This window comes from Rhinoderma darwinii, chromosome 6 (genome assembly GCF_050947455.1).
Source record: "Rhinoderma darwinii isolate aRhiDar2 chromosome 6, aRhiDar2.hap1, whole genome shotgun sequence".
NCBI classification, from domain to species: Eukaryota; Metazoa; Chordata; class Amphibia; order Anura; family Rhinodermatidae; genus Rhinoderma; species Rhinoderma darwinii.
This window is the reverse complement of record NC_134692.1, coordinates 144,486,695-144,589,445: the sequence shown is the minus strand read 5'-3', so window position 1 is coordinate 144,589,445 and position 102,751 is coordinate 144,486,695. Positions and strand designations below refer to the sequence as shown.

The 102,751-nt window shown below is 42.1% G+C and overlaps 3 protein-coding genes across 5 annotated transcripts; 1 reads left to right on the top strand and 2 right to left on the bottom strand.

Annotated features, from left to right (window-relative positions):
• The first annotated feature begins 25,806 nt into the window (after positions 1–25,806).
• On the top strand, positions 25,807–70,799 carry TNFRSF12A (TNF receptor superfamily member 12A). The gene is made up of 5 exons (XM_075831482.1): positions 25,807–26,396; positions 55,420–55,521; positions 67,354–67,491; positions 69,876–69,930; positions 70,383–70,799. The coding sequence occupies exons 1-4, from the start codon at positions 26,321–26,323 to the stop codon at positions 69,926–69,928; spliced, it is 369 nt and encodes a 122-aa protein (XP_075687597.1). The 5' UTR covers positions 25,807–26,320; the 3' UTR covers positions 69,929–69,930; positions 70,383–70,799.
• Positions 70,800–75,318: 4,519 nt separating this feature from the next.
• B2M (beta-2-microglobulin) lies at positions 75,319–82,153 on the bottom strand. Its single transcript, XM_075830916.1, has 4 exons — positions 82,024–82,153; positions 77,801–78,076; positions 76,845–76,867; positions 75,319–76,501 (listed from the first exon to the last, which is right to left on the bottom strand). The coding sequence occupies exons 1-3, from the start codon at positions 82,097–82,099 to the stop codon at positions 76,857–76,859; spliced, it is 363 nt and encodes a 120-aa protein (XP_075687031.1). The 5' UTR covers positions 82,100–82,153; the 3' UTR covers positions 75,319–76,501; positions 76,845–76,856.
• A 3,107-nt stretch (positions 82,154–85,260) lies between these two features.
• On the bottom strand, positions 85,261–92,287 carry TRIM72 (tripartite motif containing 72). 3 transcript variants are annotated; one of them, XM_075830890.1, is made up of 8 exons: positions 91,804–92,287; positions 90,712–90,746; positions 89,498–89,894; positions 88,977–89,072; positions 87,186–87,416; positions 86,593–86,615; positions 86,342–86,460; positions 85,261–86,074 (listed from the first exon to the last, which is right to left on the bottom strand). In XM_075830890.1, the coding sequence occupies exons 3-8, from the start codon at positions 89,891–89,893 to the stop codon at positions 85,509–85,511; spliced, it is 1,431 nt and encodes a 476-aa protein (XP_075687005.1). In that variant the 5' UTR covers position 89,894; positions 90,712–90,746; positions 91,804–92,287; the 3' UTR covers positions 85,261–85,508. The 3 variants fall into 3 exon arrangements, with proteins under 3 accessions (XP_075687005.1, XP_075687004.1, XP_075687007.1); XM_075830889.1 differs by lacking the exon at positions 91,804–92,287 and having other exon boundaries at positions 90,712–91,297; XM_075830892.1 differs by lacking the exons at positions 89,498–89,894; positions 91,804–92,287 and having other exon boundaries at positions 90,712–91,298.
• Positions 92,288–102,751: the final 10,464 nt, after the last annotated feature.

Genomic DNA, 102,751 nt, shown 5'->3' with positions numbered 1-102,751 from the left:
GACACAGCTTCCCATAATTGTATACTGAAAGGACACTCTAGCAGTAGATGTTCCATGGTCTCTAGTATCTGGGGACACTCTTCTCTAGGACAGAATCTGTCCAACATGAATCTACACTTAAGGTTGACTCTAACATACATTTTGCCATGGAATCCTAACCATGCCACGTCCCTCATGTGCGGAGGAACTCTAGAGTCATCCAGGATTTTTGCAGCCTGTCTTATATCAAGGCTCGGGGCTTCCCTCAATTGTATATGGACAGTGAACTGACATCTAAGGAGCTTCTTGTACAACTCCTTCCTATGGAGTAACTTGACATCATCATATAAGATCTTCCATTTAATGATCTTCCTGATTATATTGACTCCATACCAAGACACGTTATTCTTAATGCGCCCTGAGATCCTCTTTATGGGGTCACCTATTGACCACACAGACACAAACTGCTGGATCTGACTTTTAAACAAACTGCCCCATGGCTTCACCTCAGCATTCTTACAAATAAAAAATTCTTCATCAGAAACATAAGACTAAAGAAGAGCTCCGGGCAGGGCATGGAGAGACCACCTTCCTTATGAGGGAGATAGACAATGTTCCTCCTGACTACATTGACCCTGTTACCCCACAAGAAGCGGAAGAAAACGTTTGTCAGTCTGGGAAGTAAAGTATCCGGTACTGGAAACACCACACTGATATATAGGAAGAGCGGGGAGGGAAGCTCTTCAACAGGCGGACCTTCTCCTGATACGTCAGCCGCCAGTGCTTCCAGCTCAGCACCTTCTGCTCACACAGCGCTAACTTCTCCTCCCAGTTCACCTTCCCTTCATCCACAGCTCCAAACACAACCCCCAAAATCTTTATCTTCTCCTGAACTGTTCTGAAGGGCACCGAGAAGACATCGCTGTCACTTCCCAACCACAAGGCCTCGCTCTTCTCCATATTCACAGCAGAATTAGACACCTGGGAAAACCTGGCTATCTCTTGCTGTAGAGCTGCACAGTCACCAGCAGAAGACAACATGACCGTCACGTCATCCGCATAGGCGCAGAACTTTATCTCCTCTACTTTATTCTGCAAATGACATTTCAACCCCATAAACTTTTTATTGTCCTGCAATTTCCTTAAAAATGGATCCAGACTAAACACATATAATAATGGGCTGAGAGGGCAGCCTTGCCGCACACCCGACTTTATACTGAAGGCGTCTGCCAAGTGACCATTAATCAGAGGCCGGCTAACTGCCTCCTTATACAGAACCTGCAGCCATTGTACAAACTGCGCAGGAAGGCCGTACTCCAACAACACCTGATACAGGAAATCATGATGGACTCTATCAAAGGCCTTACTCTGGTCTAAGCCTACTATATATGTCCCCACCTCATGCTGCTTAATATAAGTCATGGATTCTCTCATCAGCAGCAAGGAGTCCTCTATAGTCCGGCCTTCACACCACACGTCTGATCAGGGATGATGAGATCATCCGCCACCTCACTCAGCCTGTAATACAAGATCTTGGCCAGGATTTTATAATCCGTGTTCAGCAGGGACAATGGACGCCAATTTTTTAAATCTTTCTGATTTCCCTTCTTTGCTAGGAGAACTAGAACAGATTTATACTGCGATTGTAAAAGTTTCCCAGCAGAGAGGCAATCATTATATACCTGCACCAGGTCAGGGGCCAATAAATCCCTGAACTCCTTATAAAACTCGCTGGTCAGGCCGTCCAGACCAGGACTCTTCTTGGTTTTTAAGGAGTCGATGCTCCTCTTTACCTCCTCCTCAGATATAGGGTCAGCCATGCCATCTGCCTGCGCTGGATCTAATTTTGGCAGGGTCACACTCTTCAGATAGGCCTTTATGTCGCCATCTCTAATCTGACTCCCTTCAAACAGTTTTCCATAATAATTTCCAATGATTTTATGAAGTTTTTTTTGTTCTGATTGCTCCATCCCGTTCTCATCTAATAGACTCACCAGACGTTTCTTACTAACCCGGTTCTTACAGGCAATAAAGGGATCTGGGGTATGAACCCCCCAACTATCAAACTGGCCTTCTGCCTTCAGGGACTTGAGGCGATCATACTGCAGCTGTCTCATCTTCTGCTTTATCTGGCGGACGCTCTCGCCGTCTACCTGCTCTCCACTATTCATCTTACTATATAGACGGCTCAGTAGCAGTCTCAGGGCAGAATACCTCATATACTCCATATTACTCCGTCTCTTTGCAGCTCTTATAATAAACTGCTTGATGTCTCTTTTCATGTCCTCCCACCACTCCGCTGTATCATCGCACATACACTGGGTAGTTCTCCGGTCGTTATAAAATGTGATAAAGGACTCTTTAAACTGTGGATCCTGGAGCGCAGAGCTATTTACCTTCCAGTAGCCCTTACCATAGACCACAGCATCGTCCAGATCCAGCGTTACACTCACCATACAATGGTCGGAGAACTCTATAGGACTTATCCTATACTGAGAACACTTCAATTCTTTCTTAATGTACACACGGTCTATTCTGCTTGCATGACCTCCCTTATGATAAGTGTAGGCTTTACGACTACAATGTAGACCATAGGGGTCCACTAAATGAGCCTGCTGGACTAGACTATTGAGAAAATTTTCATCATATCTCAATCTTTTGTGACTACTGGAACGATCCACATTACTGGAGACACTATTGAAGTCACCACTCAAAATAAAGACCTTAGAAGTAAAACAATAGGGCTTAATATTTTGGAATAATTCCCTCCTCTCTTTCCTGGTTTGCTGGGCATAGATATTAATGACTCTATAATGTACAGTGTCCAGGGTAAAGTCCAGCATCAGGCAGCGGCCGGAGCAGAGCTCCAGGACTTTCTCCACTTGTACATCCATATTATTAAATAGAATTCCTACGCCATCATTTCGTTCCAGTCCAAAGGACCAGAATGATGGTCCGTGTCTCCAGTCTCTCTTGGCTGCGTACACCTGAGCATTGCTCTTCAGATAAGTCTCTTGTATAAAGATGATGTCAGATTTGTCGTCAGACAGACGCTGGAATATCGCCTGCCGCCTGCTCCTATTCTTCACACTGTTCACATTGATGGAGGTGATTTTCAGCATCATCCTGGTTACAGATCTTTCCTACTTTTTTTCCTTCTTCCACTGCTATGTCCCGTTACACCCCATCTTTTGGTGGACATTGGGGGGTCAGAGTCTTCATCCTGAGGTTCGTCGTCTGGGTTGCGTGAGGAGACTTGCTCCATCTCTGCTTCTTCTTCCTGGTCATCTTCTCCCAGCGCACAGTAACGTCCCCCCGTTATCGCCAGCACTGGAGACTCCGGTGATTTCTTTGCAGCAGTGATTTTTTTCCTCGAAGAATCATCTGTTTTACTTCTCCTTTTAACCGTCTGAAATCCCTCCTCATCCATACTAGTCGCTGCGGCTGGATCAGCTGGTTCTTTACTGGTCGCTGCGACTAGATCAGCTGGTTTTTTACTGGTCGCTGCAGCTGGATCAGCTGGTTCCTTACTGGTCGATGCAGCTGGATCAGCTGGTTCCTTAATGGTGTTGGGCAGATTTTTAGATGTTTTGGTGACAGAGTGACTGGATATTTTACTTTTAGCATGACCTCTATTTTCAGTGGCTGGTGACACTTCTGCAGCATCCACAGATGGGACATTCGTCCCTGGAGCAGGGTCTCTGGTACTTCGGCTTACATCATCGCTGGGGCTTCCAGGTTCTGGGGTTGTATCTACACATATGGAGACATCCTCCTGCTCTTCCTCCATGGCTTCTTTAAAGGTCTCCTCTTTATTATGTTCTGCATGTGGACACTCCCGGAATGTATGTCCAGGTCCTAAGCACAGGTTACAGATGACAGGTCCTGTACACTCGTCCTTCACATGCCCAAACTGACCACATAGTGAGCACTTAATACGGGAACAGTTGAACGCCAGGTGTCTGCCCCCACATCTATGGCACCGTCGCGGTTGACCAGGGTAGTAACATATGCCTCTCTCCGAGCCCAGGTAGAAGGAGTGCGGCAGATGTCTGGTCACTCCATTCTCCTGAACCAGCTGGATCTTGACAGAATATCCTCCATTCCAGATCTCCTCCTCATCATAGATCTTTGTTGGCAGTCTCTTCACCTCACAATATCTGCTCAACCAGTGCTGCAAATCTGCCAGAGCCACCACCTCAGACTGGAACAGGACGGTGGCGGTGACTACCTGGGGTTTAGTCAGCTGGATGACATGTAGATGCTCCCACATCGCGTGCTCCTTTGTATCGTTATAAATACTCCAGAACAAGTCTAGACTATATTGCAGCTTGAAACTGATGTCATAATTCCTGCTGGAGGGAACGTGGATCAGAGCGAACACCTCAGAAGCTTTAAACTTCATAAACTCCTTCAACAAAACTTTCCCAATGTAGAGTCTGGAAGGGATGTTTTCCTCTGGTCCTGAGTACCTGATTCTGACCGCGTTCCTCCTCTGAGGTGTGGGGTTAGTCGGTCTTGTGACGCTGGAGAACAGTCTCCTGTACTGAGGTCTGTCAGCAGGTGGGTCAGGACTGGACCTCTCCTCAGCTGATTGTACTGCAGATCCTCCTGTGTCTGCTCCTGATCGCTGTGTAACCTGCACTCCATTCACTGACACTGCGGGCGGCTGAACCTCCAGAACAGGGTCTGCAATGTCCACCTCAGCCTGTGCCACTGGTTCATCAGATATCAGACTGTCAATCACCGCGGTGAGCGAAGTCTCACTTATAATATCAGGACATGAGGCACTTTCTTGCTCACTCCCAGGAGTGCCACTCGCATTTACTTCATCAGTACTGCACATAGAGTCTACTGCAGTTAACCCCTCGTCAGCTGGCACACATTTCTCTGCAGCTTTAGCAGCATTTTTGTTCACTGATTGCACAGACCCCACACATGATGAGAGATGTGATCCTCCAGCCACTGCACACTCATATCTTCCAGGGTTTCCCTGTGCCACAATATTATACACAGTCTTATAGTCAGTGTCTTTTTTTGCAATGATATTTTTTCTCTTCACAGTTTGGGCTCTAGTCTCCCTTTTATTCTCCATTGCCCGGTTCTTTATTTTGGGCACTGTGCATGAGTCTTTCTGCAATCTCTCCTTCAATATCACCAGCTCACGTGTACAAACATCAAGACACTCACATTTCATCAGCTTTGCCTTTGGATCAGTCTCTTGGTTAATTTCAGTTCTCAATTTGCGAACTTGCATTTCCATTTTAAAGATATTTTTCTTTGTCATTTTTGTGCACAATTCACCAACATCATGAGATTCAGTTGACTCACCAGCCACCATTTCCAGATCTTCACCTCCACCATCTCCATGCTGCAGGTCAAACTCCAGACTCTGGGCTTTCCCAGGATCATCAGCCCAGGACCCCTCCCCTCCACCTGGGTCAGAAGCCATGCATAGTCCTAACAGGGAGCTCACAAGCACACGTCTATCCTCTCCTATGGACAAGAATATAACTACTATAATACTGCCCCTATATACAAGAATATAACTACTATAATACTGCCCCTATATACAAGAATATAACTACTATAATACTGCCCCTATATACAAGAATATAACTACTATAATACTGCTCCTATATACAAGAATATAACTACTATAATATTGCTTCCTATATACAAGAATATAACTACTATAATACTGCCCCTATGTACAAGAATATAACTACTATAATACTGCCCCTATATACAAGAATATAACTACTATTATACTGCTCCTATATACAAGAATATAACTACTATAATATTGCTTCCTATATACAAGAATATAACTACTATAATACTGCGTCCTATATACAAGAATATAACTACTATAATACTGCTCCCTATATACAAGAATATAACTACTATAATACTGCCCCCTATATACAAGAATATCACTACTATAATACTGCCCCTATATACAAGAATATAACTACTATAATACTGCCCCCTATATACAAGAATATAACTACTATAATACTGCCCCTATATACAAGAATATAACTACTATAATACTGCCTCCTATATACAAGAATATAACTACTATAATACTGCTCCTATATACAAGAATATAACTACTATAATACTGCCCCTATATACAAGAATATAACTACTATAATACTGCTCCTATATACAAGAATATAACCACTATAATACTGCCCCCTATATACAAGAATATAACTACTATAATACTGCTCCTATATACAAGAATATAACTACTATAAGGGCGGGTTCACACATAGCGGAATTTCACTTAAATTCCGCTGCGGACACTCCGCAGCGTTAATCCGCAGCGGAGCCGTTTCTCCATTGACTTTCACTTTAATTTAGCAGTGTTCGTTTACACGATGCGTACAATTCCGCTGCGGAGCATAGGCTGCGGAGCGGAATTTGTTGTCCGCAGCATGCTCTGTCTGTTGCGGAGCAGTGGCGGACTGGTTGCGGACTCATGGCGGAATTTCTCCATTGACTTCAATGGAGAGTCAAAATTCCGCAATGAAGTCCGCAGATCTTATGTGTGCTGCGGAGCGTATTGTTTTTACTACCATGACATTTCTTCATTCTGGCTGGACCTATGTATTTCTAGGTCTACAGCCAGACTGAGGAAGTCAATGGGGCTCCCGTAATGACGGGAGCGTTGCTAGGAGACGTCTGTAAATAGTCACTGTCCAGGGTGCTGAAAGAGTTACGCGATCGGCAGTAACTGTTTCTGCACCCGGGACAGTGACTACCGATCTCAATATACATGTATCTGTAAAAAAACATATAAGTTCATACTTACCGAGAACTCCCTGCGTCTGTCTCCAGTCCGGCCTCCCAGGATGACGTTTCAGTGTAAGTGACGGCTGCAGCCAATCACAGGCCAAGCACAGGCTGCAGCGGTCACATGGACTGGAGCGTCATCCAGGGAGGTCGGGCTGGATGCCGAAAGAGGGACGCGTCACCAAGACAACGGGCGGTAAGTATGAATTTCTTTGACTTTCACTAGGGAAAGTGCTGTCCCTTCTCTCTATCCTGCACTGATAGGGAGAAGGGAAGCACTTTTCCTGCAGTCCGCAGCAGCTAGTCCGCATCAATTTTCTGCACATTTTGTGCAGATCCGCTGCAGAATCTGCAACGCAGATTCTGTGCGGCATTGATGCGGACAGTTGCGGAGGAATTCCGCCATGTGTGGTCATGCCCTAATACTGCTCCTATATACAAGAATATAACTACTATAGTACTGCCCCCTATATACAAGAATATACCTACTATAATACTGCCCCCTATATACAAGAATATAACTACTATAATACTGCTCCTATATACAAGAATATAACTACTATAATACTGCCACTATATACAAGAATATAACTACTATAATACTGCCCCTATATACAGGAATATAACTACTATAATACTGCTCCTATATACAAGAATATAACTACTATAATACTGCCCCTATGTACAAGAATATATACTATAATACTGCCCCCTATGTACAAGAATATATACTATAATACTGCCCCTATATACAAGAATATAACTACTATAATACTACTTCTATATACAAGAATATAACTACTATGATACTGCCCCCTATATACAAGAATATAAATACTATAATACTGCCCCTATATACAAGAATATAACTACTATAATACTGCCCCCTATATACAAGAATATAACTACTATAATACTGCTTCTATATACAAGAATATAACTACTATAATACTGCTCCTATATACAAGAATATAACTACTATAATACTACCCCCTATATACAAGAATATAACTACTATAATACTGCTCCTATATACAAGAATATAACTACTATTATACTGCCCCTATATACAGGAATATAACTACTATAATACTGCCCCCTATATACAAGAATATAACTACTATAATACTGCCTCCTATATACAAGAATATAACTACTATAATACTGCCCCTATATACAAGAATATAACTACTATAATACTGCCTCCTATATACAAGAATATAACTACTATAATACTGCCCCCTATATACAAGAATATAACTACTATAATACTCCCCCCTATATTCAAGAATATAACTACTATAATACTGCCCCTATATACAAGAATATAACTACTATAATACTGCCCCTATATAAAAGAATATAACTACTATAATACTGCCCCCTATATACAAGAATATAACTACTATAATACTGTCCCTATATACAAGAATATAACTACTATAATACTGCCCCTATATACAAGAATATAACTACTATAATACTACCCCTATATACAAGAATATAACTACTATAATACTGCTCCTATATACAAGAATATAACTGCTATAAATACTGCTCCTATACACAAGAATATAACTACTATAATACTGCCCCTACATACAAGAATATAACTACTATAATACTGCCCCCCTATATACAAGAATATAACTACTATAATACTGTCCCCTATATACAAGAATATAACTACTATAACACTGGCCCTATATACAAGAATATAGCTACTATAATACTGCCCCCTATATACAAGAATATAGCTACTATAATACTGCTCCTATATACAAGAATATACCTACTATAATACTGCTCCTATATACAAGAATATAACTACTATAATACTGCTCCTATACACAAGAATATAACTACTATAATACTGCCTCTATATACAAGAATATAACTACTATAATACTGCCCCCCTATATACAATAATATAACTACTATAATACTGCCCCCTATATACAAGAATATAACTACTATAATACTGGCCCTATATACAAGAATATAGCTACTATAATACTGCCCCCTATATACAAGAATATAGCTACTATAATACTGCTTCTATATACAAGAATATAACTACTATAATACTGCTCCTATATACAAGAATATAACTACTATAATACGGCCCCTATATACAAGAATATAACTACTATAATACTGCTCCCTATATACAAGAATATAACTACTATAATACTGCCACCTATATACAAGAATATAACTACTATAATACTGCTCCTATATACAAGAATATAACTACTATAATACTGCACTATATACAAGAATATAACTACTATAATACTGCCCCTATATACAAGAATATAACTACTATAATACTGTTCCTATATACCAGAATATACCTACTATAATACTGCTCCTATATACAAGAATATAACTACTATAATACTGCCCCTATATACAAGAATATAACTACTATAATACTGCCTCTATATACAAGAATATAACTACTATAATACTGTTCCTATATACAAGAATATAACTACTATAATACTGCCCCCTATATACAAGAATATAGCTACTATAATACTGCTTCTATATACAAGAATATAACTACTATAATACTGCTCCTATATACAAGAATATAACTACTATAATACGGCCCCTATATACAAGAATATAACTACTATAATACTGCTCCCTATATACAAGAATATAACTACTATAATACTGCCACCTATATACAAGAATATAACTACTATAATACTGCTCCTATATACAAGAATATAACTACTATAATACTGCACTATATACAAGAATATAACTACTATAATACTGCCCCTATATACAAGAATATAACTACTATAATACTGTTCCTATATACCAGAATATACCTACTATAATACTGCTCCTATATACAAGAATATAACTACTATAATACTGCCCCTATATACAAGAATATAACTACTATAATACTGCCTCTATATACAAGAATATAACTACTATAATACTGTTCCTATATACAAGAATATAACTACTATAATACTGCCCCCCTATATACAAGAATATAACTACTATAATACTGCCCCTATATACAAGAATATAACTACTATAATACTGCCCCCTATATACAAGAATATAACTACTATAATACTACCCTCTATATACGAGAATATAACTACTATAATACTGCTCCTATATACAGGAATATAACTACTATTAGGGCATGACCACACATGGCGGAATTCCTCCGCAACTGTCCGCATCAATGCCGCACCTAATCCGGGTTGCGGATTACGGCTGCGGATCTGCACAAAATGTGCAGAAAATTGATGCGGACTGGCCGCTGCGGACTGCAGGAAAAGTGCTTCCCTTCTCCCTATCAGTGCAGGATAGAGAGAAGGGACAGCACTTTCCCTAGTGAAAGTAAAAGAAATTCATACTTACCGCCCGTTGTCTTGATGACGCGTCCCTCCTTCGGCATCCAGCCCGACCTCCCTGGATGACGCGCCAGTCCATGTGACCGCTGCAGCCTGTGCTTGGCCTGTGATTGGCTGCAGCCGTCACTTCCACTGAAACGTCATCCTGGGAGGCCGGACTGGAGACAGAAACAGGGAGTTCTCGGTAAGTATGAACTTATATGTTTTTTTACAGGTTGCTGTATATTGGGATCGGTAGTCACTGTCCCGGGTGCAGAAACAGTTACTGCCGATCGCTTAACTCTTTCAGCACCCTGGACAGTGACTATTTACAGACGTCTCCTAGCAACGCTCCCGTCATTACGGGAGCCCCATTGACTTCCTCAGTCTGGCTGTAGACCTAGAAATACATAGGTCCAGCCAGAATGAAGAAATGTCATGTCAAAAAACCAATACGCTCCGCACCACACATAACATGTGCATGACAGCTGCGGACTTCATTGCGGAACTTAGAATCTCCATTGAAGTCAATGGAGAAATTCCGCCATGAGTCCGCAACCAGTCCGCCACTGCTCCGCAACAGACAGAGCATGCTGCGGACACCACATTCCGCTCCGCAGCCTATGCTCCGCAGCGGAATTGTACGCATCGTGTAAACGAACACTGCGAAATTAAAGTGAAAGTCAATGGAGAAACGGCTCCGCTGCGGATTAACGCTGCGGAGTGTCCGCAGCGGAATTTAAGTGAAAATCCGCCATGTGTGAACCCGCCCTAATACTTCCCCTATATACAAGAATATAACTACTATAATACTGCTCCTATATACAAGAATATAACTACTATAATACTGCCCCTATATACAAGAATATAACTACTAAAATACTGCCCCCTATATACAAGAATATAACTACTATAATACTGCCCCCTATATACAAGAATATAACTACTATAATACTGCCCCTATATACAAGAATATAACTACTATAATACTGCCCCCTATATACAAGAATATAACTACTATAATACTGCCCCTATATACAAGAATATAACTACTATAATACTGCCCCCTATATACAAGAATATAACTACTATAATACTGCTCCTATATACAAGAATATAACTACTATAATACTGCCCCTATATACAAGAATATAACTACTATAATATTGCTTCCTATATACAAGAATATAACTACTATAATACTGCGTCCTATATACAAGAATATAACTACTATAATACTGCTCCCTATATACAAGAATATAACTACTATAATACTGCCCCCTATATACAAGAATATCACTACTATAATACTGCCCCTATATACAAGAATATAACTACTATAATACTGCTCCTACATACAAGAATATAACTACTATAATACTGCCCCCTATATACAAGAATATAACTACTATAATACTGTCCCCTATATACAAGAATATAACTACTATAATACTGCTCCTATATACAAGAATATAACTACTATAATACTGCCCTATATACAAGAATATAACTACTATAATACTGCCCCCTATATACAAGAATATAACTACTATAATACTGCCCCTATATACAAGAATATAACTACTATAATATTGCTTCCTATATACAAGAATATAACTACTATAATACTGCGTCCTATATACAAGAATATAACTACTATAATACTGCTCCCTATATACAAGAATATAACTACTATAATACTGCCCCCTATATACAAGAATATCACTACTATAATACTGCCCCTATATACAAGAATATAACTACTATAATACTGCTCCTACATACAAGAATATAACTACTATAATACTGCCCCCTATATACAAGAATATAACTACTATAATACTGTCCCCTATATACAAGAATATAACTACTATAATACTGCTCCTATATACAAGAATATAACTACTATAATACTGCCCCCTATATACAAGAATATAACTACTATAATACTGCTCCTATATACAAGAATATAACTACTATTAGGGCGGGTTCACACATAGCGGAATTTCACTTAAATTCCGCTGCGGACACTCCGCAGCGTTAATCCGCAGCGGAGCCGTTTCTCCATTGACTTTCACTTTAATTTAGCAGTGTTCGTTTACACGATGCGTACAATTCCGCTGCGGAGCATAGGCTGCGGAGCGGAATTTGGTGTCCGCAGCATGCTCTGTCTGTTGCAGAGCAGTGGCGGACTGGTTGCGGACTCATGGCGGAATTTCTCCATTGACTTCAATGGAGAGTCAAAATTCCGCAATGAAGTCCGCAGATCTTATGTGTGCTGCGGAGCGTATTGTTTTTACTACCATGACATTTCTTCATTCTGGCTGGACCTATGTATTTCTAGGTCTACAGCCAGACTGAGGAAGTCAATGGGGCTCCCGTAATGACGGGAGCGTTGCTAGGAGACGTCTGTAAATAGTCACTGTCCAGGGTGCTGAAAGAGTTACGCGATCGGCAGTAACTGTTTCTGCACCCGGGACAGTGACTACCGATCTCAATATACATGTATCTGTAAAAAAAAATATAAGTTCATACTTACCGAGAACTCCCTGCGTCTGTCTCCAGTCCGGCCTCCCAGGATGACGTTTCAGTGTAAGTGACGGCTGCAGCCAATCACAGGCCAAGCACAGGCTGCAGCGGTCACATGGACTGGAGCGTCATCCAGGGAGGTCGGGCCGGATGCCGAAAGAGGGACGCGTCACCAAGACAACGGGCGGTAAGTATGAATTTCTTTTACTTTCACTAGGGAAAGTGCTGTCCCTTCTCTCTATCCTGCACTGAATAGGGAGAAGAGAAGCACTTTTCCTGCAGTCCGCAGCGGCCAGTCCGCATCAATTTTCTGCACATTTTGTGCAGATCCGCTGCAGAATCTGCAACGCAGATTCTGTGCGGCATTGATGCGGACAGTTGCGGAGGAATTCCGCCATGTGTGGTCATGCCCTAATACTGCTCCTATATACAAGAATATAACTACTATAGTACTGCCCCCTATATACAAGAATATAACTACTATAATACTGCCCCCTATATACAAGAATATAACTACTATAATACTGCTCCTATATACAAGAATATAACTACTATAATACTGCCACTATATACAAGAATATAACTACTATAATACTGCCCCTATATACAGGAATATAACTACTATAATACTGCTCCTATATACAAGAATATAACTACTATAATACTGCCCCTATGTACAAGAATATATACTATAATACTGCCCCCTATGTACAAGAATATATACTATAATACTGCCCCTATATACAAGAATATAACTACTATAATACTACTCCTATATACAAGAATATAACTACTATGATACTGCCCCCTATATACAAGAATATAACTACTATAATACTGCCCCTATATACAAGAATATAACTAATATAATACTGCCCCCTATATACAAGAATATAAATACTATAATACTGCCCCCTATATACAAGAATATAACTACTATAATACTGCCCCCTATATACAAGAATATAACTACTATAATACTGCCACCTATATACAAGAATATAACTACTATAATACTGCTCCTATATACAAGAATATAACTACTATAATACTGCCCCCTATATACAAGAATATAAATACTATAATACTGCCCCCTATATACAAGAATATAACTACTATAATACTGCCCCCTATATTCAAGAATATAACTACTATAATACTGCCACCTATATACAAGAATATAACTACTATAATACTGCTCCTATATACAAGAATATAACTACTATAATACTGCCTCCTATATACAAGAATATAACTACTATAATACTGCCCCCTATATACAAGAATATAACTACTATAATACTGCCACCTATATACAAGAATATAACTACTATAATACTGCTCCTATATACAAGAATATAACTACTATAATACTGCCCCCTATATACAAGAATATAACTACTATAATACTGCTCCTATATACAAGAATATAACTACTATAATACTGCTCCTATATACAAGAATATAACTGCTATAATACTGCCCCCTATATACAAGAATATATACTATAATAATGCCCCCTATGTACAAGAATATAACTACTATAATACTAGCCCCTATATACAAGAATATAACTACTATAATACTGCCCCTATATACAAGAATATAACTACTATAATACTACTCCTATATACAAGAATATAACTACTATAATACTGCCCTCTATATACAAGAATATAACTACTATAATACTGCCCCTATATACAAGAATATAACTACTATAATACTGCCACTCTATACAAGAATATAACTACTATAATACTGCTCCTATATACAAGAATATAACTACTATAATACTGCTCCTATATACAAGAATATAACTACTATAATACTGCCCCTATATACAAGAATATAACTACTATAATACTGCTCCTATATACAAGAATATAACTACTATAATACTGCTCCTATATACAAGAATATAACTACTATAATACTGCCCCTATATACAAGAATATAACTACTATAATACTGCCCCCTATATACAATAATATAACTACTATAATACTGCCCCCTATATACAAGAATATAACTACTATAATACTGCTCCTATATACAAGAATATAACTACTATAATACTGCTCCTATATACAAGAATATATCTACTATAATACTGCTCCTATATACAAGAATATAACTACTATAATACTGCTCCTATATACAAGAATATAACTACTATAATACTGCCCCTATATACAAGAATATAACTACTATAATACTGCCCCCTATATACAATAATATAACTACTATAATACTGCCCCTATATACAAGAATATAACTACTATAATACTGCCCCCTATATACAGGAATATAACTACTATAATACTGCCTCCTATATACAAGAATATAACTACTATAATACTGCTCCTATATACAAGAATATAACTACTATAATACTGCTCCTATATACAAGAATATAACTACTATAATACTGCTCCTATATACAAGAATATAACAACTATAATACTGCCCCTATATACAAGAATATAACTACTATAATACTGCCCCTATATACAAGAATATAACTACTATAATACTGCTCCTATATACAAGAATATAACTACTATAATACTGCTCCTATATACAAGAATATAACTACTATAATACTGCCCACTATATACAAGAATATAACTACTATAATACTGCCCCTATATACAAGAATATAACTACTATAATACTGCCCCTATATACAAGAATAGAACTACTATAATACTGCCCCTATATACAGGAATATAACTACTATAATACTGCCCCTATATACAAGAATATAGCTACTATAATACTGCTTCTATATACAAGAATATAACTACTATAATACTGCCCCCTATATACAAGAATATAACTACTATAATACTGCCCCTATATACAAGAATATAACTACTATAATACTGCTCCCTATATACAAGAATATAACTACTATAATACTGCCCCCTATATACAAGAATATAACTACTATAATACTGCTCCTATATACAAGAATATAACAACTATAATACTACCCCTATATACAAGAATATAACTACTATAATACTACCCCTATATACAAGAATATAACTACTATAATACTGCCCCCTATATACAAGAATATAACTACTATAATACTGCCCCCTATATACAAGAATATAACTACTATAATACTGCCCCCTATATACAAGAATATAACTGCTATAATACTGCCTCCTATATACAAGAATATAACTACTATAATACTGCTCCTATATACAAGAATATAACTACTATAATACTGCCCCTACATAAGGAGGTTGAAACTTAAAAGAATACAATAATTTGGTGTTGTATAGGGAGGCGCACGTTCCTGTTTGTCACATGTATTTTTTATTTTTCTAATTTTCCTTATTTATACTTGTATTATATATAAGGTGCGGGCAGGAACATGGAGCAGAGATTGGTTAAAAAGAATAAAAAAATTAAGAATAAGCAGAACTGTGCTGGTTGTAATGAATGTCTTTTACCACTAGGTGGCTACTTTATAGCCTTGAAGGGCTCATTATACAATACAAAGGACTAGTGCTGCCACCTAGTGCCTCTAAACTGAAAGTGAAATTCTTATTCTTAAAGGAACAGTGTTATTCCTAAATCACACATTTATGGCATATCCATGCGCATGCGCGTCCACCTCACCATTCATTCCCCGCCTGGATGCAGTGGCCGTCTCACCAGGCAGTGTGGGGGTCAGATGATCCCTGTTCTGGAGGAAGCTGCGGGTCCCAGCTCTTACATTTATGGCATGTTCCGTGGCTGTCCTATGGATATGCCATACATGTTTCATTTTGGAACACCCCTTTAAATGTTTTACTGTGTTTTTTCTGTACAAGCTCCTCCTCCTTTATTGAGGCCCCTCCCCTGTGTTTACATTTGTCAGTAAGGTCTATTTATCTTCTTGTAGTTTCTAATCATTCTGTCCTTGCTGTAATGGACACCAGCCCTCTATGTACTGATTTCCTGCTAAACCAATCTGAACAATCAGACCTGCAGTGTAAAGCATGGGGGAGGCGCAGAGCAGAGCAAATTTTTTTTAATATGTTAAAGATGTTAGTGCTTTATTAAAAACGTTTGTATTTATTTGTGTGTTTGTGTGTTACTTTTTTTTCTTTTTACACTTTTTCTTCCCTATGGGGGCTGCCATTTTTTTTTCCATTTCTGTATGTGTCGATTAACGACACATACAGACATGGAATACGGCAGCTCCAGTCCCATAGGGACTGCGAACGGGGCCCGTTCCATCCACTATCTTGTACGCCGCTGTGTGGGAACGGCGCTTGCGCCGCTCCCACACAGTCCAATTTGAAATGTCCATTTTCCTGTGGACCGGAAGTCGCGGCCGGACAGTAAGATTACTACTTCCGGTCGCGGCTTCCGGACTTGTGCACATGGAGCAGCGGCAGCAGACGGAGTGGACGGACCGGAGGCGACTGGAGCAGGTAAGGGATTTCTATGTATGTTCGTGTTTGTGTGTGTTTACCACTGTATGTAAACCTACTACACTGTGTGTTAGCTCAAAAAATGGCGACACACAGTGTAGGAGGTTAGACCGTTCAATCCCCTCGTTTCTCCCGGCACTAGCCAGGATAAAGGAGGGGGGGATGCTGAGAGCTCACTAGAGCGAGGGCTTTTTACCCAATTTTGCAGCATAAAGCAATGTGGTTGCTTTACCACATGCAATGCTGCAATTTTTGGAATGGCTCCATCTAGTGACCAGCAATGGGAAATATTATAAATTGAATCCAATTTATAATATTTCCTGACTCGTGAAAAAAATAAAATAAATTTGAACAATGTTTAATCACCTACACACTAAATGTTTAACTAAAAAAAACAAAACATGTTTTTCTGACAACACATTCCCTTTAAGCCTCTAATGAGACAGGAAGTGGATTTCACACTACCTCAGACTCCATTAGACAATGCAGGTCAGCTGGAGTCACTGATCATAGTTGTGTCCTAGTGGAGCAGAGATAAAGAGTAGACAATAGTGAAGAACATAAAGAGCAGGTGAGAATTTCCCAGAGACGGAGACTGATAAAACCTGTGAAATGGACACTGAAAATCTTTTTTAAAACCAGTGTGATTTCTGTGCCTCTTCTCAGGAACTACAAGTCCCAGTATAACCTGCAAGGGGGGGGGGGAAATCTCTTGCTTCCTATGTTGTAATTGCAGCCAACATTGTGTAATAGTGAAGTTTCCTATATCTCCTCATGAGGGATGGCGCCATCTGGTGGAGACTCTGCATTAGTGCAGTCCTGGACACCACACCTTTACCTGTAGAATAAATCCGGTCAGTGAATGAAGTGACGAGGAACAGTGTCATCACACATTTTTTTTTAATATGTTAAAGATGTTAGTGCTTTATTAAAAACGTTTTTATTTATTTGTGTGTTACTTTTTTCTATTTTTACACTTTTTCTTCCCTATGGGGGCTGCCATTTTTTTTTCCATTTCTGTATGTGTCGATTAACGACACATATAGACATGGAATACGGCAGCCACAGTCCCATAGGGACTGCGAACGGGTCCCGTCCCATCCACTTCTGTGTACGCCGTCTGTGTGGGAACTGCGCATGCGCCGCTCCCACACAGTCCAATTTGAAATGCGCACCGTCCGGCGCCATTTTCCTGTGGACCGGAAGTCGCGGCCGGACAGTAAGATTACTACTACCGGTCGCGGCTTCCGGACTTGTGCACTTGGACCAGCGGCAGCAGACGGAGCGGACGGGCTGGAGGGAGCCGCGGCGGCAGGAGCAGGTAAGGGATTTCTATGTATGTTCGTGTTTGTGTGTGTTTACTAGTGTATGTAAACCTACTACACTGTGTGTTAGCTCAAAAAATTGCGACACACAGTGTAGGAGGTTAGACCGTTTAATCCCCTCGTTTCTCCCGGCACTAGCCAGGATAAAGGAGGGGGGGATTCTGAGAGCTCACTAGAGCGAGGGCTTTTTACCCAATTTTGCAGCAAAAAGCAATGTGGTTGCTTTACCACATGCAATGCTGCAATTTTGGGGAATAGCTCCATCTAGTGACCAGCAATGGGAAATATTATAAATTAGAATCTAATTTATAATATTTCCTGACTCGTGAAAAAAATAAAAAAAATTTCAACAATGTTTAATCACCCACACACTAAATGTTTAATTAAAAAAAAAACAACATGTTTTGCTGGCAACACATTGCCTTTAAATCTATAGAATTGTTTAATCGATTTCCCATGCGGAATTACAGCGACTCTATCCCACAGGAAAGATGAAGAGTAATGCAGTATCCCTAGTTCTCCACCAGATGGCACCCCAACACATGGGAAATGGCAGGAAACGTTCCCGCAGCCTCACGGTTGTGACTACTGGTTAGGGCTCATTCAGACGAGCGAGTATCACGTCCCTGTGATGGATGTTAAAACAACGGCCGTCACACAGACTCATGTATGTCAATGGCGCCGTTCACATGACCGTTGTTTCAATGGAGCGTGCGAAGGGTCCGTGAAAAAATAGGACATGTCCTATTTTCCTGCGTGTCACGGATCCCTCCTGAGACTCTAGGGTGAAGGATCTGATGTGTGGGTTCTCACTTGTCACTGTCTGGCAGGGGGGGGGGGGTCCCTCAGACACCCCAGGACAGACAGGTCCCCAAAGAGAGCGGCCAGTCACTGACCAATCAACATTCAGCCGCTCTGACCTCTGCGGCAGGAGGAGTGACCTGTGAGCTGCTGCCTGGTGTTTACTGGCAGCAGAGACGCAAGAGGGGGAGGGGGGGGGTCTGAAACTCATTGACTGGCACTGTGTATGGGGCACTATCTGGCACTGCTTATGGGGGAAACCTGACACTGCTTATGGGGCACTCTTGCATTATGGGGGCAAGCTTGTATTGATTTTGGAGCACTCTCTGGCACTGTTTATGGGGGAACTCTCGCACTGCTTATGGTGCATTCTTTATTTATGGGGGAACTCTCTGGCGGGCAGTGTTTATTGGTGCACTATAGGGGAGGGGCTTATATTTGAGAGCAGGGCTTGTTCAGACACAATCTTCCATATCCCGCTTTGCCCGCCTCATCCTCATAGTTATTCCTGGATGTTGGCAGCTTTGGCACAGGCGTCTGTGTACTGACCCCATTCTGTATCGCTGCAGCCACTGAGGCGCTGTACAATCCCCTATAGTCCCTGCACTGAGGACGGGCTGAGCCTCTGCCAACGCGGCACCTCAGCCGCACACATGACTGGGTGGAGGGGGTGACCACATTGCTATTTTGGACCTTAGACCCTGTGACTGCTGGATGTCCCGGTCATATATGCTGCTCTAACAGGGGACCCCCAGGTGTAATGCAGCCCAGGCTCCTCCCCTTCAGGTCACATGATGCCCGGGGCTGTAATAATTCCGGATACCTCCCGGGTCTAGACCCGAATGAGTCTGAAGAAGCGGTGTCAAGAAACAAGATGCCCCCGTCATGTGTCCGGTGAACAGCTGGCAGAGATGTGGCAGATTATACAGGAGCTGTGGGCGAGGTGTGGGCACGTGACATGACACCCGCACACCGCTCCTGTCCCCACACTTTACTCCTGTCCTCTCACATCTCTCCCCCCACCCCCAATCCGCTCCTCTTCAGAGCATGTAACTACTAGGGGGCCCTCGTGGGAGGGGGCCACGAACTTAACTCTTTCCACTGCTTGCAGTAACACTGACACAGAGGCTACCTGCACCCACCACTAGGGGGAGCTCACTGCATAGATTTAAAGAGGCTCTGTCACCAGATTTTGCAGCCCCTATCTGCTATTGCCTGTGATCGGCGCTGCAATGTAGATTACAGTAACGTTTTTATTTTTAAAAAACGAGCATTTTTGGCCAAGTTATGACCATTTTCGTATTTATGCAAATGAGGCTTGCAAAAGTACAACTGGGCGTGTTGAAAAGTAAAAGTACAACTGGGCGTGTATTATGTGCGTACATCGGGGCGTGTTTACTACTTTTACTAGCTGGGCGTTCTGATGAGAAGTATCATCCACTTCTCTTCACAACGCCCAGCTTCTGGCAGTGCAGCACTGTGACGTCACTCACAGGTCCTGCATCGTGTCGGCACCAGAGGCTACAGTTGATTCTGCAGCAGCATCAGCATTTGCAGGTAAGTAGCTACATGGACTTACCTGCAAACGCCGATGCTGCTGCAGAATCATCTGTAGCCTCTGGTGCCGACACGATGCAGGACCTGTGAGTGACGTCACAGATCTGCACTGCCAGAAGCTGGGCGTTGTGAAGAGAAGTGGATGATACTTCTCATCAGAACGCCCAGCTAGTAATAGTAGTAAACACGCCCCGATGTACGCACATAATACACGCCCCGATGTACGCACATAATACACGCCCCGATGTACGCACATAATACACGCCTTGTTGTACTTTTACTTTAAACACGCCCAGTTGTACTTTTGCAAGCCTCATTTGCATAAATACGAAAATGGTCATAACTTGGCCAAAAATGCTCGTTTTTTAAAAATAAAAACGTTACTGTAATCTACATTGCAGCGCCGATCACAGGCAATAGCAGATAGGGGCTGCAAAATCTGGTGACAGAGCCTCTTTAAACTACATATCTAGAATGCTGGGCATTCACTTTAACAATGGCGTAGTGGGTGGAGCTCTCAGTAGGGATTGGGTCCTATTCAGAGTTTTGTTATGGGGCACGATGATTTCTGTGCACACACCGGTTCCGATGTTTCCCTGTCCTTCATTATAGTCCCTTCAGTTTTATTTTCACATTGCTCCTTTCTGCAATTATTTTCTTCCTTTCTGCTCTTTCCTTTTTCATACTTTTTAGTGCCCTTCCCCAGTCACTCATGTTCTTCCTCATACTTTCCCCTGTCCTTCCTCAGTCTCTCATGCCATTCCTCATACTCTCCTTACTCATACCCTCCACTGTCCTTCCTCATACTTTCCCCTGCCCTTTCTCATACTTTCCCCTGCCCTTTCTCATACTCTCCACTGTCCTTCCTCATACTTTCCCCTGCCCTTCCTCATATTATCCCCTGTCCTTTCTCATTCTTTCCCCTGTCCTTTATCATACTTTCTCATCCTTCCTCATACTCTCCCCTGTCCTTCCTCATACTTTCCTTTGTCCTCCCACACTTTCCCTTGTCCTTCCTCATACTTTCCCCTGTTCTTCCTCATACTTGTCTTTCCTCATATTTTCCCCTGTCCTTCCCCATACTTCCCCTGTTCTTCCCCATACTGTGCACTGTCCTTCCTTATGCTTTCCCTTGTCCTTCCTCATACTTTCCCCTGTCCTTTCTTATACTCTCCCCTATCCTTCCCCATAATTTCCTTTGTCCTCTCATACTTTCCCATGTTCTTCCTCACACTTTATCCTGTCATTCCTCATACTTTACCCCATCCTTCCTCATACTCTGCCCTGCCCTTCCTCATACTTTCCCCTGTCCTTCCTCATACTTTCCACTGTTCTTCCTCATACGTTCCCCTGTTCTTCCTTATACGTTCCCCTGTTCTTCCTCATACTTTCCTTTGTCCTCTCATACTTTCCCATGTTCTTCCTTATACGTTCCCCTGTTCTTCCTCATACTTTCCTTTGTCCTCTCATACTTTCCCATGTTCTTCCTCATACTTTACCCTGTCATGCCTCATACTTTACAACATCCTTCCTCATACTTTACCCCATCCTTCCTCATACTCTACACTGTCATTCCCCGTACTTTCCCTTGTGCTTCCTCATACTTTCCCCTGTTCTTCCTCATACTTTCCTTTGTCCTCTCATACTTTCCCGTTCTTCCTCATACGTTCCCCTGTTCTTTATCATACTTTCTCTTGTCCTTCCTCATACTTTCCCCTGTCCTTCCTTATAGTTTCCCCTGTTCTTCCTCATACTTTCCCCTGTTCTTCCTCATACTTTCCCCTGTTCTTCCTCATACTTTCCCGTTCTTCCTCATACTTTCCGCTGTCCTTCCCCATACTTTCCCTTGTCCTTCCTCATACTTTCCCCTATTCTTCCTCATACTTTTCCGTCCTACTTCATACTTTCCCCTGTACTTCCTCATACTTTACCTTGTCCTTCCTTATACTTTCCCCTGTCCTTGCTCATACTTTCCCGTGTTCTTCCTTATACTTTCCCTGTTCTTCCCCTTGTCCTTCCTCATACTTTTCCCTGTTCTTCCCCATACTTTCCCATCCTTCCTCATACTTTCCCCTGTTCTTCCTCATTCTCTGCACTGTACTTCCTCATACTCTGCACTGTCCTTCCTCATACTTTCCCCTGTCCTTCCCCATACTTTCCTTTGTCTTTCCTCATACATTCCCCTGCCCTTCCTCATACTTTCCCCTGCCCTTCCTCATACTTTCCCCTGTCCTTCCTCATACTTTCCCTTGTCCTTCCTCATACTTTCCCTTGTTCTTCCTCATACATTCCCATCCTTCCTCATACTATCCCCTGTCCTTCCCCATACTTTCTTTTGTCCTCTCATACTTCCCCTGTACTTCCCCATATTTTCCCGTTCATCCTCATACTGTGCACTGTCCTTCCTTATGCTTTCCCTTGTCCTTCCTCATACTTTCCCCTGTCCTTCCCCATACTTTCCTTTGTCCTCTCATACTTTCCCCTGTTCTTCCTCATATGTTCCCCAGTCATTCCTCATACTTTACCCCATCCTTCCTCATACTTTACCCCACCCTTCCTCATACTTTCCTTTGTCCTCTCATACTTTACCCTGTTCTTCCTCATACTTTCCCTACTTTCCCCTGTCATTCCTTATACTTTACCCCATCCTTCCTCATACTTTCCTTTGTCCTCTCATACTTTCCCCTGTTCTTCCTCATACTTTCCCCTGTCATTCCTCATACTCTCCCCTGTCCTTTCCCATACTTTCCTTTGTCCTTTCATACTTTCCCCTGTTCTTCCTCATACTTTCTCTTGTCCTTCCTCATACTTTCCCCTGTCCTTCCTCATACTTTCCTGTTCTTCCTCATACTTTCCTGTTCTTCCTCATACTCTGCACTGTCCTTCCTCATACTTTCCGCTGTCCTTCCCCATACTTTCCCTTGTTCTTCCTCATACTTTCCCCTATTCTTCCTCATACTTTTCCGTCCTACCTCATACTTTCCCCTGTACTTCCTCATACTTTCCCTTGTCCTTGCTTATACTTTCGCTTCTCCTTCCTCATACTTTCCCCTGTCCTTCCCCATACTTTCCCCTGTCCTTCCTCATACTCTGCACTGTCCTTCCTCATACTCTGCACTGTCCTTCCTCATACTCTGCACTGTCCTTCTTCATACTTTCCCGTGTTCTTCCTCATACGTTCCCGTGTTCTTCCTTATACTTTCCCCAGTTCTTCCCCTTGTCCTTCCTCATACTTTTCCCTGTCCTTCCTCATACTTTTCCCTGTCCTTCCTCATACTCTCCCCTGTCCTTCCTCATACTTTTCCGTCCTACCTCATACTTTCCCCTGTACTTCCTCATACTTTCCCCTGTCCTTCCTCATAGTTTCCCGTGTTCTTCCTTATACTTTCCCTGTTCTTCCCCTTGTCCTTCCTCATACTTTTCCCTGTTCTTCCCCATACTTTCCCATCCTTCCTCATACTTTCCCCTGTTCTTCCTCATTCTCTGCACTGTACTTCCTCATACTCTGCACTGTCCTTCCTCATACTTTCCCCTGTCCTTCCCCATACTTTCCTTTGTCTTTCCTCATACTTTCCCCTGCCCTTCCTCATACTTTCCCCTGCCCTTCCTCATACTTTCCCCTGCCCTTCCTCATACTTTCCCCTGTCCTTCCTCATACTTTCCCCTGTCCTTCCCAATACTTTCCCTTGTCTTTCCTCATACTTTCCCCTATGCTTCCCCTGTATTTCCCCATATTTTCCCCTGTTCATCCTCATACTGTGCACTGTCCTTCCTTATGCTTTCCCTTGTCCTTCCTCATACTTTCCCCTGTCCTTCCCCATACTTTCCTTTGTCCTCTCATATGTTCCCCTGTTCTTCCTCATACGTTCCCCTGTCATTCCTCATACTTTACCCCATCCTTCCCCATACTTTACCCCATCCTTCCTCATACGTTCCTTTGTCCTCTCATACTTTCCCCTGTTCTTCCTCATACTTTCCCGTCATTCCTCATCCTTTACCCCATCCTTCCTCATACTCTGCACTGTCCTTCTTCATACTTTCCTTAGTCCTCTCATACATTCCCCTGTTCTTCCTCATATTTTCCCCTGTCATTCCTCATACTCTCCCCTGTCCTTTCCCATACTTTCCTTTGTCCTTTCATACTTTCCCCTCTTCTTCCTCATACTTTCTCTTGTCCTTCCTCATACTTTCCCATGTCCTTCCTCATACTTTGCTGTTCTTCCTCATACTCTGCACTGTCCTTCCTCATACTTTCCGCTGTCCTTCCCCATACTTTCCCTTGTTCTTCCTCATACTTTCCCCTATTCTTCCTCATACTTTTCCGTCCTACCTCATACTTTCCCCTGTACTTCCTCATACTTTTCCTTGTCCTTCCTTATACTTTCCCTTCTCCTTCCCCATACTTTCCACTGTCCTTCCTCATACTCTGCACTGTCCTTCCTCATACTCTGCACCGTCCTTCTTCATACTTTCCCGTGTTCTTCCTCATACGTTCCTGTGTTCTTCCTCATACTTTTCCCTGTCCTTCCTCATACTTTTCCCTGTCCTTCCTCATACTCTCCCCTGTCCTTCCTCAGTCTGTCCCCTGCTCTTTCTTATCCTTCAGAGGCCTCCATCCCATATATTTATTTTACACATAATTTAATATATTTATTGACTTTTTTGCTGTTTTTTTTAATTTTTTGTTTTTCCTCTGTGCAATGTAGAAAATTTCCTGTTGCTGCGGAGAAATCACCAGTAAGTTGCTGTTGATGGATCTGTTCTTTTTATCATGTGTTTCTATTTAGTACTATGGGGCTCCTCGCTCTTCTTTTCCTCTCATCTCTTCCTTCTCCTCTCCTGTAACTTTTTCACTCTCTTGTCTCTTCCTTCTTCTCTCCTCTTCTCTTTTTACTTACCTCATTTTTTTACTTCTCACTCTTCTCTCTCCCTCACTTTCCTCCTCCTCCTCTGCCCTTCCCCTTCTCGTCACATTTCTGGGGGCGGATGAAGGAAATGGGACAGACCTGCAGCTTATGGATTCAGGATACCAAGACTGAGTCATTCATTCCTGTGCATGAGACAGACAGAGGGAGGGCAGAGAGCGAGGGCAGAGAGGAGTGAAGGCAAAGGAAAGAGAGTACAGAGAATAAGAAGAGATAGAGGGAGACAGGGGGAGAAAGAGACAGGGGGAGAAAGAGACAGAGGGAGAAAGAGACAGAGGGAGAAAGAGACAGGGGGAGAAAGAGACAGGGGGAGAAAGAGACAGGGGGAGAAAGAGACAGAGGGAGGTCTCGCAGTGACTCACTCATTCCTCCAGACAGCTAGAGACCGGCAGACAGTTCAGAGCTCTGTGCCAGGACTTAGGAAAGTGACTCATTCATTCCTTGGAAGAAAGTGAGGGAATGAGTAGAGGGAGAGACGGCTGGCACCGGTAAGTGGTCACCCATCTCAACACGTGGCAAGTGAGCAGCAGATTGAGTGCCACCGGTGGCAGAGGCTGAGGGGCCCAACACAAGACACAGAAGAGATGATGAGAGTGCGCATCCTGCTGCAGCCCCTGCTTGTGCTGCTTCTGGTAAAGATCTGCTTGGGAGAGTCCACAGGTAAGTGCTACAGGGGGGGATAGAAGGGTCTGAAATTGGGCGATGGGGTAAAGTGTTAATAATAATCATCTTTATTTATATGGCACCAACATATTCTGTAACGATTTACAATAAGGGGAAGCAGTAAACAACGATGAGAGTGAGGATCCAGCGGCCGAAGAGCTGACAATCTAAGACATGAAGGGGGTGATAGACCAGGTCGTTGTGTGTATCAGCCTGAACCCCTATTATCAGCTACCAGGAAACTGCAACTAAATAGCAATGAGGGAAAGTGCCGGAGTGTTGCAATACAAGTGACGTCAGCCTGGGGGAGCCGGACAGTGCCCACACTTACTCAACTCTGCTGTACAGAGCGGGGGCAGGGCTGCAAGAGGGTGCTATAAGATCACCTAATAAGTGGCGGGGGAGGGGAGAAGCGACTACTTCATACACTGAGGGGTGATACATGTGCTTATTATTATTTAAAGGAGTCCTTTGCTATACAGTCTCTGGATGAGCCCTAGTAGTTACCTGCAGTCCTATGTAACACCACAGATAACAGTGATAACTCTCTGATTACAGATAATGTAGTAGATGTTACCTGCAGTCCTATGCAACACCACAGATAACACAGTGATAACTCTCTGAGAACAGATAATGTAGTAGTGTTACCTGCAGTCCTATGTAACACCACAGATAACACAGTGATAACTCTCTGAGAACAGATAATGTAGTAGATGTTACCTGCAGTCCTATGTAACACCACAGATAACAGTGATAACTCTCTGAGAACAGATAATGTAGTAGATGTTACCTGCAGTCCTATGTAACACCACAGATAACAGTAATAACTCTCTGAGTACAGATAATGTAGTAGATGTTACCTGCAGTCCTATGTAACACCACAGATAACAGTGATAACTCTCTGATTACAGATAATATAGTAGTGTTACCTGCAGTCCTATGTAACACCACAGATAACACAGGGATAACTCTCTGATTACAGATAATGTAGTAGATGTTACCTGCAGTCCTATGTAACACCACAGATAACACAGGGATAACTCTCTGAGTACAGATAATGTAGTAGATGTTACCTGCAGTCCTATGTAACACCACAGATAACACAGGGATAACTCTCTGATTACAGATAATGTAGTAGATGTTACCTGCAGTCCTATGTAACACCACAGATAACAGTGATAACTCTCTGAGAACAGATAATGTAGTAGATGTTACCTGCAGTCCTATGTAACACCACAGATAACAGTGATAACTCTCTGAGTACAGATAATGTAGTAGATGTTACCTGCAGTCCTATGTAACACCACAGATAACAGTGATAACTCTCTGATTACAGATAATATAGTAGTGTTACCTGCAGTCCTATGTAACACCACAGATAACACAGGGATAACTCTCTGATTACAGATAATGTAGTAGATGTTACCTGCAGTCCTATGTAACACCACAGATAACACAGGGATAACTCTCTGAGTACAGATAATGTAGTAGATGTTACCTGCAGTCCTATGTAACACCACAGATAACACAGGGATAACTCTCTGAGTACAGATAATGTAGTCGATGTTACCTGCAGTCCTATGTAACACCACAGATAACACAGTGATAACTCTCTGAGTACAGATAATGTAGTAGATGTTACCTGCAGTCCTATGTAACACCACAGATACACTGTGATAACTCTCTGATTACAGATAATGTAGTAGATGTTACCTGCAGTCCTATGTAACACCACATATAACAGTGATAACTCTCTGAGAACAGATAATGTAGTAGATGTGACCTGCAGTCCTATGTAACACCACAGATAACACAGTGATAACTCTCTGATTACAGATAATGTAGTAGATGTTACCTGCAGTCCTATGTAACACCACAGATAACACAGTGATAACTCTCTGAGTACAGATAATGTAGTAGTGTAACCTGCAGTCCTATGTAACACCACAGATAACACAGTGATAACTCTCTGAGGACAGATAATGTAGTAGATGTTACCTGCAGTCCTATGTAACACCACGGATAACACAGTGATAACTCCCTGAGTACAGATAATGTAGTGGATGTTACCTGCAGTCCTATGTAACACCACAGATAACACAGGGATAACTCTCTGAGTACAGATAATGTAGTAGATGTTACCTGCAGTCCTATGTAACACCACAGATAACACAGTGATAACTCTCTGAGTACAGATAATGTAGTAGATGTTACCTGCAGTCCTATGTAACACCACAGATAACAGTGATAACTCTCTGAGAACAGATAATGTAGTAGATGTTACCTGCAGTCCTATGTAACACCACAGATAACAGTGATAACTCTCTGAGTACAGATAATGTAGTAGATGTTACCTGCAGTCCTATGTAACACCACAGATAACAGTGATAACTCTCTGATTACAGATAATATAGTAGTGTTACCTGCAGTCCTATGTAACACCACAGATAACACAGGGATAACTCTCTGATTACAGATAATGTAGTAGATGTTACCTGCAGTCCTATGTAACACCACAGATAACACAGTGATAACTCTCTGAGTACAGATAATGTAGTAGATGCTACCTACAGTCCTATGTAACACCACAGATAACACAGTGATAACTCTCTGATTACAGATAATGTAGTAGTGTTACCTGCAGTCCTATGTAACACCACAGATAACACAGTGATAACTCTCCGAGTACAGATAATGTAGTAGTGTTACCTGCAGTCCTATGTAACACCACAGATAACACAGGGATAACTCTCTGAGTACAGATAATGTAGTAGATGTTACCTGCAGTCCTATGTAACACCACAGATAACACAGGGATAACTCTCTGATTACAGATAATGTAGTAGATGTTACCTGCAGTCCTATGTAACACCACAGATAACAGTGATAACTCTCTGAGAACAGATAATGTAGTAGATGTTACCTGCAGTCCTATGTAACACCACAGATAACAGTGATAACTCTCTGAGGACAGATAATGTAGTAGATGTTACCTGCAGTCCTATGTAACACCACAGATAACAGTGATAACTCTCTGATTACAGATAATATAGTAGTGTTACCTGCAGTCCTATGTAACACCACAGATAACACAGGGATAACTCTCTGATTACAGATAATGTAGTAGATGTTACCTGCAGTCCTATGTAACACCACAGATAACACAGGGATAACTCTCTGAGTACAGATAATGTAGTAGATGTTACCTGCAGTCCTATGTAACACCACAGATAACACAGGGATAACTCTCTGAGTACAGATAATGTAGTCGATGTTACCTGCAGTCCTATGTAACACCACAGATAACACAGTGATAACTCTCTGAGTACAGATAATGTAGTAGATGTTACCTGCAGTCCTATGTAACACCACAGATACACTGTGATAACTCTCTGATTACAGATAATGTAGTAGATGTTACCTGCAGTCCTATGTAACACCACATATAACAGTGATAACTCTCTGAGAACAGATAATGTAGTAGATGTGACCTGCAGTCCTATGTAACACCACAGATAACACAGTGATAACTCTCTGATTACAGATAATGTAGTAGATGTTACCTGCAGTCCTATGTAACACCACAGATAACACAGTGATAACTCTCTGAGTACAGATAATGTAGTAGTGTAACCTGCAGTCCTATGTAACACCACAGATAACACAGTGATAACTCTCTGAGGACAGATAATGTAGTAGATGTTACCTGCAGTCCTATGTAACACCACGGATAACACAGTGATAACTCCCTGAGTACAGATAATGTAGTGGATGTTACCTGCAGTCCTATGTAACACCACAGATAACACAGGGATAACTCTCTGAGTACAGATAATGTAGTAGATGTTACCTGCAGTCCTATGTAACACCACAGATAACACAGTGATAACTCTCTGAGTACAGATAATGTAGTAGATGTTACCTGCAGTCCTATGTAACACCACAGATAACACAGTGATAACTCTCTGAGTACAGATAATGTAGTAGATGTTACCTGCAGTCCTATGTAACACCATAGATAACACAGTGATAACTCTCTGAGTACAGATACTGTAGTAATGTTACCTGCAGTCCTATGTAACACCACAGATAACACAGTGATAACTCTCTGAATACAGATAATGTAGTAGATGTTACCTGCAGTCCTATGTAACACCACAGATAACACAGTGATAACTCTCTGATTACAGATAATGTAGTAGATGTCACCTGCAGTCCTATGTAACACCACAGATAACACAGTGATAACTCTCTGAGTACAGATAATGTAGTAGATGTCACCTGCAGTCCTATGTAACACCACAGATAACACAGTGATAACTGTCTGATTACAGATAATGTAGTAGATGTGACCTGCAGTCCTATGTAACACCACAGATAACACAGTGATAACTCTCTGATTACAGATAATGTAGTAGATGTTACCTGCAGTCCTATGTAACACCACAGATAACACAGTGATAACTCTCTGAGAACAGATAATGTAGTGGATGTTACCTGCAGTCCTATGTAACACCACAGATAACACAGTGATAACTCTGAGTACAGATAATGTAGTAGAGGTTACCTGCAGTCCTATGTAACACCACAGATAATACAGTGATAACTCTCTGATTACAGATAATGTAGTAGATGTGACCTGCAGTCCTATGTAACACCACATATAACACAGTGATAACTCTCTGATTACAGATAATGTAGTAGATGTGACCTGCAGTCCTATGTAACACCACAGATAACACAGGGATAACTCTCTGAGTACAGATAATGTAGTAGATGTTACCTGCAGTCCTATGTAACACCACAAATAACACAGTGATAACTCTCTGAGTACAGATAATGTAGTAGATGTTACCTGCAGTCCTATGTAACACCACAGATAACACAGTGATAACTCTCGGAGTACAGATAATGTAGTAGATGTTACCTGCAGTCCTATGTAACACCACAGATAACACAGTGATAACTCTCTGAGTACAGATAATGTAGTAGATGTTACCTTCAGTCCTATGTAACACCACAGATAACAGTGATAACTCTCTGAGTACAGATAATGTAGTAGATGCTACCTGCAGTCCTATGTAACACCACAGATAACACAGTGATAACTCTCTGAGTACAGATACTGTAGTAATGTTACCTGCAGTCCTATGTAACACCACAGATAACACAGTGATAACTCCCTAAGTACAGATAATGTAGTAGATGTTACCTGCAGTCCTATGTAACACCACAGATAACACAGTGATAACTCTCTGAGTACAGATAATGTAGTAGATGTTACCTTCAGTCCTATGTAACACCACAGATAACACAGTGATAACTGTCTGATTACAGATAATGTAGTAGATGTGACCTGCAGTCCTATGTAACACCACAGATAACACAGTGATAACTCTCTGATTACAGATAATGTAGTAGATGTCATCTGCAGTCCTATGTAACACCACAGATAACACAGTGATAACTCTCTGAGTACAGATAATGTAGTAGATGTCACCTGCAGTCCTATGTAACACCACAGATAACACAGTAATAACTCTCTGATTACAGATAATGTAGTAGATGTTACCTGCAGTCCTATGTAACACCACAGATAACACAGTGATAACTCTCTGAGAACAGATAATGTAGTAGTGTTACCTGCAGTCCTATGTAACACCACAGATAACACAGTGATAACTCTCCGAGTACAGATAATGTAGTAGTGTTACCTGCAGTCCTATGTAACACCACAGATAACACAGTGATAACTCTCTGATTACAGATAATGTAGTAGAGGTCACCTGCAGTCCTATGTAACACCACAGATAACACAGTGATATTTCTCTGATTACAGATAATGTAGTAGATGTTACCTGCAGTCCTATGTAACACCACATATAACACAGTGATAACTCCGATTACAGATAATGTAGTAGATGTTACCTGCAGTCCTATGTAACACCACAGATAACACAGTGATAACTCTCTGAGAACAGATAATGTAGTAGTGTTACCTGCAGTCCTATGTAACACCACATATAACACAGTGATAACTCTCTGATTACAGATAATGTAGTAGAGGTCACCTGCAGTCCTATGTAACACCACAGATAACACAGTGATATCTCTCTGAGTACAGATAATGTAGTAGGTGTTACCTGCAGTCCTATGTAATACCACATATAACACAGTGATAACTCTCTGATTACAGATAATGTAGTAGATGTTACCTGCAGTCCTATGTAACACCACAGATAACACAGTGATAACTCTCCGAGTACAGATAATGTAGTAGTGTTACCTGCAGTCCTATGTAACACCACAGATAACACAGTGATAACTCTCTGATTACAGATAATGTAGTAGAGGTCACCTGCAGTCCTATGTAACACCACAGATAACACAGTGATATCTCTCTGAGTACAGATAATGTAGTAGGTGTTACCTGCAGTCCTATGTAACACCACATATAACACAGTGATAACTCTCTGATTACAGATAATGTAGTAGATGTTACCTGCAGTCCTATGTAACACCACAGATAACACAGTGATAACTCTCTGATTACAGATAATGTAGTAGATGTTACCTGCAGTCCTATGTAACACCACAGATAACACAGTGATAACTCTCCGAGTACAGATAATGTAGTAGTGTTACCTGCAGTCCTATGTAACACCACAGATAACACAGTGATAACTCTCTGATTACAGATAATGTAGTAGAGGTCACCTGCAGTCCTATGTAACACCACAGATAACACAGTGATATCTCTCTGAGTACAGATAATGTAGTAGGTGTTACCTGCAGTCCTATGTAACACCACAGATAACACAGTGATAACTCTCTGATTACAGATAATGTAGTAGATGTTACCTGCAGTCCTATGTAACACCACAGATAACACAGTGATAACTCTCTGAGTACAGATAATGTAGTAGTGGTCACCTGCAGTCCTATGTAACACCACAGATAACACAGTGATAACTCTCTGAGTACAGATAATGTAGTAGATGTTACCTGCAGTCCTATGTAACACCACAGATAACACAGTGATGTAGTAAATGTTACCTGCAGTCCTATGTAACAAAAAAACAAAAACTGATAGGGAATATGAATTGTGGGCCCCACTGGGGTCGGGGAGTGGTGAGAACTTCTGTACCGCGCTGTAGAATATGTTGGCGCTTTAGAAGTAGCAGAAATTAATTCAATCACACCACAGATAACACATTGATATCACCATGAGAACTGCCACACTCAGCTCTGCTACATCTGCTGTATTGTGGGTATTAGAACTTATCAGCTCCGTTCCTGGACGTCTAATTAACCTGCAACATATGAATGTGAGACGCTCTGCAGTGGAAAGTACAGGGGTGAAATGATCTGCAGAATTCCCTATTTTTTTTTATGAATGAACAAGTTCACATGCTTGTGGGAGTCCCGCCTCTGCCCTCTCCTGATTGGCTGAAAGGGTATGATGTCGTACCCAAAAGAATGTTACTTTTAATAGCCTCTTAAAGGGCCAGGCCCTCCTCTTTGTACTTTCCCAACCAGACTAGTCACGTGTGTTGTGTAAGGAGCCGGACATACATGTCACAATGTATAATACCCTGTCCCCATATACCGCTGTATGCAGCCACTGCAGTGTAAGACATGATGTTACAGCAGAGTTCTGGCTGCAGCTCTGGATGTGACTGGAGTATAAGTCATGATGTTACAGCAGAATTGTGGCTGCAGCTCTGGTTGTGACTGGAGTATAAGTCATGATGTAACAGCAGAATTGTGGCTGCCGCTCTGGATGTGACTGGAGTATAAGTCATGATGTTACAGCAGAGTTGTGGCTGCAGCTCTGGATGTGACTGGAGTATAAGTCATGATGTAACAGCAGAATTGTGGCTGCAGCTCTGGATGTGACTGGAGTATAAGTCATGATGTTACAGCAGAGTTGTGGCTGCAGCTCTGGATGTGACTGGAGTATAAGTAATGATGTAACAGCAGAATTGTGGCTGCAGCTCTGGTTGTGACTGGAGTATAAGTCATTATGTAACAGCAGAGTTGTGGCTGTAGCTCTGGATGTGACTGGAGTATAAGTCATGATGTTACAGCAGAGTTATGGCTGCAGCTCTGGTTGTGACTGGAGTATAAGACATGCTGTAACTCAGGATCAGTGGATAGCACGTTATGTGGTGGGTACCCCGGTGACTCTGGGGGTCCCGCCATGTCCTCCTCATCTCTCCCTTGTCCCAGTTTAGCTCCTGACGTCAGCAGCTCAGTATGAACTTGTATGAGTCACCCGGTGGAGGGGCCGGATAGTCCTCCACCCCCCATGAGTCACTGGCCTGAGCCCTCCGCCTGGTATGTGAGTGTGTGGGAGCCCGGGACAGCAGAGCTGGGGGCCACATAGGCACCTCAGAGGGGGCCACTTGTATGTTTTAGGGGTATGGGTGGGTGAGGGGGGGCTCATACCCGGGGTCACAGGTCACCAGAGAGTCGCCCATATACTGGCGGTCATCGCACCCCATCACATGACCTATGAGATAAGCGCCTGGGACTGCTGATCCTGCACCTCATGTACTGACCCGACCCGCTATATATAAACACCCGCGGATTATATTGCAGCATCTGCCCCCGATGTCCAGTGACATCATCAGATAAACAAACACGTCATCACCGGATATATATACACCGTGTAAGCAGAGTATCTCCATATATATATACACGGTGTAAGCAGAGTATCTCCATATATATATATACACGGTGTAAGCAGAGTATCTCCATATATATATATACACCGTGTAAGCAGAGTATCTCCATATATATACACACCATGTAAGCAGAGTATCTCCATATATATATATACACGGTGTAAGCAGAGTATCTCCATATATATATACACCATGTAAGCAGAGTATCTCCATATATATATACACCATGTAAGCAGAGTATCTCCATATATATATATATACACGGTGTAAGCAGAGTATCTCCATATATATATACACCATGTAAGCAGAGTATCTCCATATATATATACACCATGTAAGCAGAGTATCTCCATATATATATATACACACCGTGTAAGCAGAGTATCTCCATATATATATACACCGTGTAAGCAGAGTATCTCCATATATATATATACACACCGTGTAAGCAGAGTATCTCCATATATATATACACCATGTAAGCAGAGTATCTCCATATATATATACACCATGTAAGCAGAGTATCTCCATATATATATATACACACCGTGTAAGCAGAGTATCTCCATATATATATACACCATGTAAGCAGAGTATCTCCATATATATATACACCATGTAAGCAGAGTATCTCCATATATATATATACACACCATGTAAGCAGAGTATCTCCATATATATATACACCATGTAAGCAGAGTTTCTCCATATATATATACACACCATGTAAGCAGAGTATCTCCATATATATATATACACCGTGTAAGCAGAGTTTCTCCATATATATATATACACCGTGTAAGCAGAGTATCTCCATATATATATATACACCATGTAAGCAGAGTATCTCCATATATATATATATATATACACCATGTAAGCAGAGTATCTCCATATATATATACACACCATGTAAGCAGAGTATCTCCATATATATATATACACCGTGTAAGCAGAGTATCTCCATATATATATATACACCATGTAAGCAGAGTATCTCCATATATATATACACACCATGTAAGCAGAGTATCTCCATATATATATATACACAGTGTAAGCAGAGTATCTCCATATATATATACACACCATGTAAGCAGAGTATCTCCATATATATATATACACCATGTAAGCAGAGTATCTCCATATATATATATATACACCGTGTAAGCAGAGTATCTCCATATATATATATACACCGTGTAAGCAGAGTATCTCCATATATATATATATACACCGTGTAAGCAGAGTATCTCCATATATATATATACACCATGTAAGCAGAGTATCTCCATATATATATATATATACACCATGTAAGCAGAGTATCTCCATATATATATACACACCATGTAAGCAGAGTATCTCCATATATATATATACACCGTGTAAGCAGAGTATCTCCATATATATATATACACCGTGTAAGCAGAGTATCTCCATATATATATATATACACCGTGTAAGCAGAGTATCTCCATATATATATACACACCATGTAAGCAGAGTATCTCCATATATATATATATACACCGTGTAAGCAGAGTATCTCCATATATATATATACACCATGTAAGCAGAGTATCTCCATATATATATATATACACCATGTAAGCAGAGTATCTCCATATATATATACACACCATGTAAGCAGAGTATCTCCATATATATATATATACACCGTGTAAGCAGAGTATCTCCATATATATATATACAGTGTAAGCAGAGTATCTCCATATATATATATACACCGTGTAAGCAGAGTATCTCCATATATATATATACACCGTGTAAGCAGAGTATCTCCATATATATATATACACCGTGTAAGCAGAGTATCTCCATATATATATACACCATGTAAGCAGAGTATCTCCATATATATATACACCGTGTAAGCAGAGTATCTCCATATATATATATACCGTGTAAGCAGAGTATCTCCATATATATATACACCATGTAAGCAGAGTATCTCCATATATATATATACACCGTGTAAGCAGAGTATCTCCATATATATATATATATACAGTGTAAGCAGAGTATCTCCATATATATATATACACAGTGTAAGCAGAGTATCTCCATATATATATATACAGTGTAAGCAGAGTATCTCCATATATATATATACACCATGTAAGCAGAGTATCTCCATATATATATACACCATGTAAGCAGAGTATCTCCATATATATATATACACCGTGTAAGCAGAGTATCTCCATATATATATATACCGTGTAAGCAGAGTATCTCCATATATATATATATACACCATGTAAGCAGAGTATCTCCATATATATATACACCATGTAAGCAGAGTATCTCCATATATATATATATACACCGTGTAAGCAGAGTATCTCCATATATATATATACACCGTGTAAGCAGAGTATCTCCATATATATACACACCATGTAAGCAGAGTATCTCCATATATATATATATACACCGTGTAAGCAGAGTATCTCCATATATATATATATACACCGTGTAAGCAGAGTATCTCCATATATATATATACACCGTGTAAGCAGAGTATCTCCATATATATATATACACCATGTAAGCAGAGTATCTCCATATATATATACACGGTGTAAGCAGAGTATCTCCATATATATATATATACACCATGTAAGCAGAGTATCTCCATATATATATACACCATGTAAGCAGAGTATCTCCATATATATACACACCGTGTAAGCAGGGTATCTCCATATATATATATACACCGTGTAAGCAGAGTATCTCCATATATATACACACCATGTAAGCAGAGTATCTCCATATATATATATATACACCATGTAAGCAGAGTATCTCCATATATATATATATACACCGTGTAAGCAGAGTATCTCCATATATATATACACACACCATGTAAGCAGAGTATCTCCATATATATATACACACCGTGTAAGCAGAGTATCTCCATATATATATACACCATGTAAGCAGAGTATCTCCATATATATATACACCATGTAAGCAGAGTATCTCCATATATATATATATACACACAGTGTAAGCAGAGTATCTCCATATATATATACACCATGTAAGCAGAGTATCTCCATATATATATATATACACCATGTAAGCAGAGTATCTCCATATATATATATATACACCGTGTAAGCAGAGTATCTCCATATATATATACACACACCATGTAAGCAGAGTATCTCCATATATATATACACACCGTGTAAGCAGAGTATCTCCATATATATATACACCATGTAAGCAGAGTATCTCCATATATATATATACACCATGTAAGCAGAGTATCTCCATATATATATATACACCATGTAAGCAGAGTATCTCCATATATATATATACACAGTGTAAGCAGAGTATCTCCATATATATATATACACCATGTAAGCAGAGTATCTCCATATATATATACACACGGTGTAAGCAGAGTATCTCCATATATATATATATACACCATGTAAGCAGAGTATCTCCATATATATATATACACGGTGTAAGCAGAGTATCTCCATATATATATATACACAGTGTAAGCAGAGTATCTCCATATATATATACACCATGTAAGCAGAGTATCTCCATATATATATACACCATGTAAGCAGAGTATCTCCATATATATATATATACAGTGTAAGCAGAGTATCTCCATATATATACACACCATGTAAGCAGAGTATCTCCATATATATATATACACAGTGTAAGCAGAGTATCTCCATATATATATATACACCATGTAAGCAGAGTATCTCCATATATATATACACCATGTAAGCAGAGTATCTCCATATATATATATATACAGTGTAAGCAGAGTATCTCCATATATATACACACCATGTAAGCAGAGTATCTCCATATATATATATACACGGTGTAAGCAGAGTATCTCCATATATATATATACACCATGTAAGCAGAGTATCTCCATATATATATATACACCATGTAAGCAGAGTATCTCCATATATATATACACCATGTAAGCAGAGTATCTCCATATATATATATATACACGGTGTAAGCAGAGTATCTCCATATATATATATATACACCGTGTAAGCAGAGTATCTCCATATATATATATACACAGTGTAAGCAGAGTATCTCCATATATATATATACACGGTGTAAGCAGAGTATCTCCATATATATATATACACCATGTAAGCAGAGTATCTCCATATATATATATATACACGGTGTAAGCAGAGTATCTCCATATATATATATATATACACCATGTAAGCAGAGTATCTCCATATATATATATATACACCATGTAAGCAGAGTATCTCCATATATATATATACACGGTGTAAGCAGAGTATCTCCATATATATATATACACACCATGTAAGCAGAGTATCTCCATATATATATATACACCGTGTAAGCAGAGTATCTCCATATATATATATACACCGTGTAAGCAGAGTATCTCCATATATATATACACCATGTAAGCAGAGTATCTCCATATATATATACACGGTGTAAGCAGAGTATCTCCATATATATATATACACACAGTGTAAGCAGAGTATCTCCATATATATATACACGGTGTAAGCAGAGTATCTCCATATATATATACACCATGTAAGCAGAGTATCTCCATATATATATATACACCGTGTAAGCAGAGTATCTCCATATATATATACACAGTGTAAGCAGAGTATCTCCATATATATATATATACACCATGTAAGCAGAGTATCTCCATATATATATACACCATGTAAGCAGAGTATCTCCATATATATATACACGGTGTAAGCAGAGTATCTCCATATATATATATATATACACCATGTAAGCAGAGTATCTCCATATATATATATACACGGTGTAAGCAGAGTATCTCCATATATATATACACCATGTAAGCAGAGTATCTCCATATATATATATATACACCATGTAAGCAGAGTATCTCCATATATATATATACACAGTGTAAGCAGAGTATCTCCATATATATATACACCATGTAAGCAGAGTATCTCCATATATATATACACCATGTAAGCAGAGTATCTCCATATATATATATATACACCGTGTAAGCAGAGTATCTCCATATATATATATACACCGTGTAAGCAGAGTATCTCCATATATATACACACCATGTAAGCAGAGTATCTCCATATATATATATATACACCGTGTAAGCAGAGTATCTCCATATATATATATATACACCGTGTAAGCAGAGTATCTCCATATATATATATATACACCATGTAAGCAGAGTATCTCCATATATATATACACCATGTAAGCAGAGTATCTCCATATATATACACACCGTGTAAGCAGAGTATCTCCATATATATATATACACCATGTAAGCAGAGTATCTCCATATATATATACACCATGTAAGCAGAGTATCTCCATATATATATATATACAGTGTAAGCAGAGTATCTCCATATATATACACACCATGTAAGCAGAGTATCTCCATATATATATATACACGGTGTAAGCAGAGTATCTCCATATATATATATACACCATGTAAGCAGAGTATCTCCATATATATATATACACCATGTAAGCAGAGTATCTCCATATATATATACACCATGTAAGCAGAGTATCTCCATATATATATATATACACGGTGTAAGCAGAGTATCTCCATATATATATATATACACCATGTAAGCAGAGTATCTCCATATATATATATACACGGTGTAAGCAGAGTATCTCCATATATATATATACACCATGTAAGCAGAGTATCTCCATATATATATATATACACGGTGTAAGCAGAGTATCTCCATATATATATATATATACACCATGTAAGCAGAGTATCTCCATATATATATATATACACCATGTAAGCAGAGTATCTCCATATATATATATACACGGTGTAAGCAGAGTATCTCCATATATATATATACACACCATGTAAGCAGAGTATCTCCATATATATATATACACCGTGTAAGCAGAGTATCTCCATATATATATATACACCGTGTAAGCAGAGTATCTCCATATATATATACACCATGTAAGCAGAGTATCTCCATATATATATACACGGTGTAAGCAGAGTATCTCCATATATATATATACACACAGTGTAAGCAGAGTATCTCCATATATATATACACGGTGTAAGCAGAGTATCTCCATATATATATACACCATGTAAGCAGAGTATCTCCATATATATATATACACCGTGTAAGCAGAGTATCTCCATATATATATACACAGTGTAAGCAGAGTATCTCCATATATATATATATACACCATGTAAGCAGAGTATCTCCATATATATATACACCATGTAAGCAGAGTATCTCCATATATATATACACGGTGTAAGCAGAGTATCTCCATATATATATATATATACACCATGTAAGCAGAGTATCTCCATATATATATATACACGGTGTAAGCAGAGTATCTCCATATATATATACACCATGTAAGCAGAGTATCTCCATATATATATATATACACCATGTAAGCAGAGTATCTCCATATATATATACACCATGTAAGCAGAGTATCTCCATATATATATACACCATGTAAGCAGAGTATCTCCATATATATATATATATACACCATGTAAGCAGAGTATCTCCATATATATATATACACGGTGTAAGCAGAGTATCTCCATATATATATACACCATGTAAGCAGAGTATCTCCATATATATATATATACACCATGTAAGCAGAGTATCTCCATATATATATATACACAGTGTAAGCAGAGTATCTCCATATATATATACACCATGTAAGCAGAGTATCTCCATATATATATATACACCATGTAAGCAGAGTATCTCCATATATATATATATATATATACACACGGTGTAAGCAGAGTATCTACATATATATATACACCATGTAAGCAGAGTATCTCCATATATATATACACCATGTAAGCAGAGTATCTCCATATATATATACACACCGTGTAAGCAGAGTATCTCCATATATATATACACCATGTAAGCAGAGTATCTCCATATATATATATATACACCATGTAAGCAGAGTATCTCCATATATATATACACCATGTAAGCAGAGTATCTCCATATATATATATATACACCATGTAAGCAGAGTATCTCCATATATATATACACCATGTAAGCAGAGTATCTCCATATATATATATATATACACCGTGTAAGCAGAGTATCTCCATATATATATATACACAGTGTAAGCAGAGTATCTCCATATATATATATATACACCGTGTAAGCAGAGTATCTCCATATATATATATACACAGTGTAAGCAGAGTATCTCCATATATATATATACACACCATGTAAGCAGAGTATCTCCATATATATATACACACCATGTAAGCAGAGTATCTCCATATATATATATATATATACACAGTGTAAGCAGAGTATCTCCATATATATATATACACCATGTAAGCAGAGTATCTCCATATATATATATACACCGTGTAAGCAGAGTATCTCCATATATATATATATACACCATGTAAGCAGAGTATCTCCATATATATATATACAGTGTAAGCAGAGTATCTCCATATATATATACACCATGTAAGCAGAGTATCTCCATATATATATATATACACCATGTAAGCAGAGTATCTCCATATATATATATATACACCATGTAAGCAGAGTATCTCCATATATATATACACACCATGTAAGCAGAGTATCTCCATATATATATACACCATGTAAGCAGAGTATCTCCATATATATATACACCATGTAAGCAGAGTATCTCCATATATATATACACCATGTAAGCAGAGTATCTCCATATATATATATACACAGTGTAAGCAGAGTATCTCCATATATATATATACACCATGTAAGCAGAGTATCTCCATATATATATATACACAGTGTAAGCAGAGTATCTCCATATATATATATACACACAGTGTAAGCAGAGTATCTCCATATATATATATACACCATGTAAGCAGAGTATCTCCATATATATATATATACACCATGTAAGCAGAGTATCTCCATATATATATATATACACCGTGTAAGCAGAGTATCTCCATATATATATATACACGGTGTAAGCAGAGTATCTCCATATATATATATATACACCATGTAAGCAGAGTATCTCCATATATATATATATACACCGTGTAAGCAGAGTATCTCCATATATATATATACACAGTGTAAGCAGAGTATCTCCATATATATATATACACCATGTAAGCAGAGTATCTCCATATATATATATACACCGTGTAAGCAGAGTATCTCCATATATATATATACACCATGTAAGCAGAGTATCTCCATATATATATATACACCATGTAAGCAGAGTATCTCCATATATATATACACGGTGTAAGCAGAGTATCTCCATATATATATATACACCATGTAAGCAGAGTATCTCCATATATATATATACACCGTGTAAGCAGAGTATCTCCATATATATATATACACCATGTAAGCAGAGTATCTCCATATATATATATACACCATGTAAGCAGAGTATCTCCATATATATATATACACCGTGTAAGCAGAGTATCTCCATATATATATATACACCATGTAAGCAGAGTATCTCCATATATATATATACACCATGTAAGCAGAGTATCTCCATATATATATATACACCATGTAAGCAGAGTATCTCCATATATATATATACACAGTGTAAGCAGAGTATCTCCATATATATATATACACGGTGTAAGCAGAGTATCTCCATATATATATACACACGGTGTAAGCAGAGTATCTCCATATATATATACACACGGTGTAAGCAGAGTATCTCCATATATATATATACACCATGTAAGCAGAGTATCTCCATATATATTTACAGTGTAAGCAGAGTATCTCCATATATATATATATACACCATGTAAGCAGAGTATCTCCATATATATTTACAGTGTAAGCAGAGTATCTCCATATATATATATACACCATGTAAGCAGAGTATCTCCATATATATATATACACCATGTAAGCAGAGTATCTCCATATATATATATATACACCATGTAAGCAGAGTATCTCCATATATATATATACACCATGTAAGCAGAGTATCTCCATATATATTTACAGTGTAAGCAGAGTATCTCCATATATATATACACACGGTGTAAGCAGAGTATCTCCATATATATATATACACACGGTGTAAGCAGAGTATCTCCATATATATATACACACGGTGTAAGCAGAGTATCTCCATATATATATATACACCATGTAAGCAGAGTATCTCCATATATATATATATACCATGTAAGCAGAGTATCTCCATATATATATATACACCATGTAAGCAGAGTATCTCCATATATATATATACACGGTGTAAGCAGAGTATCTCCATATATATATATACACCATGTAAGCAGAGTATCTCCATATATATATATACACAGTGTAAGCAGAGTATCTCCATATATATATACACACGGTGTAAGCAGAGTATCTCCATATATATATATACACAGTGTAAGCAGAGTATCTCCATATATATATACACACGGTGTAAGCAGAGTATCTCCATATATATATATACACCATGTAAGCAGAGTATCTCCATATATATATATACACCATGTAAGCAGAGTATCTCCATATATATATATACACCATGTAAGCAGAGTATCTCCATATATATATATACACCATGTAAGCAGAGTATCTCCATATATATATATATACACCGTGTAAGCAGAGTATCTCCATATATATATATACACAGTGTAAGCAGAGTATCTCCATATATATATACACCATGTAAGCAGAGTATCTCCATATATATATACACCATGTAAGCAGAGTATCTCCATATATATATATACACAGTGTAAGCAGAGTATCTCCATATATATATACACACGGTGTAAGCAGAGTATCTCCATATATATATATACACAGTGTAAGCAGAGTATCTCCATATATATATACACACGGTGTAAGCAGAGTATCTCCATATATATATATACACAGTGTAAGCAGAGTATCTCCATATATATATACAGTGTAAGCGGAGTATCTCCATATATATATACACACGGTGTAAGCAGAGTATCTCCATATATATATATACACAGTGTAAGCAGAGTATCTCCATATATATATACAGTGTAAGCGGAGTATCTCCATATATATATATACACCATGTAAGCAGAGTATCTCCATATATATATATACACCATGTAAGCAGGGTATCGCCATATATATATATACACCATGTAAGCAGAGTATCTCCATATATATATATACACCATGTAAGCAGAGTATCTCCATATATATATATACACCATGTAAGCAGAGTATCTCCATATATATATATACACCATGTAAGCAGAGTATCTCCATATATATATACACCATGTAAGCAGAGTATCTCCATGTATATATATACACCATGTAAGCAGAGTATCTCCATATATATATATACACCATGTAAGCAGAGTATCTCCATATATATATATACACCATGTAAGCAGAGTATCTCCATATATATATATACACCGTGTAAGCAGAGTATCTCCATATATATATATACACCGTGTAAGCAGAGTATCTCCATATATATATATATACACCATGTAAGCAGAGTATCTCCATATATATATATACACCGTGTAAGCAGAGTATCTCCATATATATATATACACCATGTAAGCAGAGTATCTCCATATATATATATACACCATGTAAGCAGAGTATCTCCATATATATATATATACACCATGTAAGCAGAGTATCTCCATATATATATATATACACCATGTAAGCAGAGTATCTCCATATATATACACACCATGTAAGCAGAGTATCTCCATATATATATATACACCATGTAAGCAGAGTATCTCCATATATATATATACACAGTGTAAGCAGAGTATCTCCATATATATATATACACCATGTAAGCAGAGTATCTCCATATATATATATACACCATGTAAGCAGAGTATCTCCATATATATATATATATACACCGTGTAAGCAGAGTATCTCCATATATATATACACCATGTAAGCAGAGTATCTCCATATATATATATACACCATGTAAGCAGAGTATCTCCATATATATATATATACACCATGTAAGCAGAGTATCTCCATATATATATACACACCATGTAAGCAGAGTATCTCCATATATATATATATACACCGTGTAAGCAGGGTATCTCCATATATATATATATATACACCATGTAAGCAGAGTATCTCCATATATATATATACACGGTGTAAGCAGAGTATCTCCATATATATATATACACAGTGTAAGCAGAGTATCTCCATATATATATACACCATGTAAGCAGAGTATCTCCATATATATATATACACACGGTGTAAGCAGAGTATCTCCATATATATATATACACCATGTAAGCAGAGTATCTCCATATATATATATATACACAGTGTAAGCAGAGTATCTCCATATATATATATACACCATGTAAGCAGAGTATCTCCATATATATATATACACAGTGTAAGCAGAGTATCTCCATATATATATATACACAGTGTAAGCAGAGTATCTCCATATATATATACACCATGTAAGCAGAGTATCTCCATATATATATATATACACCATGTAAGCAGAGTATCTCCATATATATATATACACCGTGTAAGCAGAGTATCTCCGTATATATATATATACACCATGTAAGCAGAGTATCTCCATATATATATATACACCATGTAAGCAGAGTATCTCCATATATATATATATACACAGTGTAAGCAGAGTATCTCCATATATATATATACACACGGTGTAAGCAGAGTATCTCCATATATATATATACACCATGTAAGCAGAGTATCTCCATATATATATATATACACCATGTAAGCAGAGTATCTCCATATATATATATACACCATGTAAGCAGAGTATCTCCATATATATATATACACACCATGTAAGCAGAGTATCTCCATATATATATATATACACCGTGTAAGCAGGGTATCTCCATATATATATATATATACACCATGTAAGCAGAGTATCTCCATATATATATATACACGGTGTAAGCAGAGTATCTCCATATATATATATACACAGTGTAAGCAGAGTATCTCCATATATATATACACCATGTAAGCAGAGTATCTCCATATATATATATACACACGGTGTAAGCAGAGTATCTCCATATATATATATACACAGTGTAAGCAGAGTATCTCCATATATATATATACACCATGTAAGCAGAGTATCTCCATATATATATATACACAGTGTAAGCAGAGTATCTCCATATATATATACACCATGTAAGCAGAGTATCTCCATATATATACACACCATGTAAGCAGAGTATCTCCATATATATATACACCATGTAAGCAGAGTATCTCCATATATATATATACACCGTGTAAGCAGAGTATCTCCATATATATATATATACACCATGTAAGCAGAGTATCTCCATATATATATATACACCGTGTAAGCAGAGTATCTCCATATATATATATATACACCATGTAAGCAGAGTATCTCCATATATATATATACACCGTGTAAGCAGAGTATCTCCATATATATATATATACACCATGTAAGCAGAGTATCTCCATATATATATATATACACCGGGTAAGCAGAGTATCTCCATATATATATATACACGGTGTAAGCAGAGTATCTCCATATATATATATACACCATGTAAGCAGAGTATCTCCATATATATATATACACCATGTAAGCAGAGTATCTCCATATATATATATACACCGTGTAAGCAGAGTATCTCCATATATATATATACACGGTGTAAGCAGAGTATCTCCATATATATATATACACAGTGTAAGCAGAGTATCTCCATATATATATACACACGGTGTAAGCAGAGTATCTCCATATATATATATACACCATGTAAGCAGAGTATCTCCATATATATATATACACCATGTAAGCAGAGTATCTCCATATATATATATACACCATGTAAGCAGAGTATCTCCATATATATATATATACACCGTGTAAGCAGAGTTTCTCCATATATATATATACACCGTGTAAGCAGAGTATCTCCATATATATATACACCGTGTAAGCAGAGTATCTCCATATATATATATATATACACCATGTAAGCAGAGTTTCTCCATATATATATATACACACCATGTAAGCAGAGTATCTCCATATATATATATACACGGTGTAAGCAGAGTATCTCCATATATATATATATATATACACACCATGTAAGCAGAGTTTCTCCATATATATATACACACGGTGTAAGCAGAGTATCTCCATATATATATATATACACCATGTAAGCAGAGTATCTCCATATATATATATATACACCGTGTAAGCAGAGTATCTCCATATATATATATATACACCATGTAAGCAGAGTATCTCCATATATATATATACACCATGTAAGCAGAGTATCTCCATATATATATATATACACCGTGTAAGCAGAGTATCTCCATATATATATATACACCGTGTAAGCAGAGTATCTCCATATATATATATACACCATGTAAGCAGAGTATCTCCATATATATATATACACAGTGTAAGCAGAGTATCTCCATATATATATATATACACCATGTAAGCAGAGTATCTCCATATATATATACACCATGTAAGCAGAGTATCTCCATATATATATACACCATGTAAGCAGAGTATCTCCATATATATATATACACCATGTAAGCAGAGTATCTCCATATATATATATACACCGTGTAAGCAGAGTATCTCCATATATATATATACACAGTGTAAGCAGAGTATCTCCATATATATATACACCATGTAAGCAGAGTATCTCCATATATATATATACACCATGTAAGCAGAGTATCTCCATATATATATATACACGGTGTAAGCAGAGTATCTCCATATATATATATACACAGTGTAAGCAGAGTATCTCCATATATATATATACACCATGTAAGCAGAGTATCTCCATATATATATACACCATGTAAGCAGAGTATCTCCATATATATATATATACACAGTGTAAGCAGAGTATCTCCATATATATATATACACCGTGTAAGCAGAGTATCTCCATATATATATATATACACCATGTAAGCAGAGTTTCTCCATATATATATACACACCATGTAAGCAGAGTATCTCCATATATATATATACACCGTGTAAGCAGAGTATCTCCATATATATATATATACACCATGTAAGCAGAGTTTCTCCATATATATATACACACCATGTAAGCAGAGTATCTCCATATATATATACACACCGTGTAAGCAGAGTATCTCCATATATATATATATACACCATGTAAGCAGAGTTTCTCCATATATATATACACACCATGTAAGCAGAGTATCTCCATATATATATATACACCGTGTAAGCAGAGTATCTCCATATATATATATACACCATGTAAGCAGAGTATCTCCATATATATATATACACCGTGTAAGCAGAGTATCTCCATATATATATATACACAGTGTAAGCAGAGTATCTCCATATATATATATATATATACACCATGTAAGCAGAGTATCTCCATATATATATACACACCATGTAAGCAGAGTATCTCCATATATATATATATACACCATGTAAGCAGAGTATCTCCATATATATATACACCATGTAAGCAGAGTTTCTCCATATATATATACACACCATGTAAGCAGAGTATCTCCATATATATATATACACCATGTAAGCAGAGTATCTCCATATATATATACACCGTGTAAGCAGAGTATCTCCATATATATATATATACACCGTGTAAGCAGAGTATCTCCATATATATATATACACCATGTAAGCAGAGTATCTCCATATATATATATACACCGTGTAAGCAGAGTATCTCCATATATATATATACACAGTGTAAGCAGAGTATCTCCATATATATATATACACCATGTAAGCAGAGTATCTCCATATATATATATACACCATGTAAGCAGAGTATCTCCATATATATATATACACCATGTAAGCAGAGTATCTCCATATATATATATACACCATGTAAGCAGAGTATCTCCATATATATATATACACCATGTAAGCAGAGTATCTCCATATATATATATACACCGTGTAAGCAGAGTATCTCCATATATATATATACACCGTGTAAGCAGAGTATCTCCATATATATATATACACCGTGTAAGCAGAGTATCTCCATATATATATATACACCATGTAAGCAGAGTTTCTCCATATATATATATACACTGTGTAAGCAGAGTATCTCCATATATATATATACACCGTGTAAGCAGAGTATCTCCATATATATATATATATACACCGTGTAAGCAGAGTATCTCCATATATATATATACACCATGTAAGCAGAGTATCTCCATATATATATATACACCATGTAAGCAGAGTATCTCCATATATATATATACACCATGTAAGCAGAGTATCTCCATATATATATATACACAGTGTAAGCAGAGTTTCTCCATATATATATATACACCGTGTAAGCAGAGTATCTCCATATATATATATACACCGTGTAAGCAGAGTATCTCCATATATATATATATACACCATGTAAGCAGAGTATCTCCATATATATATATACACCATGTAAGCAGAGTATCTCCATATATATATATACACGGTGTAAGCAGAGTATCTCCATATATATATATACACCATGTAAGCAGAGTATCTCCATATATATATATACACGGTGTAAGCAGAGTATCTCCATATATATATATACACCATGTAAGCAGAGTATCTCCATATATATATATACACCGTGTAAGCAGTGTATCTCCATATATATATATACACCGTGTAAGCAGAGTATCTCCATATATATATATACACCATGTAAGCAGAGTTTCTCCATATATATATATACACCGTGTAAGCAGAGTATCTCCATATATATATATACACCATGTAAGCAGAGTATCTCCATATATATATATACACAGTGTAAGCAGAGTTTCTCCATATATATATATACACCGTGTAAGCAGAGTATCTCCATATATATATATACACCATGTAAGCAGAGTATCTCCATATATATATACACCGTGTAAGCAGAGTTTCTCCATATATATATATACACCGTGTAAGCAGAGTATCTCCATATATATATATACACCGTGTAAGCAGAGTATCTCCATATATATATATACACCGTGTAAGCAGAGTATCTCCATATATATATACACCATGTAAGCAGAGTATCTCCATATATATATATACACCGTGTAAGCAGAGTATCTCCATATATATATATACACCATGTAAGCAGAGTATCTCCATATATATATATACACGGTGTAAGCAGAGTATCTCCATATATATATATATACACCATGTAAGCAGAGTTTCTCCATATATATATATACACCGTGTAAGCAGAGTATCTCCATATATATATACACCATGTAAGCAGAGTATCTCCATATGTATATATACACCGTGTAAGCAGAGTTTCTCCATATATATATATACACCGTGTAAGCAGAGTATCTCCATATATATATACACGGTGTAAGCAGAGTATCTCCATATATATATACACCATGTAAGCAGAGTTTCTCCATATATATATATACACCGTGTAAGCAGAGTATCTCCATATGTATATATACACCGTGTAAGCAGAGTTTCTCCATATATATATACACCGTGTAAGCAGAGTATCTCCATATATATATATACACCGTGTAAGCAGAGTATCTCCATATATATATATACACCATGTAAGCAGAGTATCTCCATATATATATACACCGTGTAAGCAGAGTTTCTCCATATATATATATACACCGTGTAAGCAGAGTATCTCCATATATATATATACACCGTGTAAGCAGAGTATCTCCATATATATATATACACCGTGTAAGCAGAGTATCTCCATATATATATACACCGTGTAAGCAGAGTTTCTCCATATATATATATACACCATGTAAGCAGAGTATCTCCATATATATATACACCGTGTAAGCAGAGTTTCTCCATATATATATATACACCGTGTAAGCAGAGTTTCTCCATATATATATATACACCGCGTAAGCAGAGTATCTCCATATATATATATACACCATGTAAGCAGAGTATCTCCATATATATATACACCGTGTAAGCAGAGTTTCTCCATATATATATATACACCGTGTAAGCAGAGTTTCTCCATATATATATATACACCGTGTAAGCAGAGTATCTCCATATATATATATACACCGTGTAAGCAGAGTATCTCCATATATATATATACACCGTGTAAGCAGAGTATCTCCATATATATATACACGGTGTAAGCAGAGTATCTCCATATATATATATACACCATGTAAGCAGAGTTTCTCCATATATATATATACACCGTGTAAGCAGAGTATCTCCATATATATATACACCATGTAAGCAGAGTATCTCCATATATATATACACGGTGTAAGCAGAGTATCTCCATATATATATATATACACCATGTAAGCAGAGTATCTCCATATATATATACACCGTGTAAGCAGAGTATCTCCATATATATATACACGGTGTAAGCAGAGTATCTCCATATATATATATATACACCGTGTAAGCAGAGTATCTCCATATATATATACACGGTGTAAGCAGAGTATCTCCATATATATATATATATATATACACCGTGTAAGCAGAGTATCTCCATATATATATATACACCATGTAAGCAGAGTATCTCCATATATATATATACACCGTGTAAGCAGAGTATCTCCATATATATATATACACCATGTAAGCAGAGTATCTCCATATATATATATACACCGTGTAAGCAGAGTATCTCCATATATATATATACACCGTGTAAGCAGAGTATCTCCATATATATATATACACCGTGTAAGCAGAGTATCTCCATATATATATACACGGTGTAAGCAGAGTATCTCCATATATATATATATACACCATGTAAGCAGAGTATCTCCATATATATATATATACACCGTGTAAGCAGAGTATCTCCATATATATATATATACACCGTGTAAGCAGAGTATCTCCATATATATATACACCATGTAAGCAGAGTATCTCCATATATATATATATACACCATGTAAGCAGAGTATCTCCATATATATATACACCGTGTAAGCAGAGTATCTCCATATATATATACACGGTGTAAGCAGAGTATCTCCATATATATATATATACACCATGTAAGCAGAGTATCTCCATATATATATACACCGTGTAAGCAGAGTATCTCCATATATATATACACGGTGTAAGCAGAGTATCTCCATATATATATATATACACCGTGTAAGCAGAGTATCTCCATATATATATACACGGTGTAAGCAGAGTATCTCCATATATATATATATACACCATGTAAGCAGAGTTTCTCCATATATATATATACACAGTGTAAGCAGAGTATCTCCATATATATATATATACACTAAAGTTTAGGGTCACTTAGAAATTTCCTTGTTTTTGCAAGAAAAGCCCAGTTTTTGTCAATGAAGATAACATTACATTAATCAGAAATCCACTCTATACATTGTTAATGTGCTAAATGACTATTCTAGCTGCAAACGTCTGGTTTTTAATGCAATATCTACATAGGTGTATAGAGGCCCATTTTCCAGCAACCATCACTCCAGTGTTCTAATGCTACATTGTGTTTGCTAACTGTGTTAGAAGGCTAATGGATGATTAGAAAACACTTGAAAACCCTTGTGCAATTATGTTAGCACCGCTGTAAACAGTTTTGCTGTTTAGAGGAGCTATAAAACTGACCTTCCTTTGAGCTAGTTGAGAATCTGGAGCATTACATTTGTGGGTTCGATTAATCTCTCAAAATGGCTAGAAAAAGAGAGCTTTCATGTGAAACTCGACAGTCTATTCTTGTTCTTAGAAATGAAGGGTATTCCATGCGAGAAATTGCCAAGAAACTGAAGATTTCCTACAACGATGTGTACTACTCCCTTCAGAGGACAGCACACACAGGCTCTAACCAGAGTAGAAAGAGAAGTGGGAGGCCCCGCTGCACAACTGAGCAACAAGACAAGTACATTAGAGTCTCTAGTGTGAGAAATAGACGCCTCACCGGTCCTCAACTGGCAGCTTCATTAAATAGTACCCGCAAAACGCCAGTGTCAACGTCTACAGTGAAGAGGCGACTCCGGGATGCTGGCCTTCAGGGCAGAGTGGCAAAGAAAAAGCCATATCTGAGACTGGCTAATAAAAGGAAAAGATTAATATGGGCAAAAGCTCAGACATTGGACAGAGGAAGATTGGAAAAAAGTGTTATGGACGGACGAATGGAAGTTTGAGGTGTTTGGATCACACAGAAGAACATTTGTGAGACGCAGAACAACTGAAAAGATACTGGAAGAGTGCCTGACGCCATCTGTCAAGCATGGTGGAGGTCATGTGATGGTCTGGGGTAAAGTGGGAGATTTGTACAAGGTAAAAGGGATTGTGAATAAGGAAGGCTATCACTCCGCAACGCCATGCCATACCCTGTGGACAGCGTTTGATTGGAGCCAATTTCATCCTACAACAGGACAATGACCCAAAGCACCTCCAAATGATGCAAGAACTATTTAGGGAAGAAGCCGGCAGCCGGTATTCTATCTGTAATGGAGTGGCCAGCGCAGTCACCAGATCTCAACCCCATAGAGCTGTTGTGGGAGGAGCTTGACCGTATGGTACGCAAGAAGTGCCCATCAAGCCAATCCAACTTGTGGGAGGGGCTTCTGGAAGCATGGGGGGGGGGAAATGTCTCCCGATGACCTCAGCAAATTAACAGCTCGAATGCCAAAGGTCTGCAATGCTGGAATTGCTGCAAATGGAGCGACCAAAGCAAAGTCTGAAGGAGAAAATTATTATTTCTAACCTTGTCAATGTCTGGACTGGATTTTCTTGCCATTTTGCAACTCATTTGATAAATATAAGTGTGAGTTTTCATGGAAAACACTAAATTGTCTGGGTGACCCCGAACTTATGAACGGTAGTGTGTGTGTGTGTATATATAGTATAGGAGGAGTACAGGAGGAGACCAGTATATATATATATACACCGTGTAAGCAGAGTATCTCCATATATATATATCACTCAGCAGTTATATGTGATGTGAGATTATTATCAGGTTATAACGCTGCGTCTCTGTGCAGGATCGGGGTGTCAGGACGGATTGCGATGGAGCGACGACCTCGGCAAATGTAAAGAATGCAAAATATGCGTCACATCCAGCAAAGACGACTTCTGCCAGAAATGTAAGAGACAGACCGAGAGACGGCACTGCAAGACTGCTGACAGTAATACCGAGAGACGGCTGTGATACTGCGAGACTGCTGACAGTAATACCGAGAGACGGCTGTGATACTGCGAGACTGCTGACAGTAATACCGAGAGACGGCTGTGATACTGCGAGACTGCTGACAGTAATACCGAGAGACGGCTGTGATACTGCGAGACTGCTGACAGTAATACTGAGAGACGGCTGTGATACTGCGAGACTGCTGACAGTAATACCGAGAGACGGCTGTGATACTGCGAGACTGCTGACAGTAATACTGAGAGACGGCTGACAGTAATACTGAGAGACGGCTGTGATACTGCGAGACTGCTGACAGTAATACCGAGAGACGGCTGTGATACTGCGAGACTGCTGACAGTAATACCGAGAGACGGCTGTGATACTGCGAGACTGCTGACAGTAATACCGAGAGACGGCTGTGATACTGAGAGACTGCTGACAGTAATACTGAGAGACGGCTGTGATACTGCGAGACTGCTGACAGTAATACCGAGAGACGGCTGTGATACTGCGAGACTGCTGACAGTAATACCGAGAGACGGCTGTGATACTGCGAGACTGCTGACAGTAATACCGAGAGACGGCTGTGATACTGAGAGACTGCTGACAGTAATACAGAGAGACGGCCGTGATACTGCGAGACTGCTGACAGTAATACTGAGAGACGGCTGTGATACTGCGAGACTGCTGACAGTAATACTGAGAGACGGCCGTGATACTGCGAGACTGCTGACAGTAATACTGAGAGACGGCTGTGATACTGCGAGACTGCTGACAGTAATACTGAGAGACGGCTGTGATACTGCGAGACTGCTGACAGTAATACTGAGAGACGGCTGTGATACTGCGAGACTGCTGACAGTAATACTGAGAGACGGCTGTGATACTGCGAGACTGCTGACAGTAATACCGAGAGACGGCTGTGATACTGCGAGACTGCTGACAGTAATACCGAGAGACGGCTGTGATACTGCGAGACTGCTGACAGTAATACCGAGAGACGGCTGTGATACTGCGAGACTGCTGACAGTAATACCGAGAGACGGCTGTGATACTGCGAGACTGCTGACAGTAATACCGAGAGACGGCTGTGATACTGAGAGACTGCTGACAGTAATACAGAGAGACGGCCGTGATACTGCGAGACTGCTGACAGTAATACTGAGAGACGGCTGTGATACTGCGAGACTGCTGACAGTAATACTGAGAGACGGCCGTGATACTGCGAGACTGCTGACAGTAATACTGAGAGACGGCTGTGATACTGCGAGACTGCTGACAGTAATACTGAGAGACGGCTGTGATACTGCGAGACTGCTGACAGTAATACTGAGAGACGGCTGTGATACTGCGAGACTGCTGACAGTAATACTGAGAGACGGCTGTGATACTGCGAGACTGCTGACAGTAATACCGAGAGACGGCTGTGATACTGCGAGACTGCTGACAGTAATACCGAGAGACGGCTGTGATACTGCGAGACTGCTGACAGTAATACTGAGAGACGGCCGTGATACTGCGAGACTGCTGACAGTAATACTGAGAGACGGCTGTGATACTGCGAGACTGCTGACAGTAATACTGAGAGACGGCTGTGATACTGCGAGACTGCTGACAGTAATACTGAGAGACGGCTGTGATACTGCGAGACTGCTGACAGTAATACTGAGAGACGGCTGTGATACTGCGAGACTGCTGACAGTAATACTGAGAGACGGCTGTGATACTGCGAGACTGCTGACAGTAATACTGAGAGACGGCTGTGATACTGCGAGACTGCTGACAGTAATACTGAGAGACGGTTGTGATACGGCGAGACTGCTGACAGTAATACTGAGAGACGGCTGTGATACTGCGAGACTGCTGACAGTAATACAGAGAGACGGCTGTGATACTGCGAGACTGCTGACAGTAATACAGAGAGACGGCTGTGATACTGCGAGACTGCTGACAGTAATACCGAGAGACGGCTGTGATACTGCGAGACTGCTGACAGTAATACCGAGAGACGGCTGTGATACTGCGAGACTGCTGACAGTAATACTGAGAGACGGCTGTGATACTGCGAGACTGCTGACAGTAATACTGAGAGACGGCTGAGATACTGCGAGACTGCTGACAGTAATACTGAGAGACGGCTGTGATACTGCGAGACTGCTGACAGTAATACTGAGAGACGGCTGAGATACTGCGAGACTGCTGACAGTAATACTGAGAGAGGGCTGTGATACTGCGAGACTGCTGACAGTAATACCGAGAGACGGCTGTGATACTGCGAGACTGCTGACAGTAATACAGAGAGACGGCTGTGATACTGCGAGACTGCTGACAGTAATACCGAGAGACGGCTGTGATACTGCGAGACTGCTGACAGTAATACCGAGAGACGGCTGTGATACTGCGAGACTGCTGACAGTAATACCGAGAGACGGCTGTGATACTGCGAGACTGCTGACAGTAATACTGAGAGACGGCTGTGATACTGCGAGACTGCTGACAGTAATACTGAGAGACGGCTGTGATACTGCGAGACTGCTGACAGTAATACTGAGAGACGGCTGTGATACTGCGAGACTGCTGACAGTAATACTGAGAGACGGCTGTGATACTGCGAGACTGCTGACAGTAATACCGAGAGACGGCTGTGATACTGCGAGACTGCTGACAGTAATACCGAGAGACGGCTGTGATACTGCGAGACTGCTGACAGTAATACTGAGAGACGGCTGTGATACTGCGAGACTGCTGACAGTAATACTCAGAGACGGCTGTGATACTGCGAGACTGCTGACAGTAATACTGAGAGACGGCTGTGATACTGCGAGACTGCTGACAGTAATACAGAGAGACGGCTGTGATACTGCGAGACTGCTGACAGTAATACTGAGAGACGGCTGTGATACTGCGAGACTGCTGACAGTAATACCGAGAGACGACTGTGATACTGCGAGACTGCTGACAGTAATACTGAGAGACGGCTGTGATACTGCGAGACTGCTGACAGTAATACCGAGAGACGGGTGTGATACTGCGAGACTGCTGACAGTAATACTGAGAGACGGCTGTGATACTGCGAGACTGCTGACAGTAATACTGAGAGACAGCTGTGATACTGCGAGACTGCTGACAGTAATACCGAGAGACGACTGTGATACTGCGAGACTGCTGACAGTAATACTGAGAGACGGCTGTGATACTGCGAGACTGCTGACAGTAATACCGAGAGACGACTGTGATACTGCGAGACTGCTGACAGTAATACTGAGAGACGGCTGTGATACTGCGAGACTGCTGACAGTAATACTGAGAGACGGCTGTGATACTGCGAGACTGCTGACAGTAATACTGAGAGACGGCTGTGATACTGCGAGACTGCTGACAGTAATACTGAGAGACGGCTGTGATACTGAGAGACTGCTGACAGTAATACCGAGAGACGGCTGTGATACTGCGAGACTGCTGACAGTAATACTGAGAGACGGCTGTGATACTGAGAGACTGCTGACAGTAATACTGAGAGACGGCTGTGATACTGCGAGACTGCTGACAGTAATACCGAGAGACGGCTGTGATACTGCGAGACTGCTGACAGTAATACTGAGAGACGGCTGTGATACTGCGAGACTGCTGACAGTAATACCGAGAGACGGCTGTGATACTGCGAGACTGCTGACAGTAATACTGAGAGACGGCTGTGATACTGCGAGACTGCTGACAGTAATACTGAGAGACGGCTGTGATACTGCGAGACTGCTGACAGTAATACCGAGAGACGGGTGTGATACTGCGAGACTGCTGACAGTAATACCGAGAGACGGCTGTGATACTGCGAGACTGCTGACAGTAATACCGAGAGACGACTGTGATACTGCGAGACTGCTGACAGTAATACTGAGAGACGGCTGTGATACTGCGAGACTGCTGACAGTAATACGGAGAGACGGCTGTGATACTGCGAGACTGCTGACAGTAATACGGAGAGACGGCTGTGATACTGCGAGACTGCTGACAGTAATACTGAGAGACGGCTGTGATACTGCGAGACTGCTGACAGTAATACCGAGAGACGACTGTGATACTGCGAGACTGCTGACAGTAATACTGAGAGGCGGCTGTGATACTGCGAGACTGCTGACAGTAATACTGAGAGACGGCTGTGATACTGCGAGACTGCTGACAGTAATACTGAGAGACGGCTGTGATACTGCGAGACTGCTGACAGTAATACTGAGAGACGGCTGTGATACTGCGAGACTGCTGACAGTAATACTGAGAGACGGCTGTGATACTGCGAGACTGCTGACAGTAATACTGAGAGACGGCTGTGATACTGCGAGACTGCTGACAGTAATACTGAGAGACGGCTGTGATACTGCGAGACTGCTGACAGTAATACCGAGAGACGGCTGTGATACTGCGAGACTGCTGACAGTAATACAGAGAGACGGCTGTGATACTGCGAGACTGCTGACAGTAATACTGAGAGACGGCCGTGATACTGCGAGACTGCTGACAGTAATACTGAGAGACGGCCGTGATACTGCGAGACTGCTGACAGTAATACTGAGAGACGGCTGTGATACTGCGAGACTGCTGACAGTAATACTGAGAGACGGCTGTGATACTGCGAGACTGCTGACAGTAATACTGAGAGACGGCTGTGATACTGCGAGACTGCTGACAGTAATACTGAGAGACGGCTGTGATACTGCGAGACTGCTGACAGTAATACTGAGAGACGGCTGTGATACTGCGAGACTGCTGACAGTAATACTGAGAGACGGCTGTGATACTGCGAGACTGCTGACAGTAATACTGAGAGACGGTTGTGATACGGCGAGACTGCTGACAGTAATACTGAGAGACGGCTGTGATACTGCGAGACTGCTGACAGTAATACAGAGAGACGGCTGTGATACTGCGAGACTGCTGACAGTAATACAGAGAGACGGCTGTGATACTGCGAGACTGCTGACAGTAATACCGAGAGACGGCTGTGATACTGCGAGACTGCTGACAGTAATACCGAGAGACGGCTGTGATACTGCGAGACTGCTGACAGTAATACTGAGAGACGGCTGTGATACTGCGAGACTGCTGACAGTAATACTGAGAGACGGCTGAGATACTGCGAGACTGCTGACAGTAATACTGAGAGACGGCTGTGATACTGCGAGACTGCTGACAGTAATACTGAGAGACGGCTGAGATACTGCGAGACTGCTGACAGTAATACTGAGAGAGGGCTGTGATACTGCGAGACTGCTGACAGTAATACCGAGAGACGGCTGTGATACTGCGAGACTGCTGACAGTAATACAGAGAGACGGCTGTGATACTGCGAGACTGCTGACAGTAATACCGAGAGACGGCTGTGATACTGCGAGACTGCTGACAGTAATACCGAGAGACGGCTGTGATACTGCGAGACTGCTGACAGTAATACCGAGAGACGGCTGTGATACTGCGAGACTGCTGACAGTAATACTGAGAGACGGCTGTGATACTGCGAGACTGCTGACAGTAATACTGAGAGACGGCTGTGATACTGCGAGACTGCTAACAGTAATACTGAGAGACGGCTGTGATACTGCGAGACTGCTGACAGTAATACTGAGAGACGGCTGTGATACTGCGAGACTGCTGACAGTAATACCGAGAGACGGCTGTGATACTGCGAGACTGCTGACAGTAATACTGAGAGACGGCTGTGATACTGCGAGACTGCTGACAGTAATACCGAGAGACGACTGTGATACTGCGAGACTGCTGACAGTAATACTGAGAGACGGCTGTGATACTGCGAGACTGCTGACAGTAATACCGAGAGACGGGTGTGATACTGCGAGACTGCTGACAGTAATACTGAGAGACGGCTGTGATACTGCGAGACTGCTGACAGTAATACTGAGAGACAGCTGTGATACTGCGAGACTGCTGACAGTAATACCGAGAGACGACTGTGATACTGCGAGACTGCTGACAGTAATACTGAGAGACGGCTGTGATACTGCGAGACTGCTGACAGTAATACCGAGAGACGACTGTGATACTGCGAGACTGCTGACAGTAATACTGAGAGACGGCTGTGATACTGCGAGACTGCTGACAGTAATACTGAGAGACGGCTGTGATACTGAGAGACTGCTGACAGTAATACCGAGAGACGGCTGTGATACTGCGAGACTGCTGACAGTAATACTGAGAGACGGCTGTGATACTGAGAGACTGCTGACAGTAATACTGAGAGACGGCTGTGATACTGCGAGACTGCTGACAGTAATACCGAGAGACGGCTGTGATACTGCGAGACTGCTGACAGTAATACTGAGAGACGGCTGTGATACTGCGAGACTGCTGACAGTAATACCGAGAGACGGCTGTGATACTGCGAGACTGCTGACAGTAATACTGAGAGACGGCTGTGATACTGCGAGACTGCTGACAGTAATACTGAGAGACGGCTGTGATACTGCGAGACTGCTGACAGTAATACCGAGAGACGGGTGTGATACTGCGAGACTGCTGACAGTAATACTGAGAGACGGCTGTGATACTGCGAGACTGCTGACAGTAATACCGAGAGACGACTGTGATACTGCGAGACTGCTGACAGTAATACTGAGAGACGGCTGTGATACTGCGAGACTGCTGACAGTAATACGGAGAGACGGCTGTGATACTGCGAGACTGCTGACAGTAATACGGAGAGACGGCTGTGATACTGCGAGACTGCTGACAGTAATACTGAGAGACGGCTGTGATACTGCGAGACTGCTGACAGTAATACCGAGAGACGACTGTGATACTGCGAGACTGCTGACAGTAATACTGAGAGACGGCTGTGATACTGCGAGACTGATGACAGTAATACTGAGAGACGGCTGTGATACTGCGAGACTGCTGACAGTAATACTGAGAGACGGCTGTGATACTGCGAGACTGCTGACAGTAATACTGAGAGACGGCTGTGATACTGCGAGACTGCTGACAGTAATACTGAGAGACGGCTGTGATACTGCGAGACTGCTGACAGTAATACTGAGAGACGGCTGTGATACTGCGAGACTGCTGACAGTAATACCGAGAGACGACTGTGATACTGCGAGACTGCTGACAGTAATACTGAGAGACGGCTGTGATACTGCGAGACTGCTGACAGTAATACCGAGAGACGGCTGTGATACTGCGAGACTGCTGACAGTAATACAGAGAGACGGCTGTGATACTGCGAGACTGCTGACAGTAATACTGAGAGACGGCCGTGATACTGCGAGACTGCTGACAGTAATACTGAGAGACGGCTGTGATACTGCGAGACTGCTGACAGTAATACTGAGAGACGGCTGTGATACTGCGAGACTGCTGACAGTAATACTGAGAGACGGCTGTGATACTGCGAGACTGCTGACAGTAATACTGAGAGACGGCTGTGATACTGCGAGACTGCTGACAGTAATACTGAGAGACGGCTGTGATACTGCGAGACTGCTGACAGTAATACTGAGAGACGGCTGTGATACTGCGAGACTGCTGACAGTAATACTGAGAGACGGCTGTGATACGGCGAGACTGCTGACAGTAATACTGAGAGACGGCTGTGATACTGCGAGACTGCTGACAGTAATACAGAGAGACGGCTGTGATACTGCGAGACTGCTGACAGTAATACAGAGAGACGGCTGTGATACTGCGAGACTGCTGACAGTAATACCGAGAGACGGCTGTGATACTGCGAGACTGCTGACAGTAATACCGAGAGACGGCTGTGATACTGCGAGACTGCTGACAGTAATACTGAGAGACGGCTGTGATACTGCGAGACTGCTGACAGTAATACCGAGAGACGGCTGAGATACTGCGAGACTGCTGACAGTAATACTGAGAGACGGCTGTGATACTGCGAGACTGCTGACAGTAATACTGAGAGACGGCTGTGATACTGCGAGACTGCTGACAGTAATACTGAGAGACGGCTGAGATACTGCGAGACTGCTGACAGTAATACTGAGAGACGGCTGTGATACTGCGAGACTGCTGACAGTAATACTGAGAGAGGGCTGTGATACTGCGAGACTGCTGACAGTAATACCGAGAGACGGCTGTGATACTGCGAGACTGCTGACAGTAATACAGAGAGACGGCTGTGATACTGCGAGACTGCTGACAGTAATACTGAGAGACGGCCGTGATACTGCGAGACTGCTGACAGTAATACCGAGAGACGGCTGTGATACTGCGAGACTGCTGACAGTAATACCGAGAGACGGCTGTGATACTGCGAGACTGCTGACAGTAATACCGAGAGACGGCTGTGATACTGCGAGACTGCTGACAGTAATACTGAGAGACGGCTGTGATACTGCGAGACTGCTGACAGTAATACTGAGAGACGGCTGTGATACTGCGAGACTGCTGACAGTAATACTGAGAGACGGCTGTGATACTGCGAGACTGCTGACAGTAATACTGAGAGACGGCTGTGATACTGCGAGACTGCTGACAGTAATACTGAGAGACGGCTGTGATACTGCGAGACTGCTGACAGTAATACTGAGAGACGGCTGTGATACTGCGAGACTGCTGACAGTAATACCGAGAGACGGCTGTGATACTGCGAGACTGCTGACAGTAATACTGAGAGACGGCTGTGATACTGCGAGACTGCTGACAGTAATACCGAGAGACGACTGTGATACTGCGAGACTGCTGACAGTAATACTGAGAGACGGCTGTGATACTGCGAGACTGCTGACAGTAATACCGAGAGACGGGTGTGATACTGCGAGACTGCTGACAGTAATACTGAGAGACGGCTGTGATACTGCGAGACTGCTGACAGTAATACTGAGAGACAGCTGTGATACTGCGAGACTGCTGACAGTAATACCGAGAGACGACTGTGATACTGCGAGACTGCTGACAGTAATACTGAGAGACGGCTGTGATACTGCGAGACTGCTGACAGTAATACTGAGAGACGGCTGTGATACTGCGAGACTGCTGACAGTAATACTGAGAGACGGCTGTGATACTGCGAGACTGCTGACAGTAATACTGAGAGACGGCTGTGATACTGCGAGACTGCTGACAGTAATACTGAGAGACGGCTGTGATACTGCGAGACTGCTGACAGTAATACTGAGAGACGGCTGTGATACTGAGAGACTGCTGACAGTAATACCGAGAGACGGCTGTGATACTGCGAGACTGCTGACAGTAATACTGAGAGACGGCTGTGATACTGAGAGACTGCTGACAGTAATACTGAGAGACGGCTGTGATACTGCGAGACTGCTGACAGTAATACCGAGAGACGGCTGTGATACTGAGAGACTGCTGACAGTAATACTGAGAGACGGCTGTGATACTGCGAGACTGCTGACAGTAATACCGAGAGACGGCTGTGATACTGCGAGACTGCTGACAGTAATACTGAGAGACGGCTGTGATACTGCGAGACTGCTGACAGTAATACCGAGAGACGGCTGTGATACTTCGAGACTGCTGACAGTAATACTGAGAGACGGCTGTGATACTGCGAGACTGCTGACAGTAATACTGAGAGACGGCTGTGATACTGCGAGACTGCTGACAGTAATACCGAGAGACGGGTGTGATACTGCGAGACTGCTGACAGTAATACTGAGAGACGGCTGTGATACTGCGAGACTGCTGACAGTAATACCGAGAGACGGCTGTGATACTGCGAGACTGCTGACAGTAATACCGAGAGACGACTGTGATACTGCGAGACTGCTGACAGTAATACTGAGAGACGGCTGTGATACTGCGAGACTGCTGACAGTAATACGGAGAGACGGCTGTGATACTGCGAGACTGCTGACAGTAATACGGAGAGACGGCTGTGATACTGCGAGACTGCTGACAGTAATACTGAGAGACGGCTGTGATACTGCGAGACTGCTGACAGTAATACCGAGAGACGACTGTGATACTGCGAGACTGCTGACAGTAATACTGAGAGACGGCTGTGATACTGCGAGACTGCTGACAGTAATACTGAGAGACGGCTGTGATACTGCGAGACTGCTGACAGTAATACTGAGAGACGGCTGTGATACTGCGAGACTGCTGACAGTAATACTGAGAGACGGCCGTGATACTGCGAGACTGCTGACAGTAATACTGAGAGACGGCTGTGATACTGCGAGACTGCTGACAGTAATACTGAGAGACGGCCGTGATACTGCGAGACTGCTGACAGTAATACTGAGAGACGGCTGTGATACTGCGAGACTGCTGACAGTAATACCGAGAGACGACTGTGATACTGCGAGACTGCTGACAGTAATACTGAGAGACGGCTGTGATACTGCGAGACTGCTGACAGTAATACTGAGAGACGGCTGTGATACTGCGAGACTGCTGACAGTAATACTGAGAGACGGCTGTGATACTGCGAGACTGCTGACAGTAATACCGAGAGACGGGTGTGATACTGCGAGACTGCTGACAGTAATACTGAGAGACGGCTGTGATACTGCGAGACTGCTGACAGTAATACTGAGAGACGGCTGTGATACTGCGAGACTGCTGACAGTAATACTGAGAGACGGCTGTGATACTGCGAGACTGCTGACAGTAATACAGAGAGACGACTGTGATACTGCGAGACTGCTGACAGTAATACTGAGAGACGGCTGTGATACTGCGAGACTGCTGACAGTAATACGGAGAGACGGCTGTGATACTGCGAGACTGCTGACAGTAATACGGAGAGACGGCTGTGATACTGCGAGACTGCTGACAGTAATACTGAGAGACGGCTGTGATACTGCGAGACTGCTGACAGTAATACCGAGAGACGACTGTGATACTGCGAGACTGCTGACAGTAATACTGAGAGACGGCTGTGATACTGCGAGACTGCTGACAGTAATACGGAGAGACGGCTGTGATACTGCGAGACTGCTGACAGTAATACGGAGAGACGGCTGTGATACTGCGAGACTGCTGACAGTAATACTGAGAGACGGCTGTGATACTGCGAGACTGCTGACAGTAATACCGAGAGACGACTGTGATACTGCGAGACTGCTGACAGTAATACTGAGAGACGGCTGTGATACTGCGAGACTGCTGACAGTAATACTGAGAGACGGCTGTGATACTGCGAGACTGCTGACAGTAATACTGAGAGACGGCTGTGATACTGCGAGACTGCTGACAGTAATACTGAGAGACGGCCGTGATACTGCGAGACTGCTGACAGTAATACTGAGAGACGGCTGTGATACTGCGAGACTGCTGACAGTAATACTGAGAGACGGCTGTGATACTGCGAGACTGCTGACAGTAATACTGAGAGACGGCTGTGATACTGCGAGACTGCTGACAGTAATACCGAGAGACGACTGTGATACTGCGAGACTGCTGACAGTAATACTGAGAGACGGCTGTGATACTGCGAGACTGCTGACAGTAATACCGAGAGACGGCTGTGATACTGCGAGACTGCTGACAGTAATACTGAGAGACGGCTGTGATACTGCGAGACTGCTGACAGTAATACTGAGAGACGGCTGTGATACTGCGAGACTGCTGACAGTAATACCGAGAGACGGGTGTGATACTGCGAGACTGCTGACAGTAATACTGAGAGACGGCTGTGATACTGCGAGACTGCTGACAGTAATACTGAGAGACGGCTGTGATACTGCGAGACTGCTGACAGTAATACTGAGAGACGGCTGTGATACTGCGAGACTGCTGACAGTAATACCGAGAGACGACTGTGCTGATACAATTGTCTCATTTACATCAGGTGACATCTCCGACAAACAAGGCGACTTCCCTTGGCTCTTGGTCATTTGTGTCACCGCAGTCGCCGCCTTTATCATCACCTTAGTCCTCGGTCTCGCTGTTTACCTGGTGCGATGTCGACCCAAGAAGAAATTCACCAGTGAGTATCATAAACTGCAGCCAGACAGTATCACACATGATAGGATTAGATACACAGGTCAGCAGACAGTATCACACATGATAGGATTAGATACACAGCTCAGCAGACAGTATCACACATGATAGGATTAGATACACGGCTCAGCAGACAGTATCACACATGATAGGATTAGATACACAGCTCAGCAGACAGTATCACACATGATAGGATTAGATACACGGCTCAGCAGACAGTATCACACATGATAGGATTAGATACACAGCTCAGCAGACAGTATCACACATTATATGATTAGATACACGGCTCAGCAGACAGTATCACACATGATAGGATTAGATACACAGCTCAGCAGTCAGTATCACACATGATAGGATTAGATACACAGCTCAGCAGACAGTATCACACATGATAGGATTAGATACACAGCTCAGCAGACAGTATCACACGATAGGATTAGATACACGGCTCAGCAGACAGTATCACACATGATAGGATTAGATACACAGCTCAGCAGTCAGTATCACACATGATAGGATTAGATACACAGCTCAGCAGACAGTATCACACATGATAGGATTAGATACACAGCTCAGCAGACAGTATCACACATGATAGGATTAGATACCCATCTCAGCAGACAGTATCACACATGATAGGATTAGATACACAGCTCAGCAGACAGTATGACACATGATAGGATTAGATACACAGCTCAGCAGACAGTATCACACATGATAGGATTAGATACAGAGGCTCAGCAGACAGTATCACACATGATAGGATTAGATACACAGCTCAGCAGACAGTATCACACATGATAGGATTAGATACATAGCTCAGCAGACAGTATCACACATGATAGGATTAGATACAGAGCTCAGCAGACAGTATCACACATGATAGGATTAGATACATGGCTTAGCAGACAGTATCACACATGATAGGATTAGATACATAGCTCAGCAGACAGTATCACACATGACAGGATTAGATACACGGCTCAGCAGACAGTATCCCACATGATAGGATTAGATACATGGCTTAGCAGACAGTATCACACATGATAGGATTAGATACAACAGCTCAGCAGCCAGTATCACACATGATAGGATTAGATACACAGCTCGGCAGGCAGTATCACACATGATAGGATTATATACACGGCTCAGCAGACAGTATCACACATGATAGGATTAGATACACAGCTCAGCAGACAGTATCACACATGATAGGATTAGATACACGGCTCAGCAGACAGTATCACACATGACAGGATTAGATACACGGCTCAGCAGACAGTATCACACATGACAGGATTAGATACACGGCTCAGCAGACAGTATCACACATGACAGGATTAGATACACAGCTCAGCAGACAGTATCACACATGATAGGATTAGATACACGGCTCAGCAGGCATTATCACACATAATAGGATTAGATACACGGCTCAGCAGACAGTATCACACATGATAGGATTAGATACACAGCTCGGCAGACAGTATCACACATGATAGGATTAGATATACAGCTCAGCAGGCAGTATCACACATGATAGGATTAGATACAGCAGCTCAGCAGACAGTATCACACATGATAGGATTAGATACACGGCTCAGCAGACAGTATCACGCATGATAGGATTAGATACTGGGCCCAGCAGACAGTATCACACATGATAGGATTAGATACACAGCTCAGCAGACAGTATCACACATGATAGGATTAGATACAGTGGCTCAGCAGACAGTATCACACATGATAGGATTAGATACAGCAGCTCAGCAGACAGTATCACACATGATAGGATTAGATACAGCAGCTCAGCAGACAGTATCACACATGATAGGATTAGTTACACAGCTCAGCAGACAGTATCACACATGATTAGATACATCAAAAAGTACCACACATTAATCAATTAGATACACAGCTCAACAGATGGGTCTAACATTCTGTGCTGATTAATTTCTCAATATATATGTATAGTGGTTAGATCCCTTTTTCTGATACAGAGCTCCAAATCCCCTGCATAAACAGTTACATGATAACATTTTGTTTGCCTGCAGTCACCACTAGGGGGAGCCTCTGTACACTATGTTATTATTGAGTATAAAGTATAATCAGCATGTAGTGAGCTCCCCCTAGTGGTGGCTGCAGGCAGCACAATCTGATCATGTAACTATGTCTATGCAGGGGATTTGGTGCTCTGTATCAGAAGAACGGAGATCTGATCGCTAAAAAGTCTATGACATAAATTGACGGTGTTTGGGCCCAGAAATGACCCGATGACAGAAGGCGGAGAATTATTAGAAGCTTCTGCTGGATCATTTCAGGTCTTCAGATCTTGTATTCATAGATTTCTGTCTATTGTCTTCCCAGCCCCCATAGAGGAGACCGGAGCCCACTCTGCTGAAGCACTGCTCATACACTGAAGGTGAGATGCTCTGCAAGCTTTGCTGATTTCATGGTGTGACAGTCTGCACATAACTCAGCAGCATTTGTATTATAAGAATTACTAGAACAATCTGATGTATATCTGCAGAGCATTACGAGTTCTTAGATCTACAGGTTTGTAAAGTTTGGAGTTTCAATGCTCTGCAGAGATGGAGTTTGACCTAATGTAGGCATGTGTTCTAATTAAGCTGCAAGACGCTCTGCAGAAGTCTACAAATAAGTGAGATGTTCTGCAGAAGTCTACAAATAAGTGAGATGTTCTGCAGAAGTCTACAAATAAGTGAGATGTTCTGCAGAAGTCTACAAATAAGTGAGATGTTCTGCAGAATTCGACAAATGAGTGAGATGTTCTGCAGAATTCTACCAATAGCCAGTGAGATGCTCTGCAGAGGCCGAGGGGTCACTAACTGTTTTTCTTTCTTATCTGTCCAGGTCACCACAGTCGGATCCTCCTCCTCCCAGAAAAGAAGCTGCTACTGAGGACTGTGTATATATACATATATATGTATAGAAGGTGTATATACTGTATCTATATGTATGTATATATATTATTTCCTGCGCTGGACGCAGAACGTGACTTTATTTTTTAACCCTCTCTTGCCGGGAGGGATTTGGATTCATTGCTGGGCAGTGTCTTACACCCCCACCTGGTTGGCAAGGGGTTAACCCTGCTTCCTGCACCCCACGTTCTGATCACACGTTCTGCAGAATCGCCACCAGATCACGACCCGCCACCACCGATGACACATTCCACCCGGAGCAATGATTGGAAGCTCTGCCGATTAGGAGACACGCTCATCTAGACGACACACGTGCCTTGTCAGGACCGCAGGGGAAATCAAATAAAATGTGGAGTTTTCTTTTTGCAGCCTCTGAGTGATTTGTGTCCGGTATAATTATAGGTCCCCCGCCTCATTATTACAAAGAGACCCCTGCCCCTGAACACCAGCCCAAGACAAAGGTAGTAGGACACATGACCATGACGTTTTTGAAGGATATTTAAATTGCAGTTTTTAAAATGGCCACTAGATGTCAGTAAGATAATCTGACTGGTAGATCAGCAACACCTTGGTTTACAGCTGCTGTAAATATGTCAGTCACAGTACCACGCACAGTATTTATATAGTTCTGCTGGAGCCTAAATAAGCAAGAAAACACAGAATCAGGTCATTTAAAAGGTTTAGAAAACCCATCGACAAATATCGTATTAGAGAATTCTGCGTCACTAAAGGGGGTCCACCATTCAGGAGTCTCATCTATGAGCCCGAGCCGAGATTGGCTACTAAGAACCTTTCTCTGCCTCTGGAGGACCAGTCATGTCCATTAATTACACAAAGACCCTGTTGATTTCAATGCGCATTATTCATTACTTCATTTGTCTTACGGTGGGTTCCCCAACAGATTACCGCTGATCACTGGGGGTTTCAGTAGTGGGACACCCTGTGATCAGTTTATTGTCAAGGACCCTTCTAGCAAACAATGATTGTCCAAAGAATAATACTCTTTTAACTATTGCAACTTTCATAACGGCCACTAGATGTCAGTCTGGCAGATATACTCTCCTGGCTGTTAATTCAGGAACATCTCAGTTTACAGCTGCTGTGAAGATAGCACGGTTCTATTATTGCTGGTTGGGATCAGTTACTTTGTACTGCTGCTGGAGCCGAGATAAGCAGCACGTACAGGCGATGACAATGTTGACAGTATTACCTTTTAGATCTATGCCAATGTTCCGTCAGCCCAAACTATATAGCCAGTACATAATGGCGGACCCCACAATATAGTGCCAATGTAGTAGTGCCACATACCAATCTACTCCCCAAGGTAGATCCAACTCCGAAGTGTCGCTGCCCATAATTGGATGCCACATAACAAGGCCGCATCTTCATGTAGCCAGCTCAGCATGCCACACCGGCCCCTGACCGCTTTACTGCAGTGACTGTCATCATAGAACACGCTCAGGTGTGCTGTACGTCCTGACCTCTAGGGGGCACTGGTCAATATTTTACAGTAGTGGGATATGAGGATATAATAATATATCACATGACATCACACCTGAGGCCCCCAAAACTGATGTCAGCCACCGGAGGCGCAGCTGCCGGGGTTGTCGTGCTCAGACCCACTCTGTTCTGCAATCTATGGCTCTACAACTGTTGGGAAACTACAACTCCTAGGATGCCCTGACAGCCGAATGCCGGGAGCTGTGGTTTTGCACCGGTGTAAATGGAAAATTCCTGATGTCACAGCTGGGGGGCGCTATCTTTTCCTGGCTCTGGTTGCTCCTGCACATGTGTCTGCAGCAACTCCCTTGGCAGGTGAAGCAGCTTTACCGCGTGACAGAAACTTACAGGATCAGAAGTTTAAAAACAGAAAAACAGTGACACCTAGTGGCCGCTCTGTGATATGTCAGGAGCCTCTCCAGAGGGCGTGAAACTAGAACTCGCCCAGTGAGCGGACACCCAGGTATCAGATTGTTGGGAGATGAAGTCGTTCTAATGTCTACGGGCAGATCCGCAAGACTGCCAGGGACGGTGCCAGCGCTAAGCGAGGCTGGGGGAATGCCAGGGCCGCTACACTTGGGGAAGGAGAATACAAATCATCTGGGGATTCCACTGTCTGGAAAAAGCATGAAAAATAAAAGCGGAGCGGTCACCTCCCCGGACATTTCTGCTTTAGTAAATACTTATATTCCCCATAAAATAACAATTCTGGAACATTTTCTCCTAGAACTCTGCATCGTGCCGTTCCTCTGTTATTCTTCTTAGAAATTTATGAATAAATTCACAATAGGGTGATACCATTCCACTTGTCATAGGGGCGTGTCCCTACAGTCAGGACTGGTGACGGGTTCTCTTTAAAGTCGAACTTGGGGTACACTGCGGCCCCCTCTATAGCTGAGAGTGGAGCAGACTTCAGTTTCCAGCAGGTAAGCAACATGATGGCTGCCACTATAAGGGGGCACAAATTGCTGGCACTATGGCTGCCACTATAAGGGGGCACAGATTGCAGGCACTATGGCTGCCACTATAAGGGGGCACAGATTGCAGGCATTATGGCTGCCACTATAAGGAGGCACAGATTGCAGGCATTATGGCTGCCACTATAAGGGGGCACAGATTGCAGGCATTATGGCTGCGACTATAAGGGGGCACAGATTGCAGGCACTATGGCTGCCACTATAAGGGGGCACAGATTGCAGGCACTATGGCTGCGACTATAAGGGGGCACAGATTGCAGGCACTATGGCTGCCACTATAAGGAGGCACAGATTGCAGGCACTATGGCTGCCACTATAAGGGGGCACAGATTGCAGGCACTATGGCTGCCACTATAAGGGGGCACAGATTGCAGGCACTATGGCTGCGACTATAAGGAGGCACAGATTGCAGGCACTATGGCTGCCACTATAAGGGGGCACAGATTGCAGGCATTATGGCTGCGACTATAAGGGGGCACAGATTGCAGGCACTATGGCTGCCACTATAAGGAGGCACAGATTGCAGGCACTATGGCTGCCACTATAAGGAGGCACAGATTGCAGGCACTATGGCTGCCACTATAAGGGGGCACAGATTGCAGGCACTATGGCTGCCACTATAAGGAGGCACAGATTGCAGGCACTATGGCTGCCACTATAAGGAGGCACAGATTGCAGGCACTATGGCTGCCACTATAAGGAGGCACAGATTGCAGGCACTATGGCTGCGACTATAAGGGGGCACAGATTGTAGGCACTATGGCTGCGACTATAAGGGGGCACAGATTGTAGGCACTATGGCTGCCACTATAAGGGGGCACAGATTGCAGGCACTATGGCTGCCACTATAAGGGGGCACAGATTGCAGGCATTATGGCTGCGACTATAAGGGGGCACAGATTGTAGGCACTATGGCTGCCACTATAAGGGGGCACAGATTGCAGGCACTATGGCTGCGACTATAAGGGGGCACAGATTGTAGGCACTATGGCTGCCACTATAAGGGGGCACAGATTGCAGGCACTATGGCTGCCACTATAAGGGGGCACAGCTTTAAGGCTATGTCCACCGGCGCAAATTATTTGCAGACCAAGCGTCTCATTATTAGCACAAAGTATGGGAGAAAAGAGGGAAAGCGCGAGACTGCAGGACCAGACTACACAGAATTTGTTTGCTGTCTGTTACCGTGGAGACGCTTATTCTGCAGAAACAAAACGATAGGAAATGTTTAATTGAGACCAATTCAAAGTTGGAAGATGTAAAGGAACAAGAAAAGAAAGTGGTCGCGATGGGGGAAATAAAATCTAATATCCACATTTTCTTAAGAAACTATAATAGAGCCAAAGAGGCGGCAGCAACGAATCCAATCACTGCCCGTCACTGCTGCCAATCCCTGAGACTGACAGGCAGCGCTACCTTACTGTCTGTATCAGCGACTTCTGTCTCCCATTGAGGTGATATATATGTTTTTTACGTGGCTATTTTTTCCGATCTTTCGGATGTTTACGGCCCGAAAATAAGCCGTGTGAACATACCCTAAGTATAAACGTTTTATTTTTTTATTCCAGCGGACATGCCGTCTGAAAAACTGCACCATTAATTCCCTGCGGCTTCCAAGACGTGAACAGTTCCTATAAATTACTTTTGGAACCAGATACGCAGATTTAATACGAAAAAAATGTGCCAAGTCTGGTCTAAAGGTTCTCATCAAGGTTGATAATATCCCGCTAGATGGCGCTAGAGAGCAGTCCATACTGGAGACTAGGCAGCTCTGTGACCCATCCCCAGACCAGGCAAACCTGGGTCAGTCCCCTGTGCATAGCCGGTCATGGGCTCTCCTCACCGTCACTCTTCCCAACTTGGGCCCCTTATTACATTGCACACCCCTAAATCTCAAAGTGCAAAGTGATGATCACTGTCCCGCTATGGTCACACTGGTTTACACTACATCTCCTACAATACATTGCAGCTAAGCCGTCAGAGGTGTGTCAGTCAGTAGAGTGCTAACATAGTCAAAGCTGCTGCCTATAGAATTGTGAATGCAGCTCTCAATGTGAGTAGAGTACATGACTTGATTATGGATGCAGCTCTGGTGGTGACTGGAAAATAATATGAGTACACGACTTGATGTGGATGCAGCTCTGGTGGTGACTGGAGTATAATATGAGTAGAGTACACGACTTGATTATGGATGCAGCTCTGGTGGTGACTGGAGTATAATATGAGTAGAGTACACAACTTGATATGGATGCAGCTACAATCTCCCACAGTAGACATGGCAGGCGCGTTTCATGGCGCCCCCCTGTGCGGGCAGTGGACGTCTTGTCAGCGTCCTCCACATTACTTCCAGGTGATGACGCATTTCGAGGTTATGAAAGAAACACTAATGGCTGCCGCGGGGTAGAAGATATTTTATTGGTATTAAAGTAAAATGCATTTGTATGTACTGAAGTCAGAGCCCGCTGTAACTGGCCACGCCCATCCCACAAGATAACGCCCACCTCACAGGCCACACCCATGACTCCGCTCTCTACGGCTGAGGTTACGGGCAGCGATATTTTCTCCCACCAGGTGACACAACATGACGTGACCTGGAGCCGCCCATCCGATGAGAATGTCGCCATAATCAGCGCGATCCGGAGGACTCCACAACACGTTTTTTTCCCATTCTTGGTGGGATCCCATCGCTACGTGTAAACCCAGACCTGCGCTGCGGACAGCGCTAAACATTCACACGCTGCACATTGATGCTACACTTCTGGGAAGAGTCCTGTTAACTCTCTCCTTCCCAGAGTGCCGTGCGAATCTGCGTCCTGTACATACGACTAAAGAATCTGATGGGCAGTAAGTTGCGATGACCTCGTTATATATTGTAAATGATTCAGCAATTGTATAAAATAAAAGGGAAGGGGGTGCAAACTTAACATTACAGACAGATGTAGCAGAGCTGGCTGTTACTGTGCACTGTGGGCAAGCAGATAACATTTATTACCTGCAGTCCTATGTAACACCACAGAACATATGGTGATAACTTGGAGTACAGTTAATGTAGGTGTTACCTGCAGTCCCATGTAACACCGAAGCTAGGCTTCTTAAGCATGGTCATTTCATGGGGGGGCAAGAGAGACAAACCAATGTCAGACCCCTCCATCCCTCTCCAGACTCCTCCTCCGGCAGATACCACTATGAGTTGTCCTGATTAACTAACTCAGCTCTGCTACATCACACTATATTTAGCATATTTACGGGGAGGGGGATAAGCAGAGGTCACACACCAATCACCCTGCAGAATGAACACACGGACAGTACAAGTAGGAAATACATGTGCGGGGAAGTGGTCACGGAGGAAGCGGCGGCGGCCACATGACCACATATTTACTATAAATTATTTTTCAAAAACTTTTTCTTCAGAATTGTCCAGGGAGAGATGACACTGCAGATACTGAGCGCAAGGAAGACCAAAATGATCCCGGCGTCCTGCGGGGACCTGGAAGGGGGGATGTGATCGGCTGATTGGCGGCAGGGGGAGGGGTGGCGAGGAAGCGATTGTGGACGACTGAACGCGACTCTCCGGCTGTAAAGTAAAAGAAGAGAAAACAATGTAATCACAGAAGATAAAGGGGAACTCCACGAGTCTGGGGCATTCATTCAGGGGAGACTCCCAATATGGGGTCTGATGATGTCACCGCTCTGCTGGACAAAACATGGGAAGAGTGAGGTGTCCCTGCCGCTCAGGTCTCTGGGAAAGCTGGGTGACCACCCCAGAGGTACAGTGACAGCGGCCATAGTGCTTGTCATCCAGCTGCTCCGATACTGAGATGTCTGAATATTATCAGCCCGGCACCGCAGGACGACTCAGGGACTTACTGGGGAATTTTGGTGAAAATTATTCTAAAAAAGACAAAAACTTCACTCACCTTCGAAGCAAATCAATAAGTTTCTAGAAAAAAAAGGAAAAGACAAAAATATTAGTAAGCGGGGGGAGCTTCTGGTGCGCGTTCCTATACCCCCCCCCCCCTTCTACTTGACATGGTTTTCGCCAACTGAGCACCACATAATTACTAGAAAAACCCAGGAAGTGTTTACAGAGGAGCGATCGCCTCCCCTGATACGTCTGATTCAGTAAATACTTGTGTTCCTTAGAATATTCCCGATCTGGAGCATTATCTTAGAACTCTGCATTGTGCCGTTCCTCTGTTACTCCTCTTGGAAATGTATGAATAAATTGACAATTGGGCGTTATCAGTTGGAGGTGTGTCCCTACACAGACACGCCCCTTTGATGAGGTGAATGGTAACACCCAGTTGTCAATTTAGTCAGCCATTTCCCTGAGGAATTACAGAGGAATGGCACAACACAACGTTCTAAAAAATATTCTCCAGAATGGTTTTGTTATGAGGAGTCCAAGTATCTACTGAAACAGACGCCAGGAGAGGGTTATACAGGACTCATTAACCCCTATGGCCCTTCCGGTTCTGTCCCCTGGCAGGTCAGTGTTATCATAAGGACATTTTAGAGGTAAATCACCGTCCACATCAATGTTCACGTCCTGACTGGTTTGATTATTAGCAGCAATATGTGGACATTGATGTGAATGGTGATTTTTATCCACGCAATGACAAAGCTAAACCTCCTAGAGCGCAATGTAAGAAGTGTTATCATAGGGACAGAGGCGCTGCAAGCTCTGATCGCCTGCACTTCTGGTAGACGTGATTGGCCGGGTCAGAGCTCTACACAACCAGTCTCCAGTGTCAGACGATGTCCCCCTCACATCTAAAAATCTAACTATGGGCAAATGTTCCCCCATAACAGCCAATCATGTTCCAGGGTCTGTATTTCCAGAGATCTGATTGGCTGCTGCGCGGTGACGTACGTAGGATGTAGGTGCGTGTTTCTCCATTGTCATGTGTGACCGCGCACTGGTAATTCTCTCCTTTCCTGGGGGTGAACTCCGCGTGCTTCGTCTTGTAGTACGTCCAGTCTTGTTCGAAGGAAAGGTCAGATTCCTGAAAGTTTTTAATCTCCACCCCGTCCTTCATCAGGCGAATATCGATACGCGGGGGATGGAAACCGCTGGCATGACAGATGAGCGTGTTCTTTACTCCGTACTCCACGGGGCTCTGAGTGTAAATGTTCACCTTTGGGGCCTCTAGAGAGAAGAAAACAGGTGTGAAATGACAGTATAGAGGGGCACCCCACATGATCACTCCTCTCCTGACATACTCTGTGCTGCTGGGGATCCTGCTCCTTCCACTATGTAACTCTCAGCCCGTCACCTCCCACATGATCAGCACACTCCTTTCCTGACATACTCTGTGCTGCTGGAGATCCTGCTCCTTCCACTATATAACTCTCAGCCTGTGACCTCCCACTTGATCAGCACACGCCTCTCCTGACATACTCTGTGCTGCTGGGGACCCTGCTCCTCCCACTATGTAACTCTCAGCTTGTAACCTCCCACATGATCAGCACACGCCTCTCCTGACATACTCTGTGCTGCTGGGGACCCTGCTCCTTCCTCTATATAACTCTCAGCCTGTCACCTCACACATGATCAGCACACGCCTCTCCTGACATACTCTGTGCTGCTGGGAATCCTGCTCCTCCCACTATGTAACTCTCAGCTTGTAACCTCACACATGATCAGCACACGCCTCTCCTGACATACTCTGTGCTGCTGGGAATCCTGCTCCTCCCACTATGTAACTCTCAGCTTGTAACCTCCCACATGATCAGCACAGGCCTCTCCTGACATACTCTGTGCTGCTGGGGACCCTGCTCCTTCCTCTATATAACTCTCAGCCTGTCACCTCACACATGATCAGCACACGCCTCTCCTGACATACTCTGTGCTGCTGGGGACGCTGCTCCTTCCTCTATGAAACTCTCAGCTTGTAACCTCCAACATGATCAGCACACTCCTCTCCTGACATACTCTGTGCTGCTGGGGGAGACCCTGCTCCTTCCACTATGTAACTCTCCATCCCCCTCCTCACATCAGGACACTGCGGCAATTACGTGCAGCCCAATCCACATTATCACCTCATGACTAGTCATAGCATTGCAGAATGTCTCCAGAAATACTCTGTGCCGCTGTGAAGGCAACAGAATAAAGCCATTGAAGTTAATACAACTGGTCTGATAGAATATGGACATTATGATAAAGATCTGATGTGGGGTCGTACAGTAGAGTGTAAGCTCCTGCTGACCAGTGCTACACATGACGGCCCACAACTCACAGCAGCTAATCCGGATATTACAGACAACTAGACCATGTACGGATTGTACAGGCCGGGAGCAGATGACTGTGGGACAGGTGAATACAATCTATTGTTCTCTGTTATCAGACATGTCAGGCTGGGGAGGATGACTGTAGGACAGGTGAATACAATCTATTGTTCTCTGTTGTCAGACATGTCAGGCTGGGGAGGATGACTGTAGGACAGGTGAATACAATCTATTGTTATCTGTTATCAGACATGTCAGGCTGGAGGAGGATGACTATAGGACAGGTGAATAGAATCTATTGTTCTCTGTTATCAGACATGTCAGGCTGGAGGAGGATGACTGTAGGACAGGAGAATACAATCTATTGTTCTCTGTTATCAGACATGTCAGGCTGGGGGAGGATGACTGTAGGACAGGTGAATACAATCTATTGTTCTCTGTTATCAGACATGTCAGGCTTGGGGAGGATGACTGTAGGACAGGTGAATACAATCTATTGTTCTGTTATCAGACATGTCAGGCTGGGAGGGGATGACTGTAGGACAGGTGAATACAATCTATTGTTCTGTTATCAGACATGTCAGGCTGGGGGAGGATGACTGTAGGACAGGTGAATACAATCTATTGTTCTCTGTTATCAGACGTGTCAGGCTGGGAGGGGATGACTGTAGGACAGGTGAATACATTCTATTGTTCTCTGTTATCAGACATGTCAGGCTTGGGGAGGATGACTGTAGGACAGGTGAATACAATCTATTGTTCTCTGTTATCAGACATGTCAGGCTGGGGGGAGGATGACTGTAGGACAGGCGAATACAATCTATTGTTCTCTGTTATCAGACATGTCAGGCTGGGGGGAGGATGACTGTAGGACAGGTGAATACAATCTATTGTTCTGTTATCAGACATGTCAGGCTTGGAGGGGATAACTGTAGGACAGGTGAATACAATCTATTGTTCTGTTATCAGACATGTCAGGCTGGGAGGGGATGACTGTAGGACAGGTGAATACAATCTATTGTTCTGTTATCAGACATGTCAGGCTGGGGGAGGATGACTGTAGGACAGGTGAATACAATCTATTGTTCTCTGTTATCAGACGTGTCAGGCTGGGAGGGGATGACTGTAGGACAGGTGAATACATTCTATTGTTCTCTGTTATCAGACATGTCAGGCTTGGGGAGGATGACTGTAGGACAGGTGAATACAATCTATTGTTCTCTGTTATCAGACATGTCAGGCTGGGGGGAGGATGACTGTAGGACAGGCGAATACAATCTATTGTTCTCTGTTATCAGACATGTCAGGCTGGGGGGAGGATGACTGTAGGACAGGTGAATACAATCTATTGTTCTGTTATCAGACATGTCAGGCTTGGAGGGGATAACTGTAGGACAGGTGAATACATTCTATTGTTCTCTGTTATCAGACATGTCAGGCTGGGGGAGGATGACTGTAGGACAGGTGAATACATTCTATTGTTCTCTGTTATCAGACATGTCAGGCTGGGGGGGGGGGGGAGGATGACTAAAGGATGGATTATTATGAGCTATTGCTCCCTGTTATTAGACATTTTCAGACTGGGCAGAGGATAACTGTAGTGTTCTTCCCAGAGAGGAGTGGCTGGAGGTGCAGGAACCACCCATTCCCCCCCCCCCCATTATTGCTACTTTCTGCCAAAAGAGGTTGAAAGTGAAAGTAAGTCAAGAAGTATATTACAGGAAATAAGGGGGGAGGGGGGGGGGGGGTATTATGCGTCTTGTAGATTATAATCCCCCATAGTCAGGACGCTCCTGTGTGTACATTATTATCACATCACATTATCCACCGCTCAGGTATCAGTATAAGGCCGAGTTCACACTGAGTTTTTTTGCAAGCAGAAAATCTGCCTTAAAATTCCATTCTGAATTTTGAGGCAGATTTTGCTCTGTGGTTTTTCGCCCGCGGCCATTGAGCGCTGATGGGCAAAAACTGATGTCAATGGGAGGTCAGAAACGTAAACACCCGAAGATAGGGCATGTCGCTTCTTCTTCCCGCGAGCCGTTTTTTCCGCTCGCGGGAAAAATAGCGCCTCTGCCTCCCATTGAAATCAATGGGAGGCACTTTCGGATGTTTTTTGGGGCGTTTTCCCCCATCAAAAAACTCTGTCTGAACTGACCCTAAGGCTCTGTTCACACGCTTAACAAAAAACAACTGAAAATACGGAGCTTTTCAAGGGAAAACAGCTTCTGATTTTCAGCTGTTTTTTTAAGCAACTTGCGTTTTTTCCGGTCATTTTTAGAGGTGTTTTTCTATAGAGTCAATGAAAAATCCAAAAACAGCTCAAGAAGTGACATGCACTTTTTTACAAGGCGTCTTTTACGCGGCGCATTTTTAGCTGTTTTTTGGGGCATTTACGGCCCGAAAAACGGATGAAAATAGGCCGTGTGAACATACCCTTAACGTCTGTACAATGAAGTATCGGCGACATAACGTCTGTCCTGACTGCGCGATCTGAGGGAGTAGTCACGCAAAACGTAGAAAAATACAGAAAAAGTTCTGACCGACAAAATATCTGCGACAATTCAACGTAAATAGTCATGTAAATGTAGAACTATGTAATTATATGACTAGAAAACAACGTAAATATATCATAAATTAACTATCAAACTATAAAACAAACAATATAAATATAGAACAATGTAGATATAAGATAATGTAACATATAACAGACTATAAAACAATGTAACAATATAATAATGTAAATATATAACAATGTAACAATATAATAATGTAAATATGGAACTCTATAGAGTAAACATACAATGTATCATCTTATAAATGATCATAATAACAGGGAGAAAACACAGCAGAGTCGTCTTTACTCACTTATATCCGCCTGGGTCTGGGTTAGGGCCACTATGAGCAGCAGGGCCACAGAGATCGCACTCACTGCGCTCCTCATCGTGTCCGTCCTGTGTCTCTTCTGGCTGCCCCTTCAATGAGCCGAATATTATAAAGTCTCTCACATCGGCCAATCGCATAATTAGAATCACGGCGCGTCATCAGTTGCCAGGCGAAGGCGAGTCTCGCCGTTTAGAGCGGCGCGCAGTGCGCATGTGCGGTTCATTTCCCGTAAATGGTTACATTGTAATAACGTTGTTTACACTGCGCGAATTGTCGCTGAATTTACGCTGCGACTGGCGCAAGAATCGCTTTATGGTTGATATAAAGAGCATCTCTGGGGATGATATTTAATATGAAGGCTGATTATATTTATAAGGTTTTTGGCATTGTGATAATTTATAGTGTAGGGAATTGTCACCGCGTGCCAGAAAATATAACTTTTTTTTTTTTTAGGTTGAGGCTGTGAGATTTATTTATTTTTTGCGTCGCGAGATGAGTTGTTTATATGGTACAAAAATTGGCAAATGATGCAAAAAAACAAGCAACACTATAACATACATTTTTTTGCATTGTACGGGATATTACGATTATTGCGACACCAAATCAGTGTAGTTTTTGCGTCCACATTGGCCACGGTTATTAGTAATGACGTATTTTGTTCCAATTAAATTGGAGGGCAAATGGCGAAAATGTAGAACTCGCCTCCTAATAAATCTGGTTGGTTTGAATTGAACGACTACATTTTATTTGGGCTTTTTTTAGCCTTTGATAAATGAATCACAATTTTATATGCGACGTTTTTAGCCTGTGAAATCTTCACCAAAATCACGAGGAAACTCAATAGTAAATTTGGGCGTTTGTGTTTCTTTTTTTTACTTCTATAACTTTTTTTATTTACATGTAATTCGATTTTTATTTTTAGGTTTTTTTATTTGATCTATCACAGGGGTTAAAGGGCCGGTCCCGATGCTGTGCAGGAAGGGTAAGTCCAAACGGAGCGGCCCGGACCCGGTCGTGACCAACAACCGATGCTTGCACCTTGTCCAGCGCGGCTGTAAAATAGCGTGTTAACGGCTGCGCAATATTCCGGGTAAAAAGGCTCTTCACCTGCAAAGTCGTGCGGCCATAAAGGGTGTACTAATGAATGGCCGCTCCATTTTGCAGATAAATTTACCCGCAATAACGTGCGGCCATTAACAGGCTATTTTACAGCTGTGCCAAACATGGTGCCGGCGCGGTTGTTGGCTGCGTCGAGACCGGGTCACCGCCGCTCTGTTTGGACTTACCCCAGCGGTCACACATTGTGGCCCGGTTTTGGGGGTGGCGCTGCTGCTGCGAGTCGGATTCCAGGAGGTTTTATGTTGTTTTTGACTTTAATGGGAAAAAGAAAAATGTAAAAATAAATTAAAAAGCTGCAGTAATAACCGGCGTAAGTAAATGGCAGCGGCCGCTGTTTACGCCAAAACTTTGGGCCGTGGTACTACCAATCAATGTCAACATACCATAATAGGGTAGAGACCCCAACCAACAGACGTGGGCACAGTATGCACTAGCGGGGTCCCTATAGTCCTGTATTATTAATAGCACTGATTATGTGGCCCCTCAGACACCAGGGTCCATGAAGGGTTAAACCTCCACACACAATGAAGGGTTAAACCTCCGCACTCTCGTTGTTTATCCTCTTATACCGGAGTTCGGACCTCGTGTCGTTGCGTCCTCCTTTCACTTTCACTGACAATTTGTTGTTGGAGTTATTATAACAATGGCGCCACGGAAATTCCCTTCCACATGATATAAGTCGTCAGTGCCGCTCCTCTAGCGAAGCCACGCCCTGTACAGAAGCCACGCCCCCGTACAGAAGCCACGCCCCCGCTCCCTCTAGCATATAGGTGGATATAGTGTCTATATATCTCCATGTCATCTCACGGTTACTGCGGTGTCCTCCCACATTACAGACGCCGTCAGACCTCATAGACTTCAACATGAAGACTGAACGAGCAGCGGATCCAAAAAATGGCGTAAAAAATCCGACCGTGTAAATATTTCTATAGGGAGAGTGGCCAATAGCGAGGAGGATGGAGCCGCCTGCAGATGTAATAGATACTGCTGAGGAATAAGGCCCCGTGCACACGACGTCGTTTTCATCTTTAATTACGGACCCGTACATTTCTGTGGGTCACGGACGCCTTTCCGTATATTTATAGATGTGTCCGGGCCGTAGAAATGATCCACAAATGATAGAACATGCCCTATTGTCCGTAATTACGGCACGAACTCCCCATATAAGTCTATCGGGGCTTCTGTAATTGCGGAACCGTTGCGACGCGACGCCAGGGGATTACCTAAGATTCCTCCCTGTTGTTTTTTTTTTGCGGATCTGTAAATACAATTGATCTACGGATGCGCTACGGACCGTATCTGCGGACAGTAAAAACAATACGGTCGTGTGCCTAAGGCCTCATGCACCTGAACGTGTTTATGCGTCCACAATTCATCCACAAAGATGCGGATGAATTGCGGACCCATTCATTTCTATGGGCCCATGCACAAGACCGCGCTTTCCAAGGTCCGCGCATTGGTCGGAAACGCGGTCCACAAAGAAAAAAAAGGAAAAGTCGCATTTGCGGTCCAGGCTACTTAGAGTCAATGCATGTCTTGTATGTGCATGGTCTGTGATTGCGGACGGCCCGCGGATGACACTCCGTGCCCGTAATCACGCCTCAACACATGGCAGTTCCCGTAATCACGGACTACAATTCCGGACACGGCCGGCCGCCAATGGCCGCATACAGCACCCCGCATTTTCGGCCTGTGCTCCCATACAAAGTATGGGAGCACGGACCGTAAAGAGCAAAAGATAGGACATGTCCTATCTTTTGCGCTACACTTCTATGGCCCGGACACCTTTCCGTAAATAAATGGGAAGGTGTCCGTAATTGCGGACCGTAATTGTGGTGCGCAATTACGGACGATTTTCACGGCCCTGTGCATGGGGCCTTAGGCAGTGGAGAATAGAATCAGAGGCCAAAGCGTATAGCCCCAACTCAGTGGGGCCCCTAGTGGACACTCATAGATATTACAGCTTTTTCCATATTAACAAATTAAGTGGACAGCAACTCCCAGCATGCACAGCTGCAGTTATTATAGAAAAATCATGACCCCGCCCCCTACACCATATACACTAATTATATACAAACCACTCAGCAACTGTGATGGGAAACATTTTATTGGTGCAAATGTCCTCATAACCCAACACATAGTCATTCAGAATCTCTAGGAGTGAGCAGTGCTGCAGTGTAGAGCAGATCCTGAGGATCATGATCAGGGTTCATCTGTATGGGATCTGTCATGATAGTGATATCACATAGTTCTCTCTTACTATGGAGACATTATCCGTCCAGTTGAGGCTACATGTTGTTCATGTACATCTGGATGGACAGTCCCCCTCCTCCATGCCTTGGTGGCCATCACTGGCCTCCTGGTGGCACATAGATCTTCAGGGGTTGTCCGTTCTTCCCTTTGTCGTGCCAGCAAACATCGAAGAAAGGATAGAGTCGTCCGGAGAAGCGCTCATGGAAGGTGTACAGGAGTTTAACGTTGTCCTCATCGCCAGAATCAAAAATGGACACGACCCCATCAGAGAAGCTCAGGTAGATTCCAATCTTCTCCGGACGCCCATCTACACGGAGGAGACGCGGCTCCTTCTGCTCTGCGTGGGCCTCGTAGACCTTTCCTTCCTTGCAACCCAAGATCCAAAAGCCATTGGAGGGACTGGCGTGAAGCTTGCCTTTACGGCTGGCGGTTTCGGAGATGACACCCAATGCCCACCTCGGCTTGTCCTCAACCAGCACCTCCCAGTAGTGTTCTCCTTCTGTGAAGCTTTGTTTGGTGACTACACAGTTGCCTTTGTCGAAGCGGCCGGGATCGTCAGACACTGGCGTCTTGTGGTCGGAACATTCCACAGATTTACCATCTGCGGACACCACCAGGTTCTGCTGGGCTGTGTCAGGGTCAAAGGTGAGGTTTTCCAGAGCTTGAAATAAAGAAAGAAAAAAAATTATAAAAATAATAATATTCACATAAATTTAAAAAACTATTTTTTTTCAGCACGTCGGATGTTGGGCTGATGAGTGAATTGAGGCGCAGGAGATATGAATGGGTCAGTGCTTCCACCTGGAGGTCATGGCTGGTAATGCATCAACTTCATTTCTCCGGAAGCAGATTTCTAGGCGACGTCCTCTGCCCATCTTAATTATTCCACATCACGGCCACCGTTCCCTGTTCCCTCCACATTTCTCACCTGGCATTAACGCCCGGAACATCTTCCTCCACACCTGGAATTTGAACTCATCCGAGATAATGGGCAGCTGAATGTCCAGGCGTCCGGGAAGAGGAGATTCAGACAAGATTTTACCAAGCCTGTTCCCAGGAGAAGATTGGAATATATAAGTCAAAAGCATTTCACCGGGTGGAACGTATAATGGGGGAAGGGACCGCTGTGGGGCGGAACAGACGCAGAATGGCGAAATATTGTATAAAAACTCCTCTTACCTGACAGTTACCACACAGAATTTCTGGGAAGGGGGAAAAATACAAGATAAAATTAAAGGGGCGGATTATAAACTGAGCCTATGCCGTATTTTATCTGATTTATTGATGAAGAATATAAATTCATTATAAAATGCACCAATCTTGTAATCTGTCCATAATTAATCGTTTGTTCCTGTCACACGGAGCTATGGATAGGGACGAGCGGTTGTTACTCCGATGGCTCGTCCCCATACGTTATTATCATGTCGGCAGCGCGTCTCCCTGTTTACACACTAAGATGAGCTGCCGACAACTATAATGTTTCAGTTTTTTAAAACAATACGACCAGCAGATGATCCAGTGATTGCTCGTTCATCTTCTGATCACTGATCTGATTACACAGGGAAATTATCGGCAACGAGTGTTATATGAACTAATTATCTGCCCGATAATCGTCCCGTGTAAAAGGGCCTTTAATCCTAACCCAACCACCGGCTACACCACAACCCCAACCCAAACTCAAATCTTCATCACTACCCTTAATCCTTGCCCCAACACCTACCGTAACTCCCCTACCCCCACCATTAACCCTACTGCTGACCTATCACTTTTACCCTTAGGAATTCCGTCTGTTCCTGTCCTTCCACGTCTTTCAGGACTCCTTCCATCTGACCGAGCTGCTCCACATAATGGGCCAGACTTTTCCTTTCACCCAGAAGGGCAGAAGAGGCATTTATCTCGGCTTTGTCTGCTTCTCGAAATAGTGATGTCTCCATGATGTTCAGATAGGAGCGCATGGTGCTGAGCTGATCCTTCACACTGGACTTGAAGCGGGACACTGTGTCCTATAATATAAAATATATGTCAACACCAGGACAATATAAGAGGAGCAACTGCTGGAGAGGGGGGGGGGCGGGAGATTGCTGGACATGGAGGGGCCGAGATACAACGACCTGAGCAGGTAGATGATGCAATGGTCAGGAGACATGGAGATTATGGGATATATAGGTTGGAGGACAGGACAATGATCAGGAGACATGGAGATTATGGGATATATAGGTCGGAGGACTGGACAATGATCAGGAGACATGGAGATTATGGGATATATAGGTCGGAGGACAGGACAATGATCAGGAGACATGGAGATTATGGGATATATAGGTCGGAGGACAGGACAATGATCAGGAGACATGGAGATTATGGGATATATAGGTCGGAGGACAGGACAATGATCAGGAGACATGGAGATTAAGGGATGGATTGGACGATGATCAGGAGACATGGAGATTATGGGATATATAGGTCGGAGGACAGGACAATGATTAGGAGACATGGAGATTATGGGATATATAGGTCGGAGGACTGGACAATGATCAGGAGACATGGAGATTATGGGATATATAGGTCGGAGGACTGGACAATGGTCAGGAGACATGGAAATTATGGGATATATAGGTCGGAGGACTGGACGATGATCAGGAGACTATGGGATATATAGGTCGGAGGATTGGGCGATGATCAGGAGACATGGAGATTATGGGATGGATTGGACGATGATCAGGAGACATGGAAATTATGGGATATACAGGTCGGAGGACAGGACAATGATCAGGAGACATGGAGATTATGGGATATATAGGTCGGAGGACTGGACAATGATCAGGAGACATGGAGATTATGGGATATATAGGTCGGAGGACTGGACAATGATTAGGAGACATGGAGATTATGGGATATATAGGTCGGAGGACTGGACAATGATCAGGAGACATGGAGATTATGGGATATATAGGTCGGAGGACTGGACAATGGTCAGGAGACATGGAAATTATGGGATATATAGGTCGGAGGACTGGACGATGATCAGGAGACTATGGGATATATAGGTCGGAGGATTGGGCGATGATCAGGAGACATGGAGATTATGGGATGGATTGGACGATGATCAGGAGACATGGAAATTATGGGATATACAGGTCGGAGGACAGGACAATGATCAGGAGACATGGAAATTATGGGATATACAGGTCGGAGGACAGGACAATGATCAGGAGACATGGAGATTAAGGGATGGATTGGACGATGATCAGGAGACATTGAAATTATGGGATATATAGGTCGGAGGATTGGACAATGGTCAGGAGACATGGAGATTATGAGATATATAGGTCGGAGGACAGGACAATGGTCAGGAGACATGGAGATTATGGGATATATAGGTCTGAGGACTGGACAATGGTCAGGAGACATGGAGATTATGAGATATAAAGATCGGAGGACTGGACAATGATCAGGAGACATGGAGATTATGGGATATCTGAGTTGCACATATGAAGATGATGGGATATATACATCTGATGATACAATGATTTGTACATTTCAGGACGACTATCTCCAACACTGACCTTCACTTCAGACACCTGTCTGTCCAGTAGAGCCACGGTCTTCTCCTTCCGTAGTCGGGCTTCCTGCAGGAGGACTTGCTGCTGTGGAAGTTGCCTCTGAGAAAAGATGAAATGTCAATGTCTCCCGGATACCACCACGCAAGATTAGGATATATATATATATATATAGGCTCACATTTACTGAGGGGTATTTAAAGTTGAGGGCAGTTGGGGAGAATTATGCAGAATGTATTTATGGTGGGCGCCTCTTAAGCACACGTAGATTTGCACCATAAATATGCGCCATTTTCCCTTACTCCACGTGAAACTACATCTCTCGGAAAATCACGGCTTTTAAATTTGACGAATGAGGAAAAAAATGCAAAAGTTTGTAAATGTAGCACAAATTAGACATATACAATGTCCTAGCTATGGTTATTTACGAGAATTTCAATTGAAGCAATTCAGAAATCTATTTAGAAGCTTCAGAGCGAATCTCCACGACTGCGTCCCATGACTTTGTTTGGTGTGGTGTATCTCACCTTCAGCTTGGCGTGGGCCTCGGAGGCTGTGATGATATTATGTCCCTTGTGTTTCCCCAGTGAGGCGCACACTCCGCAGATCAGTTCCTTGTCCTGCTCACAGAAGACGCTCAGCGGGTCCAGATGTTCAAGGCAATGACCCTGTGGGACCTGCTTGAAGCTTTGGACCAGATGTTCCAGCTGACGATTGATGTGAAGGGTCTCAGGGTGGGACGGGGCCTGGCAAGTAGGGCAGAGTCTGGAGCCATTTTGGTCCTGGCCCTTAGGTGCCCCAATCAAGCAGCTTTGGCAGAAGGTGTGTCCACATTCTGGTGTAATGGGGGATCGGAAGAGCTCAAGACATAGCTGACAGGTGAGGTCGTTCTGCATGCCTTGCACTAGCTGGGGGTTCGCCATTCTGCGGGGCGGAGAAGTAAAGAAGCAGCAGTGAGTGATGGGGAACGTTCACTATTTCATACCCTAAAGGGAGAATTCACACACGGCAAATTTGCCTCAGAAATTTCTGCCACTGAAAATCAGTTCCATTCATCTGAACGTGGTGGTTTCTGCAGCAGGTGAAGGGATTTCTACAAATCCCATTTGGATGAAAGGAACTGATTTTCAGAAATTACTGCACCGAATCTGCTGTGTGTGAACATACACTAACTGCTCCAGCCCACCCCTTACCACCAGGACTGTATATTCCAGAACATTGCCGGCTGGAAATGACAAGAATTCAGGGAGGGACCTCTGCGTCTTTAAATAGAATATTAGGAAAGGCCGGAGAGGTAATGTTACACAGGAGGAATGATAATAATATGGAGGGCTGCGCTGTGGTCTACACTATATACACACATCATATTACATGCGTGAAGTTTAGTAACACAATAAAGCCTCATTCACGCAGTCATACTTTAGGGCAGCTGAGAATCCAATCTATTACTCCCTGTTATCAGCCATTGTAGGATGGGGACCTGCTCATTGTAGTGTTCTGTAAAGGGATGAGTGACCGAGTGACGAAACCGCTCCTCCCATGGTCCTTCCAATCCTCCATTTACATTGATATGTGTGACTGACATTCACAGTTGTTTCCTCATATAAGTGACTTACATTGGGTAAAGTGGCTACAAGGTGGAGCTTCACTTGAAGTATGAGAAGATATTTCAGAAATAGAATAAGACGAGGTAAAACTGTGATTGTGAAGGTCACACAGAGGTTAATACCGAGCTTCTTACCTGCAAATAGACTAAGTTGTCACCGGAGACTTGTTCTGTGTAGGAAAGAATAAAGAGGAGGCACAAAATAAAAAATAATATAGATAACGAATGACAAACCATTAAAAGAAAAGCTATACACCACCTAGAAGTAATGGGGGCACCAACTAGAGGAGAAGGACAGGGCCAGAGGTAGAGGAGACATTGAGAGACCAAGGGAGATTTACTGTCACACAGAAGAGACAAACACTGACCTACAAAGAAGAGATGGAGAATGACCACAATAGACCGACAGTCCTCAGAAGACATGAGGGCAGACCAGAAGAGACCGACTATCCTCAGAAGAGACGGACGCTGAGACAACGACACTGACTACAAGAGATGGGCAATGTTCACAAGAGACGACTATCCTCAGAAGAGATGGACAATGAGACAACGACACTGACTACAAGAGATGGCCACTGAGACACCAACACTGACTACAAGAGATGGACAATGACCACAAGAGACCAACTGTCCTCAGAAGAGATGGACACTGAGACACCAACACTGACTACAAGAGATGGCCACTGAGACACCAACACTGACTACAAGAGATGGACAATGACCACAAGAGACCAACTGTCCTTAGAAGAGATGGACACTGAGACACCAACACTGACTAGAAGAGATGGCCACTGAGACACCAACACTGACTACAAGAGATGGCCACTGAGACACCAACACTGACTACAAGAGATGGCCACTGAGACACCAACACTGACTACAAGAGATGGCCACTGAGACACCAACACTGACTACAAGAGATGGACAATGACCACAAGAGACCGACTGTCCTCAGAAGAGATGGACACTGAGACAACGACACTGACTACAAGAGATGAACACTGACGAGAAGTAGATGCTTATCACAAAAGGGTGGACACTGACCACAAGAGAAGAATATGAAGAGATGGACACTGACCACAAGAGAAGACTATGAAGAGATGGACACTGACCACAAGAGAAGACTATGACCAACAGAGATGGGCAATCACCAAGAGAGGAAGGCGCTAGTCAAGAAGGACAAACACCGGCCAGGAGGACACAGACCAGAACATTGAAGATATTTACCAGGAGACGCGGATACAGACCAGGACAGGTGGTAACTGAGTAAGAGGACAGAAACCAGTGGTGTGAGGAGGTGCACTGCCAGTTCTGAATGTCCAGTGAGATATATCCCAGCCCCTCCACCCACAGACGGTTATTTCTGACACAGTTATCTGTCCAGGAACAGCTGAGAGTGACGGAAAGCCAGGAGGCATAAAGGCAGATGTCATATTACATGGCATCGGGACGGGAACGTGTGTGTATAACAAATCTCTCAGCAAAGGAGATTTCACTGTAATTATATATTAAAATCCCATAAAGAAACATTACCCTTTATAGAACGCCACAACTTAGAATGCAGATTATACTAACATGGCCCACATTATATACCAGCATGCTCCATATCACTGTATACAAAAAAAAAAGAACACGAGTGCGGACAGGCCAGTAATTGGTCACAATAAGAAAAATATTTTATTCGGTATACATTAAAAATGCAATGAAATAAAGAGTTCTACAAAAAACAAAACGGGACGTCACTGAGTGGTATATATGTATTCATTAAAGGTTTTACAAGCATGCTATAATTACTCCAAATGGCCAGCGTAACAGAACAGGTTACATAATAAAGCGCCAAAGGGAATAAGTACAATGTTCAAGTTTTTTTTTCCATGTATATATTGTGAGTGTGGCCCTACATGTGGTTTGGCATATACACTGATATATACATGTATACAGTACTCAAATACTAATATACAGTGCTCAAATAAAACCAACATACAGTACTCAAATAATACCAACATACAGTTCTCAAATACGACCAATATACAGGGCTAAAATAATACCCCCATACAGTGCTCAAATAATACCCCCATCAGTGCTTAAAAAAACTGCCTCATATAGTGCTCAAATAATACCAACATACAGTGCTTAAATAATACCCCCATACAGTGCTCAAATAATACCCCCATACAGTGCTCAAATAATACCGCCATACACTGCTCCAATAGTACCAACATAAAGTGCTCAAATAATACCAACACACAAAGCTCAAATAGTACCAACATACAGTGCTCAAATAATACTCCCATACAGTGCTCAAATAGTACCAACATACAGTGCTCAAATACTAATATACAGTGCTCAAATATTACCAACATACAGTGCTCAAATAATACACCCATATAGTGCTGAAATAATACCCCTATACAGTGCTCAATTAATACCAACATACAGTGCTCAAATAATACCCCCATACAGTGCTAAAAAAAACTACCCCATATAGTGCTCAAATAATACCAACATAAGGTGCTCAAATAATACCCCCATACAGTGCTAAAAAAAACTACCCCATATAGTGCTCAAATAATACCAACCTACAGGGCTCAAATAAAACCAACATACACTGCTCCAATAATACCAACATAAAGTGCTCAAATAATACCAACATAAAGTGCTCAAATAATACCCCATACAGTGCTCAAATTGTACCAACATACAGTGCTGAAATAGTACCAACATGTAGTGCTCAGAGTACCAACACACAATGCTCAAATATTACCAACATACAGTGCTAAAATAATAACCCCATATATTGCTGAAATAATATCAATATACAGTGCTCAAATAATACCAACATACAGTGCTCAAATAATACCACCATACACTGCTCACATAATACCACCATACACTGCTCACATAATACCACCATACACTGCTCACATAATACCACCATACGCTGCTCACATAATACCACCATACACTGCTCACATAATACCACCATACACTGCTCATATAATACCACCATACACTGCTCAAATAATACCCTTATAAAGTGCTCAAATAATACCAACATACAGTGCTAAAATAATAACCCCATATATTGCTGAAATAATATCAATATACAGTGCTCAAATAATACCAACATACAGTGCTCAAATAATACCACCATACACTGCTCACATAATACCACCATACACTGCTCACATAATACCACCATACACTGCTCACATAATACCACCATACACTGCTCACATAATACCACCATACGCTGCTCACATAATACCACCATACACTGCTCACATAATACCACCATACACTGCTCATATAATACCACCATACACTGCTCAAATAATACCCTTATAAAGTGCTCAAATAATACCAACATACAGTGCTCAAATAATACCCCCATACAGTGCTCAAATAGTACTAACATACAGTGCTCAAATAATACCCTTATACAGTGCTCAAATAATACCAACATACAGTGCTCAAATAATACCCCCATACAGTGCTCAAATAGTACCAACATACAGTGCTCAAATACTAATATACAGTGCTCAAATATTACCAACATACAGGGTTCAGATAATACACCCATATAGTGCTGAAATAATACCCCTATACAGTGCTCAAATAATACCCCTATACATTGCTCAAATAATACCAACATACAGTGCTCAAATAATACCCCCATACAGTGCTAAAAAAACTGCACCATATAGTGCTCAAATAATACCAACATAAGGTGCTCAAAAAATAACCCCATACAGTGCTCAAAAAACTACCCAATATGGTGCTCAAATAATACCAACCTACAGTGCTCAAATACAAACATACAGTGCTCAAATAATACCAACATACAGTGCTCAAATACCACCAACCTACAGTGCTCAAATAATACCAACCTACAGTGCTCAAATAAAACCAACATACAATGTTTAAATAAAACCAACATACAGAGCTAAAATAATACCAACATAAAGTGCTCAAATAATACCAACATACAGTGCTTAAATACTAATATACAGTGCTCAAATAGTACCAACATACAGTGCTCAAATAATACCAACACATAGTGCTCAAATAATTACCCCATATAGTGCTCAAATAATATCAATATAGAGTGCTCAAATAATACCCCTATACAGTGCTCAAATAATACCAACATACAGTGCTCAAATAATACCAACATACAGTGCTCAAATAATACCCAGAAATAGTGCTCAAATACCAACATACAGTGCTTAAATAATACCAACCTACAGTGCTCAAATAATACCCCCATATAGTGCTCAAATAATACCCCGAAATAGTGCTCAAATACCAACATAAAGTGCTCAAATAAAACCAACATAAAGTGCTCAAATAATACCAAAATAGAGTGCTCAAATAGTACCCCCATATAGTGCTCAAATAATACCCCCATTCAGTGCTCAAATAATACCAACAGTCCGTGCTCAAATAATACCAACATTCCGTGCTGAAATACCAACATACAGTGCTCCAATAATACCAACATACAGTGCTCCAATAATACCAACATACAGTGCTCCAATAATACCACCATACACTGCTCCCATAATACCAACATACACTGCTCCAATAATACCACCATACACTGCTCATATAATACCACCATACACTGCTCACATAATACCACCATACACTGCTCCAATAATACCACCATACACTGCTCACATAACACCACTGTACACTGCTCACATAATACCACCATACACTGCTCCCATAATACCACCATACACTGCTCCAATAATACCACCATACACTGCTCCAATAATACCACCATACACTGCTCCAATAATACCACCATACACTGCTCCAATAATACCACCACACACTGCTCCAATAATACCAACATACACTGCTCCCATAATACCACCATACACTGCTCACATAATACCACCATACACTGCTCACATAATACCACCATACGCTGCTCACATAATACCACCATACACTGCTCATATAATACCACCATACACTGCTCAAATAATACCCTTATAAAGTGCTCAAATAATACCAACATACAGTGCTCAAATAATACCCCCATACAGTGCTCAAATAGTACTAACATACAGTGCTCAAATAATACCCTTATACAGTGCTCAAATAATACCAACATACAGTGCTCAAATAATACCCCCATACAGTGCTCAAATAGTACCAACATACAGTGCTCAAATACTAATATACAGTGCTCAAATATTACCAACATACAGGGTTCAGATAATACACCCATATAGTGCTGAAATAATACCCCTATACAGTGCTCAAATAATACCCCTATACATTGCTCAAATAATACCAACATACAGTGCTCAAATAATACCCCCATACAGTGCTAAAAAAACTGCACCATATAGTGCTCAAATAATACCAACATAAGGTGCTCAAAAAATACCCCCATACAGTGCTCAAAAAACTACCCAATATGGTGCTCAAATAATACCAACCTACAGTGCTCAAATACAAACATACAGTGCTCAAATAATACCAACATACAGTGCTCAAATACCACCAACCTACAGTGCTCAAATAATACCAACCTACAGTGCTCAAATAAAACCAACATACAATGTTTAAATAAAACCAACATACAGAGCTAAAATAATACCAACATAAAGTGCTCAAATAATACCAACATACAGTGCTTAAATACTAATATACAGTGCTCAAATAGTACCAACATACAGTGCTCAAATAATACCAACACATAGTGCTCAAATAATTACCCCATATAGTGCTCAAATAATATCAATATAGAGTGCTCAAATAATACCCCTATACAGTGCTCAAATAATACCAACATACAGTGCTCAAATAATACCAACATACAGTGCTCAAATAATACCCATAAATAGTGCTCAAATACCAACATACAGTGCTTAAATAATACCAACCTACGGTGCTCAAATAATACCCCCATATAGTGCTCAAATAATACCCCGAAATAGTGCTCAAATACCAACATAAAGTGCTCAAATAAAACCAACATAAAGTGCTCAAATAATACCAAAATAGAGTGCTCAAATAGTACCCCCATATAGTGCTCAAATAATACCAACAGTCCGTGCTCAAATAATACCAACATTCCGTGCTGAAATACCAACATACAGTGCTCCAATAATACCAACATACAGTGCTCCAATAATACCAACATACAGTGCTCCAATAATACCACCATACACTGCTCCCATAATACCAACATACACTGCTCCAATAATACCACCATACACTGCTCATATAATACCACCATACACTGCTCACATAATACCACCATACACTGCTCCAATAATACCACCATACACTGCTCACATAACACCACCGTACACTGCTCACATAATACCACCATACACTGCTCCCATAATACCACCATACACTGCTCCAATAATACCACCATACACTGCTCCAATAATACCACCATACACTGCTCCAATAATACCACCATACACTGCTCCAATAATACCACCACACACTGCTCCAATAATACCAACATACACTGCTCCCATAATACCACCATACACTGCTCATATACTACCACCATACACTGCTCACATAATACCACCATACACTGCTCTAATAATACCACCATACACTGCTCTAATAATACCGCCGTACACTGCTCTAATAATACCACCATACACTGCTCCAATAATACCACCATACACTGCTCCAATAATACCAACATACACTGCTCCCATAATACCACCATACACTGCTCACATAATACCACCACACACTGCTCACATAATACCACCATACACTGCTCACATAATACCACCATACACTGCTCCAATAATACCAACATACAGTGCTCCAATAATACCAACATACACTGCTCCCATAATACCACCATACACTGCTCCAATAATACCACCATACACTGCTCCAATAATACCACCATACACTGCTCCAATAATACCACCATACACTGCTCCAATAATACCAACATACACTGCTCCAATAATACCACCATACACAGCTCATATAATATCACCATACACAGCTCATATAATACCACCATACACTGCTCCAATAATACCACCATACACTGCCCCAATAATACCACCATACACTGCTCTAATAATACCACCATACACTGCTCCAATAATACCACCATACAATGCTCACATAATACCACCATACACTGCTCCAATAATACCAACATACACTGCTCACATAATACCGCCATACACTGCTCCAATAATACCAACATACAGTGCTCAAATAATACCCCCATATAGTGCTGAAATTATACACCCATACAGTGCCCAAATAATACCCCCATATAGTGCTCAAATTATACCAAAATACAGTGCTCAAATACTAACCGACAGCACCCTAAATTACCAACAAACCGTACAGCGACACAGTAACAGCTCCATACATAAAATAATCTAATAACAGTTCTATGTCAAAATAATACAGTTATAAATTATTATTAAGATTCATGGTGATCACAAGAGTCAGTAATAGGCCATTGGTGGCGCCCCCTACAGCAAGAACAGGTGATGCAGCCTATGTCACAGTGGTGTAATGTAAGTGCTGAGCGGTGTGCTATGAGACAATCTGCTGCTCCCCCTCTCACTCAGAATCCCCCCCCCCCCCCCCGCCTCATAGCACGAGTATCACACATAGGATAAGATAGAGAGGCTGCGGCTACATCCCCCTCTTCCTCCTCCTCTTCATTTTCAGTAAGTTTACTGACTGAGGAGGTTTCTTTACTCAGAGAGGCTGCAGACAGGAAGGCAGCTGGAAAGTGAGGGAGTTAACACTTTCCTGTAATAAGGTAAGTTACAAGTTTTCACATGTACTAATGACTTATGCACGCTTCCCAACTTTTGAATTCGGAAAAGAGGGACATTTTAAGCCACGCCCCCTAACCATGCCCAATATCCCGCATAAACACATCAAATCACGGCCAGATCCTTCTACAAATAACGTGCGCGCATTCTCACTGCGGATCTCTAGACTGTTTGGATATCACAAATATTATATATCAGATTATTTTGTTTTTGTGTTACTTTTCCCATCTTTGGTATAACATTTGCTCATCACGGAAGCTGCAGGACAAACCAAAAGGCTGAGAACAATGAAAGTCAAGAGGGAGACACTGTGGTGGATGAAGTTTCAATTGACAGGTAGCAGAGTTACATGATGGGGATTTTTTTTTTCCAGTTGTGTAACTCTGGTACCGGTTAATGGAAAAATCATCCACATGAGCTCCCTTGTAGATCGCTCCACACACAGCCCCCCTGAAGATATCTCCACACACATACCCCCTGTAGATAGCTCCACACACAGCCCCCCTGTAGATCGCTCCACACACCGCCCCCCTGTAGATCGCTCCACACACAGCCCCCCCTGTACATAGCGCCAGATACAGCCCCTCTAAAGACATCTCTACACACAGCCCCCAATGTAGATCGCTCCACACACAGCCCCCCTGTAGATCGCTCCACGCACAGCCCCCCTGTAGATAGCTCCACACACAGCCCCCCTGTAGATTGCTCCACACACAGCCCCCCTGTAGATCGCTACACACACAGCCCCCCCTGTACATAGCGCCAGATACAGCCCCTCTAAAGATATCTCCACACACAGCCCCCCTGTAGATCGCTCCACACACAGCCCCCCTGTAGATCGCTCCACGCACAGCCCCCCTGTAGAACGCTCCACGCACATCCCCCCTGTAGATAGCTCCACGCACAGCCCCCTGTAGATAGCTCCACGCACAGCCCCCCTGTAGATAGCTCCACGCACAGCCCCCCTGTAGATAGTTCCACGCACAGCCCCCCTGTAGATAGTTCCATGCACAGCCTCCTGTAGATAGCTCCACGCACAGCCCCCCTGTAGATAGCTCCACACGTAGCCCCCAATGTAGATAGCTTCACACACAGCCCCCAGTATAAGCTCCACACACAGCCCCCCTGTAGATAGTTCCACACACAGCCCCCAATGTAGATAGCTCCACACACAGCCCCCCTGTAGATAGCTCCACGCACACCCTCCTGTAAATAGCTCCACGCACAGCCCCCCTGTAGATAGCTCCACGCACAGCCCCCCTGTAGATAGCTCCACGCACAGCCCCCCTGTAGATAGCTCCACGCATAGCCTCCTGTAGATAGCTCCACGCACAGCCCCCCTGTAGATAGCTCCACGCACAGCCCCCTGTAGATAGCTCCACGCACAGCCCCCTGTAGATAGCTCCACGCACAGCCCCCCTGTAGATAGCTCCACATGTAGCCCCCAATGTAGATAGCTTCACACATAGCCCCCCTGTAGATAGCTCCACACACAGCCCCCCTGTAGATAGCTCCACACACAGCCCCTTGTAGATAGCACCACACAGCCCCCTGTAGATAGCACCACACACAGCCCCCCTTTTGTACATAGCGCCACACAACCCCCTACTCCTAGTACATAGTGCCACACAACCCCCCTCCCCCTAGTACATAGTGCCACAGAACCCCCCCTCCCCCTTGTACATAGTGCCACAGAACCACCCCTCGTACATAGTGCCACACAGCCCCCCTGCCCCCTTGTACATAGTGCCACACAAGCCCCATACCCCTTGTACATAGTGCCACACAACCCCCCTCCCCCTTATACATAGTGCCACACAACCCCCCTCCCCCTTATACATAGTGCCACACAACCCCCCTCCCCCTTATACATAGTGCCACACAACCCCCACTCCCCCTTATACATAGTGCCACACAACCCCCCTCCCCCTTCTACATAGTGCCACACAACCCCCTTATACTTTGAGCCACAATGCCACCAGAGCGGAGAGCGGTAGAAGTAGCCTACTGCTGCCACTCTCTGCTCTGCTTTGATGTCACTCACTGTCAGAAGAAGGCAGGAGTTTTGCAGCGGCGTTCTCACTGGTGTCGATGCCGGCCCAGGAGTGGACTAGTCCAGTCACCTGACCTGTCATCTGATCGCTGCTGCAGACGTCCGGCATGCAGGGCGCCTGTCAGCAGCGATAAGCTGTTTTGATACAGCTGCAGCGCCCAGCGGGACATTTTGCAGACCGCCCGGGACGGCGGGACAGCGGCGAGAAACCGGGACTGTCCCGCCGGATCCGGGACGGTTGGAAGGTATGCTTATTTAATAAAAATAAAAAAAATAGTAACGACAGGCGCGCTATATCATGACAGAAAACATGTAAATACAGCTCTCTCAATGGGTTGGGGATGATGAAACATGTAAGTTCATGGGAAAGCGATTTATTTTTTTTAAACTTGTTTTATTGAAAAAAAAAACAATTCCATGCACAGATGAATACAATCCCACTTAAAATACAGTGAACGGCCTCATGCACACGTCCATGCCCGTAATCACGGCCCGTGATTGTGGGCACGGCTGGCCGCATTTTCGTGTCGTACTCCCATACAAAGTATCAGAGCACGGCCCATAAAAAAACTAAAAGTAGGACATTCTCCATAATTCCCGGTACTGTTCTACGGCTCGGACACCTATCCGTAGCGATACAGAAAAGTGTCCGCAGCCAATAGAACAGGGCTGGTCCGTTATTGCGGACCGTACTGTGGTCTGCAATTACGGAGTTTTTTTTACGGTCGTGTGCATGGGGCCCGATTGTCGTAGGAAGTCCAAGTAAACAATTCAGAGTCAGACTCGACTGAGGAAGAGGAGTTGAAAACATATATCCGACCTTGGAGGTCAATCCAAGCAATACCTGAAGGTCACGTAATATGATGTATGTAGGTGTGTAGAATGTATTGCATCTGCACAGTATCTCGTGCCAACATAACATTTCTAAGATCAATGAAACTTTGTGCAGAGAACAGGGTGTCTGGTGAGTCGCAGCAGGAACCCCAAACCTTAGAGAACTTCCCCTCGCATCCCCTATTCTTATATACTATTGGCATATGACAAAGTAGAATTCACCAACGCTCTCCATTGTGAAACTGTAATGGCTTTATGGGTCAGAAAAAAGACCTCCCTCAGAAATACCCTATTATGACAAGATCAATGATATTCTGTAAGAATACCAAAGAGGCACAGCAAGGGAGTGCTAGGTAACGGTTGCTGAAAAATATTAGAAACTATTGCTATTACTTCTTCCCAATATGAAGAAATCCGTGGACATATCCATATCATGTGCCATCTACGACATTCTGTAGTCGGGCAGTAAAGCGATTATTAATCTTGCTGTGTGGTTGACACTTCTGTATCAAACAATAAATACATTGTAGCTGATAATATGAACTCTAAGGACTTATTCAAACGAGTGAGTGTAAAATGGGACGTGAAAAACTTCAGTTTTTCATGTCCGAGTCGCACCCGTGTGGGACACGTTTTCACAGATCCTTTGTTACCTTGAGTCTATTGAGGAATCTGCGAAAACTGACAAAAATAGGACATGTCCTATTTTTTCACGGGCTCTTCACATGGTCCGTTAAAACGACCGCCACACGGACTATTAACTCGTTGGTCTGAATAAGCCCTTACTGATACATTGTATCTTATGAGTAGCGCATCGCTTCCGACTGTCCACGTTACATCCCTCTTTATCACATCTCTAACGTTCTTCCATAGCCGTCCACTCTCCTTCCACATGCACTGAATATAAAATAATCTCCTGACATTTTACACCCCCGTACTTTGTTACGTCCTTGTATACATATTAATCTTTATGCCAATGTCTAATGGGAGTCCACAGTCCTGCTTGACTGTCCGAAAATAACAGTAGTCCAAAACATCCGAAACAGTGACGGTGCTTTCACATGCGCCATTTTGATGCCGTTTTTAAGCCTCCACAGACGATGGTCCTATCTACGCCAGGGCCACTCTAAATGGCAGAGAACACACAGCGATGTTGTTCTACCCAGTATACTTCTCACTGGTTCTCCGTAGACACGACAGCGGAGATCTGCCCCAGACACAGACCTCTCCACTCAGTTCTCATACTTCTCCTGACTCCTTTAGGTCTTGTTCACACAGTGCAGATTTGTTACAGATTTTGCATGAATTTGTTAAGCCATTGAAATTGGACCAAGAAGAGGAGACACTTAGAGAGGACCTGTCACTAGGTCATACAAGTTGAACTGGTTACTGATTTGAATTGTGCTCTCCCCGATTCCAGCGCTGTTTTTTTCTTTTTCCTGGACCCCCCCCCCCCCCATTCCAGAGATATGGCTCT

Coding starts and splice junctions, on each gene's coding strand:
- B2M (XM_075830916.1), bottom strand. CDS start 82,099: ATGAGGAGCGCAGTGAGTGCGATCTCTGTGGCCCTGCTGCTCATAGTG. Junction 78,077..82,023: donor CCAGACCCAGGCGGATATAA/GTGAGTAAAGAC, acceptor TCTTCTCTCTAG/AGGCCCCAAAGGTGAACATT.
- TRIM72 (XM_075830890.1), bottom strand. CDS start 89,893: ATGGCGAACCCCCAGCTAGTGCAAGGCATGCAGAACGACCTCACCTGT. Junction 86,616..87,185: donor AACAGACGGAATTCCTAAGG/GTAAAAGTGATA, acceptor CCCCCTTCCCAG/AAATTCTGTGTGGTAACTGT. Junction 86,075..86,341: donor GTTCCGGGCGTTAATGCCAG/GTGAGAAATGTG, acceptor CTTTATTTCAAG/CTCTGGAAAACCTCACCTTT.
- TNFRSF12A (XM_075831482.1), top strand. CDS start 26,321: ATGATGAGAGTGCGCATCCTGCTGCAGCCCCTGCTTGTGCTGCTTCTG. Junction 26,397..55,419: donor CTGCTTGGGAGAGTCCACAG/GTAAGTGCTACA, acceptor GTCTCTGTGCAG/GATCGGGGTGTCAGGACGGA. Junction 55,522..67,353: donor AGACGACTTCTGCCAGAAAT/GTAAGAGACAGA, acceptor CATTTACATCAG/GTGACATCTCCGACAAACAA.